The 144,179-nt window shown below is 49.7% G+C and overlaps 3 protein-coding genes across 3 annotated transcripts; 2 read left to right on the top strand and 1 right to left on the bottom strand.

The window, feature by feature from the left end:
- Nucleotides 1-48,663: 48,663 nt before the first annotated feature.
- On the top strand, nucleotides 48,664-53,426 carry LOC144674855 (maternal B9.10 protein-like). The gene is made up of 4 exons (XM_078536026.1): nucleotides 48,664-48,845; nucleotides 51,139-51,276; nucleotides 51,933-52,140; nucleotides 53,208-53,426. Exons 1-4 carry the CDS (start codon nucleotides 48,673-48,675, stop codon nucleotides 53,424-53,426), a joined length of 738 nt encoding a protein of 245 aa, XP_078392152.1. The 5' UTR covers nucleotides 48,664-48,672.
- A 10,604-nt stretch (nucleotides 53,427-64,030) lies between these two features.
- Nucleotides 64,031-129,372, bottom strand: LOC144674854 (ICOS ligand-like). Its single transcript, XM_078536025.1, has 6 exons — nucleotides 129,356-129,372; nucleotides 120,763-121,148; nucleotides 119,333-119,386; nucleotides 67,294-67,620; nucleotides 65,854-65,915; nucleotides 64,031-64,042 (listed from the first exon to the last, which is right to left on the bottom strand). Exons 1-6 carry the CDS (start codon nucleotides 129,370-129,372, stop codon nucleotides 64,031-64,033), a joined length of 858 nt encoding a protein of 285 aa, XP_078392151.1.
- Nucleotides 99,355-104,691, top strand: LOC144674853 (protein BTG3-like). The gene is made up of 4 exons (XM_078536024.1): nucleotides 99,355-99,527; nucleotides 102,227-102,364; nucleotides 103,021-103,228; nucleotides 104,369-104,691. The coding sequence occupies exons 1-4, from the start codon at nucleotides 99,355-99,357 to the stop codon at nucleotides 104,570-104,572; spliced, it is 723 nt and encodes a 240-aa protein (XP_078392150.1). The 3' UTR covers nucleotides 104,573-104,691.
- Nucleotides 129,373-144,179: the final 14,807 nt, after the last annotated feature.

Below are 144,179 nucleotides of genomic sequence, written 5' to 3'. Positions count from 1 at the left end.
AGTGAGCAGAGGGTGTGGTGGGTGAACAGGATATGGAGCAGCAGAGTTTTCGATGAGCTGAAGTTGACAGAGGGTCCATGATGGGTATCTGGCTCAGGGAGCATTGGAGTAGTCAATGTGGGTGCTAACAATGACATGGTGCAGGGTGTGAGCGGCAGATGAGCTGATACAGGGTCAGAGACAGGGGATGTCACAGAGCTGGAGGGAGGTGGTCTTAGTGATGCAGAGGATATGGGGTCAGAAATTCAGATCTGGTTCAGCTTCAATGGACAGGGAGGGGATGGAGTCAGTGACTGGGGAACAGAGCAAGGATCAGAGGGTGGAGAAAAGTCAGAGGAGAAGGGACAAGGGGATTTTGGATGTCAGTTGGTGAGTTGTTTGGTACAGAGATTCGGCGAGTGTCTATTAACTGTGTGATAGAGGGAGCCGCACATTCCTGCTCTTCACCATCAGTTCAGCAGCTATAGGGTGATAACAAGCTGGAAGTGACTGGATAATGCAGCATTGAAACATCCCACACAGCTCAAAGTGTATCGCTGTATACAACATTTCCACAACACTAAATGTAATAAAACTAAACTGGAATTAACAATGGGAGCCGTGGAACATTCTAGAACTCACCATCTTTGCCGTGTTTGGAATATCCAAACCACAATTACAGCAACAAGAAGAACAGGAATTCCGATTCCCAATCCCACTCTTGCTCTAGTACAGAGTCCAGAATCTATGGACAGAATGAAGACATTAACAGACTGGGACACACTAAGAAAACTAACAGCAGAGACCTTCAGCACCTAGTGTTTCAGAACCAACCCCAGTACAAACAGATCCCTGGTTAATTCTAGTCCTGGGGGGACGTGGGAGGTTAGATACCAATAATCACACACACACACCAGGCCACCCCACAGCTCCGTGCACACACACACTGTCCCACAATGTGGTGGATACATGCTTTCCAATCGACATAACTGGACACTGACCAGCAGCAACCTCCCTCCAGTTAAACCCAACAGTCCGCTGAAATAGAGCGGGAATTTTAATTAAATCAGGAAAGGAAAGCCACGGGATTGGGTGGAACACTGATTTACACCCAGGTCAATATTACTCCCCATTGACTTCAACCAGTGTTACACACAATCCCGTCAGTTTCCCAATAGGAGGGTTCGGTTAAAATTGTACCAAGACTTTCCACAAAGGATTCCAGAGACACTAATGCTAGTGAGAAGCAGGAATCCTCAGTTCTGTATCTGAGGGACAGGAAGGTGAGATTCAAAAAACAGAAATAACAATTCCAAGTAGTTTAAGGGCCAGTTACAGGTAACAGTGACCCACACCACTCACTCTCACAGAATCATTCTATGGTGCAATATCACACAGCATTTCAAACATTCTAATGTTACTACCTGTCTCTGCAGCATGTTCAAATGTAAGAGCTGAAAACACATGCAGTAGTTTAGAAACAGATTTACCTGGTACCTGTGTGTGTTCTAAAGAAAACAACATGTGTTTAGTATTGTCTGTGAAACAAACTGCAGAAATGTTCAAAGACTCTATCGGGCTTTAGGGAAACACATCCTGGGAGGAACGGGATTTGGGTCAAACTGATCGGGAAGGATCAGGAACAGGGTCGGCAAAGTGAAAAATCCAACAGGATTGCATTAAGTGTGGGGGGGGTTAGAATGGAAGTTTTCCAGAGTTACCCTGAGCAGGATCATTCCCAGCAGCCTACATCCCCCTGTGGAGAGAATCCCCCCAGGATCCTGGGTCTAGTGGGATACACTTTCAAGGCAAGTGCACTGGGTCTTGTAAAGGCTGCCTGAGAGGTGTGATGGGCCCCACCTCCCCAACATCTGGAGATGGATAGAGCTCTTTGCTGGAGAGTGAGTGCAGCTTGATAGCTCCATTAACTCCTTCCATCACCCAGTTTGACAGCTCTGTTCTTCAGGGCTCAGTCTGCTCAGTCAGTGGTGCTATTACTGACCCACCCTTAGTGATGGACATTGAAGACCTCACTCAGTACATTCTGTGTCCTCGCTACCCTCAGTGCTTCCTCCAAGTGGCATTCAACATGCAGGAGTACTGATTCATCAGCTGAGGGGGGGCAGCTTGATAACTCTGTTAACTCCTTCCATCAGTGAGTATGACTATATCACCCAGCTCTCCTAGCATGGACACCAGATAGTCCCCAGATGTTAGTGAGGGGATATTGCAGAGTCCACTGGGCTGGGTGGGTCTTGGTTGTTTCCTGATTCCATAACTGGGTCACATCCAGTGATCTGTTCAATTTTAGTCTCTTTTATTCTCATGGTTTGATTCTGATTGAAGTGGCCGAGCAAGTCAGAGGACAGTTAAAAGTCAACCAGGTTACTGTGGGACTGGAGTCACATAGAGACCAGACTGGGTAAGGATAGCAGGTTTCCTTCCCAAAGGGACATTCGTCAACCAGTGGGGGTTTTACAACAATCCAACAGCTTCAGGGTCACTTTTATTGGAACCAACTTTATATTTCCAGATTTTTATTTAATAAACTGAATTTAAATTCTGGAAGTGCCATGGAGGGATTTGAACTCTCATCCTCTGGATTATTAGTCCAGGCCTCTGTATTACTAGTCTAGTAACATAACCACTGAACGACCGAACCCATACAGAGATTAAATACAGAATACCTGAAACAGAAACCTCTCACCTCTTAGAGAGATGACCAAGATCAGTTTGCTCCCAACAATAGCCCACACTCGTGTTCCTGTAAATCTGACACTGATACTGGTTCATGTCAGACTTCCTGAGGTCAGAGATCAGAACCAACCAGCTGCCCAGTTCCAGTTGATCTTTGAACAGTTTTGTTCTGTTTCTGAACCATGGGTCTTGTCCTGTCAAATCGTCATTCCCAGTGATGAACTTGTGTAAATGTTCATGCTGAGATGTCCCCCAAATTACCAGTAAATCTGAGACTGCGACATTGCGTTTGTAGGTACAGGGCAGAACAACCTGCTCCCCAAGGAGCCCAGAAACTGGCACAGGCGAGTCACCAGGGAAAGATTGAAAGTATTTATCCACAGATATAACCTCCCTGCTGGTACATTACATCCCAAGCTTCACATGGTTACACTGCGATGCTTGATTTACAAGAAGCACTGACCAGTAAACCACTGCTTTCATTTCTGTGGGAAGGTTAAAGCTCAGGCATTAAGGGCCTTCAACTAAACCCAGCTTGTGCTGGAGATTTGGGATCATGTACATCCACCAGAGAAGGCAAATGGAAACCTGGGTTTCTCATCCCATAAAAAAGATGGCCCCTCAGGGAGAAGCCAGAGGGAGTGGCACCGCGCCCTCTGGCACTACCCTAGGAGGTGTTGTGCTCAATTTTCCCCATGTCTATTGGACGGGGATTTGGCCCCATGACCACCTGACTCAGGTGAATGTTGAAGCCACTGAACCACAGCTGACCGCCACTGAACCACAGCTGACCCCTCATCTAACATTATAAAATTTCACACGGTATTACCTTCGGTTGTGTTGTGTTGTTTATGATGATCAACTGCAGGAGTTACACTTGGGTCTGGGGTTCGACAAACTGGAATAGAAAACATTACAGCTCAAATGCGAATTAGATCCACTATTTAACTTAAGCATCTCCCCCCATTCAGCTAATCTACTGCTGAAGCCCTCATGTCTGCGTTTATTACTTCCAGACTCAACTATTCCAATGTTCTCCTGGGCAGCGTCCCACATTCCACCCTCTAATCTCCAGCCCATCCAAAACTCTGCTGCCGTCATATCCTAACACCCACACCAAGTCCCTTTCACACATCACCCCCATGTTGCTCACTGATATACATTAGCCTCCGGTCCAGTAATGTCTCAATTTTAATATTCTCATCCTTGCTTACTAATCCTTTCATTGCCTCCCTATCTCTGTAACCTCTTGTCCCTCCAACTATCCTTATCTCTAACTTTCTCCAACCCCTCAAATCCTCCCCATCTCTCCACTGTCTTCCAGCCCCTCCCTGTCATTGTAACCTGCAACCTTCACTACAACCCTCTGAGATCTCTGCGCTCCTCCAATTCAAGCCCCTGGAGCATCCCCCGTTTTCCATCGCTCCACTAATGGCGGCCGTGCCTTCAGCTGCCTGGGCGCTAAGCTCTGGGACTCCCTCTCTAAACCTCTTCGACGCTGTCTTTCCTTGTTGAAGATGAGCCTTAAAACCGACCTCTGACTGAGCTTTTGGTCACCTGTTCCTAATGTGGCTCAGGGCCAAATCTGGTTTTATGAAGTTCCAAAGTTGAGATTTAACAAGGCTAAAAATGCTCTTTCAATTAAAGTTTTTGAAAGTTGGATAAACACCTGAATGGGGAAAGAAATCTGCAGAACTGTGGGAAAAGAGAAGGGGACTGGGATTAATTGAGTAGCTCTTCCTCAGAGGCAGCACGATGGGCTGAATGAACTCCTATGTTGCACGATTTTCAGTCACCACTCACACTGTAGATCTAAAGGCAGTCATCCATTTATTTACTCAAATAGCGAGCGTGGGTAACATCACACTAAAGGGCAGCTGGAACACCAGCTCTGGTTGGATGTCCTCCTCCAGGTCTGATCACATGACCACGTTAGAGACATTGCTGCAGGATGACAGATTGGGACCTGAATATTAAAGGGCTCATGAAATTTAAGATGGACAGGAAGCTAGGAAAAGGTGGAGGGGTGGCTCTGTTAATTAATTGCAGTAATAGGTCATCCCTCACTATTGTGCTAAATTCAGGAAACCAGGATGCAGAAACGGTGTGGGTCGAGATGAGAAATGATAAAGGCAAGAAGTCATTTGTGGGAGTGGTGTACAGGCTCCCTAACAGTGACCACACAGTAGGATGGAATTTAAAGGAGGAAATAATGGGAGCTTGTCAGAATGGCACATGGGGACATTTTAATCCACATATAGACTGGAAAAAAAATCAGATGGGCAAAGGTAGCCTAGATGAGGAGTTCAAAGAAAGTTTTTGGGAAAGTTTCTGAGAACAGCATGTTCCGGAGCCAACCACAGAGCAGGCTATACTAGACCTGGTATTGTGCAACAAGATAGGATAAATTGTTATCCTCATAGTGAAGACACCCTTAGGTGGCAGTGATCATAATATGATTGAAGTTTACATTCAGTTTGAGGGAGAGAAGAGTGGGTCCAAGGCTAGTATTTTAAACTTAAATACGGGCAATTATTTGGGAATGAAAACAGAGCTAGTTAAAGTGGACTGGAAAATAAGGCTAAGGGATATGTCAGTAGAGATGCAGTGGCACATATTTGAAGGGACATTTCAGAATACACAAAATAAATACATTCCAATGAGAAAGAAAAATTCCAAGGGGAGGACACACCATCCATGGTTAACTAAAAGAGTTAAAGACAGTATCAAAGTTCAAGAAAAATCATAATTGCGCAAAGATGGGTGGCAGCTCAGAAGATTGGGCAGAATATAGAGAACAAAGAATGACAAACAGGTTAATAAGGAAGGAAAATTAAGAGTCTGAGAGAAAGCTAGTTAGAAATATGAATAGAGATAGCCAGAGTTCCTATAGATACCTAAATAAGAAAAGAATTAACAGAGTGAGCATTGGTCCTATAGAAAACGAGTCTGGGGAATTAATAATGGGAAGTAAGGAGATGGCAGATGAATTGAACAGATTTTGTATCAGTCTTCACTACGGGGGATACAAGTAACATCCCAGAAATAGCTGTAAATCAGGAAAAGGGAGAGAGGAACTCAGGAAAATTACAATCACCAATGAAACGGTAGTGAAAAAATTGTTAAGAGTTGTGTGCTGACAAATCCTTGGGGCCTGATGGAATTAATCCAGGCTGTGGCCCTTTAGTTCAAGCTGGTTTATTTTTCAAGATAACTCCTCAATGCTACCACACAGTGTTCCAGCTGTATCTTTCTATTCTATTTAGATGGGATAATCAATGGCCATCACCTGTTTAACCAGCAATTGTTTTTATCAAGGTGATTGCCACATTAATAAATGGGTGGGATGAAACGAGTGGTGTGCCACAGGGATTAGTGCTGGGGCCTCAACTTTTCACAATTTATATAAATGACTTGGATGAAGAGACAGGAGGTATGGCTGCTAAATTTGCTGATGAAGTAAGTTGTGAAGGGGACATAGATAGCTTAAGTGATTGAGCAAAGATCTGGCAAATGGAGTATAATGTGGGCAAATGTGAACTGTCCATTTTGGCTGGAAAAATGAAAAAGCATATTATCTAAGTAGTGAGAGATTGCAGAGCTTAGATGGAGGGATCTGGGTGTCCTAGTGCATGGATCACAAAAGGCTAGTATGCAGGTACAGCAAGTAATTAGGAAAGCGAAGACAATGTGAGGTGAACTGAATATAAAAGTAGGGAGGTTATGCTCCAGTTTAAGGAAGGATGTAAATGTGTTGGAAGCAGTTCAGAGAAGGTTTACCAGACTAATACCTGGAATGTATTGGTTGTCTTATGAGGAAAAGCTGGACACATTAGGCATGTATCTGCTGGATTTTAGACTGAGACACAACTTGACTGAAACATATATGATCCTATGGTTCAACGTCCTGTCCAAAAGACAGCACGTCCCTGTCCCTGAACAATGAGGTTCAAAACCCACACCACAGACCTGAGCTCAAAAAAATGCTGACATTCCCACTGCGGCACTGAGGGAGTGCTGCACTATTGGAAGTTCTGTCTTTTAGTCGAGACATTAAACTGAGGGTCCCTTTTGCCCTCTCCCATGGATGTAAGTGATCCTACAGCCAGTACTGGAAGTGGAATAGGTGACTTCCTCCTGGTTTATTTGGCCATCAACCAACATCCCTAGCAGAGCTGTAGATTACCAGGAAAGATGCAATATAAACACAGGTCTGTCTTTAATGTTGGAATCATCTTGAAGTGATGGGAGAAAACTGAAACTGGAACTTACCTGTCTGAGATACATTGAACTGCTGGTTGGGGGTCTCTCCTCGTGTCGCTATGATTCAGAACATGTTTCACTGTCTGTGTGGCCTCATGACACAAGACTTAATGGCATCCATACTTCAAGATAAACTGGAACATCCTCATTGTTGTGATTGAGTTTACTTCAGTAGCAAAAACACATTCATGACTCCATTTAGTTGCTGTTGGTCTTGGTTCAGTGTCCGAGACGCACTGAACATCCTCATGACTGTGGCTTTTTCACCAGCTGCTATGTCGCTCTGTCAATCAGCGTTCACCCCGCCCAGCACAAATCAGGATCCAATCAGCTGATACGCCGCCCTGTCAATCAGCGTTCACCCCGCCCAACACAAATCAGGATCCAATCTGCTGCTACGTCGCCCGGTCAATCAGCGTTAACCCCGCCCAACACATCAGGATCCAATCAGCTGCTACGCAGCCATGTCAATCAGAGTTCACCCCGCCCAACACAAACCAGATCCAATCAGCTGCCGGGACGCCCTGTCAATCAGAATCTCCACCTTTGCTGCGGCCATTTTCTCTCGATGTCGTTTTTTTGCTGATCCTGTTCCCGCTGCAAACCTGACAGTTTAATCCGGTATCAGCAGGAGGAACCGCCCGGTCCCCGCTCCCACTCCCGGTCCCCACTCCCACTCCTGGTCCCCGCTCCCCACTCCCGGTCCCCGCTCCCCACTCCCGGTCCCCGCTCCCCACTCCCGGTCCCCGCTCCCCACTCCCGGTCCCCGCTCCCCACTCCCGGTCCCCGCTCCCACTCCCGGTCCCCGCTCCCCACTCCCGGTCCCCGCTCCCCACTCCCGGTCCCGTTTCCCACTCCCGGTCCCCGCTCCCACTCCCGGTCCCGTTTCCCACTCCCGGTCCCCGCTCCGGTTTTCACTGAGGGACCCGCAGCTCCTTTTCCATCCATTTCCCCCCCGGATAAAGAGTTAAATCCGGGTGAAGATAAAGGAAAGTTTCCCCCCGGATCCCCCTCCCTCCCCCCGGGTGTGAGACACTGACAGGACCTGCAGCTCCTTTCCATCCATTCCCCGAGAGAGGGATCCGCTCAGAACCGGGGACAGGGGGACAACAGGAGAGACACATCCACCGACCCGAATGGGAAAGAGGCGGGGCCTGTGTCCGGCTCCATTCAGACAGGGGGGGGGGATCATTCCCAGACTCTCCTCCCTCTCCCCCCGGGGCTGAAGTGAACAGTTCCCCGGGAGCCGGCACCGGGATTCTAGATTCAATCCAATCACCACAGGATAAAAGCAGCTTTTACCCCGGCTTTTCCTGACAGAGGCTGGGTCATTATTCCTCACTCCCCCCCCCTAACTCACTGTGACAATGGGACAGTCCAGGCTGCTGTTGACGTCACATGGTGGTTCTAGCTCCAGTGGGCTGGAACCTCCCTCGGTTTCTTGGCACGAACAACAGCAAATGAATTAACCAATCACAGCAAAAGAGGCGGTTCAGTCTTCATTCCATTCTGATTGGGGATTGGACACTGGGTTTATACATCGGCCAATAGCAAGTGCATAAAAGACAAAGACTCTGACTTTCTCAATTGAGACAACGTAAAACTACAGAGCGTTCAGTCCCTCCCTTTAACCACTTAACTCGTTTGTTTCATTCTCGCTTTCTGGGCGCACCCGCTCCACTGAATAAACCAGTAAAAACACCCGCTGCAGTGAGAAAACCGCAGCAAAGACTGAAATATCCGAGCAGCCAGAGATATGTGGCTTTCAGCTAAATTATATACCAAATAAACAATCCCACAGTGACTCGGGACTGAAAACCCCCTCCTGTAGCAACCAAGAGCGGGTGGATAAATCACAAACAGATAAAAACAGAGAGTTCAGTCAGATAAACCCAGAGTCTGGTTCCTGTATTAAAGGGGTTCAGTCAGATAAACCCAGACTCTGGTTCCTGTATTAAAGGGGTTCAGACAGATAAACCCAGAGTCTGGTTCCTGTATTAAAGGGGTTCAGTGAACAAGTTCAGCCAGGTGGAGAAGGATGGAGATTGGAGGAGAAACTGGCAGCCAAAGAGAATATGTGTTTTGGGGGGCTGCAATGTAACTACATTTATATTAAAAGAGAATTTTTCCTTAAAAGGTGTCTGCAATTCAGTTGTCTGGGTCCCAAGGTCTGGAAAACTGATCTCATTTTCCTCCTCTGACTGCATATCTCCAGATGTAGCTTGGTATCAAATTCTCTTTTAGCATGTTCCTGTGAAACACCTTGGGACATTTATAAAACACCTTTAACATTATAAAATATAACTTGTTCATGACGAGTTTCAGGAACAAGCCTGGATTCCTGTCATTATTCAGTTGCTATCTCGAAGTGTGAATACTATTTCTATGTTCCAGCATTGTCTCTCCGTTTCTGTGTAAGGGTCTCCACCCTTGAAGAAGTTGAATTGCTCTGCTTGTTCATGCCAAAACCACTTCCACCCCAGGAAAGGTGAAGGGAAATCACACACTCCCTCCCTCCCGATCCCTCTCCCCACACCTCCCCTTCCCCTAATGCCCAATCACCAGAAAGGCTGACTGGATGATCATTCCTGGCCTCCGGAAGTTCCCACAGTCACAGATACCAGTCTTCAGCCAATCTCATTCACTTCTCACATCGGGAGACTTACTGCCTGCAGACAGCATGACCTCTGTTCAGGCAGTGACTACCAGAGTCATGAAACATCAGACTGTAGATCCACTCATTTCAGCATCAGCTTATCTTTAATTAGACCTTGCATCAACAACAATATGCAGAAAAGTAAAAAATACACCTGACAGAAACGTATAGACACATTCAGAAAATATTTACATTAGAAGTTTTATACAAACTTTGACAAATATGACCACTCACTGTTTGGCGCAAAAAACATCTAAAAAAGACAAAACTAAAATATACCGGACTTAGGCTCAGTGCTGGGGAAACTCAGTTAGTGCTGGACAGTCCCGTTCCCCAGAAGGTTTAGTTCTCCAGCCGCTCCATCCTGATGCTCAGGTGCTGTTGTCACAAGGCCCCGTGATCCATCTGAACAGGTCACCTCTGTGACAACTTAAGATGCTCCATTTTGAGTGATCTGGTGTCTATTTTGTTTCCTAGGACAGAAAATCCAGCAGAGTTCAGGTGACATTAAAAGAATCCAACCACTTTGGACAAGTGTGTAAAGGAGCCGTTCAGGAGCACAGACCGATTAAATTACACTCAACATCCTGGGTACCAATGACAGCTGGAAAATGGGTCACAGGAGCTGAACGGTGATGGAGCACAGATTGTAGAGGAGAGGAAGCTTATAGGGGAGGCAATGGTCAAGAGCTGGACACTCCACAGGAGCTGTGCTGACCGACAGAGGGAGGGCCAGAGGACAGAGTTAGAGAACCCTGCAATAGTCCCTCCTCCCACTGTGAGGGGTGTTGATGGGGACAGGTGGTGTGCACGGAGATGTGGATATTGAGTGAGTGAAGGGAATCCGAGATGGCCTTCCCAGTGACTGAATCATCTAACGTCTGGGTTAAAGGGTGGTGGTTTGAAAAGTGTAGGAGGAGACTGAACAGCAACAAGTTGCATTTATATTGAACCTTCAACAGAACATACCCAAGGGCTTATGGAACAAAATTTGACACCAAGCTACACAAGGGTTCAGGCAGTGGAGTAGGCTTTAAAGAGCAAATGGTGTTGTTGGGAGGTAAGGAAGAGAGACAGACACAGACAGGCAGAGGTTGAGGGAGGGAATTCCAGAGTTCGGGCCCAGGCAGCTAAAGGCTCAGCCACCAATGATGCAGCGATGGAAAATCAGGGATTCTGAAGACACCAGAATTGGAGGAGTGCAGAGATCTGAGGGTTGTGGGGCTGAAGGAGGTTACACATGGGGAGGAGTGAGGCCACAGAATGTTTGATAAAAGGATGAGAATGTTAAAATCGGTCTATCTCAATCCTAAATAAATTCAAGGATGAACAGCAGCAGATTTACAATCAAACCCTTGTGGCACGGGGACCCCCCAAACGACTGGGTAGTGGGGGGAAGTGGGGGGAGATACCAAAATGAGTGAGTGAGTGCTGAACTGTGTGAAGTGCTGTCCTTCAGCTGAGATGTTAAACTGCCTGCTCGGCTGTCTAGCAGCCTCCTGTGCAGCGAAGTATTCGGGCACAGCACGCCGAAATTATTCACCGAAAACCGGTTTCTGGTTGACTGGGCTGTAGCTGGGCCGGCGGGGCACAGCTGCCGTTCTCTGTAGCCGGCAGAGCCCTGTTGCTGGAGAGTGAGTGCAGCTTGATAGCTCCGTTAACTCCTTCCATCACCCAGTTTGACAGCTCTGTCCTTCAGGGCTCCATCAGCTTGGTCAGTGATGGTATTACTGACCCACCCTTGGTGATGGACAGTGAAGTCCCCACTCAGTACATTCTGTGTCCTTGCCACTCTCACTGCTTCCTCCAAGTGGTGTTCAGCATGGAGGAGCACTGATTCATCAGCTGAGGGAGGGCAGTAGGTGATAATCAGCAGGAGGTTTCCAGGTCCATGTTTGACCTGAAGCTGTGAGACTTCATGGGGTTCAGAGTCAATGTTGAGGATTGCCGGGACTACTCCCTCCGGACCGTATACCGTACCTCTGGTGGGTCTGTCCTGCCAGTGGGACATAACATACCCAGGGATGGTGATAGAGGAGACTGGGATTCAGGGTTAATTCTGTTAGTGTGACTCTGCCAGACAGCTCTCCCAACTTGGACACCAGTCCCCAGATGTTAGTGATGGGACTTTACAATGTCGACTGGCCTGGATTTGTCTGTGTTGTTTCCTGTTTCGATGCCTGGGATGAAGCCAGTGATGATTCAGTTGTATTCTATTCTTTCTTTCCAATGGTTTGATATCAATTCATTTTGAACTGCCCTCTGACCTCCTCGGCCAGCTTAACCAACCAGGTTACTGTGGGACTGGAGTCACATAGAGACCAGACTGGGTAAGGACAGCAGGTTTCCTTCCCTAAAGGGACATTCGTCAACCAGTTGGGGTTTTACAACAATCCAACAGCTTCAGGGTCACTTTTATTGCAACTAACTTTATATTTCCAGATTTTTATTTAATAAACTGAATTTAAATTCTGGAAGTGCCATGCTGGGATTTGAACTCTCATCCTCTGGATTGTTAGTCCAGGCCTCTGTATTACTCGTCTAGTAACATAACCACTGAACGACCGAACCAATACAGAGATTAAATACAGAATGTCTGAAACAGAAACCTCTCACCTGTTACAGAAAGATGGATGATATCAGCTTGCTCCCTTACAAAAGCTGCAGCTATTCTCTTGTAGATGTGACATATATACTGGTTCTGGTCTGTCTCCTTGAGGTCAGAGATCAGAACTGACCAGTTGCCTTGTCCCAGTTGATCTTTGAACAGGTTTGTTCTGTTTGTGAATCGTGGATCTTGTTCTGTCAAATCGTCGTTCCCAGCGATGAACTTGTGTAAAATTTCACTCTTGGCTGTATCCCAGAATGCCAGTAAATCTGAGACTGGGACATTCCCTTTGTAGGTACAGGGCAGCACAACCTGCTCCCCAAGGAACCCAGAAACTGGGACAGACGAGTCACCTGGAAAAGATTGAAAGTATTTATCCACAGATATAACCTCCCTGCTGGTACATTACATCCCAAGCTTCACATGGTTACACTGCGATGCTCGATTTACAAGAAACACTGATAAGTAAATCACTGCTTTCATTTCTGTGGGAAGGTTAAAGCTCAGGCATTAAGGACCTTCAAATAAACCCAGCTTGTGCTGGAGATTTGTAAGCACAGAGCAGCTGGACAGCACTTTGAATCACATGTTCTTCATTCGTACACATGCTGGGAGAACATATCAGGATATTGGTCACCTCCCCTTGGGAGAAAAATCACAGACTGGGGGTGCACAATGTGAGGTGGAACTCAGGAACAGAAAACTGACCCTGAAATGTAAGATTGGAATCCCCAGTCCAGATGACTCTCCTCCCCATGTTCTTGGACATTCCCAGTTCTATTTGATCCCAGGAATGTCGCAGACTCCTGATCCCAGTGCTGAGGACCCCATCCCAGTCGCACCGGATCCCAGTCACCCATCCCAGTGTCACCGAGTGTTGCTCAGTGACCAAATCCCATTGTTCACATCACAGGGGTTAATCTGAAGACATTAACTGCCTTCCTTTCAGCTCTCATGATCATTATTTTATGAATAAACTATAGTTTTGGAGAAAGAAATCTGAATGAACATTCCAAATCATTCCAAAATGTTCATTACGCAAAGAGCAATGAAATTCAAATTTGACGCAATGTTGCACTTGAGATACCTCAATCACACCGTGATACAACACTGTCACCCCCTCCAGTCCCTGCAAACCTCCCGATCTCTGTAACCTCCTCGAAACCCCTACAACCCTCCCAACTCTGTAACCTCCACCAGTCCCGACAACCCTCCCTATCTCTGTAACAAACTCTGACCCCTACAAACCTCCCAACTCTGTAACCTCCTCCAGTATCTACAACCCTCCCTATCTCTGTAACCACCTCCAACCCCTGAAACCCTCCCTATCTCTGTAACCGCCTCCAATCCCTACAACACTCCCTACCTCTGTAATCTCCTCCAGTCCATACAACCGTCCCTATCTCTGTAACCACCTCCAGTACCTACAACTCTCCCTATCTCTGTACCAACCTCCAACACCTACAACTCTCTCAAATCTGTAAACTCCTCCAGTCCCTACAACCCTACATTTCACTATAACAACCTCCGACCCCTACAACCCTCCCCATCTCTGTAAACTCCTCCAGAACCTACAACACTCCCTATTTCTATAACCTCCTCCAGTACCTACAACGCTACCTATCTGTGTAACCTCATCCAGCCCAAGCAACCCTCCCTATCTCTGGAACCTCCTCCAGCCCCAACAACCCTCCCTATCTCTGTAACCTCCTCCAGCCCCTACAACCCTCCCTATCTCGGTAACGTCCTCCATTCCATGCAAAACTCCATATCTCTGTAACAACCTCTGACCCCTACAAACCTCCCAACACTGTAACCACCTCCAGCCCCTGCAACCCTCCGTATCTCTATTGCTCCTCCAGCCCCTACAAACCTCCCTATCTCTGTAACCTCTGCTGCCCCTACAACCCTCCCTATCTCTGCAACCTCCTCCAGCCCGTACAACCCTCCATATCTCTGTAACCTGCTCCAGTCCCTATAAACCTCACTATCTCTGTAATCTCCTCCAGCCCCTAAAACACTCCCTATCTCTGTAACCTCCTCCAGCCCCTACAACCTTCCCTATCTCTGTAAACTCCTCCAGCCCCTAAAACCCTCCCTATCTCTGTAACCTCCTCCAGTCCCTACAACCCTCCCTATCGCTGTAACCTCCTCCAGGCCCTACAACCCACCCTATCTCTGTAACCTCGGCCGCCCCTACAGCCCTCCCTATCTCTGTAAACTCCTCCAGTCCCTACAGCCCTCACTATCTCTGCAACGTCCTCCAGCCCCTGCAACCCTCCCTATCTCTGTTGCTCCTCCAGCCCCTACATCCCTCCCTATCTCTGTAACCTCCTCCAGACCCAACAACCCTCCCTAACTCTGTAACATCTGCTGCCCCTACAACCCTCCCTATCTCTGTAACCTCCTCCAGCCTGTACAACCCTCCCTACCTCTGTAACCTCCGCCGCCCCTACAACCCTACCTATCTCTGTAAACTCCTCCAGTCCCTACAGCCCTCACTATCTATGTACACTCCTCCTTTCCCTACAACTTTCCCTATCTCTGTAACAACCTCCGACCCCAACGACCCAACCAACTCTGTAACCTCCTCCAGTCCCTACAACCCTCCCTTTCTCTGTAACAACCTCCGACAACGACAACCCTCCATATCTCTGTAACCACCTCCAGTCCCTACAAACATCCCTATCTCTGTAACCTCCTCCAGTCCCTACAAACCTCCCTATCTCCGTAACCTCCTCCAGTCCCTACATCCCTCCCTATCTCTGTAACATCCTCCAGCCCCTACAACCCTCCCTATCTCTGTGACCACCTCCAGTCCCTACAACCCTCCCTATTTCTGTAACCACCTCCAGCCCTTACAACCCTCCCTATCTCTGTAAAATCCTCCAGTCCCTACAACCCTCCCTATCTCTGTAACCACCTCCAGTACCTACAACCCTCCCTATCTCTGTAACCTCCGCCGCCCGTACAACACTCCCTATCTCTGTAACCTCCTCCAGTCCCTACATCCCTCCCTATCTCTGTAACCTCCTCCAGCCCGTACAACCCTCCCTATATCTGTAACCTCCTCCAGCCCCTACAACCCTCCCATCTCTGTAACCTCCGCCGCCCCTAATACCCTCCCTATCTCTGTAACCACCTCCAGTCCCAACAACCCTCCCTATCTCTGTAACCACGTCCAGCCCCAACAACCCTCCCTATCTCTGTAACCTCCTCCAGTCTGTACAACCTTCCCTATCTCTGTAACCTCCTCCAGTCCCTACAACCCTCCCAATCTCCGTAAATTCCGCCGCCCCTACAAACCTCCCTATCTCTGTAACCTCCTCCAGTCCGTACAACCTTCCTATCTCTGCAACCTCCTCCTGCCCCTACAACCCTCCCTATCTCTGTAACCTCCTCCAGCCGGTACAACCATCCCTATCTCTGTAACCTGCTCCAGTCCCTACAACCCTCACTATCTCTGTAACATCCTCCAGCCCCTACAACCCTCCCTATCTATGTAACCTCCTCCAGCCCCTACAACCCTCACTATCTCTGTAACCTCCGCCGCCCATACAACCCTACCTATCTCTGTAAACTCCTCCAGTCCCTACAGCCCTCACTATCTCTGTACCCTCCTCCAGTACCTACAACCTTCCCTATCACTGTAACCTACTCAAGTCCCTTCATCCCTCGCTATCTCTGTAACAACCTCCCACCCCTACAACCCACCCAACTCTCTAACCTCCTCCAACCCCTACAACCCTCCCTATGTCTGTAACCTCATCCATTCCCTGCAAACCTCCCTATCTTTGTAACCTCCTCCAGTCCCTACAACCCTCCCTATCTCTGTAAACTCCTCCATTCCCTACAACACTCCCTGTCTCTATATCAACCTCCAACCCCTACAAACCGCCCAACTCTGTAACCTCCTCCAGTCTCTACAACCCTCCCTCTCTCTGCAATCTCTCCAGCCACATCAACACTCCCTATCTCTGTTGCCTCCTCCAGCCCCTACAACACTCCCTATCTCTGTAACCAACTCCAGCCACTACAACCCTCCCTATCTCTGTAACCTCCTCCAGCACCTACAACCCTCCCTATTTCTGTAACCTCCTCCAGCCTCTACAACCCTCCCTATCTCTGTAACCTCCTCCAGCCCCTACAACCCTCCATATCTCTGTAACCTCCTCCAGTCTCTAAAACCCTCCCTATCTATGTAACCTTCCCCAGCCCATGCAACCCTCCCTATCTCTGTTGCTCCTCCAGCCCCTACATCCCTCCCTATCTCTGTAACCTCCTCCAGACCCAACAACCCTCCCTAACTCTGTAACATCTGCTGCCCCTACAACCCTCCCTATCTCTGTAACCTCCTCCAGCCTGTACAACCCTCCCTACCTCTGTAACCTCCGCCGCCCCTACAACCCTACCTATCTCTGTAAACTCCTCCAGTCCCTACAGCCCTCACTATCTATGTACACTCCTCCTTTCCCTACAACTTTCCCTATCTCTGTAACAACCTCCGACCCCAACGACCCAACCAACTCTGTAACCTCCTCCAGTCCCTACAACCCTCCCTTTCTCTGTAACAACCTCCGACAACGACAACCCTCCATATCTCTGTAACCACCTCCAGTCCCTACAAACATCCCTATCTCTGTAACCTCCTCCAGTCCCTACAAACCTCCCTATCTCTGTAACCTCCTCCAGTCCCTACATCCCTCCCTATCTCTGTAACATCCTCCAGCCCCTACAACCCTCCCTATCTCTGTGACCACCTCCAGTCCCTACAACCCTCCCTATTTCTGTAACCACCTCCAGCCCTTACAACCCTCCCTATCTCTGTAAAATCCTCCAGTCCCTACAACCCTCCCTATCTCTGTAACCACCTCCAGTACCTACAACCCTCCCTATCTCTGTAACCTCCGCCGCCCGTACAACACTCCCTATCTCTGTAACCTCCTCCAGTCCCTACATCCCTCCCTATCTCTGTAACCTCCTCCAGCCCGTACAACCCTCCCTATATCTGTAACCTCCTCCAGCCCCTACAACCCTCCCATCTCTGTAACCTCCGCCGCCCCTAATACCCTCCCTATCTCTGTAACCACCTCCAGTCCCAACAACCCTCCCTATCTCTGTAACCACGTCCAGCCCCAACAACCCTCCCTATCTCTGTAACCTCCTCCAGTCTGTACAACCTTCCCTATCTCTGTAACCTCCTCCAGTCCCTACAACCCTCCCAATCTCCGTAAATTCCGCCGCCCCTACAAACCTCCCTATCTCTGTAACCTCCTCCAGTCCGTACAACCTTCCTATCTCTGCAACCTCCTCCTGCCCCTACAACCCTCCCTATCTCTGTAACCTCCTCCAGCCGGTACAACCATCCCTATCTCTGTAAACTGCTCCAGTCCCTACAACCCTCACTATCTCTGTAACATCCTCCAGCCCCTACAACCCTCCCTATCTATGTAACCTCCTCCAGCCCCTACAACCCTCACTATCTCTGTAACCTCCGCCGCCCATACAACCCTACCTATCTCTGTAAACTCCTCCAGTCCCTACAGCCCTCACTATCTCTGTACCCTCCTCCAGTACCTACAACCTTCCCTATCACTGTAACCTACTCAAGTCCCTTCATCCCTCGCTATCTCTGTAACAACCTCCCACCCCTACAACCCACCCAACTCTCTAACCTCCTCCAACCCCTACAACCCTCCCTATGTCTGTAACCTCATCCATTCCCTGCAAACCTCCCTATCTTTGTAACCTCCTCCAGTCCCTACAACCCTCCCTATCTCTGTAAACTCCTCCATTCCCTACAACACTCCCTGTCTCTATATCAACCTCCAACCCCTACAAACCGCCCAACTCTGTAACCTCCTCCAGTCTCTACAACCCTCCCTCTCTCTGCAATCTCTCCAGCCACATCAACACTCCCTATCTCTGTTGCCTCCTCCAGCCCCTACAACACTCCCTATCTCTGTAACCAACTCCAGCCACTACAACCCTCCCTATCTCTGTAACCTCCTCCAGCACCTACAACCCTCCCTATTTCTGTAACCTCCTCCAGCCTCTACAACCCTCCCTATCTCTGTAACCTCCTCCAGCCCCTACAACCCTCCATATCTCTGTAACCTCCTCCAGTCTCTAAAACCCTCCCTATCTATGTAACCTTCCCAAGCCCATGCAACCCTGCCTATCTCTGTTGCCTCCTCCAGCCCCTACAACCCTCCCTATCTGTGTAACCAACTCCAGTCGCTACAATGCTCCCTATCTCTTTACCAACCTTCGACCCCTACAAACCTCCCAACCTTGTAAGCTCCTCCAGTCCGTACAACCCTCCCTATCTCTGTAACCTCCTCCAGCCCCTACAACCCTTCCTATCTCTGTTGCCTCCTCCAATCCCTACAACCCTCCCTATCTCTGTAACATCCTCCACCCGCTACAACCCTCCCTTTCTCTGTAACCTCCTCCAGCCTCTACAACCCTCCCTATCTCTGTAACCTCCTCCACCCCTACAACACTCCCTATCTCTGTAAACTTCTCCAGCCACTAAAACCCTCCCTATCTCTGTAAACTCCGCCATCCCTACAACCCTCCCTATCCCCGTAACCTCCTCAAGCCCCTACAACCCTCCCTATCTCTGTAACCTCCTCCACCCCTACAACACTCCCTATCTCTGTAACCTCCTCCAGCCCCTACAACCCTCCCTATCTCTGTAACCTCCTCCAGCCCCCAGAACACTCCCTATCTCTGTAACCTCCTCCAGCCCCTACAACTCTTCCTATCTCTGTTGCCTCCTCCAATCTCTACAACCCTCCCTATCTCTGTAACATCCTCCACCCCCTACAACCCTCCCTTTCTCTGTAACCTCCTCCAGCCTCTACAACCCTCCCTATCTCTGTAACCTCCTCCAGCCCCTACAACCCTTCCTATCTCTGTAACCTCCTCCAGTCCCTACAACCCTCTCTATCTCTGTAACATCCTCCAGCCCCTACAACCCTCCCTTTCTCTGTAACCTCCTCCAGCCCCTACAACCCTCCCTATCTCTGTAAACTCCGCCACCCCTGCAACCCTCCCTATCTCTGTAACCTCCTCCAGTCCCTACAACCCTCCCTATCTCTGTAACCTCCTCCAGCCCCTACAACCCTCCCTATCTCTGTAACCTCCTCCAGCCCCCAGAACACTCCCTATCTCTGTAACCTCCTCCAGCCCCTACAACACTCCGAGATCTCTGCGCTTCTCCAATTCCGGCCTCTTGACCATCCCCGATTCCCATCGTGCCACCATTGACGACCGTGCCTTCAGCTGCCTGGGGCCCTGAGCTCTGGAATTCTCTCCCTAAACCTCTGCGCCCCTTTCTCTCTTTCTCTCATCTTTTATGAAAATGTATGTCTTTGACTCTTGATGCTCAGTCCTAATATCTCCTTTTGCAGCTCGATGTCAAAATCTGTCTCATTTAGGCTCCTGTGAAACGCTTTGTGGATGTTTTACTATGTTAGAAATGCTATACAAATGCAGTCATTGTTTCTTAATATAACTGGACTCTGATTGTAACAGATTCTGGCTAAATATTCATTCATCTGGGACTGTGAACCATGTCTGGAAACCAATTCTTTAACCAACTGTTAGAATTCTCTCGGGTCGAATATTTAATCATATCTCAATGTGATTACCAGAGTTTGAATTTTGCCAACATCAGTTATTGGCCAGAACAATGGGAGGAGAAACTGACAGAAGGTTTTTTTCCCTCCTTCCCCCGCCCTCCACCCCCACCAAGTGCCAGTCTGCAATTTGTTCCCATGTTTTGCTTTCAGAGAGGCACTGACCCCTTGTTCTGCTATTAACACCTACTGATGTCTGACCTTCATGCCATTATTAACACCTGCTTTCGTCTTTAACACAATCATTAGCACTCCATTTGTCTTGTGTCCAACACATCTTTGTCAAATCTCACCTGATCTCTCACCTATCTCTGTCCTTCTATTTTGATCCACCCAGCCCCCACTCTCTGAAACAGTATTAAAAAAACCCAACACATTTCTAAAACAAAAACAGAAATACCTGGAATAACTTTCTCCAGGTATTCCTGTATTTGTTTTGGATTTCCAGCATCCACAGTTCTTTCCTTTGACCATCACATTTCTACATCTCTTCAGCTCTGGACAAGAGCCACACGGACTTAAAATGTTAACTCTGTCTTTTCTCTGCGCAGGGCACTGACAAACCTCCTGAGTTTTTCTAGCACGTTCTGTTTCTGCCAGGAGACACGTTGGATGTGCCCCCAAATCTGCTGCGAATACTGGGGGTTGGCCAGAATATCGGGAGCGCCCCCCACCGCCCAGTAACATTTAATGATTTGAGGTTGTCTCGGTCGGTCTGTTCCCTTTCTAGTGTTCACTTCTTAAACAGTTAAATCCTCAAGACAGCGGTGATGTCAACTCTGGAGGGTGGATGAGAAGCAACTCAGTTCAACGTACATCCTGGGTACCGTGTAAAAGAACTCACACGGAAAAGGTAGACAATATACCCTTAAGCTCAGAAGTCACAGGACAGTCGGGAGTCCAACATCGACAGACACCTTGTCGGATCAGCTCCAGCCTACAATAAGCCAGGCTGTCTGAATCGATAACTGTAATCGTCACTATACGATTGATGCCTGAGTAATAACCTTGCATTTGGACTATACACTCGAGCCTGAATCACGGGGAGTTATTTAACTGCGTGCGCAGGTATCCCCCAACACCTTCAGAGTGCAAATAAGACCACACAGTGGGAGTTGCCCCCGCAGGTTAGCAAGGCAAGGCAAAAATCAAACCAAAAACTAGGGATTATTTCTGGAGGGATAGAATTGAAAAGTAGGGAAGTGACATTAAGCCTGCATCAAAACTTGGTTGGACAGCACTGAGATTACCGCGAGCAGTTCTGGTCACCATATTACAGAAAGGACATCGAGATACTGGAGAGGGAAGATTTACAATGATGATCCCAGAAATGTGAGGGTAAACTCACATGAGTTTATATGAGGACAGGATGGACGGGCTGGGTCTTTGTTCTCTAGAAAAGAGAAGGCTGAGGGGGTTGACCTCATCGAGGTATTTAAAATTCAGAAAGGTTTGGATGGAGTGGATACAGAGGGAGTGTTTCCTCTGGTGGGAGGGGAGACCAGAACTAGGGTTCATCCATATAAGATCGTCACTAATAAATCCAATGGGGAATTCCGGAGAAACGCCTTTACCCAGAGAGTGGGGGGGAATGTGGAACTCGCTCCCTCAGGGAGTGGTGGAAGTGAATAGTGTCGATGTGTTTAAGGGGGAAGCTGGATAAACACATGAGGGAGAAAGGAATAGAAGGATATGGTGATGGGGTGAGATGGGGTGAGATGGGAGGAGGCTCGTGTGGAGCAGAAACACCAGCACGGATCAGATGGGCTGAATGGCCTGTTTCTGTGCCGCATATATGAAATCCTGTGTCATCAAATCCTGTCTATGTCACTGTACAAAGTGCCTTCTCTTATCCAGGAGTAACGGAGCTAGTTTTAATTCTGTTCCCCTTGGGATCAAACACCAGGTTTTCCAGAAAATGAAACCAGTGACCAGGCTGACATCAATAAATTCCTTTAAATGTACAATACAGGCTCTGTCCATGGTGTCAAGATAAGGCAATGGCAGAGAGTGTGGGGGTGAGGTGGAATTGAAGAGAGAGGGAGCCTCCTCACTAACACTGTGCCTTTGTGTAAGATACCCTTGGTTGTGTACACATGCACATGTAGGATTAAGATTGACCTAAACTCATGGTAAACAAAGGACTTGCATTTCTCTAGCGCCTTTCCCCAACCTCAGAACATCCCGAAGCATTTCACAGCCAATGAAGGATTTCTTTTGCAGTGAGCTCACTGTTATAAGAAACACAGAAGCACACAGCAAGATCCCACACACAGCAATGTGATTATGGCCCCAGACCATCTGCTTTTTTACTGATGTTGTTGGAGGGGTAACGGAGCTAGTTTTAAATCTGTTTGCCTTGGGATCAAACCCCAGGTTTTCCAGAAAATGAAACAGGTTATCTCTATAACCTCCTCCAGTCCCAACAACCGTCCCTATCTCTATAACCTCCTCCAGTCCCTACAAGCCTCCCTATCTCTGTACCAACCTCCGACCCCTACAACTCACCCAACTCTGTAACCTCCTCCAGTCCCTACAACCCTCCCTATCACTATAACAACCTCCGAACCCTACAACCCTCCCCATCACTGTAAACTCCTCCAGACCCTACAACACTCGCTATCTCTGTAACCTCCTCAAGCCCCTAGAACCCTCCCTATTTCTGCAACCTCCTCCAGTAACTACAACGCTACCTATCTCTGCAAACTCATCCAGCCCAAGCAACCCTCACTATCTCTGTAACCTCCTCCAGCACCTACAACCATCCCTATCTTTGTAACCTCCTCCAGTCCCTACAACCCTCCATATCTCTGTAACAACCTCCGACCCCTACAACCCTCCCAACTCTGTAACCTCCTCCAGTCTCTACAACACTCCCTATCTCTGTAGCCTCCTCCAGCCCCTACAACCCTCCCCATCTCTGTAAACTCCTCCGGACCCTACAACACTCCCTATCTCTGTAACCTCCTCAAGCCCCTAGAACCCTCCCTATTTCTGTGACCTCCTTCAGTAACTACAACGCTACCTATCTCTTTAACCTCATCCAGCCCAAGCAACCCTCCCTATCTCTGTAACCTCCTCCAGCACCTACAACCATCCCTATCTCTGTAAGCTCCTCCAGTCCCTACAACCCTCCATATCTCTGTAACAACCTCCGACCTCTACAACCCTCCCAACTCTGTAACCTCCTCCAGTCTCTACAACACTCCCTATCTCTGTAACCTCCTCCAGCCCCTGCAACCCTCCCAATTTCTGTTGCCTCCTCCAGCACCTACAACCCTCCCAATCTCTGTAACCTCCTCCAGTCCCTACAACCCTCCCTATCTCTGTAAACTCCGCCTCCCCTACAACTCTCCCTATCTCTGTAACCTCCTCCAGCCCGTATAAACCTCCCTATCTCTGTAAACTCCGCCGCCCCTACAACCCTCCCTATCTCTGTAACCTCCTCCAGCCCGTATAAAGCTCCCTATCTCTGTAAACTCCTCCAGTCCCTACATCCCTCCCTATCTCCGTAAACTCCGCCACCCCTACAACCCTCCCTATCTCTGTAACCTCCTCCAACCCCTACAACCCTCCATATCTCCGTAACCTCCTCCACCCCTACAACACTCCCTATCTCTGTAAACTCCTCCAGTCCCTACAACCCTCCCTATCTCCGTAAACTACGCCACCCCTACAACCCTCCCTATCTCTGTAACATTCTCCAGCCCCTTCAACCCTCCCTATCTCTGTAACCTCCGCCGCCCCTACAACCCTCCATATCTTTGTAAACTGCTCCAGTCGCTACAACACTCCCTATCTCTGTAACCTCCACCAGCCCCTACAAACCTGCCTATCTCTGTAACCTCCTCCACCCCTACGACCCACCCTATCTCAGTAATGTCCGCCGCACCTACAACCCTCCCTATCCCTGTAACCTTCTCCAGCGTCTACAACACTCCCTATCTCTGTAACCTCCTCCAGTCCATACAACTCCCCCTATCTCTGTAACAACCTCCGACCCCTACAACCCTCCCAACTCTGTAACCTCCTCCAGCCCCTGCAACCCTCGCTATCTCTATAATCTCCTTCATTCACGACAACCCTCCCTATCTCTGTAACATCCTCCATCCCCTACAACACTACCTAACTCTGTAACCTCCTCCAGTCCCTACAACTCTCCCTATCTCAGTAAACTCCTCCAGTCCCTACAACCCTCACTATCTCTGTAACCTCCACCAGTCCCTACAATCCTCCCTATCTCTGTAACAACCTCCGAACCCTACGACCATCCCAACTCTGTAACCTCCTCCAGTCCTTACAACCCTCCCTATATCTGTAACAATCTCCGACTCCTACAGCCCTCCCTATCTCTGTAAACACCTCCAGACCCTACAACTCTCCCTATCTCTGTAACCTCCTCCATCCCCTACAACCCACCCTATCTCTGTAACCTCCTCCAGTCCCTACAACCCTCCCTATCTCTGTAACAACTACCGACCATTACATCCCTCCCAACTCTGTAACATCCTCCAGGCCCTACAACCCTCTCTATCTCTAACAACCTCCGACCCCTACAACCCTCCCTATTTCTGTAACCTCCTCCAGACCCTACAACCATCCCTATCTCTGTAAACACCTCCAGCCCCTACAACCCTCCCTATCTCTGTAACCTCCTCCAACCCCTACAACCCTCCCTATCTCTGTAAACTCCTCCACCCCTACAACACTCCCTATCTCTGTAACCTTCTCAAGCCCCTAAAACCCTCCCTATCTCTGTAACCTCCGCCACCCCTACAACCCTCCCTATCTCTGTAACCTCCTCCAGCACCTACAACCCTCACTATCTCTGTAACCTCCTCCAGACCCTACAATCCTCCCTATCTCTGTAACCTCCTCCGCCCCTACAACACTCCCTATATCTGTAACCTCCTCCAGCCCCTACAACACTCCGTATCTCTGTAACCTCCTCCAGCCCCAACAACCCTCCCTATCTCTGTAACCTTCACCAGTCCCTACAACCCTCCCTATCTCTGTAACCTCCTCCAGCCCCTACAACCCTCCCTATCTCTGTTACCTCCTCCAACCACTACAACCGTCCCTATCTCTGTAACCTCCTCCACCCCTACAACACTCCCTATCTCTGTAAACTTCTCCAGCCACTAAAACCCTCCCTATCTCTGTAAACTCCGCCATCCCTACAACCCTCCCTATCCCCGTAACCTCCTCAAGCCCCTACAACCCTACCTATCTCTGTAACCTCCTCCAGCCCCTATAACCCTCCCTATCTCTGTAACCTCCTCCGCCCCTACAACACTCCCTATATCTGTAACCTCCTCCAGCCCCTACAACACTCCGTATCTCTGTAACCTCCTCCAGCCCCTACAACCCTACCTATCTCTGTAACCTCCTCCAGCACCTACAACCCTACCTATCTCTGTAACCTCCTCCAGCCCCTATAACCCTCCCTATCTCTGTAACCTCCTCCGCCCCAACAACCCTCCCTATCTCTGTAACCTACTCCAGCCCCTACAACCCTCCCTATTTCTGTAACCACCGCCGCCCCTACAACCCTCCCTATTTCTGTAACCTCCTCCAGCCCCTAAAACACTCCGAGATCTCTGCGCTTCTCCAATTCCGGCCTCTTGACGATCCCCCGATTCCCATCGCTCCACCATTGGCGGCCATGCCTTCAGCTGCCTGGGGCCCTGAGCTCTGGAATTCTCTCCCTAAACCTCTCCGCCCCTTTCTCTCTTCCTCTCATCTTTTATGAAAATGTATGTCTTTGACTGGTGATGCTCAGTCCTAATATCTCCTTTTGCAGCTCGATGTCAAAATCTGTCTCTTTTAGGCTCCTGTGAAACGCTTTGTGGTTGTTTTACTATGTTAGAAATGCTATACAAATGCAGTCATTGTTTCTTAATATAACTGGACTCTGATTGTAACAGATTCTGGCTAAATATTCATTCACCTGGGACTGTCAACCATGTATGGAAACCAATTCTTTAAACAACTGTTAGAATTCTCTCGGGTCGAATATTTAATCACATCTCAATGTGACCGGAGTTTGAATTTTGCCAACATCAGTTATTGGCCAGAACAATGGGAGGAGAAACTGTCAGGAGGTTTCCCCCCCCCTTCCCCCGCCCTCTAACCCCACCAAGTGCCAGTCTGCAATTTGTTCCCATGTTTTGCTTTCAGAGAGGCAATGACCCATTGTTCTGCTATTAACACCTACTGATGTCTGACCTTCATGCCATTATTAACACCTGCTTTCGTCTTTAACACAATCATTAGCACTCCATTTGTCTTGTGTCCAACACATCTTTGTCAAATCTCACCTGATCTCTCACCTATCTCTGTCCTTCTATTTTGTTCCACCCAGCCCCCACTCTCTTAAACAGTATTAACAAAAACCAAAACAAAAACAGAATTACCTGGAAAAACTTTCTCCAGGTATTCCTGTTTTTGTTTTGGATTTCCAGCATCCACAGTTCTTTCCTTTGACCATCACATTTCTACATCTCTTCAGCTCTGGACAAGAGCCATACGGACTTAAAATGTTAACTCTGTTTTTTCTCTGCGCAGCGCACTGCCAAACCTGCTGAGTTTTTCTAGCACGTTCTGTTTCTGCCAGGAGACACGTTGGATGTGCCCCCAAATCTGGTGCGAATACTGGGGGTTGGCCAGAATATCGGGAGCGCCCCCCACCGCCCAGTAACATTTAATGATTTGAGGTTGTCTCGGTCGGTCTGTTCCCTTTCTAGTGTTCACTTCTTAAACAGTTAAATCCTCAAGACAGCGGTGATGTCAACTCTGGAGGGTGGATGAGAAGCAACTCAGTTCAACGTACATCCTGGGTACCGTGTAAAAGAACTCACACGGAAAAGGTAGACAATATACCAGGGAACAGCTCCCTTAAGCTCAGAAGTCACAGGACAGTCGGGAGTCCAACATCGACAGAAACCTTGTCGGATCAGCTCCAGCCTACAATAAACCAGGCTGTCTGAATCGATAACTGTAATCGTCACTATACGATTGATGCCTGAGTAATAACCTTGCATTTGGACTATACACTCGAGCCTGAATCACGGGGAGTTATTTAACTGCGTGCGCAGGTTTCCCCCAACACCTTCAGAGTGCAAATAAGACCACACAGTGGGAGTTGCCCCCGCAGGTTAGCAAGGCAAGGCAAAAATCAAACCAAAAACTAGGGATTATTTCTGGAGGGATAGAATTGAAAAGTAGGGAAGTGATGTTAAGCCTGCATCAAAACTTGGTTGGACAGCACTGAGATTACCGCGAGCAGTTCTGGTCACCATATTACAGAAAGGACATCGAGATACTGGAGAGGGAAGATTTACAACGGTGATCCCAGAAATGTGAGGGTAAACTCACATGAGTTTATATGAGGACAGGATGGACGGGCTGGGTCTTTGTTCTCTAGAAAAGAGAAGGCTGAGGGGGGTGACCTCATCGAGGTATTTAAAATTCAGAAAGGATTTGATGGAGTGGATACAGAGGGAGTGTTTCCTCTGGTGGGACGGGAGACCAGAACTAGGGGTCATCCATATAAGATCGTCACTAATAAATCCAATGGGGAATTCCGGAGAAACGTCTTTACCCAGAGAGTGGGGGGAATGTGGAACTCGCTCCCACAGGGAGTGGTGGAAGTGAATAGTGTGGATGTAGTTAAGGGGGAAGCTGGATAAACACATGAGGGAGAAAGGAATAGAAGGATATGGTGATGGGGTGAGATGGGGTGAGATGGGATGAGGCTCGTGTGGAGCAGAAACACCAGCACGGATCAGATGGGCTGAATGGCCTGTTTCTGTGCCGCATATATGAAATCCTGTGTCATCAAATCCTGTCTATGTCACTGTACAAAGTGCCTTCTCTTATCCAGGAGTAACGGAGCTAGTTTTAATTCTGTTCCCCTTGGGATCATACACCAGGTTTTCCAGAAAATGAAACCAGTGACCAGGCTGACATCAATAAATTCCTTTAAATGTACAATACAGGCTCTGTCCATGGTGTCAAGATAAGGCAATGGCAGAGAGTGTGGGGGTGAGGTGGAATTGAAGAGAGAGGGAGCCTCCTCACTAACACTGTGCCTTTGTGTAAGATACCCTTGGTTGTGTACACATGCACATGTAGGATTAAGATTGACCTAAACTCATGGTAAACAAAGGACTTGCATTTCTCTAGCGCCTTTCCCCAACCTCAGAACATCCCGAAGCATTTCACAGCCAATGAAGGATTTCTTTTGCAGTGAGCTCACTGTTATAAGAAACACAGAAGCACACAGCAAGATCCCACACACAGCAATGTGATTATGGCCCCAGACCATCTGCTTTTTTACTGATGTTGTTGGAGGGGTAACAGAGCTAGTTTTAAATCTGTTTGCCTTGGGATCAAACCCCAGGTTTTCCAGAAAATGAAACAGGTTATCTCTATAACCTCCTCCAGTCCCAACAACCGTCCCTATCTCTATAACCTCCTCCAGTCCCTACAAGCCTCCCTATCTCTGTACCAACCTCCGACCCCTACAACTCACCCAACTCTGTAACCTCCTCCAGTCCCTACAACCCTCCCTATCACTATAACAACCTCCGAACCCTACAACCCTCCCCATCACTGTAAACTCCTCCAGACCCTACAACACTCGCTATCTCTGTAACCTCCTCAAGCCCCTAGAACCCTCCCTATTTCTGCAACCTCCTCCAGTAACTACAACGCTACCTATCTCTGCAACCTCATCCAGCCCAAGCAACCCTCCCTATCTCTGTAACCTCCTCCAGCACCTACAACCATCCCTATCTTTGTAACCTCCTCCAGTCCCTACAACCCTCCATATCTCTGTAACAACCTCCGACCCCTACAACCCTCCCAACTCTGTAACCTCCTCCAGTCTCTACAACACTCCCTATCTCTGTAACCTCCTCCAGCCCCTGCAACCCTCCCTATTTCTGTTGCCTCCTCCAGCACCTACAACCCTCCCAATCTCTGTAACCTCCTCCAGTCCCTACAACCCTCCCTATCTCTGTAAACTCCGCCTCCCCTACAACCCTCCCTATCTCTGTAACCTCCTCCAGCCCGTATAAACCTCCCTATCTCTGTAAACTCCGCCGCCCCTACAACCCTCCCTATCTCTGTAACCTCCTCCAGCCCGTATAAAGCTCCCTATCTCTGTAAACTCCTCCAGTCCCTACAACCCTCCCTATCTCCGTAAACTCCGCCACCCCTACAACCCTCCCTATCTCTGTAACCTCCTCCAACCCCTACAACCCTCCATATCTCCGTAACCTCCTCCACCCCTACAACACTCCCTATCTCTGTAAACTCCTCCAGTCCCTACAACCCTCCCTATCTCCGTAAACTACGCCACCCCTACAACCCTCCCTATCTCTGTAACATTCTCCAGCCCCTTCAACCCTCCCTATCTCTGTAACCTCCGCCGCCCCTACAACCCTCCATATCTTTGTAAACTGCTCCAGTCGCTACAACACTCCCTATCTCTGTAACCTCCACCAGCCCCTACAAACCTGCCTATCTCTGTAACCTCCTCCACCCCTACGACCCACCCTATCTCAGTAATGTCCGCCGCACCTACAACCCTCCCTATCCCTGTAACCTTCTCCAGCGTCTACAACACTCCCTATCTCTGTAACCTCCTCCAGTCCATACAACTCCCCCTATCTCTGTAACAACCTCCGACCCCTACAACCCTCCCAACTCTGTAACCTCCTCCAGCCCCTGCAACCCTCGCTATCTCTATAATCTCCTTCATTCACGACAACCCTCCCTATCTCTGTAACATCCTCCATCCCCTACATCACTACCTATCTCTGTAACCTCCTCCAGTCCCTACAACTCTCCCTATCTCAGTAAACTCCTCCAGTCCCTACAACTCTCACTATCTCTGTAACCTCCACCAGTCCCTACAATCCTCCCTATCTCTGTAACAACCTCCGAACCCTACGACCATCCCAACTCTGTAACCTCCTCCAGTCCTTACAACCCTCCCTATATCTGTAACAATCTCCGACTCCTACAGCCCTCCCTATCTCTGTAAACACCTCCAGACCCTACAACTCTCCCTATCTCTGTAACCTCCTCCATCCCCTACAACCCACCCTATCTCTGTAACCTCCTCCAGTCCCTACAACCCTCCCTATCTCTGTAACAACTACCGACCATTACATCCCTCCCAACTCTGTAACATCCTCCAGGCCCTACAACCCTCTCTATCTCTAACAACCTCCGACCCCTACAACCCTCCCTATCTCTGTAACCTCCTCCAGACCCTACAACCATCCCTATCTCTGTAAACACCTCCAGCCCCTACAACCCTCCCTATCTCTGTAACCTCCTCCAACCCCTACAACCCTCCCTATCTCTGTAACCTCCTCCACCCCTACAACACTCCCTATCTCTGTAACCTTCTCAAGCCCCTAAAACCCTCCCTATCTCTGTAACCTCCGCCACCCCTACAACCCTCCCTATCTCTGTAACCTCCTCCAGCACCTACAACCCTCACTATCTCTGTAACCTCCTCCAGACCCTACAATCCTCCCTATCTCTGTAACCTCCTCCGCCCCTACAACCCTCCCTATCTCTGTTACCTCCTCCAACCCCTACAACACTCCCTATCTCTGTAACCTCCTCCACCCCTACAACACTCCCTATCTCTGTAACCTTCTCAAGCCCCTAAAACCCTCCCAATCTCTGTAACCTCCGCCACCCCTACAACCCTCCCTATCTCTGTAACCTCCTCCAGCACCTACAACCCTCACTATCTCTGTAACCTCCTCCAGACCCTACAATCCTCCCTATCTCTGTAACCTCCTCCGCCCCTACAACACTCCCTATATCTGTAACCTCCTCCAGCCCCTACAACACTCCGTATCTCTGTAACCTCCTCCAGCCCCAACAACCCTCCCTATCTCTGTAACCTTCACCAGTCCCTACAACCCTCCCTATCTCTGTAACCTCCTCCAGCCCCTACAACCCTCCCTATCTCTGTTACCTCCTCCAACCCCTACAACCGTCCCTATCTCTGTAAACTCCTCCAGCCCCTACAACCCTCCCTATCTCTGTTACCTCCTCCAACCCCTACAACCCTCCCTATCTCTGTATCCTCCTCCACCCCTACAACACTCCCTATCTCTGTAACCTTCTCAAGCCCCTAAAACCCTCCCTATCTCTGTAACCTCCGCCACCCCTACAACCCTCCCTATCTCTGTAACCTCCTCCAGCACCTACAACCCTCACTATCTCTGTAACCTCCTCCAGACCCTACAATCCTCCCTATCTCTGTAACCTCCTCCGCCCCTACAACACTCCCTATATCTGTAACCTCCTCCAGCCCCTACAACACTCCGTATCTCTGTTATCTCCTCCAGCCCCAACAACCCTCCCTATCTCTGTAACCTTCACCAGTCCCTACAACCCTCCCTATCTCTGTAACCTCCTCCAGCCCCTACAACCCTCCCTATCTCTGTTACCTCCTCCAACCACTACAACCGTCCCTATCTCTGTAACCTCCTCCACCCCTACAACACTCCCTATCTCTGTAAACTTCTCCAGCCACTAAAACCCTCCCTATCTCTGTAAACTCCGCCATCCCTACAACCCTCCCTATCCCCGTAACCTCCTCAAGCCCCTACAACCCTACCTATCTCTGTAACCTCCTCCAGCCCCTATAACCCTCCCTATCTCTGTAACCTCCTCCGCCCCTACAACACTCCCTATATCTGTAACCTCCTCCAGCCCCTACAACACTCCGTATCTCTGTAACCTCCTCCAGCCCCTACAACCCTACCTATCTCTGTAACCTCCTCCAGCACCTACAACCCTACCTATCTCTGTAACCTCCTCCAGCCCCTATAACCCTCCCTATCTCTGTAACCTCCTCCGTCCCAACAACCCTCCCTATCTCTGTAACCTACTCCAGCCCCTACAACCCTCCCTATTTCTGTAACCACCGCCGCCCCTACAACCCTCCCTATTTCTGTAACCTCCTCCAGCCCCTAAAACACTCCGAGATCTCTGCCCTTCTCCAATTCCGGCCTCTTGACGATCCCCCGATTCCCATCGCTCCACCATTGGCGGCCATGCCTTCAGCTGCCTGGGGCCCTGAGCTCTGGAATTCTCTCCCTAAACCTCTCCGCCCCTTTCTCTCTTTCTCTCATCTTTTATGAAAATGTATGTCTTTGACTGGTGATGCTCAGTCCTAATATCTCCTTTTGCAGCTCGATGTCAAAATCTGTCTCTTTTAGGCTCCTGTGAAACGCTTTGTGGTTGTTTTACTATGTTAGAAATGCTATACAAATGCAGTCATTGTTTCTTAATATAACTGGACTCTGATTGTAACAGATTCTGGCTAAATATTCATTCACCTGGGACTGTCAACCATGTTTGGAAACCAATTCTTTAAACAACTGTTAGAATTCTCTCGGGTCGAATATTTAATCACATCTCAATGTGACCGGAGTTTGAATTTTGCCAACATCAGTTATTGGCCAGAACAATGGGAGGAGAAACTGTCAGGAGGTTTCCCCCCCCCCTTCCCCCGCCCTCTAACCCCACCAAGTGCCAGTCTGCAATTTGTTCCCATGTTTTGCTTTCAGAGAGGCACTGACCCATTGTTCTGCTATTAACACCTACTGATGTCTGACCTTCATGCCATTATTAACACCTGCTTTCGTCTTTAACACAATCATTAGCACTCCATTTGTCTTGTGTCCAACACATCTTTGTCAAATCTCACCTGATCTCTCACCTATCTCTGTCCTTCTATTTTGTTCCACCCAGCCCCCACTCTCTTAAACAGTATTAACAAAACCCAAAACAAAAACAGAATTACCTGGAAAAACTTTCTCCAGGTATTCCTGTTTTTGTTTTGGATTTCCAGCATCCACAGTTCTTTCCTTTGACCATCACATTTCTACATCTCTTCAGCTCTGGACAAGAGCCATACGGACTTAAAATGTTAACTCTGTCTTTTCTCTGCGCAGCGCACTGCCAAACCTGCTGAGTTATTCTAGCACGTTCTGTTTCTGCCAGGAGACACGTTGGATGTGCCCCCATATCTGGTGCGAATACTGGGGGTTGGCCAGAATATCGGGAGCGCCCCCCCACCAGTAACATTTAATGATTTGAGGTTGTCTCGGTCGGTCTGTTCCCTTTCTAGTGTTCACTTCTTAAACAGTTAAATCCTCAAGACAGCGGTGATGTCAACTCTGGAGGGTGGATGAGAAGCAACTCAGTTCAACGTACATCCTGGGTACCGTGTAAAAGAACTCACACGGAAAAGGTAGACAATATACCAGGGAACAGCTCCCTTAAGCTCAGAAGTCACAGGTCAGTCGGGAGTCCAACATCTACAGACACCTTGTCGGATCAGCTCCAGCCTACAATAAGTCAGGCTGTTTGGAATCGATAACTGTAATCGTCACTATACGATTGATGCCTGAGTAATAACCTTGCATTTGGACTATACACTCGAGCCTGAATCACGGGGAGTTATTTAACTGCGTGCGCAGGTTTCCCCCAACACCTTCAGAGTGCAAATAAGACCACACAGAGGGAGTTGCCCCTGCAGGTTAGCAAGGCAAGGCAAAAATCAAACCAAAAACTAGGGATTATAGTCAGGAGGGATAGAATTGAAAAGTAGGGAAGTAACATTAAGCCTGCATCAAAACTTGGTTGCACAGCACTGAGATTACCACGAGCAGTTCTGGTCACCATATTACAGAAAGGACATCGAGATACTGGAGAGGGAAGATTTACAATGATGATCCCAGAAATGTGAGGGTAAACTCACATGAGTTTATATGAGGACAGGATGGACGGGCTGGGTCTTTGTTCTCTAGAAAAGAGAAGGCTGAGGGGGGTGACCTCATCGAGGTATTTAAAATTCAGAAAGGTTTCGATGGAGTGGATACAGAGGGAGTGTTTCCTCTGGTGGGAGGGGAGACCAGAACTAGGGGTCATCCATATAAGATCGTCACTAATAAATCCAATGGGGAATTCCGGAGAAACGTCTTTACCCAGAGAGTGGGGGGAATGTGGAACTCGCTCCCTCAGGGAGTGGTCGAAGTGAATAGTGTCGATGTGTTTAAGGGGGAAGATGGATAAACACATGAGGGAGAAAGGAATAGAAGGATATGGCGATGGGGTGAGATGGAGTGGGGGGGCGGGATGAGGCTTGTGTGGAGCAGAAACACCAGCACGGAGCAGATGGGCTGAATGGCCTGTTTCTGTGCCGCATATATGAAATCCTGTGTCATCAAATCCTGTCTATGTCACCGTACAAAGTGCCTTCTCTTATCCAGGAGTAACAGAGCTAGTTTTAATTCTGTTCCCCTTGGGATCAAACCCCAGGTTTTCCACAAAATGAAACCAGTGACCAGGCTGACATCAATAAATTCCTTTAAATGTACAATACAGGCTCTGTCCATGGTGTCAAGATAAGGCAATGGCAGAGAGTGTGGGGATGAGGTGGAATTGAAGAGAGAGGGAGCATCCTCACTAACACTGTGCCTTTGTGTAAGATACCCTTGGTTGTGTATACATGCACATGTAGGATTAAGATTGACCTAAACTCATGGTAAACAAAAGACTTGCATTTCTCTAGCGCCTTTCCCCAACCTCAGGACATCCCGAAGCTTTTCACAGCCAATGAAGGATTTCTTTTGCAGTGAGCTCACTGTTATAAGAAACACAGAAGCACACAGCAAGATCCCACAAAAAGTAACGTGATTATGGCCCCAGACCATCTGCTTTTTTACTGATGTCGTTGGACGGGTAACGGAGCTAGTTTTAATTCTGTTCCCCTTGGGATCAAACCCCAGGTTTTCCAGAAAATGAAACAGGTTATCTCTATAACCTCCTCCAGTCCCAACAACCGTCCCTATCTCTGTAACCTCCTCCAGTCCCTACAAGCCTTCCTATCTCTGTCCCAACCTTCGACCCCTACAACTCTCCCAACTCTGTAACCTCCTCCAGTCCCTACAACACTCCCTATCACTATAACAACCTCCGAACCCTACAATCCTCCCCATCTCTGTAAACTCCTCCAGACCCTACAACACTCCGAAACTCTGTAACCACCTTAAGCCCCTAGAACCCTCCCTATTTCTGTAACCTCCTCCAGTAACTACAACGCTACCTATCTCTGTAACCTCATCCAGCCCAAGCAACCCTCCCTATCTCTGTAACCTCCTCCAGCCCGTATAATCCTCCCTATCTCTGTAAACTCCTCCAGTCCCTACTACCCTCCCTATCTCCGTAAACACCGCCACCCCTACAACCCTCCCTATCTCTGTTACCTCCTCCAGCCCCTACAACACTCCCGATTTCGGTAACATCCTCCAGTCCCTACAAACTTCCCTATCTCTGTAACCTCCTCCAGTCCCTACAACCCTCCCTATCTATTTAACATCCTCCAGCCGCTACAAACCTCCCTATCTATGTAACATCCTCCAGCCCCTACAACCCTCCCTATCTGTGTAACCTCCGCCACCCCTACAACCCTACCTATCTCTGTAAACTCCTCCAGTCCCTACAGCCATCACTATCTCTGTACCCTCCTCCAATCCCTACAACCTTCTCTATCTCTGTAACCTCCTCCAGTCCCTTCATCCCTCGCTATATCTGTAACAACCTCCGACCCCTACGACCCAACCAACTCTGTAACCTCCTCCAGTCCCTACAACCCTCCCTACCTCTGTAACAACCTCCGACCCCTACAACCATTATATCTCTGTAAACACCTCCAGTCCCTACAACCCTCCCTATCTCTGTAACAACCTACGACCCCTACAAACCTCCCAACTCTGTAAACTCCTCCAGGCCCTACAACCCTCCCTATCTCTGTAACCAACTCCAGCCCCTACAACCCTCCCTATTTCTGTAAACTACTCCAGCACCTACAACCCTCCCTATTTCTGTAACCTCCTCCAGCCTCTACAACCCTCCCTATCTCTGTAACATCCTCCAGCCCCTACAACCCTCCCTATCTCTGTAACCTCCTCCAGTCCCTACAACCCACATTATTTCTGTAACCTCCACCAGCCCCTACAACACTCCCTGTCTCTGTAACCTCCTCCAGCCGCTACAAGCCTCCCTATCTCTGTAACCTAATCCAGCCCCTACAAGCCTCAATATATCTGGAATCTCCTCCAGTCCCTAAAACCATCCCTATCTCGGTAACCTCCTCCAGTCCCTACAACCCTCCCTATCTCTGTAACAACCTCCGACCCCTACAACCGTCCCTATCTCTGTAACCTCCTCCAGAACCTACAACACTCCCTATCTCTGTAACCTCCTCCAGGCCCTACAACCCTCCCTTTCTCTGTAACCTCCTCCAATCCCAACAACCCTCCCTATCTCTGTAACCTCCTCCAGCCCCTACAACCCTCCCGATCTCTGTAACCTCTGACACCTACAACCCTCCCAACTCTGAAACCTACTCCAGTCTCTACAACTCTCCATATCTCTGAAATCTCCTCCAGCCCCTGCAACCCTCCCCATCTCTGTTGCCTCCTCCAGCCCCTACAACCCTTCCTATCTATGTAACCAACTCCAGTCCCTACAACCCTCCCTATCTCAAGAACCTCCTCCAGTCCATACAACCCTCCTAATCACTGTAAACTATTCCAGTCCCTAGAACCCTCCCTATCGCTGTACCAACCTCCGACCCCTAAAACCCTCCCAACTCTGTAACCTCCTCCAGTCCCTACAACACTCCCTATCACTATAACAACCTCCGACGTCTACAACCCTCCCCATCTCTGTAAACTCCTCCAGACCCTACAACACTCCCTATCTCTGTAACCTCCTCAGGCCCCTAGAACCCTCACTATCTCTGTAACCTCCTCCAGTAACTACAACGCCACCTATCTCCGTAACCTCATCCAGCCCAAGCAACCCTCCCTATCTCTGTAATCTCCTCCAGCACCTACAACCATCCCTATCTCTGTAACCTCCTCCAGTCCCTACAACCCTCCATATCTCTGTAACAACCTCCGACACCTACACCCTCCCAACTCTGTAACCTCCTCCAGTCTCTACAACACTCTCTATCTCTGTAACCTCCTCCAGCCCCTGCAACCCTCCCTATCTCTGTTGCCTCCTCCAGCACCTACAACCCTCCCAATCTCTGTAACCTCCTCCAGTCCCTACAACCCTCCCTATCTCTGTAAACTCCGCCAAAACTACAACCCTCCCTATCTCTCTAACCTCCTCCAGCCCGTATAAACGTCCCTATCTCTGTAAACTCCTCCAGTCCCTACAACCCTCCCTATCTCCGTAAACTCCGCCACCCAAACAACCCTCCCTATCTCTGTGACCACCTCCAGTCCCTACAACCCTCCCTATGTATGTAACATCCGCCAGCCCCTACAACCCTCCCTATCTCTGTAACCTCCTCCAGAACCTACAACACTCCCTATCTCTGTAACCTCCTCCAGGCCCTACAACCCTCCCTTTCTCTGTAACCTCCTCCAATCCCAACAACACGCCCTATCTCTGTAACCTCCTCCAGCCCCTACAACCCTCCCTATCTCCGTAACCTCTGACCCCTACAACCCTCCCAACTCTGAAACCTACTCCAGTCTCTACAACTCTCCCTATCTCTGAAAGCTCCTCCAGCCCCTGCAACCCTCCCTATCTCTGTTGCCTCCTCCAGCACCTACAACCCTCCCAATCTCTGTAACATCCTCCAGCCCCTACAATCCTCCCTATCTATGTAACATCCTCCAGCCCCTACAACCCTCCTTATCTCTGTAACCTCCGCCGCCCCTACAACCCTACCTATCTCTGTAAACTCCTCCAGTCCCTACAGGCATCACTATCTCTGTACCCTCCTCCAATCCCTACAACCTTCCCTATCTCTGTAACCTCCTCCAGTCCCTTCTACACTCGCTATCTCTGTAACAACCTTCGACCCCTACGACCCAACCAACTCTGTAAGCTCCACCAGCCCCTACAACCCTCCCTATCTCTGTAACAACCTCCGACCCCTACAACCTTCCCATCTCTGTAAACACCTCCAGTCCGTACAAACCTCCCTATCTCTGTAACAACCTACGACCCCTACAAACCTCCCAACTCTGTAACCTCCTCCAGGCCCTACAACCCTCCCTATCTCTGTAACCAACTCCAGCCCCAACAACCCTCCCTATTTCTGTAACCTACTCCAGCACCTACAACCCACCGTATTTCTGTAACCTCCTCCAGCCTCTACAACACTCCCTATCTCTGTAACATCCTCCAGCCCCTACAACCCTCCCTATCTCTGTAACCTCCTCCAGTCCCTACAACCCTCCCTATCTCTGTAACTTCCACCAGCCCCTACAACACTCCCTATCTCTGTAACCTCCTTCAACCGCTACAACCCTCCCTATCTCTGTAACCTAATCCAGACCCTACAAGCCTCCATATATCTGGAATCTCCTCCAGTCCCTAAAACCATCCCTATCTCGGTAACCTCCTCCAGTCCCTACAACCCTCCCTATCTCTGTAACATCCTCCGGCCCCTACAACCGTCCCTATCTCTGTAACCTCCTCCAGAACCTACAACACTCCCTATCTCTGTAACCTCCTCCAGGCCCTACAACCCTCCCTTTCTCTGTAACCTCCTCCAATCCCAACAACCCGCCCTATCTCTGTAACCTCCTCCAGCCGCTACAACCCTCCCTATCTCCCTAACCTCTGACCCCTACAACCCTCCCAACTCTGAAACCTCCTCCAGTCTCTACAACTCTCCCTATCTCTGAAAGCTCCTCCAGCCCCTGCAACCCTCCCCATCTCTGTTGCCTCCTCCAGCCCCTACAACCCTTCCTATCTATGTACCAACTCCAGTCCCTACAACCCTCCCTATCTCAATAACCTCCTCCAGGCCATACAACCCTCCTAATCACTGTAAACTATTCCAGTCCCTAGAACCCTCCCTATCGCTGTACCAACCTCCGACCCCTAAAACCCTCCCAACTCTGTAACCTCCTCCAGTCCCTACAACACTCCCTATCACTATAACAACCTCCGACGTCTACAACCCTCCCCATCTCTGTAAACTCCTCCAGTCCCTACAACACTCCCTATCTCTGTAATCTCCTCAGGCCCCTAGAACCATCCCTATTTCTGTAACCTCCTCCAGTAACTACAACGCTACCTATCTCTGCAACCTCATCCAGCCCAAGCAACCCTCCCTATCTCTGTAACCTCCTCCAGCACCTACAACCATCCCTATCTCTGTAACCTCCTCCAGTCCCTACAACCCTCCATATCTCTGTAACAACCTCCGACCCCTACAACCCTCCCAACACTGTAACCTCCTCCAGTCTCTACAACACTCTCTATCTCTGTAACCTCCTCCAGCCCCTGCAACCCTCCCTATCTCTGTTGCCTCCTCCAGCACCTACAACCCTCCCAATCTCTGTAACCTCCTCCAGCCCCTACAACCCTCCCTATCTCCGTAACCTCTGACCCCTACAACCCTCCCAACTCTGAAACTTCCTCCAGTCTCTACAACTCTCCCTATCTCTGAAAGCTCCACCAGCCCCTGCAACCCTCCCCATCTCTGTTGCCTCCTCCAGCCCCTACAACCCTCCCTATCTATGTAACCAACTCCAGTCCCTACAACCCTACCTATCTCAATAACCTCCTCCAGTCCATACAACCCTCCTAATCACTGTACACTATTCCAGTGCCTAGAACCCTCGCTATCGCTGTACCAACCTCCGACCCCTAAAACCCTCCCAACTCTGTAACCTCCTCCAGCCCCTACAACCCTCCCTATCTCTGTAACCTCCCCCAGCCACTACAGCCCTCGCTATCTCTTTAACCTCCACCTGTCCCTACAGCCCTCCCTATCTCTGTAACTTCCTCCAGCCCCTACAACCCTCGCTATCTTTGTAACCTCATCCAGTCCCTTCTACCCTCGCTATCTCTGTAACAACCTTCGACCCCTACGACCCAACCAACTCTGTAAGCTCCACCAGCCCCTACAACCCTCCCTATCTCTGTAACATCCTCCGACCCCTACGACCATCCCAACTCTGCAACCTCCTCCAGCACTTACAACCCTCCCTATCGCTGTAACTTCCTCCATTCCCTACAACCCTCGCTATCTCTAAAACATCCTCCAGTCACTACAACTCTCCCTATCTCTGTCACCTCCTCCAGCCCCTACAACCCTCCCTTTCTCTGTACCCACTTCCTATCCCTACAGCCCTCGCTATCTCTATAACATCCTCTAGTCCCTACAATCCTCCCTATCTCGGGAAACTCCTCCAGTCACTACAGCCCTCGCTATCTCAGTACACTCCTCCAGTCCTTACAAAACTCCCGATATCTGTAACCTCCTCCAGCACCTATAACCCTCCGTATCTCTGTAACCTCCTCCAGATCCTACAACCATCCCTATCTCTGTAACATCCTCCGACCCCTACGACCATCCCAACTCTGCAACCTCCTCCAACACTTACAACCCTCCCTATCTCTGTAACTTCCTCCATTCCCTACAACCCTCGCTATCTCTAAAACATCCTCCAGTCACTAAAACTCTCCCTATCTCTGTAAACTCCTCCAGCCCCTACTACCCTCCCTATCTCTATAACCTCCTCCAGTCCCTACATCCCTCCCTATCTCTCTAACCTCCTCCAGCCACTACAACACTCCCTATCTCTGTAACCTCTTTTAGACCCTACAACAATCCCTATCTCTGTAAACTCCTCTAGACCCTACAACCCTCCCGATCTCTGTAACAACCTCTGACCCCTACGACCTTCCCCACTCTGTAACCACCTCCAGTCACTACAACACTCCCTATCTCTGAAACGACCTCCGACCCCTTCAACCCTCCCTATCTCTGTAGCCTCCTCCAGCCCCTTCAACACTCCGTAACTCTGAAAACTCCTCCAGTCGCTACAACCCTCACTATCTCTGTAACCTCCTCAAGCCCCTACAACCCTCTCTATCTGAGTAACCTCCTCCAGTACCGACAACCCTCCCTATCTCTGTAACAACCTCCGACCATTACATCCCTCCGAACTCTGTAACATCCTCCAGTCCCTACAACCCACTCTATCTCTAACAACATCCGACCCCTACAACCCTGCCTATTTCTGAAACCTCCTCCAGACCTTACAACCCTCCCTATCTCTGTAAACACCTCCAGCCCCTACAACCCTCCCTATCTCTGTAACCTCCTCCAGTCTCTACAAGCCTCCCTATCTCTGTAACTTCCTCCAGCCCCTACAACACTCCCTATTTCTGTTACCACCTCCAACCCCTACAACCCTCCCTATCTCTGTAACCTCCTCCGCCCCTACAACACTCTCTATCTCTGTAACCTTCTCCAGCCTCTACAACCCTCCCTATCTCTGTAACTCCGCCGCTCCTACAACCCTCCCTATCTCTGCAACATCCGCCGCCCCTACAACCCTACCTATCTCTGTAACCTCCTCCAGCCCCTACAACCCTACCTATCTCTGTAACCTCCTCCAGCCCCTACAACACTCCGAGATCTCTGCCCTTCTCCAATTCCGGCCTCTTGACCATCCCCCGATTCCCATCGCTCCACCATTGGCGGCCGTGCCGAAAGCTGCCTGGGGCCCTGAGCTCTGGAATTCCCTTCCATAATCCTCTCCGCCCCTTTCTCTCTTTCTCTCATCTTTTATGAAAATGTACGTCTTTGACTGGTGATGCTCAGTCCTTATAGCTCCTTTTGCAGCTCGATGTCAAAATCTGTCTCTTTTAGGCTCCTGTGAAACGCTTTGTGGATGTTTTACTATGTTAGAAATGCTATACAAATGCAGTCATTGTTTCTTAATGTCACTGGACTCTGATTGTAACAGATTCTGGCTAAATATTCATTCACCTGGGACTGTGAACCATGTATGGAAACCAATTCTTTAACCAACTTTTAGAATTCTCTCGGGTCGAATATTTAATCACATCTCAATGTGATTACCAGAGTTTGAATTTTGCCAACATCAGTTATTGGCCAGAACAATGGGAGGAGAAACTGTCAGGAGGTTTTTTACCCCCTTCCCCCACCCTCCACACCCACCAAGTGCCATTCTGCAATTTGTTCCCATGTTTTGCTTTCAGAGAGGCACTGACCCCTTGTTCTGCTATTAACACCTACTGATGTCTGACCTTCATGCCATTATTAACACCTGCTTTCGTCTTTAACACAATCATTAGCACTCCATTTGTCTTGTGTCCAACACATCTTTGTCAAATCTCACCTGATCTCTCACCTATCTCTGTCCTTCTATTTTGTTCCACCCAGACCCCACTCTCTTAAACAGTATTAAAAAAACCCAACACATTTCTAAAACAAAAACAGAAATACCTGGAAAAACTTTCTCCAGGTATTCCTGTTTTTGTTTTGGATTTCCAGCATCCACAGTTCTTTCCTTTGACCATCACATTTCTACATCTCTTCAGCTCTGGAGAAGAGCCATACGGACTTAAAATGTTAACTCTGTCTTTTCTCTGCGCAGGGCACTGACAAACCTCCTGAGTTTTTCTAGCACGTTCTGTTTCTGCCAGGAGACACGTTGGATGTGCCCCCAAATCTGGTGCGAATACTGGGGGTTGGCCAGAATATCGGGAGCGCCCACCCCCCCCCAGTAACATTTAATGATTTGAGGTTGTCTCGGTCGGTCTGTTCCCTTTCTAGTGTTCACTTCTTAAACAGTTAAATCCTCAAGACGGCGGTGATGTCAACTCTGGAGGGTGGATGAGAAGCAACTCAGTTCAACGTACATCCTGGGTACCGTGTAATATAACTCACACGGAAAAGGTAGACAATATACCAGGGAACAGCTCCCTTAAACTCAGAAGTCACAGGACAGTCGGGAGTCCAACATCTACAGACACCTTGTCGGATCAGCTCCAGCCTACAATAAACCAGGCTGTCTGAATCGATAACTGTAATCGTCACTATACGATTGATGCCTGAGTAATAACCTTGCATTTGGACTATACACTCGAGCCTGAATCACGGGGAGTTATTTAACTGCGTGCGCAGGTTTCCCCCAACACCTTCAGAGTGCAAATAAGACTACACAGTGGGAGTTGCCCCCGCAGGTTAGCAAGGCAAGGCAAAAATCAAACCAAAAACTAGGGATTATTTCTGGAGGGATAGAATTGAAAAGTAGGGAAGTGACGGTAAGCCTGCATCAAAACTTGGTTGGACAGCACTGAGATTACCACGAGCAGTTCTGGTCACCATATTACAGAAAGGACATCGAGATACTGGAGAGGGAAGATTTACAATGATGATCCCAGAAATGTGAGGGTAAACTCACATGAGTTTATATGAGGACAGGATGGACGGGCTGGGTCTTTGTTCTCTAGAAAAGAGAAGGCTGAGGGGGGTGACCTCATCGAGGTATTTAAAATTCAGAAAGGTTTCGATGGAGTGGATACAGAGGGAGTGTTTCCTCTGGTGGGAGGGGAGACCAGAACTAGGGGTCATCCATATAAGATCGTCACTAATAAATCCAATGGGGAATTCCGGAGAAACGTCTTTACCCAGAGAGTGGGGGGAATGTGGAACTCGCTCCCTCAGGGAGTGGTCGAAGTGAATAGTGTCGATGTAGTTAAGGGTGAAGCAGGATAAACACATGAGGGAGAAAGGAATAGAAGGATATGGCGATGGGGTGAGATGACGAGGGGGGGCGGGATGAGGCTCGTGTGGAGCAGAAACACCAGCACGGAGCAGATGGGCTGAATGGCCTGTTTCTGTGCCGCATATATGAAATCCTGTGTCATCAAATCCTGTCTATGTCACTGTACAAAGTGCCTTCTCCTATCCAGGAGTAACAGAGCGAGTTTTAATTCTGTTCCCCTTGGGATCAAACCCCAGGTTTTCCACAAAATGAAACCAGTGACCAGGCTGACATCAATAAATTCCTTTAAATGTACAATACAGGCTCTGTCCATGGTGTCAAGATAAGGCAATGGCAGAGAGTGTGGGGATGAGGTGGAATTGAAGAGAGAGGGAGCCTCCTCACTAACACTGTGCCTTTGTGTAAGATACCCTTGGTTGTGTACACATGCATATGTAGGATTAAGATTGACCTAAACTCATGGTAAACAAAGGACTTGCATTTCTCTAGCGCCTTTCCCCCACCTCAGGACATCCCGAAGCATTTCACAGCCAATGAAGGATTTCTTTTGCAGTGAGCTCACTGTTATAAGAAACCCAGAAGCACACAGAAAGATCCCACAAACAGCAATGTGATTATGGCCCCAGACCATCTGCTTTTTTACTGATGTTGTTGGAGGTGTAAATATTGGCCCCCAGGAAACCAGGAGAGCTCCCCCCTGCTCTTCTTCCAAATAGAGGCCATGGGATGTTTTACACTCACCTGAGAGGGCAGACGGGGGTTTAATGTCTCATCTGAAAGATGACTAATCTGACAAGACAGCGTTTCCTTGGTACAGGCCCTCCGACAGTGCAGCACTCCCTCAGTACTGACCCTCCGACAGTGCAGCACTCGCTCAGTACTGACCCTCCGACAGTGCGGCACTCCCTCAGTACTGACCCTCCTACAGTGCGGCACTCCCTCAGTACTGACTCTCCGACAGTGCAGCACTCCCTCAGTACTGACGGGGTGCTGCAGTACGGAGGGTCAGTACTGAGGGGGTGCTGCACTGTCGGAGGGTCAGTACTGGGGGGGTGCTGCACTGTCGGAGGGTCAGTACTGAGTGGGTGCCGCACTGTCGGAGGGTCAGTACTGAGGGAGTGCCGCACTGTCGGAGGGTCAGTACTGAGGGAGTGCCGCACTGTCGGAGGGTCAGTACTGAGGGTGTGCCGCACTGTCGGAGGGTCAGTACTGAGGGAGTGCTGCACTGTCGGAGGGTCAGTACTGAGGGGGTGCTGCACTGCCTGAGGTGCCGTCTTTCAGATGAGACATTAAAGCTGGGCCCCGTCTGCCGTCTCAGGTGGGTGTAAAAGATCCCATGGGCATTATGTTTAAGAAGAGTGGGTGGGGGGGGGGTTCTCCCCATGTCCTGGAACCAAAACCACTAAAAAGAAACTGATGACCTGGGTTATCCTCAGATTGATGAAGGATCTTGCTGTGTGCAAATTGGCTACCGGCTTCCCTGCATTACAACAGTGAGCAGAGTTCAGAAATTAAAGCACTTCATTGTTTGGGGCCATAAAGCGGGATGGGACGCCCTGAGGCGGTGAGCGGCGCTAGATAAATGCATGTCCCCCTTTCACTTATTCTTGCTGCTTAACAGTGGCGAATGCGCCTTTAAGAAGTGGGCGGGGCGCGGCTGACGTCAACCCCTGCCTTGAATGGTCATTGATGTGTGTCGGCAGGGACGTCCTCTCGATGGCTGGGGACACAGTTTGAATCATCTTCTTGATGTAAATTTCTGGGAATGACTGAGGGCAGTTTGATAAAATCTCTCACACATTTTGCAGCCACAAGTCTGGACGTGAATCGAGGAGGCGAAAGCATCTCTGGTGAGTAGAGATTTAAATATATATAATATATATATGTAGACATATATTAGTGAACAAAACAACAGGAAACAAGTTTAGAAAAGTTTTTCAGAAGTTGGCCTTAAACTTTTTCCTGCAAGAGAAGTGTTGGTTTGCAATTGGCTATCAAATGGTAAGTAACCTGGTTACTTACATCTGTAAGTCTCTTTTTTTTTAAACCATGTTGCAGGAGAAAATATCTTTTTTCAGAGTTAGTTGGTGAGCTTTTTAAAGTTGTGCCTGTTGATGCAAGGTGCCACAATCACTTTTTCTTCCGAACTGAACTTTGACCGGCACACGAAACAAAAACAGAAAATAGCTGGGAAAACCCATCAAGTCTGAGCACATCTCTGGCGAGAGAGAGAGAGAGAGATCAAGAGTTAACGTTTCGAGCCAGCGGGTCAGTTTAATGTGCTGTGTCCCAACGCTGAATACAAACTCTCTGTCTCTGCCGCCACGGGTTGATTTTAGGGACCATCGAACAATCGGCACTGTCTCCAGGAGAGGAGGTTGGGGGACATAAGCAGAATTGATGGCCGCGTTAGAGGAATGATATACTTTCTCAGTGGGGGAGTGGGTTTCGTTAAGGCACAGTTCATGGTTCAGCACCTCCCCACTTTTTTTTTTAGAAAAGGTGATGTTTTTGAGATGGTCCCTTAGGTGAACACGTGGATTTGGTTTCCAGTTTTGAAGTTTATAACTGTGCTGCTTGTAGTTTGTAAGAGTGATTGATTGATTCATTCGGGATCACTCAGGGTGGATGGGTTGCTGCCAGCTCTGGTGGGTGGGGGTCGGGGGATGGGGGCGCGGGTCTGAAGAGTTCGAAATGAAAGTTAGATATTGGTGTGTGTTTGGGGAATCCCAATTTTTGAGTCCAGGAGAGTGTGTGTGTGAGAGAGAGAGAGCGTGTGTGTGTGTGAGAGAGAGAATGTGTGTGAGAGAGAGAGAGAGCGTGTGTGTGAGAGAGATGTGTGTGAGAGAGTGTGTGAGAGAGTGTGTGTGAGAGAGAGAGAGCGTGTGTGTGTGAGAGAGAGAGTGTGTGTGAGAGAGAGATGTGTGTGAGAGAGAGAGTGTGTATGTGTGTGAGAGAGTATGTGTGTGTGTGAGAGAGAGATGTGTGTGTGTGAGAGAGAGAGCGTGTATGTGTGTGAGAGAGATGTGTGTGAGAGAGGAAGCGTGTGTGTGTGAGAGTATGTGTGTGAGAGAGAGCGTGTGTGTGTGAGAGAGAGATGTGTGTGAGAGAGGGAGCGTGTGTGTGTGAGAGTGTATGTGTGTGAGAGAGAGCGTGTGTGTGTGAGAGAGAGAGTGTGTGTGAGGGAGAGAGAGTGTGTACGTGTGAGAGAGAGTATGTGTGTGTGAGAGAGAGCGTGTGTACGTGTGAGAGAGTGTGTATGTGTGTGAGAGAGAGTGTGTGTGTGAGAGAGAGTATGTGTGTGTGAGAGAGAGAGTGTGTTTATTAAATTTCTTCTATTTGATGCTGTAGTTTTTGGAGTTATTTTCTCCCAGGGAGGAACAGGAGAGATTTGGTTTTCTGTTACTCGGCCCCTCAGGAAGTGTTAGCTCCGCACTGCAATTGGAAAAACAAAAATGCCCCCGTGTGACCTGAAGACTGAGGGTAGTTGCGGTTTCTGTGGGGCCTGTAATGGACACTGGGGGAGGATGTTTGATATGGACACCTTCCTGGACAGTGGCACCAGAGTTACTCAGGGAAAGTAGCGCTTTTCCCCACCTCAGGACGTCCCAAAGCCTTTCACAGCCAACGAAGGACCTTTTTATTGTGTGTGAGCTCACTGTTGTAATGTAGGAAACGCAGACAATTTACACACAGCAAGATCCCACAAACAGCAATGTGATAATGACTCAGATCATCTGGTTTTTTTTCTTAGTGATGTTGTTTAAGGGATAAATATTGGCCCCAGGACCACGGGGAGAACTCCCCCCACCCCCACCCCCACCCCACCCCCTGCTCTTCTTCCAAATAGTGGCCGTGGGATCTCCCCGCGACGCCTCCCTTGGCCGAATGTCAGTCTGGATTGTGAGCTCCTGGTCTTTGTACTGGGAGGCTGGTGCCCACAACCCTGTGAGCCAGAAGTAAGTGTGCGACGGACTGAGACACTGACTCACTTTGCTGGGCCGACAGGGCTTCCATGGAGCTTGTGTCTCTGAATCGACCGCAGTTAGAAACAAAACAACATGTTTACAAAAATCAGCTGTTTCACCTGAGGACAGTTTTAACAATCTGAAGGATGGCAAACTTCAGTGCAATTTGGATGTGAGATTGACTCTCACTTTTACTGTTTTACGCTCGGACATTGAATGCAAAGTGTTCTGTCCGAGAGAGGGATGTCCTTCTCCTGCTGTGTGACTATGAACAACATCTGGAGTAAGGACTGGCTCCTTGTCCCTGTCTCCACGTCCTCCCATTTACCTTTATAACGTTTTCCGTTTTAATGTTGTGGGGCTAATATTCACCCCCCACCGCCCCCACCCCAATGAATATCGCTGTCAAATAAAAATCGGATCTGGGTCACTATCGCATTGTCCTTTGTGGAATCTTGCTGTGCGCAAATTGACTTTTGCTTTTCCCCCCATTACGATGGTGACCCCCACTTCATAAATGGAAGGGAGTCATTTGTCTGTGAGGCTCTTTGGGATATCTTGCAGCGGTTAAAGGCGTTACAGAAATGTGAGTTCTTCACCGGATATACAGCAGGCCATTCGGCCCATCTGCTCCGTGCCGGTGTTTCTGCTCCACACGAACCTCCTCCCACCCACCCCCCTCTCTCCATCTCACCCCATCACCCTATCCTTCCATTCCTTTCTCCCTCATGTGTTTATCCAGCTTCCCCCTAAAACACATCGATACTATTCACCTCCACCACTCCCTGTGGGAGCGAGTTCCACATTCTCCCCACTCTCTGGGTAAAGAGGTTTCTCCTGAATTCCCCATTGGGTTTATTAGTGATGATCTTATATCGATGGTCCCTAGTTCTGGTCTCCCCCACACACAAGAGGAAACAGTCTGTCTGTATCTAGGTGCGTGTTCCAGAAGGGTCTTGTCAGCAATGCCTACCACAGTCAAATAGCTCGCCAGCCAGCACTATTGTGGGGGGGGGCAGGTAAAAGAGTTGCTGGTGGTGGGGGTGGGATGTTGTTGACACAAAGGGGTCATTCCAGCAGCCAGACCATGATCTCTATATTCCATCACCCTTCTCCCCACCCCCCACCCTCACCCAACCCCAACATCCCCGACTGTAACACACTCTGAACAGGTTAATCTCTAAACACCCCCACCTTCCCCCCGCAGATACACCAGGAGACGATGAAGGAGGAGATCGGAGCCGGAGTGTCCTTCCTGGTCAGCTTGGTCAGGAATCGCAGCAGGCTACATCAGGAAAAGATCGAGGAGTTTGGGGAGAAGCTCACTGCGATACTGTACCGAAAATACCAGAATCACTGGTACCCAGCCAATCCCAGCAAAGGACAAGCATACAGGTAAGCAAACAGCAGAGCCGCCCAGTACAATGGCTAGAATATTACAGCACAGAAACGGGCCATTCAGCCCATCTGCTCCGTGCCAGTGTTTCTGCTCCACACGAGCCTCCTCCCACCCCCTGTTCATCTCACCCCATCACCATATCCTTCTATTCCTTGCCCCCCGCCCCCCCATGTTTTTATCGAGCTTCCCCCTGAAAGAGCATAAAATATTGGACAGCACACCAGGGAGGACCCTCCTCACTATTTCTTGCATTGCGCTGAGGGACATTGTCCATCCACTTGCGAGAGCAGATGGAACAAGTCCTGGGTTTGAGTCTCCACCCCAGAGACTTCAGCCCCATAATCCAGGCCGACACTCCACAGTGCCAGTGCCGAGGGGGCGCCGCGCTGTCAGAGGGTCGGTGCCAAAGGAGATGCTGGCCTTCAGGTGAAACTTTAAACCAAAGTTCCCGTCTGCCTCCTTGGTGGGTTTAAACGATCCCACGGCCACTATTTGGAAGAGGAGCAGGGGGAAGGTCCTGGGGCCAATATTTACCCCTCAACCAACATCACTAAAAAAACAGATGATCTGGGTCATTATCACCTTAATGTTTGTGGGAGCTTGCTGTGCACAAATTGGCCGCCACGTCTCCGACATTACACAGTGAACATACTTTTGAATAAGTATTTCATTGGCTGTGAAAGGTTTTGGGACATCCTGGGGTGGTGAAGGCACCAGAGAAATGCAAGTCTTTGTTTTGAAAAAAAACAAAAAACTGCAGATGCTGGAAATCCAAAACAAAAACAAAAATACCTGGAAAAACTCAGCAGGTCTGGCAGCATCTGCGGAGAGGAAAACAGTTAACGTTACGAGTCCGTATGATTCTGCAACAGAACTAAGGAAAAATAGAAAAGAGGTGAAATATAAGGAGGTTTAAGAGGGGGTGGGACAGGTACAGCTGGATAGAGGGCCAGTGATAAGGTGGAGATAGCCAAAAGATGTCATAGACTAAAGGGCAAAGAGGTGGTGACGGTGGTGATATTATCTAAGGGATGTGCTAATGGGGACATTAAGGGTAGAAAGCAGGACGAGCAAGGTACCAGGTAGCCCTAGTGGGGGTGGGGTGGGGGGGGAAGGGATCGAAATAGGCTAGAAGGTAAGAGATAAAACAATTGATGGAAATACATTTAAAAATAATGGAAATAGGTGGGAAAAGAAAAATCTATATAAATTATTGGAGAAAAGGGGGATCGGAAAGGCGGTGGGGATGGGGGAGAGAGTTCATTGATTGTCTTTGTTTTGAAAGTTGCTCGAAGTTGTCCCTGCAATACCGCCCTTTCCCCACCTGGGGGCGGCGCTGCTCAGTTTTAAATTTGGATGAGCAGCTGAACCGCTTAAAGCCCCTTTAAAGCTGAGACAATGAAATTTTAGGGGCATCTTAAAGGAAGGGAGATGGAGGTGGAGAGGTCTCGGGAGGGAATTCCAGAGTTTAGGGCCCCAGGCAGCTGAAGACACGGCCACCAATGGTGGAGCGATGGAAATCAGGGGATGCTCAAGGGGCTGCAATTGGAGGAAGGCAGAGATTTTGGAGGGTTGTCGGTCTGGAGGAGGTTCCAGAGATAGGGAGGGTTATAGAAACTTGGAGGAAGTTACAGAGATAGATAAGGTTCTAGGGGCTGGAGGAGGTTACAGAGATGGGGAGGGTTGTCGGGGCTGGAGGAGGTTACAGAGATTGGGAGGGTTTTAGGGGCTGGAGGTGGTTACAGAGGTAGGGAGGGTTGTAGAGGCTGGAGGAGGTTACAGAGATAGGGAGGGTTATAGAAGCTGGCGGAGGTTACAGAGATAAGGAGGGTTTTAGGGGCTGGAGGATGTTACAGAGATAGGGAGGGTTGTAGGGGCTGGAGGAGGTTACAGAGATAGGGAGGGTTGTAGGGGCTGGAGGAGGTTACAGAGATAGGGAGGGTTGTAGGGACTGGAGGAGGTTACAGAGATGGGGAGGGTTGTAGGGACTGGAGGAGGTTACAGAGATAGGGAGGGTTGTAGGGACTGGAGGAGGTTACAGAGATGGGGAGGGTTGTAGGGACTGGAGGAGGTTACAGAGATAGGGAGTGTTGTGGGACAGTTTTGAAAACAAGGATGAAAGTTTTAAAATGGAGGCGTTGTTGTACTGGGAGCTAATGTATGTCAGTGAGTGACGGGGTGAAGGCTGAACAGGACTTGGTACAACTTGGGAAAAGGGCCAGTAGGGTTCTGGATGGTCTAATGTCTGTCCTCTTGGATCCTTCAGTATATTTTTTCTCTCCCTGGTAGATGCATTCGGATAAACAGGAAACATAAAGCAGACCCATCCTTGTTGCTCGCTTGTCAAGACTGTGATCTGGAATATAACCAGTTGAGACTGCCCAAAGAGATTACGTTGTGGATTGATCCCCAGGAGGTGTGCTGCAGGTAAGTCTTCACCTGGACGGTTTAGCAACACAGTCACCGCAGAGACAAACACAAGGAGCTCATCTGGAGAATTGTGTCCGATTCCGACTGCCTCACACTTTAGGAGGGAAGGCGAGGCCTTGGGGAGGGTGAGGGGGAGATTGACTCGAATGGCGCCAGGGAAGAGGGACTTCAGTTCATGTGGAGAGACTGGGGAAGCTGGGATTGTTCTCCTTAGAGCAGAGAAGGTTAAGGGGGAGATTGAATCGAGGCATTCAAAATCATGAGGGGGTTTGGATAGAGTCAATAAGGAGAAAGTGTTTCCAGTGGCAGGAGGGTCGGTAACCAGAGGGACACAGATTGAAGGGAATCGGAACCAGAGGGGGAGATGAGAATTTTTTTTACACAGCGAGTTGTTGTGATCTGGAAGGCGCTGCCTGAAAGGGGGGTGGATGCAGATTCAACAGGAACTTCCAAAGGGGGAATTGTGTCTGTCTGTCTCTCTCTCTCACTGCTGTGCTCTCTGTCTCTCCTTCACTGTACGGTAAACCTTCCCTCGGCTGTGTTCTGCCAGTTTGTGTGGGTGTTTGTTGTTTATACCAGGTTGTTAGTGGCTGTGTCTCGCGTGTTGCTGCCTGACCCGATTCCCACTAAATCTTCATTTGAAATTCCTGCAGGTGTAGTGATGGGAGTCTGCCTTTCACTGTCGCTCAGTTTGGACAAGACTCCAGGAGGGCGGCGTCGTTAGACTCTGAGCAAGGCAGCGCGTCCTCGGAGTGCAGCACACCTGACTGCCACTCGGAGACTTCGTCAGATGAAGGGGAACATGCCAAAGGTCAAACAGTGAAGGAAACTGCAGCAAAAACAGCTGAAGCTACTGGCAAGGTAAAGAGAACATTGAGCACCCAGTGCTGGGAGGGGTCGGAGTGAATGATTTCAATAGTCTCCGGGCCGATCTCCCACCTTCTACCCCTGGAAACTCATCAAAAACTCAACTGCCCCCAGACCCTAACTCACATTGAGTCCCGTTCACCCATCACTATCCTGTCGCTCACTGACCTACACTGGCTCCTGGTCCAGCAACACCTCCGTTTTTAAAATAAAATCTCATCCTTATTTCAAATCCTTCCTCACCCCTCCCTATTTCTATAAACCCCTGGAACCCTCCCTATCTCCGTAATCTCCACCAGCCCCTACAACCCTATCTCTGTAACCTCCTCCAGCCCCTAAAACCCTATCTCTGTAACCTCCTCCAGCCCCTACAACCCTCCCTATCACCATAACCTCCTCCAGCCCCAACCCTCTCTATCTCCTTAATCTCCTCCAGCCCCTATAACCCTATCTCTGTAACCTCCTCCAGCCCCTACAACCCTATCTCTGTAACCTCCTCCAGCCCCAACCCTCCCTATCTCTGTAATCTCCTCCAGCCCCTACAGCCCTCCCTATCTCCGTAACCTCCTCCAGCCCCTACAACTCTCCCTATCACCAAAACCTCTTCCAGCCCCAACCTTCCCTATCTCCGTAATCTCTTCCAGCCTCTACAGCCCTCCGAGATCTCTGCGCTCCTCCAATTCTGGCCTCTTGACCATCCCCCGCTTCCCATCGCTCTGCCATTGGCGGCCATGTCTTCAGCTGCCTGGGGGCCCTAAGCTCTGGAATTCCCTCCCTAAACTCACTCACTCCCTCCCGAACACAGTCTGTCTCTCTTTCTATCTGTGGGAACTGGCTGTGCAATAGTTGGCTGCCCACATTTCCTCTATTTACAACAGTGACCACACTTCACATAAATTACTTCATTGGCTGTGAAACACTTTGGGACGTCCTGTGGTGGGGAAAGGCGCTAGAGAAATGCAAGTCCTTGCACGTGGCCTGTGGAGACGGGGCTGGGGATTAAATGGAGCTTGTGTGTGTGATTTGTCATGTTTAATTGCTTCAATAATTTTTTCCCTTAGGTTTCTGGAAGATTCTCCCAGTGCACTGCTGCGTGGCCTCTGTACCCTCACAAGCCGGTGCAGTATGCCACATTCTACCAACCCGTCCCCCTCATCAGCTACTACTTGATACCCGGACTGGACAAGCCCTGCAACCTCCCCCAGGCTTCCTCCTGCCTCAGGTGCAGGCCCACTGCTCGAAGATCGGCAAAAAGCACAAGTGGTGAAGGTCCTGGCTAGCAGAGGGATCGGATACCTCGCTCAAACTGAGCTGTGCCAACCCTGTGCTTAACTGCTCCATTCTAACACCCATGGGCATGTTTGCAAGTGGCTGAGCTGTGTGTGTGTGAGCGCGGTGTGCGTGTGAGCGCGGAGTGTGTGTGTCTGTGAGCGTGGTGTGTTTGTGAGCGCGGTGTGTGTGTGTGTGTGTGTGTGACTGTGAGCGAGGTGTGTGTGTGAGCGCGGTGTGTGTGTGAGCGAGGTGTGTGAGTGTGAATGAGTCAGAGAGAAGTGTTGCTGTATATAACATTCACTACTCACGTGTGTGTGTAAGACCCACACTGCCTATGTGTGTTTGTCGGGTTTACACTGCTGCTCCTGTGGGTCTGTGTATACTTTATATATAATTGAAGCCGTCTCTGTATTATAAATCTGTACTAAAAACTCAGGTATCTTTGAAAATATGAGGTGTGTCCACATTGCCTGACAGGTGATTGTTATTTATCATGTTTACAGGGGGAGTGTGTGAAATACCCCAGAGTCTCTGTTAATATGTATTTGTTAAATTATCATCTATCTGGCTTGTGGAATATTTAATGTTTTTGCACTTTTATTTTATTTCCTGCTGCTGATCACTCTCCATTCGCTCCTGTTGAAATCTCAGAGCCTCTCTTGGGTAAGAAACTTAGCTGTGGTGCTTATCATAGCCAAATAACCCATCAACATCCACTGAGTGAGGCTCCAGAAGGTGCCTGGCGAATGGATTGCTGAAGACATTAGGACAAACTCTAGCACTCAAAAGAGTGTGTTTTCTGTGCAATATACATTGAGCAATTTAAATTTTTTAAATCCAAAAATTGTTTAAAAGGGATTTGGGGAATTGTTTCCTGAGGATGAGGTGTTGAGGAACAACTCTGGATCCCTGGGATTTTTTAGCTGTTCTTCCTTAATGTGGGAATAGTTATTCCCATGTTCCTGTATCTTTCTCCCAGGTTAGGGTAAGGGTCCCTATCTCTGAATGGCCTCCTGAATCAGCTTGCTGTGTTAATTCACACCAAAGGCCGCAGTGTGTTAACACAGTGAACCCCTGGTCAGCTCTCCTGCTGCCATTGCCCATTCCCACCCTCAAACAGTGACTTGTGTTTCCACCCCAGTAACCCAGGGACACAAGCTCCTCAGTGGGGCGAGTGGAAGCCCCTTACCCAGACCCTCACCCAGTTCATGTCTCTCCAAGCCTTTACAGATATTGGAGAAAAATCACAGCGGACCAACACAGTGTTACTGCTCCCCAACTGGTGAATGGGAGAAACTTTAATAAAACTCAGTATTTATTGACCGTCAGTTAAGCGCGAGTTAAATGGCTTATTCTGAATGTCTCATTAAATTTCTTTTTTCTTTTGTGTAAAATAAATTAAACCACTTTGTTCAAACAACATTCCCAGGGTGGTGTGAGTTTCTGTAAAGATTGGAATACTGATTTCCTCCTTTTGGACATCTTCATGTGTTCATCGGCTGAGGCACTTTGGGACTTTCATGGAACAATACTGGTCACTCGTTAGGGTGGGGGAGGGGAGTGGGATTTTTTAATTCATTCATGTGGGCGTCATTGGCCGGGCCAGCATTTATTGCCCATCCCTAATTGCCCCTTTAGAAGGTGATGATGAGCTGCCTCCTTGAACTGCTGCAGTCCATGTGGTGTAGGAACACCCACAGTGCTGTCAGGGAGGGAGCTCCAGGATTTTGACCCAGCGACAGTGAAGGAACGGCCGATGGATTTGCAAGTCAGGACGGTGAGTGGCTTAGAGGGGAACTTCCAGGTGGTGGTCTTCCCAACTATCTGCTGCCCTTGTCCTTCTAGATGGTAGTGGTGGTGGGTTTGGAAGGTGCTGTCTAAGGAGCCTTGGTGAGTTTCTCCAGTACATCTTGTAGATGGTACACACGCTGCTGCTACAGTGCGTCGGTGGTGGAGAAAGTGAACATTTGTGGATGGGGTGCCAATCAAGCGGGGCTGCTTTGTCCTGGATGGTGTTGAGCTTCTTGAGTGTTGTGGGAGCTGCACTCATCCAGGGCAAGTGGGGAGTATTCCATCACACTCCTGACTTGCACCTTGTAGATGGTGGACAGGCTTTGGGGAGTCAGGAGGTGAGTTACTCACTGCAGGATTCCCAGCCCCTGGCCAGCTCTTGTAGCCACGGTGTTTATATGGCTAGTCCAGTTCAGTTTCTGGGTGGAGAGAAGGCACCAATTTCTCCCCAATTCCAGGGTTGGAGGACTTGTGGAAGAATTGACCCGAGCCACCAAAGCAGAACAGCAAACTGGAGAAACAGCAGACTTAACATGGACTTCAACAACTTCCAGTCATGAAAGTGCTTTTATTGTTTCAGCTCATTTTTATTCATTGATTTATCCCCTTTTTTACCCCACTTGCTATCCTTCTCGCTTCCAATGTCCCCTCGCCCCACCCCAAAGGACCATCTGTCACTTCTTCCATGTTGTTCTTTCACCGACTGCAAACCCTCGTTCTGCTATAAATACATTCTCCTGTCGGAGGGTCAGTACTGAGGGGGCTCCGCGCTGTCGGAGGGTCAGTACTGAGGGGGCTCCGCGCTGTCGGAGTGTCGACAGTGAGGGGGCTCCGCTCTGTCGGAGGGTCGACACTGAGGGGGCTCCGCGCTGTCGGAGGGTCGACACTGAGGGGGCTCCGCGCTGTCGGAGGGTCGACAGTGAGGGGGCTGCGCGCTGTCGGAGGGTCGACACTGAGGGGGCTCCGCTCTGTCGGAGGGTCGACACTGAGGGGGCTCCGCGCTGTCGGAGGGTCGACACTGAGGGGGCTCCGCGCTGTCGGAGGGTCGTCACTGAGGGGGCTCCGCGCTGTCGGAGGGTCGACACTGAGGGGGCTCCGCTCTGTCGGAGGGTCGACACTGAGGGGGCTCCGCGCTGTCGGAGGGTCGACACTGAGGGGGCTCCGCGCTGTCGGAGGGTCGACACTGAGGGGGCTCCGCTCTGTCGGAGGGTCGACACTGAGGGGGCTCCGCGCTGTCGGAGGGTCGACACTGAGGGGGCTCCGCGCTGTCGGAGGGTCAGGACTGAGGGGGCTCCGCGCTGTCGGAGGGTCAGTACTGAGGGGGCTCCGCGCTGTCGGAGGGTCAGTACTGAGGGGGCATTTCAAAATGCATGTTTTGTGATGGCCAATCATATTCCACTTATCCAAACAGGTCATGAGGTGTTTCAATGGAATCAATATTACAGACATCTCAATATGGTCATTACAGAGAGTCTCCACTCCCCCTCTTCCCCCCCACTCCCTCTCTTCCCCCCCACTCACTCTCTTCCCCCCACTCCCTCTCTTCCCCCCCACTCACTCTCTTCCCCCGCACTCCCTCTCTTCCCCCCCAATCCCTCTCTTCCCCCACTCCCTCTCTTCCCCCACTCCCGCTCTTCCCCCCAATCCCCCTCTTCCCCCCCACTCCCTCTCTTCCCCCCTACACCCCCTCTTCCCCCACTCCCTCTCTTCCCCCCCCACTCCCTCTCTTTCCCCCACTCCCTCTCTTCCCCCCCACTCCCCCTCTACCCCCACTCCCTCTCTTCACCCCCCCACTCCCTCTCTTCCCCCCCAACTCCCTCTCTTCACCCACTCCCCCTCATCCCCCCCACTCCCTCTCTTCCCCCCACTCCCCCTCTTCCCCCACTCCCTCTCTTCCCCCCCACTCCCCCTCTTCCCCCCCATCCCCTTTCTTCCCCCAACTCACTCTCTTCCTCCAACTCCCTCTCTTCCCCCCCACTCCCTCTCTTCCCCCCACTCCCCCTCTTCCCCCCCACTCTCTCTCTTCCCCCCACTCCCGCTCTTCCCCCCCACTCTCTCTCTTCCCCCCACTCCCCCTCTTCCCCCCCACTCCCTCTCTTCCCCCCACTCCCGCTCTTCCCCCACACTCCCTCTCTTCCCCCCACTCCCTCTCTTCACCCCCACTCCCTTTCTTCCCCCAACTCCCTCTCTTCCCCCAACTCCCTCTCTTCCCCCAACTCCCTCTCTTCCCCCCCACTCCCTCTCTTCCCCCACTCCCTCTCTTCCCCCACTCCCTCTCTTCCCCCTCTTCCTCCACTCCCTCTCTTCACCCCCACTCCCTCTCTTCCCCCCACTCCCTCACTTCCCCCCCACTCCCTCTCTTCCCCCCACTCCCTCTCTTCCCCCCCACTCCCTCTTTCCCCCCCACTCCCTCTCTTCCCCCCCATTCCCTCTCTTCACCCCTCTCTCCCTCTCTTCCCCCCCACTCCCTCACTTCCCCCCCACTCCCTCTCTTCCCCCCCCACTCCCTCTTCCCCCCCCAGTCCCTCTCTCCCCCCCCCAACTCCCTCTCTCCCCACCCGCCACTCCTTCTCTTCCCCCCCGCCATCTGTCCTTGCTTCCTCTCCCCACCCCATGACCCTGGTTCCTCTCCAACCAGCCCCCTACCTCCCGGTCCCTCTCCAAACCCGCTGCTCCCCCATCAACACTGAGGGGGTGCCGCGCTGTCGCAGGGTCGGTGCCAAAGGAGATGCTGGCCTTCAGGTGAAATTTTAAACCGAGATCCCCATCTGCCTCCTTGGTGCGTGTAAAAGATCCCACAGCCACTATTTGGAAGAAGAGCAGGGGGAAGGTCTCCCCGGTGTCCTGGGGCCAATATTTACCCCTCAAGCAACATCACTAAAAAAACATGATCTGGATCATTATCACATTGATGTTTGTGGGAGCTTGCTGTCCGAAAATTGGCCGCCACGTTTCCTACATTACTACAGCGAACATACTTTTGGAAAAGTATTTAATTGGCTGTGAAAAGCTTTAGCCATCCTGGGAAGGTGAAGGCGCCAGAGAAATGCAAGTCTCTGTTTTGAAAGTTGCTGAAGTTGTCTCTGCAATACCGCCCTTTGCCCACCTGGTGGCGCCGCTGCTCAGTTTTAAATTTGGATGAGCAGCGCCATCTAATGACTGAACCCCTTTAATACAGGAACAACAACAAAAAAACAACTTGCATTTATATAGCGCCATTAATACTGCAAAAAAGTTCCCCCATGCACATCAGGGTTTTGTAAATGAGTCAAAAGTTGCTCCAGAGCCACCTAAGCAGATACTAGGGACTAAAAGCTTAGACAATGAAGTTTTTAAGGGGCATCTTAAAGGAAGGGAGATAGAGGATTAGGATGAGAATTCCAGAGTTTAGGGCCCCAGGCAGCTGAAGGCACGGCCGCCAATGTTGGAGCGATTGGGAATCGGGGGATGCTCAAGGGGCTGAAAGGAGCGCAGAGATTTTGGAGGGTTGTTGGGGCTGGAAGAGGTTACAGAGATAGGGAGGGTTACAGAAGCTGGAGGAAGTTACAGAGATAGAGAGGGTTATAAGGGTTGGAAGAGTTTACAGAGATAGGGACTGTTGTAGGGGCTGGAGGAGGTTACAAGGATAGGGAGGGTTATAGGGGGTTGGAAGAGGTTTACAGAGATAGGGAGGTTTGTATGGGCTGGAGGAGGTTAAAGGGATAGGGACAGTTGTAGGGGCAGGAGGAGGTTACAAGGATAGGGAGGGTTATACAGGGTTGGAAGAGGTTACAGAGTTTCTCCAGTGCATCTTGTAGATGGTACATACTGCTGCAAATGTGCGTCGGTGGTGGAGAGTGAATATTTGTAAAAGGGGTGCCATCAAGCGGCTGCTTTGTCCTGGATGGTGTTGAGCTTCTTGAGTGTTGTGGGAGCTGCACTCATCCAGGGCAAGTGGAGAGTTTCCATCAGAGACTCCTGAATTGTGCCTTGTGAACAGACTTTGGGGAGTCAGGAGGTGAGTTACTTGCCTCAGGATTCCCAGCCCCTGGCCTGCTCTTGTAGCCACAGCGTTTATATGGCTAGTCCAGTTCAGTTTCTGGGTGGAGAGAAGGCACCAATCTCTCCCCGATTCCAGGGGTGGAGGTCCTGTGGAAGAATTGACCTGAGCCACCAAAGGAGAGCAGCTGGTGACACAGGATGTTCATCCAGGGAGAGTCCCGAACCTCGTAATCCCACCCCCCGCACCCACCAAGCCAAAGCCACCAACTGCAGCTGCATTGGGAAACTCTCCAAGATCATGTTCTACACTGATGACAGTAAAGATCATGGAAGGCAGGGAACTTTTGTATAAACTTAATAGTGTCCAAAATACAATTGTAAGTACCAATACATTATTGAACTTATTCAGTGTAATAAATAAATGTCCCTAAAATACCAAATTGGTCAATTCCTTTTCCTGATCTCCTGTTGATTTGGACATTCTGAAATTATCATCTCAGACTCACTGATGACAAGTTGGTGACAAGGACTCATTGTCAGTGGGAAGTGATTCTGATTTCAATCCTGAACTATGATCTCCACAAGGAAGCACTGAACGGTCTCCTTATTTAAGAAAGGATGTAAATGCGTTGGAAGCAGTTCAGAGAAGGTTTACCAGACCAATACCTGGAATGGGTGGGTTGGACAGACTCGAAGAGTAAGATCCTGAGGGGTCTTGACAGGGTGGATGTGGAGAGGATGTTTCCTCTTGTGGGAGAATCTAGAACTTGGGGCTCATGGTTTAAAAATAAGAGGTTGCCCATTTAAGACAGAAATGAGAAATTTCTCTCTGAGGGTTGTCTGGAGGATCAGAATCCCCTCCAACTGGGAAACATATGAAATTAAAAATCCAGACCCACAGACCTGTTTTGACTTCATTTTGAAGATATAAAATACAAAATTTTTATTTGGAACAATATACTTTCATAAAATATTTGAAAAAACATTACAAGGCATTTCGAAATGGCCATCACAAAAAATGCAATCATATTCCACTTTTCCACACAGGACATGAGGTGTTTCAATGGAATCAATATTACAGACATTTCAATATGGTCATTACCGAGAGTCAGACAGTGCAAAGCTATTCACTTTATCGACATACATCATGTTAACACTCTGAGGTGCTTCAATACAATGATGATATATTTAGTGTTCACTGTACACTTTCCGTCTGAGTCGTACAGCCCGAGGGGTCTATACAATTCCCAGCCCCTCGGTGCACTGTAGCTGAAAGGTCTTAGACAGCGACCTTTCCCCATTGCGCCTTTGTGGCGGCTGCCCCCAAGCTTTAATACATCCCTCAGCACGTAGTCCACGGTGCCTCATTGTGTGGGTGGGAGAGAGAGTGATGGGGGGAGGGCTGGCACCCGCAGGGCAGTGGTGGTGTTGGGGGGGGAGCCTCCACAGCGCAGAGGGTTATACGTTCATATGTAACAATCATCCATTCTGGGCTGATTTTCCCCTCCCTGACACAGGCTCAGTGCTGGGGAAACTCAGTCGGTGCTGGACAGTCCCGTTCCCCAGAAGGTTTTGTTCTCCAGCCGCTCCATCCTGATGCTCAGGTGCTGTTGTCACAAGGCCCCGTGTTTCATCTGGACAGGTCACCTCTGTCAAAGGAACATCCTTAGATGCTTCATTTCGATTGTTCGAGTGTCGATTCCTAGGAGAGAAAATCCAGCAGAGTTCAGGTGACATTAAAAGAATCCAACACTTTGGACAAGTGTGTAAAGGAGCCGTTCAGGAGCACAGACCGATTAAATTACACTCTACATCCTGGGTACCAATAGCAGCTGGAAAGTGGGTCACAGGAGCTGCACGGTGATGGAGCACAGAGTGTAGAGGAGAGGAGGCTTACAGGGGAGGCAATGGGCAAGAGCTGGACACTCCACAGGAGCTGTGCTGACCGACAGAGGGAGGGCCAGAGGACAGAGTTAGAGAACCCTGCAATAGTCCCTCCTCCCACTGTGAGGGGTGTAGATGGGGACAGGCGGTGAGCACGGAGATGTGGATATTGAGTGAGTGAAGGGAATCCGAGATGACCTTCCCAGTGACTGAATCATCTAATATCCGGGTTAAAGGACGGTGGTTTGGAAAGTGTAGGAGGAGACTGAACAACAACAACTTGTATTTAAATAGAACCTTAAACAGAACATATCCTACGTGCTTATGCAACAAAATTTGACACTGAGCTACACAAGGGTTCAGGCAGTGGGGTAGGCTTTAAGGAGCAAATGGTGTTGTTGGGAGGTAAGGAAGAGAGACAGACACAGACAGGCAGAGGCTGAGGGAGGGAATTCCAGAGTTCGGGCCCAGGCAGCTAAAGGCTCAGCCACCAATGATGCAGCGATGGAAAATCTGGGATTCTGAAGACACCAGAATTGGAGGAGTGCAGAGATCTGAGGGTTGTGGGGCTGAAGGAGGTTACACATGGGGAGGAGTGAGGCCACAGAATGTTTGATAAAAGGATGAGAATGTTAAAATCGGTCTATCTCAGTCCTAAATAAATTCAAGGATGAACAGCAGCAGATTTACAATCAAACCCTTGTGGCACGGGGACCCCCCAAAGGACAGGGGAGTGGGGGGAAGTGGGGGAGATACCAAAATGAGTGAGTGAGTGCGGAACTGTGTGAAGTGCTGTCTTTCAGCTGAGATGTTAAACTGCCTGCTCAGCTGTCTAGCAGCCTCCTGTGCAGTGAAGTGTTCGGGCACAGCACGCCGAAATTATTCACCGAAAACCGGTTTCTGGTTGTCTGGGCTGTAGCTGGGCCGGCGGGGCACAGCTGCCGTTCTCTGTAGCCGGCAGAGCCCTGAAACTGGTCGGTGACCGCGCCTCAATCCAACCTTGCGGCCCAGTGGGTGCAGGAGGCCCGGTGTTCATCGGCAGGTTTCACCATTTTCCCGGGCTCGGTTGGTGTCGGTGACCCAATATAGTACCGCTGGGGGCTCTGCTCTTTCCAACAAGCCTGACCACGATCACACATGTGGTTTTGGAGGAAAAGACTTCAGACCACAGGCATGAAAAATCCCGTTATAAGGATTATAAGCCTTATAATATAAGCCTCCCCTGGTTTTGGCAGCGTTTGACGCCGCTTGTGCCCCACCAGCACCTTCCGATGCAGCAAAATGTCCAGACACGGGTCGCCAAATTTATTCACCGAAACCGCTTTCCGGTCTCTGGGCTCTAGCTCGGCCAGGCAATGTGCTGTGGGCAGCGCACAGCTACCGTTTTCCATAGCCGGCCAAGCCATAAGACCATAACATGCAGGAGCAGAAATAGGCCATTCAGCCCATCGAATCTGCTCTGCCACTCAATGAGATCATGGCTGATCTGATAATCCTCAACTCCACTTTCCTGCCTTTTCCCCATAACCCCCGATTCCCTTTCTGATTAAAAATCTATCTCAGCCTTAAATTTACTTAACGACCCAGCCTCTACAGCCCTCTGCAGATTCACTACCCTCAGAGAAGAAATTCCTCCTCATCTCTGTATTAAATGGGCGACCCCTTGCTCTAAGATTATGCCCTCTGGTCCTAGACTCTCCCACAAGGGGAAACAACCTCTCACCATCTACCCTGTCAAGACACCGAAGAATCTTTAATGTTCAAATAAGGTTGTCTCTCATTCTTCTAAATTCCAATGTGTACAGGCCCAACCTACTCAACCTCTCCTCATAACAAAAGCCCCAGAAGCAGCTGTTAAAAGTCAACCAGGTTATTGTGGGACTGGAGTCACATGGAGACCAGACTGGGTAAGGACGGCAGGTTTCCTTCCCTAAAGGGACATTTGTGAACCAGTTGGGGTTTTACAACAATCCAACAGCTTCACTGTCACTTTTATTGCAACTAACTTTATATTTGCAGATTTTAAATTTAAATTCATTATTCATTGAAGTTCCCCATAGAGGGTCTGAATTCACATTGTCTGGGTGATTAGTCCAGGCCTCTGGATCACTTGTCTAGTAACATAATCACTGCACTACCAAACCCATAACTCAGAGATTAAATACAGAACACCTGAAACAGAAACCTCTCACCTCTTACAGAGAGATGGATGTGATCAGTGTGCTCCCAGTGTAACCCTGCACCTGTTCTCTTGTAAATCTGACACTGATCCTGGTTCTGGTCTGACTTCCTGAGGTCAGAGATTAGAACTGACCAGTTGCCTTGTTCCAGTTGATCGGTGAACAACTGACAGTGTAAAACAAAGGGAGATCCTCTAAAGGAGGTGCAGGATCAGAGGGACCTCGGTGCATATGTACATTGGTCATTGAAGATGACTGGGCATGTCCAGAGTGCTGTTAATAAAGCATATAGTATCTTAGGGTTTATTAATAGGGGCATTGAGCACAAGAGTAAGGAGGTCATATTAAACAAATAAGACACTAGTTAGGCCTCATCTGGAGTACTGCGTCCAGTTCTGGGTGCCATACTTGAGGAAGGATGGGAAGGCATTGGAGAGAGTACAGAGGAGATTCACAGGGATAATTCCCGGATGAAGAACTGGAGCTATGAGGATAGATTGGAGAGGTTGGGACTGATTTCCTTGGAGAAAAGAAGGCTGAGGGGAGACTTGATAGAGGAATTCGAGATCCTGAGGGGTAAGGACAGGGTAAATAGTGAGAAACTGTTCCCACCCAGGAGAACATCAAGAACTAGAGGGTACAGATACAAAATAATTGGCAAAAGGAGTAAATGTGATGTGCGGAAAGATTTTTTCACCCAGAGGGTGGTTGGAGTCCGGAACAAACTCCCTGAAAGGCTGGTGGAGGCAGGTTCGATCCAGGTATTCTAAAGGGAATCAGATTGCTCCCTGAAAAGAGAGAATGTGCAAGGTTACGGGGATAAGGCAGTGGGGTGAGACTAGGCAGATTGCTCTGTCAGAGAGACAGTGCAGACACAATGGGCCAAATGTCCTCTTTCTGCACTGTAAAGATACTGTGATATCTGTACAGGTACATTATCCTGTACTCCCCCCTCACACATTCTGTGAATCAGCTGCTGCTGTCAATGTTAACTTTCAAAAGGAAATTGGATGAATTATCAAAGGGAAGGATAATTACAGGGAGAAAAAAAAATTTGAAGAACTGATTTGGCCTTGCGAGTGATAAAGTCATTTCAGAAGCCGCTGGCTGCTGCAGGGAGAGATCATTTGTCTCTGGGTGAATGAATTTCAAAAGGGACAAAGTGTCTCTTCCTCAAACCCGTTTCTCGATCTTGTGATTAAAGTGATACAACCCCACCCTCTGCTGGCGGATGGACGCTACTACACAAGCGGAGGGGAAATCATCAGGGATTCAGTCAGAGAGCAGGTCAATCAAAAATGACAGGGAAAAGTGTTCAGTATTTTCAGAGGAAAGCTGTAACGTACAGGTCGGGGGAAGTAGAAATTAAGTTTTATTTTTGATTGCAAAATCGGTGGGGAGCGCCAGCGCAGTACCCCCACATCTGGAGTCACATCTCGACCAGACTGGGTAAGGATGGCAGGGTTTCCATCCCTAAAGAGACATCAATGAACCAATTGGGGATTTACAACAATCCAACAACTTCATGGTCACTTTTATTGCAACTAACTTCAGATTTCCAGATTTTTATTTAATCAACTCAATTTAAATTCTTTAAGTGCTATGTTGGAATTTGAACTCTCATTCTCCGGAGTATTAGTCTGGTTAGAAAACCACAGCACCGCCAAATCTTCCCCACATGGTACATTTGGTCACTTCACCCCACCCCTCCCCTGCTCCTCCAATACCGACCCTCCGACAATGCAGCGCTGCCTCAGTACTGAGCCTGAGACAGTGCAGCACTCCCTCAGTACTGACCCTCCGACAGTGCAGCGCTCCCTCAGCACTGAGCCTCAGACAGTGCAGCACTCCCTCAGTACTGAGCCTCATACAGTGCAGCGCTCCCTCAGTACTGAGCCTCAGACAGTGCAGCACTCCCTCAGTACTGAGCCTCAGACAGTGCAGCACTCCCACGGTAGGGATGTAGTGTTTTCTGGGAACACTAGGATTTACGCACTGAGTATTTATGGAGTGGGAATTGAGACAGTTAAACGGTTTGAACTGTTTACTGTGTGGATCCAGGATCACACGGATTTACAGGACCAGTCGTGAACAGCAGCAGATTGTTGGAGGGGGAACCGCACAGACTCCAGTGTCTGAATGAGTGACTCCTGTTCCTGGGAACAAACTGAACACTGCAATGGGAAGGAAGGGACAGGAAGGGGCCCATTCTCACAGACCCATTCTATGGTGAAATATCACACAGCATTTCAAACCTTCCAATGTTACTACCTGTCTATCCAGCATGTTCAAATGTAAGAGCTGAAAACACATGCAGTAGTTTAGAAACAGATTTACCTGGTGCAGGTGTACTCGGTACAGGTGTGTTCGGTACAGGTGTACTCGGTACAGGTGTACTCGGTACAGATGTGTTCGGTACAGGTGTACTCGGTACAGGTGTGTTCGGTACAGGTGTACTCGGTACAGGTGTGTTCGGTACAGGTGTGTTCGGTACAGGTGTACTCGGTACAGGTCTGTTCGGTGCAGGTGTGTTCGGTACAGGTGTGTTCGGTACAGGTGTACTCAGTACAGGTGTGTTCGGTACAGGTGTGTTCGGTACAGGCGTGTTTGGTACAGGTGTACTCGGTACAGGCGTGTTCGGCACAGGTGTTTGAGGTCGCTCTAAAGAAAACATCATGTGTTTAGTATTGTGTGTGAAACAAACTGCAGAAATGTTCAAAGTCTCTAACGGGCTTTAGGGAAACACATCCTGGGAGGAACGAGACTCAGGTCAAAATGATCGGAAAGGGTCAGGAACATGGTTGGCAGAGTGAAAAATCCAACAGGATTGCATTAACTGTGGGGGGTAGAATGGAAGGTTTCCAGAGTTACCCTGAGCAGGATCATTCCCAGCAGCCTACATCCCCCTGTGGATGAGATCCCCCCAGGATCCTGGGTCTACTGGGATACACTTTCAAGGTAAGTGCACTGGGTCTTGTAAAGGCTGCCTGAGAGGTGCGATGGGCCCCACCTCCTGCACCCCAACATCTGGAGACAAACGGAGCTCTCTGCTGGAGAGTGAGTGCAGCTTGATAGCTCCATTAACTCCTTCCATCACCCAGTTTGACAGCTCTGTCCTTCAGGGCTCCATCAGCTTGGTCGGTGATGGTATTACTGATCCACCCTTGGTGATGGACAGTGAAGTCCCCACTCAGTACATTCTGTGTCCTTGCCACTCTCACTGCTTCCTCCAAGTGGTGTTCAGCATGGAGGAGTACTGATTCATCAGCTGAGGGAGGGCAGTAGGTGATAATCAGCAGGAGGTTTCCAGGTCCATGTTTGACCTGAAGCTGTGAGACTTCATGGGGTTCAGAGTCAATGTTGAGGATTCCCGGGACTACTCCCTCCGGACCGTATACCGCACCTCTGGTGGGTCTGTCCTGCCAGTGGGACAGAACATACCCAGGGATGGTGATAGAGGAGACTGGGATTCAGGGTTAATTCTGTGATTATGACTCTGCCAGACAGCTCTCCCAACTTGGACACCAGTCCCCAGATGTTAGTGAGGGGACTTTGCAATGTCGACTGGCCTGGATTTGTCTGTGTTGTTTCCTGTTTCGATGCCTGGGATGAAGCCAGTGATGATTCAGTTTTATTTTATTATTTCTTTCCAATGGTTTGATATCAATTCATTTTGAACTGCCCTCTGACCTCCTCGGCCAGCTTAACCAACCAGGTTAACGTGGGACTGGAGTCACATAGAGACCAGACTGGGTAAGGACAGCAGGTTTTCTTCCCTAAAGGGACATTCGTCAACCAGTTGGGGTTTTACAACAATCCAACAGCTTCAGGGTCACTTTTATTGCAACTAACTTTATATTTCCAGATTTTTATTTAATAAACTGAATTTAAATTCTGGAAGTGCCATGCTGGGATTTGAACTCTCATCCTCTGGATTGTTAGTCCAGGCCTCTGTATTACTAGTCTAGTAACATAACCACTGAACGACCGAACCCATACAGAGATTAAATACAGAATGTCTGAAACAGAAACCTCTCACCTGTTACAGAAAGATGGATGATATCAGTTTGCTCCCTTACAAAAGCAGCAGCTATTCTCTTGTAGATGTGACATATATACTGGATCTGGTCTGTCTCCTTGAGGTCAAAGATCAGAACTGACCAGTTGCCTTGTCCCAGTTGATCTTTGAACAGGTTTGTTCTGTTTGTGAATCGTGGATCTTGTTCTGTCAAATCGTCGTTCCCAGCGATGAACTTGTGTAAAATTTCACTCTTGGCTGTAACCCAGACTGCCAGTAAATCTGAGACTGGGACATTCCCTTTGTAGGTACAGGGCAGCACAACCTGCTCCCCAAGGAACCCAGAAACTGGGACAGACGAGTCTACCTGGAAAAGATTGAAAGTATTTATCCACAGATATAACCTCCCTGCTGGTACATTACATCCCAAGCTTCACATGGTTACACTGCGATGCTCGATTTACAAGAAACACTGATCAGTAACTCACTGCTTTCATTTCTGTGGGAAGGTTAAAGCTCAGGCATTAAGGACCTTCAACTAAACCCAGCTTGTGCTGGAGATTTGTAAGCACAGAGCAGCTGGACAGCACTTTGAATCACATGTTTTTCATTTGTACACATGCTGGGAGAACACATCAGGATATTGGTCACCTACCCTTGGGAGAAAAATCACAGACTGGGGGTGCACAATGTGAGGTGGAACTCAGGAACAGAAAACTGACCCTGAAATGTAAGATTGGAATCCCCAGTCCTGATGACTCTACTCCCCATGTTCGTGGACGTTCCCAGTTCTATTTGATCCCAGGAATGTCGCAGACTCCTGATCCCAGTGCTGAGGACCCCATCCCAGTCCCACGGGATCCCAGTCAACCATCCCAGTGTCACCGAGTGTTGCTCAGTGTCCAAATCCCATTTTTCACATCACAGGGGTTAATCTGAAGACATTAACTGCCTTCCTTTCAGCTCTCATGATCATTATTTTATGAATAAACTATAGAATTGGAGAAACATTTCTGAATGAACATTCCAAATCATTTCAAAATGGTCATTACGCAAAGAGCAATGAAATTCAAATTTGACATAATGTTGCAGTTGAGATACCTCAAACCCACCGTGATACAACTCTGTCACCCCCTCCAGTCCCTGCAAACCTCCCGATCTCTGTAACCTCCTCGAAACCCCTACAACCCTCCCTACCTCTGTAACCTCCTCCAGTCCCTACAACCCTCCCTATCTCTGAAATAAACTCCGACCCCTACAACCCTCCCAACTCTGTAAACTCCTCCAGTCACTACAACCCTCCATATCTCTGTAACCTCCTCCAGCCCCTGCAACACTCCCTATCTCTGTAACCTCCTCCAGCCCCTACAAACCTCCCTATCTCTGTAAAAACATCCGACCCCTACAACACTCCCTATCTCTGTAACCTCCTCCAGCCCCTACAAACCTCCCGATCTCTGTAACAACATCCGACCCCTACAACCCTCCCTATCTCTGTAACCTCCTCCAGCCCCTACAACCCTCCCTATCTCTGTAACAACAATTCACCCCTACAACCCTCACTACCTCTGTAATCTCCTCCAGCCCCTACAACACTCCCTATCTCTGTAACCTCCTGCAGCCCCAACAACGTTCCCTATCTCTGTAACCTCCTCCAGTCCCTACAACCCTCCCTATCTCTGTAACCTCCTCCAGTCCCTACAGCCCTCACTATCTCTGTACCCTCCTCCAGTCCCTACAACCCTCCCTATCTCTGTAACCTCCGCCGCCACTACAACCCTCCCTATCCCTGTAAAGTCCTCCAGCCCCTACAACCATCCCAATCTCTGTAACCTTGTCCAGACCCTACAACCCTCCCAATCTCTGTAACTTCCTCCATTGCCTGCAAACCTCCCTATCTCTGTAACCTCCTCCAGCCCCTACAACCCTCCCTATCTCTGTAAAAACCTCTGACCACTACAAACTTCCCAACTCTGTAACCTCCTCCAGTCTCTACAACACTCCCTATCTCTGTAACCTCTCCAGCCACTTCAACACTGCCTATATCTGTTGCCTCCTCCAGCCCCTACAAACCTCCCTATCTCTGTAACCAACTCCAGCCCCTACAACACTCCCTATCTCTGTAACCTCCTCCAGCCCTTCAACCCTCCCTATCTCTGTAACCTCCTCCAGTCCCTACAACCCTCCCTATCCCTATAACAACCTCCGACCCCTACAACCCACCCCATCTCAATAACCTCCTCAAGTCCCTTCAACCATCCCTATCTCTGTAACCTCCTCCAGCTCCTACAACCCTCCCTATCTCTGTAATCTCCTCCAGCCGATACAACCCTCCCTATCTCTGTAACCTCCTCCAACCCCTACAACCCTCCATATCTCTATAATCTCCACCAGTCCCTAAAAACCTCCCTATCTCTGTAACCTCCTCCAGTACTTACAACACTCCCTATATCTGTACCAACCTCCGACCCCGACAACACTCCCAACTCTGTAACCTCCTCCAGTCCCTAAAACCCTCCCTGTCTCTGTAACCTCCTCCAGCCCCTTCAACCCTCCCTATCTCTGTAACCTCCTCCAGCCACTACAACCCTCCCTATCTCTGTAACCTCCGACCCCTACAACACTCCCAACTCTGTAACCTCCTCCAGTCTCTACAACCCTCCCTATCTCTGAAACCACCTCCAGCCCCTGAAACCCTCCCTCTCGCTTTTGCCTCCTCCAGCCCCTACAATCCTCCCTATCACTATTACCTACTCCAGTCCCTACAACCCTCCCGATCTCTGTAACCTATTCCAGACCGTACAACCCTCCCTATCTCCGTAAACTCCGCCGCCCCTACAATCCTCCCTCTCTCTGTAACCTCCTCCAGTCCATACAACCCTCCCTATCTCCGTAAACTCCGCCGCCCATACAACGCTCCCTATCTCTGTAACCTCCTCCAGCCCGTACAACCATCCCTATCTCTGTAACCTGCTCCAGTCCCAACAGCCCTCACTATCTCTTTACCCTCCTCCAGTCCCTACAAACTTCCCTGTCTCTGTAACCTCCTCCAGTCCCTTCAACCCTCGCTATCTCTGTAACAACCTCCGACCCCTACGACCCACACAACTCTGTAACCTCCTCCAGTCCCTACAACCCTCCCCATCTCTGTACCAGCCTCCGACCCCTGCAACCCTCCCAACTCTGTAAACTCCTCCAGGCCCTACAACACTCCCTATCTCTGAAACCTCCTCCAGTCCCTACAACCCTCCCTATCTCTGTTGCGTCCTCCAGCACCTACAACCCTCCCTATCTCTGTAACATCCCCCAGCCCCTCCAAACCTCCCTATCTCTGCTACCTCCGCTGCCCCTACAACCCTCCCTATCTCTGTAACCTCCTCCAGTCCGTACAACCCTCCCTATCTCCGTAAACTCCGCCGACCCTACAACCCTCCCTCTCTCTGTAACCTCCTCCAGCCCCTACAACCCTCCCTATCTCTGTAACCTCCTCCAGCCCAAACAACCTTCCCTATCTCTGTAACCTGCTCCAGTTCCTACAACCATCACTATCTCAGTAATCTCCTCCAGCCCCTACAACACTCCCTATCTCTGTAACCTCCTCCAGCCCCTACAACCTTCCCTATCTCTGTAACCTCCTCCAGTCCCTACAACCCTCCCTATCTCTGTAACTTTCTCCAGCCCCTACAACCTTCCCTATCTAAGTAACCTCCTCCAGCCCCTACAATGCTCCCTATCTCTGTAACCTCCGCCGACCCTACAACCCTACCTATCTGTGTAAACTCCTCCAGTCCCTACAGCCCTCACTATCTCTTTACCCTCCTCCAGTCCCTACAACCTTCCCTATCTCTGTAACCTCCTCCAGTCCCTTCAACCCTCGCTATCTCTGTAACAACCTCCGAACCCTACAACCCACACCATCACTGTACCCTCCTCCATCCCCTTCAACCCACCTTATTTCTGTAACCTCCGCCGCCCCTACAACCCTCCCTATCCCTGTAAAGTCCTACAGACCCTACAACCCTCCCAATCTCTGTAACATCGTCCAGACCCTACAACCCTCCCTATCTCTGTAACCTCCTCCATTGCCTGCAAAACTCCCTATCTCTGTAACCTCCTCCAGCCCCAACAACCCTCCCTATCTCTGTAACCTCCTCCAGTCCCTACAACCCTCCCTATCTCTGTAACAACCTCTGACCCCTACACACTCCAAACTCTGTAACCTCCTCCAGTGTCCTCAACCCTCCCTAACTCTGAAACCTCCTCCAGTCCCTACAACGCACCCTATCTCTGTAACCTCCTCCAGTCCCTACAACCCTCCCTATCTCAGTAACAACCTCCGACCCCTACAAACTTCCCAACTCTGTAACCTCCTCCAGTCTCTACAACACTCCCTATCTCTGCAACCTCTCCAGCCACTTCAACACTCCCTATCTCTGTTACCTCCTCCAGCCCCTACAAACCTCCCTATCTCTGTAACCAACTCCAGCCCCTACAACACTCCCTATCTCTGTAACCTCCTCCAGCCCCTACAACCCTCCCTATTTCTGTAACCTCCACCAGCCTCTACATCCCTCCATATCTCTGTAACCTCCTCCAGCCCCTACAACCCTCCCTATCTCTGTAACCTCCTCTAGTCCCTACAACCCTCCCTATCTCTATAACAACCTCCGACCTCTACAACCGACCCCATCTCAATAACCTCCTAGAGTCCCTTCAACCCTCCCTATCTCTGTAACCTCCTCCAGCTCCTACAACCCTCCATATCTCTATAATCTCCTCCAGTCCCTAAAAACCTCCCTATCTCTGTAACCTCCTCCAGCTCCTACAACCCTCCATATCTCTGTAATCTCCTCCAGCCGATACAACCCTCCCTATCTCTGTAACCTCCTCCAACCCCTACAACCCTCCATATCTCTATAATCTCCTCCAGTCCCTAAAAACCTCCCTATCTCTGTAACCTCCTCCAGTACCTACAACCCTCCCTATATCTGTACCAACCTCCGACCCCGACAACACTCCCAACTCTGTAACCTCCTCCAGTCCCTAAAACCCTCCCTATCTCTGTAACCTCCTCCAGCCCCTTCAACCCTCCCTATCTCTGTAACCTCCTCCAGCCACTACAACCCTCCCTATCTCTGTAACCTCCGACCCCTACAACACTCCCAACTCTGTAACTTCCTCCAGTCTCTGTAACCCTCCCTATCTCTGAAACCTCCTCCAGCCCCTGCAACCCTCCCTATCTCTGTTTCCTCCTCGAACCCCTACAAACCTCCCTATCCCTGTAACCAACTCCAGCCCCTACAACCCTCCCAATCTCAATAATCTCCTCCAGTCCCTACAACACTCCCTATCTATGTAAACTATTCCAGTCCCTACAAACATCCCCATCGCTGTACCATCCTCTGACCCCGACAACCCTCCCAACTCTGTAACTTCCTTTAGTCCCTACAACCCTCCCTATCTCTATAACAACCTCCGAACACTACACCCCTCCCCATCTCTGTAAACTCCTCCAGACACTACAACACTCCCTATCTCTGTAACCTCCTCCAGCCCCTACAACCCTCCCTATCTCTATAATCTCCTCCAGTCCCTTCAACCCTTGCTATCTCTGTAACCTCCTCCAAGCCGTACAACCCTCCCTATCTCTGTACCAACCTCCGACGCCTACAAACTCCCAACTCTGTAATCTGCTTCAGTCCCTACAATCCTCCCTATCTCTGTAACAACCTCTGACCCCTACAACCCTCCCTATCTCTGTAACCTCCTCCAGACCGTACAACTCTCCCTATCACTGTAACCTCCTCCAGTCCCTACAACCCTCCCGATCTCTATAACAACCTCCGACCCCTACAACCCATGCCATCTCTGTAACCGCCTCCATCCCCTACAACCCACCCTATCTGTGTAACCTCCGCCGCACCTACAACCCTCCCTATCCCTAGAAAGTCCTCCAGACCCTACAACCCTCCCAATCTCTGTAACCTCGTCCAGCCCCTACAACCCTCCTTATCTCTGTAACCTCCTCCATTGCCTGCAAAGCTCCCCATCTTTGTAACCTCCTCCAGCCCCTATAACCCTCCCTATCTCTGTAACCTCCTCCAGTCCTTACAACCCTCCCTATCTCTGTAACAACCTCCAACTCCTACAACACTCCTAACTGTATAACCTCCTCCAGTCTCCACAACCCTCCCTATCTCTGAAACCTCCTCCAGCCCCTACAACCTTCCCTATCTCTGTAACTTCCTCCAGTCTCTACAACCCTCCCTATCTCTGAAACCTCCTCCAGCCCCTGAAACCCTCCCTATCTCTGTTGCCTCCTCGAGCCCCTACAACCCTCCCTATCTATGTAATCAACTCCAGCCACTACAACCCTCCCTATCTCTATAACCTACTCCAGTCCCTACAACCCTCCCGATCTCTGTAACCTATTCCAGACCGTACAACCCTCCCTATCTCCGTAAACTCCTCCGCCCCTACAACCCTCTATCTCTCTGTAACCTCCTCCAGCCCCAACAACCCTCCCTATCTCTGTAACTAACTCAAGCCCCTACAACCCTCCCTATCTCAATAACCTCCTCCAGTCCCTACAACAATCCCTATCTCTGTAACCTCCTCCAGTCCGTACAACCCTCCCTATCTCCGTAAACTCCGCCACCCCTTCAACTCTCCCTCTCTCTGTAACCTCCTCCAGTCCCTACAACCCGCCCTATCTCTGTAATCTCCTCCAGCCCGTACAACCATCCCTATCTCTGTAACCTGCTCCAGTCTCTACAGCAATCACTATCTCTTTACCCTCCTCCAGTCCCTACAACCTTCCCAATCTCTGTAACCTCCTCCAGTCCCTTCAACCCTCGCTATCTCTGTAACCTCCTCCAGTCCCTACAACCCTACCTATCTCTGTAACAACCTCCGACTCCTACAACACTCCTAACTGTGTAACCTCCTCCAGTCTCCACAACCCTCCCTATCTCTGAAACCTCCTCCAGGCCCTACAACATTCCCTATCTCTGTAACTTCCTCCAGTCCCTACAACCCTCCCTATCTCAGTTGCCTCCACCAGCCCCTACATCCCTCCCTATCTCTGTAACATCCTCCAGCCCCTACAACCCTCCCTATCTCTGCTACCTCCACTGCCCCTACAACACTCCCTATCTCTGTAACCTCCTCCAGCCCGTACAACCCTCCCTATCTCTGTAACCTCCTCCAGTCCGTACAACCATCCCTATCTCTTTAACCTCCTCCAGTCCCTACAATCCTCCCTATCTCTGAAACTTCCTCCAGCCCCTACAACCCTCCCTATCTATGTAACCTCCTCCAGCCCCTACAATCCTCCCTATCTCTGTAACCTCCGCCGCCGCTACAACCCTCCCTATCCCGGTAAAGTCCTCCAGCCCCTACAACCCTCCCAATCTATGTAACCTCGTCCAGCCCCTACATCCCTCCGTATCTCTGTAACCTCCTCCAGTCCCTACAACCCTCCCTATCTCTGTAACAATTTCCGACCCCTACAACACTCCTATCTCTGTAAACTCCTCCAATCCCTACAGCCCTCACTATCTCTGTACCCTCCTCCAGTCCCTACAACACTCCCTATCTCTGTAACCTCCTCCAGTCCCTTCAACCCTCGCTATCTCTGTAACAACCTCCGACCCCTACAACCCACGCCATCTCTGTAACCTCCTCCATCCACTACAACCCACCCTATCTCAGTAACCTCCGCCGCCGCTACAACCTTCCCTATCTCTGTAAATTCCTCCAGCCCCTCCAACCCTCCCTATCTCTGTTGCCTCCTCCAGCCCCAACAACCCTCCCTACCTCTGTAACCAAGTCAAGCACCTACAACCCTCCCTATCTCAATAACCCCCTCCAGTCCCTACAACCCTCCCTATCTATGTAACTTCCTGCATCCCAACAACCCTCCCTATCTATGTAACCTCCTCCAGCCCCAAAAATCCTCCCTATCTCTGTAACCTCCGCCGCCTCTACAACCCTACCTATCTCTGTAAATTCCTCCATTCCCTACAGCCCTCACTATCTCAGTACTCACCTCCAGTCCCTACAACCTTTCCTATCTTTGTAACCTCCTACAGTCCCTTCAACCCTCGATATCTCGGTAACAACCTCCGACCCCTACGACCCACGCAACTATGGAACCTCCTCCAGTCCCTACAACCCTCCCTATCTCTGTACCAGCCTCCGACCTCTGCAACCTTCCCAACTCTGTAACCTCCTCCAGGCCCTACAACCCTCCCTATCTCTGTAACCTCCTCCAGACCCTGCAACCCTCCCTATCTCTGTTGCCTCCTCCAGCCCCTACAACCCTCCCTATCTCTGTAACCTCCACCGCACCGACAACCCTCCCTATCTCTGTAACCTCCTCCAGCCACGACAACCCTCCCTGTCTCTGTAAACTCCGCCGCCCCTCCAACGATCCAAATCTCTGTAACCTCCTCCAGTCCCCTACAACCCTCCCTATCTCTGTAACCTCCTCCAGCCCCTACAACCCTACCTATCTCTGTAACCTACTCCAGCCCCTACAAACCTCACTATCTCTGTAAGCTGCTCCAGCCGCTACAACCCTCCCTATCTCTGTAACCTCTTCCAGTCCCTACAACCCTCCCTATCTCTGTAACATCCGTCGCCCCTACAACCCTCCCTATCTCTGTAACAACGTCCGACCGCGACAACACTCCCAACTCTGTAACCTCCTCCAGTCTCTATAACCCTCCCTATTTCTGTAACCTCCTCCAGCCCCTACAAGCCTCCCTATCTCTATAACCTCCTCCAGTCCATACAACCCTCCCTATCTCTGTAACCTCCTCCAGTCCCTACAACCCTCTCTATCTCTGTTACAAACTCCGACCCCTACAACCCTCCCTATCTCTGTAACAACGTCCGACCGCGACAACACTCCCAACTCTGTAACCTCCTCCAGTCTCTGCAACCCTCCCTATCTCTGTAACCTCCTACAGCCCCTACAAGCCTCCCTATCTCTATAACCTCCTCCAGTCCATACAACACTCCCAACTCTGTAACCTCCTCCAGTCCCTACATCCCTCCCTATTTCTGTAACAACCTCCGACCCCTGACCACCCTCCCTATCTCTGTAACCTCTTCCAGATCCTACAACCCTCCCGATCTCTGTAACCTCCTCCAGCCCCTTCAACGCTCACTATCTCTATAACCATTTCCAGTCCCTACAACCCTCCATATCTCTGTAACAACCTCCAACTCCGACAACCCTCCCAACTCTGTAACCTCCTCCAGTCTCTACAGCCTTCCCTATCTCTGTACCCTCCTCCAGTCCCAACAACCCTCCCTATCTTTGTAAACTCCTCCAGCCCCTACAACCCTCCCTTCTGTGTAACCTCCTCCAGTCCCTTCAACCCTCCATATCTCAGTAACAACCTCCGACCCCTACAACCCTCCCTATCTTTGAAACCTCCTCCGACCCCAACAACCCTCCCAACTCTGTAACCTCCTCCAGTCTCTATATCCCTTCCTATCACTGTAACCATCTCCAGCCCCTACAACTCTCCCTATCTCTGTAACCTCCTCCAATCCCTACAACCCTCCCTATCTCTGTAAGCTCCTCCGGCCCCTACAACCCTCCCAATCTCTGTAACCTCCGCCACCCCTACAACAATCCCTATCTCTGTAACCTCCTCCAGCCCCTACAACCCTCCCTATCTCTGTAACCTCCTCCAACCGCTACAACCCTCCCTATCTCTGTAACCTCCTCCAGCCCCTACAATCCTCCCTATCATGTAACCTCCTCCAGCCCCTACAACCCTCCCTATTTCTGTCACCTCCTCCAGTTCCTACAACCCTCCCTATCTCTGTTACATCCACCAGCCCCTACAACCCTCCCTATCTCTGTAACCTCCTCCAGCCCCTACAACACTCCGAGATCTCTGCGCTTCTCCAATTCCGGCCTCTTGACCATCCCCCGATTCTCATCGCTCCACCATTGGCGGCCGTTCCTTCAGCTGCCTGGGGCCCTGAGCTCTGGAATTCTCTCCCTAAACCTCTCCGCCCCTTTCTCTCTTTCTCTCTTCTTTTATGAAAATGTATGTCTTTGACTGGTGATGCCCAGTCCTAATATCTCCTTTTGCAGCTCGATGTCAAAATCTGTCTCATTTAGGCTCCTGTGAAACCCTTTGTGGTTGTTTTACTATGTTAGAAATGCTAAACAAATGCAGTCATTGTTTCTTAATATAACTGGACTCTGATAGTAACAGATTCTGGCTAAATATTCATTCAACTGGGACTGTCAACCATGTATGGAAACCAATTCTTTAACCAACTGTTAGAATTCTCTTGGGTCCAATATTTAATCACATCTCAATGTGATTACCAGAGTTTGAATTTTGCCAACATCAGTTAATGGCCAGAACAATGGGAGGAGAAACTGTCAGGAGGTTATTTCCCCCCCTTCCCCCACCCTCCACCCCCACCAAGTGCCAGTCTGCAATTTGTTCCCATGTTTTGCTTTCAGAGAGGCACTGACCCCTTGTTCTGCTATTAACTCCTACTGATGTCTGACCTTCATGCCATTATTAACACCTGCTTTCGTCTTTAACACAATCATTAGCACCCCATTTGTCTTGTGTCCAACACATCTTTGTCAAACCTCACCTGATCTCTCACCTATCTCTGTCCATCTATTTTGTTCCTCCCAGCCCCCACTCTCTTAAACAGTATTAAAAAAACCCAACACATTTCTAAAACAAAAACAGAAATACCTGGAAAAACTTTCTCCAGGTATTCCTGTTTTTGTTTTGGATTTCCAGCATCCACAGTTCTTTCCTTTGACCATCACATTTCTACATCTCTTCAGCTCTGGAGAAGAGCCATACGGACCTAAAACGTTAACTCTGTTTTTTCTCTGCGCAGCGCACTGCCAAACCTGCTGAGTTATTCTAGCACGTTCTGTTTCTGCCAGGAGACACGTTGGATGTGCCCCCAAATCTGGTGCGAATACTGGGGGTTGGCCAGAATATCGGGAGCGCACACCCCACCCCCCCCAGTAACATTTAATGATTTGAGGTTGTCTCGGTCGGTCTGTTCCCTTTCTAGTGTTCACTTCTTAAACAGTTAAATCCTCAAGACAGCGGTGATGTCAACTCTGGAGGGTGGATGAGAAGCAACTCAGTTCAACATACATCCTGGGTACCGTGTAATATAACTCACACGGAAAAGGTAGACAATATACCAGGGAACATCAAATCCAGTGTCATCAAATCCTGTCTATGTCACTGTACAAAGTGCCTTCTCTTATCCAGGAGTAACGGAGCGAGTTTTAATTCTGTTCCCCTTGGGATCAAACCCCAGGTTTTCCAGAAAATGAAACAGGTTATCTCTATAACCTCCTCCAGTCCCAACAACCGTCCCTATCTCTGTAACCTCCTCCAGTCCCTACAAGCCTTCCTATCTCTGTACCAACCTCCGACCCCTACAACTCTCCCAACTCTGTAACCTCCTCCAGTCCCTACAACCCTCCCTATCACTATAACAACCTCCGAACCCTACAACCCTCCCCATCTCTGTAAACTCCTCCAGACCCTACAACACTACCTATCTCTGTAACCTCCTCAAGCCCCAAGAACCCTCCCTATTTCTGGAACCTCCTCCAGTAACTACAACGCCACCTATCTCTGTTACCTCATCCAGCCCAAGCAACCCTCCCTATCTCTGTAACCTCCTCCAGCAGCTACAACCATCCCTATCTCTGTAAGCTCCTCCAGTCCCTACAACCCTCCATATCTCTGTAACAACCTCCGACCCCTACAACCCTCCCAGCTCTGTAACCTCCTCCAGTCTCTACAACGCTCCCTATCTCTGTAACCTCCTCCAGCCCTGCAACCCTCCCTATCTCAGTTGCCTCCTCCAGCACCTACAACCCTCCCAATCTCGGTAACCTCCTTCAGTCCCTACAACCCTCCCTATCTCTGTAAACTCCGCCTCCCCTACAACCCTCCCTATCTCTGTAACCTTCTCCAGCCACTACAACCCTCCCTATCTCTGTAACCTCCGCCGCCCCTACAACCCTCCCTATCTTTGTAACCTGCTCCAGTCGCAACAACACTCCCTATCTCTGTAACCTCCACCAGCCCCTACAAACCTGCCTATCTCTGTAACCTCCTCCACCCCTACGACCCACCCTATCTCTGTAATGTCTGCCGCACCTACAACCCTCCCTATCCCTGTAACCTTCTCCAGCGTCTAAAACACTCCCTATCTCTGTAACCTCCTCCAGTCCCTACAATCCTCACTATCTCTGTAACCTCCACCAGCCCCTACAACCCACCCTATCTCTGTAACCTCCTCCAGTCCATACAACTCTCCCTATCTCTGTAACAACCTCCGACCCCTACAACCCTCCCAACTCTGTAACCTCCTCCAGCCTCTGCAACCCTCGCTATCTCTATAATCACCATCATTCCCGACAACCCTCCCTATCTCTGTAACATCCTCCATCCCCTACAACACTCCCTATCTCTGTAACCTCCTCCAGTCCCTACAACTCTCCCTATCTCAGTAAACTCCTCCAGTCCCTACAACCCTCACTATCTCTGTAACATCCACCAGTCCCTACAACCCTCCCTATCTCTGTAACAACCTCCGAACCCTACGACCATCCCAACTCTGTAACATCCTCCAGTCCTTACAACCCTCCCTATATCTGTAACAACCTCCGACTCCTACAGCCCTCCCTATCTCTGTAAACACCTCCAGACCCTACAACTCTCCCTATCTCTGTAACCTCCTCCATCCCCTACAACCCTCCCTATCTCTGTAACAACTACCGACCATTACATCCCTCCCAACTCTGTAACATCCTCCAGGCCCTACAACCCTCTCTATCTCTAACAACCTCCGACCCCTACAACCCTCCCTATCTCTGTAACCTCCTCCAGTCCCTACAACCATCCCTATCTCTGTTAGCACCTCCAGCCCCTACAACCCTCCCTATCTCTGTAACTTCCTCCAGTCAATACAACCATCCCTATCTCTGTAACCTCCTCAAGCCCCTACAACCCTCCCTATCTCTGTTACCTCCTCCAACCCCTACAACCCTCCCTATCTCTGTAAACTTCTCCAGCCCCTAAAACCCTCCCTATCTCTGTAAACTCCGCCATCCCTACAACCCTCCCTATCTCCGTAACCTCCTCAAGCCCCTACAACCCTACCTATCTCTGTAACCTCCTCCAGCCCCTATAACCTTTCCTATCTCTGTAACCTCCTCCGCCCCTACAACACTCCCTATATCTGTAACCTCCTCCAGCCCCTACAACACTCCGTATCTCTGTAAACTCCTCCAGCCCCTACAACCCTCCCTATCTCTGTAACCTCCTCCAGCCCCTACAACCCTCCCTATCTCTGTAACCTCCTCCAGCCCCTATAACCCTCCCTATCTCTGTAACCTCCTCCGCCCCAACAACCCTCCCTATCTCTGTAACCTCCTCCAGCCCCTACAACCCTCCCTATCTCTGTAACCTCCTCCAGCCCCTATAACCCTCCCTATCTCTGTAATCTCCTCCGCCCCAACAACCCTCCCTATCTCTGTAACCTCCTCCAGCCCCTACAAACCTACCTATCTCTGTAACCTCCTCCAGCCCATAACCCTCCCTATCTCTGTAACCTCTTCCGCCCCTACAACACTCCCTATACCTGTAACCTCCTCCAACCTCTACAACACTCTGTATCTCTGTAACCTCCTCCAGCCCCTACAACCCTCCCTATCTCTGTAACCTCCTCCAGCCCCTACAACCCTCCCTATCTCTGTAACCTCCTCCAGCCCCTATAACCCTCCCTATCTCTGTAACCTCCTCCGCCCCTACAACCCTCCCTATTTCTGTAACCTCCTCAAGCCCCTACAACACTCCGAGATCTCTGCCCTTCTCCAATTCCGGCCTCTTGACCATCCCCCGATTCCCATCGCTCCACCATTGGCGGCCGTGCCTTCAGCTGCCTGGGGCCCTGAGCTCTGGAATTCTCTCCCTAAACCTCTCCGCCCCTTTCTCTCTTTCTCTCATCTTTTATGAAAATGTACGTCTTTGACTGGTGATGCTCAGTCCTAATATCTCCTTTTGCAGCTCGATGTCAAAATCTGTCTCTTTTAGGCTCCTGTGAAACGCTTTGTGGTTGTTTTACTATGTTAGAAATGCTATACAAATGCAGTCATTGTTTCTTAATATAACTGGACTCTGATTGTAACAGATTCTGGCTAAATATTCATTCACCTGGGACTGTCAACCATGTATGGAAACCAATTCTTTAACCAACTGTTAGAATTCTCTCGGGTCGAATATTTAATCACATCTCAATGTGATTACCAGAGTTTGAATTTTGCCAACATCAGTTATTGGCCAGAACAATGGGAGGAGAAACTGTCAGGAGGTTTTTTACCCCCCCCCTTCCCCCGCCCATCACCCCCACCAAGTGCCAGTCTGCAATTTGTTCCCATGTTTTGCTTTCAGAGAGGCACTGACCCATTGTTCTGCTATTAACACCTAGTGATGTCTGACCTTCATGCCATTATTAACACCTGCTTTCGTCTTTAACACAATCATTAGCACTCCATTTCTCTGATGTCCAACACATCTTTGTCAAATCTCACCTGATCTCTCACCTATCTCTGTCCTTCTATTTTGTTCCACCCAGCCCCCACTCTCTTAAACAGTATTAAAAAAACCCAAAACAAAAACACAATTACCTGGAAAAACTTTCTCCAGGTATTCCTGTTTTTGTTTTGGATTTCCAGCATCCACAGTTCTTTCCTTTGACCATCACATTTCTACATCTCTTCAGCTCTGGAGAAGAGCCATACGGACTTAAAATGTTAACTCTGTCTTTTCTCTGCGCAGGGCACTGACAAACCTCCTGAGTTTTTCTAGCACGTTCTGTTTCTGCCAGGAGACACGTTGGATGTGCCCCCAAATCTGGTGCGAATACTGGGGGTTGGCCAGAATATCGGGAGCGCCCCCCACCCAGTAACATTTAATGATTTGAGGTTGTCTCGGTCGGTCTGTTCCCTTTCTAATGTTCACTTCATAAACAGTTAAAGCCTCAAGACAGCGGTGATGTCAACTCTGGAGGGTGGATGAGAAGCAACTCAGTTCAACGTACATCCTGGGTACCGTGTAATATAACTCACACGGAAAAGGTAGACAATATACCAGGGAACAGCTCCCTTAAGCTCAGAAGTCACAGGACAGTCGGGAGTCCAACATCGACAGAAACCTTGTCGGATCAGCTCCAGCCTACAATAAGCCAGGCTGTCTGAATCGATAACTGTAATGGTCACTATACGATTGATGCCTGAGTAATAACCTTGCATTTGGACTATACACTCGAGCCTGAATCACGGGGAGTTATTTAACTGCGTGCGCAGGTTTCCCCCAACACCTTCAGAGTGCAAATAAGACCACACAGTGGGAGTTACCCCCGCAGGTTAGCAAGGCAAGGCAAAAATCATACCAAAAACTAGGGATTATTTCTGGAGGGATAGAATTGAAAAGTAGGGAAGTGACGGTAAGCCTGCATCAAAACTTGGTTGCACTGCACTGAGATTACCACGAGCAGTTCTGGTCACCATATTACAGAAAGGACATCGAGATACTGGAGAGGGAAGATTTACAATGATGATCCCAGAAATGTGAGGGTAAACTCACATGAGTTTATATGAGGACAGGATGGACGGGCTGGGTCTTTGTTCTCTAGAAAAGAGAAGGCTGAGGGGGGTGACCTCATCGAGGTATTTAAAATTCAGAAAGGTTTGGATGGAGTGGATACAGAGGGAATGTTTCCTCTGGTGGGAGGGGAGACCAGAACTAGGGGTCATCCATATAAGATCGTCACTAATAAATCCAATGGGGAATTCCGGAGAAACGTCTTTACCCAGAGAGTGGGGGGAATGTGGAACTCGCTCCCACAGGGAGTGGTGGAAGTGAATAGTGTCGATGTAGTTAAGGGGGAAGCTGGATAAACACATGAGGGAGAAAGGAATAGAAGGATATGGCGATGGGGTGAGATGGGAGGAGGCTCGTGTGGAGCAGAAACACCAGCACGGATCAGATGGGCTGAATGGCCTGTTTCTGTGCCGCATATATGAAATCCTGTGTCATCAAATCCTGTCTATGTCACTGTACAAAGTGCCTTCTCTTATCCAGGAGTAACGGAGCTAGTTTTAATTCTGTTCCCCTTGGGATCAAACCCCAGGTTTTCCACAAAATTAAACCAGTGACCAGGCTGACATCAATAAATTCCTTTAAATGTACAATACAGGCTCTGTCCATGGTGTCAAGATAAGGCAATGGCAGAGAGTGTGGGGATGAGGTGGAATTGAAGAGAGAGGGAGCCTCCTCACTAACACTGTGCCTTTGTGTAAGATACCCTTGGTTGTGTACACATGCATATGTAGGATTAAGATTAACCTAAACTCATGGTAAACAAAGGACTTGCATTTCTCTAGCGCCTTTCCCCCACCTCAGGACATCCCGAAGCATTTCACAGCCAATGAAGGATTTCTTTTGCAGTGAGCTCACTGTTATAAGAAACACAGAAGCACACAGCAAGATCCCACAAACAGCAATGTGATTATGGCCCCAGACCATCTGCTTTTTACTGATGTTGTTGGAGGGGTAACGGAGCTAGTTTTAATTCTATTCCCCTTGGGATCAAACCCCAGGTTTTCCAGAAAATGAAACAGGTTATCTCTATAACCTCCTCCAGTCCCAACAACCGTCCCTATCTCTGTAACCTCCTCCAGTCCCAACAAGCCTCCCTATCTCTGTACCAACCTCCGACCCCTACAACTCTCCCAACTCTGTAACCTCCTCCAGTCCCTACAACCCACCCTATCACTATAACAACCTCTGACGCCTACAACCCTCCCCATCTTTGTAAACTCCTCCAGACCCTACAACACTCCCTATCTCTGTAACCTCCTCAAGCCCCAAGAACCCTCCCTATTTCTGGAACCTCCTCCAGTAACTACAACGCCACCTATCTCTGTAACCTCATCCAGCCCAAGCAACCCTCCCTATCTCTGTAAACTCCTCCAGCACCTACAACCGTCCCTATCTCTGTAAGCTCCTCCAGTCCCTACAACCCTCCATATCTCTGTAACAACCTCCGACCCCTACAACACTCCCAGCTCTGTAACCTCCTCCAGTCTCTACAACGCTCCCTATCTCTGTAACCTCCTCCAGCCCCTGCAACCCTCCCTATCTCTGTTGCCTCCTCCAGCACCTACAACCCTCCCAATCTCTGTAACCTCCTCCAGTCCCTACAACCCTCCCTATCTCTATAAACTCCACCTCCCCTACAACCCTCCCTATCTCTGTAACCTTCTCCAGCCACTACAACCCTCACTATCTCTGTAACCTCCGCCGCCCCTACAACCCTCCCTATCTTTGTAACCTGCTCCAGTCGCTACAACACTCCCTATCTCTGTAACCTCCACCAGCCCCTACAAACCTGCCTATCTCTGTAACCTCCTCCACCCCTACGACCCACCCTATCTCTGTAATGTCTGCCGCACCTACAACCCTACCTATCCCTGTAACCTTCTCCAGCGTCTACAACACTCCCTATCTCTGTAACCTCCTCCAGTCCCTACAATCCTCACTATCTCTGTAACCTCCACCAGCCCCTACAACCCTCCCTATCTCTGTAACCTCCTCCAGTCCATACAACTCTCCCTATCTCTGTAACAACCTCTGACCCCTACAACCCTCCCAACTCTGTAACCTCCTCCAGCCCCTGCAACCCTCGCTATCTCTATAATCTCCTTCATTCCCGACAACCCTCCCTATCTCTGTAACATCCTCCATCCCCTACAACACTCCCTATCTCTGTAACCTCCTCCAGTCCCTACAACTCTCCCTATCTCAGTAAACTCCTCCAGTCCCTACAACCCTCACTATCTCTGTAACCTCCACCAGTCCCTACAACCCTCACTATCTCTGTAACAACCTCCGAACCCTACGACCATCCCAACTCTGTAACATCCTCCAGTCCTTACAACCCTCCCTATATCTGTAACAACTACCGACCATTACATCCCTCCCAACTCTGTAACATCCTCCAGGCCCTACAACCCTCTCTATCTCTAACAACCTCCGACCCCTACAACCTTCCCTATCTCTGTAACCTCCTCCAGACCCTACAACCATCCCTATCTCTGTTAGCACCTCCAGCCCCTACAACCCTCCCTATCTCTGTAACCTCCTCCAGTCCCTACAACCTTCCCTATCTCTGTAACCTCCTGAAGCCCCTACAATCCTCCCTATCTCTGTTACCTCCTCCAACCCCTACAACCCTCCCTATCTCTGTAACCTCCTCCACCCCTACAACACTCCCTATCTCTGTAACCTTCTCAAGCCCCTAAAACCCTCCCTATCTCTGTAACCTCCGCCACCCCTACAACCCTCCATACCTCTGTAACGTCCTTCAGCACCTACAACTCTACCTATCTCTGTAACCTCCTCCAGCCCCTACAACCCCCCCTCTCTCTGTAACCTCCTCCGCCCCTACAACACTCCCTATATATGTAACCTCCTCCAGCCCCTACAACACTCCGTATCTCTGTAACCTCCTCCAGCCCCTACAACCCTCCCTATCTCTGTAACCTCCTCCAGTCCCTACAACCCTCCCTATCTCTGTAACCTCCTCCAGCCCCTACAACCCTCCCTATCTCTGTTACCTCCTCCAACCCCTACAACCCTCCCTATCTCTGTAACCTCCTCCACCCCTACAACACTCCCTATCTCTGTAAACTTCTCCAGCCCCTAAAACCCTCCCTATCTCTGTAAACTCCGCCATCCCTACAACCCTCCCTATCTCCGTAACCTCCTCAAGCCCCTAAAACCCTACCTATCTCTGTAACCTCCTCCAGCCCCTATCACCCTCCCTATCTCTGTAACCTCCTCCGCCCCTACAACACTCCCTATATCTGTAACCTCCTCCAGCCCCTACAACACTCCGTATCTCTGTAACCTCCTCCAGCCCCTGCAACCCTCCCTATCTCTGTAACCTCCTCCAGCCCCTACAACCTTCCCTATCTCTGTAACCTCCTCCAGCCCCTATAACCCTCCCTATCTCCGTAACCTCCTCCGCCCCAACAACCCTCCCTATCTCTGTAAGCTCCTCCAGCCCCTACAACCCTCCCTATCTCTGTAACCTCCTCCAGCCCCTATAACCCTCCCTATCTCTGTAACCTCCTCCGCCCCAACAACCCTCCCTATCTCTGTAACCTCCTCCAGCCCCTACAACCCTATCTATCTCTGTAACCTCCTCCAGCCCCATAACCCTCCCTATCTCTGTAACCTCCTCCGCCCCTACAACACTCCCTATATCTGTAACCTCCTCCAACCCCTACAACACTCCGTATCTCTGTATCTTCCTCCAGCCCCTACATCCCTCCCTATCTCTGTAACCTCCTCCAGCCCCTACAAACCTCCCTATCTCTGTAACCTCCTCCAGCCCCTACAACCCTCCCTATCTCTGTAACCTCCTCCGCCCCTACAACCCTCCCTATTTCTGTAACCTCCTCAAGCCCCTACAACACTCCGAGATCTCTGCCCTTCTCCAATTCCGGCCTCTTGACCATCCCCCGATTCTCATCGCTCCACCATTGGCGGCCGTGCCTTCAGCTGCCTGGGGCCCTGAGCTCTGGAATTCTCTCCCTAAACCTCTCCGCCCCTTTCTCTCTTTCTATCATCTTTTATGAAAATGTACGTCTTTGACTGGTGATGCTCAGTCCTAATATCTCCTTTTGCAGCTCGATGTCAAAATCTGTCTCTTTTAGGCTCCTGTGAAACGCTTTGTGGATGTTTTACTATTTTAGAAATGCTATACAAATGCAGTCATTGTTTCTTAATATAACTGGACTCTGATTGTAACAGATTCTGGTTAAATATTCATTCACCTCGGACTGTCAACCATGTATGGAAACCAATTCTTTAACCAACTGTTAGAATTCTCTCGGGTCGAATATTTAATCACATCTCAATGTGATTACCAGAGTTTGAATTTTGCCAACATCAGTTATTGGCCAGAACAATGGGAGGAGAAACTGTCAGGAGGTTTTTAAACCCCCCCTTCCCCCGACCTTCACCCCCACCAAGGGCCAGTCTGCAATTTGTTCCCATGTTTTGCTTTCAGAGAGGCACTGACCCATTGTTCTGCTATTAACACCTACTGATGTCTGACCTTCATGCCATTATTAACACCTGCTTTCGTCTTTAACACAATCATTAGCACTCCATTTGTCTTGTGTCCAACACATCTTTGTCAAATCTCACCTGATCTCTCACCTATCTCTGTCCTTCTATTTTGTTCCACCCAGCCCCCACTCTCTTAAACAGTATTAAAAAAACCCAAAACAAAAACACAATTACCTGGAAAAACTTTCTCCAGGTATTCCTGTTTTTGTTTTGGATTTCCAGCATCCACAGTTCTTTCCTTTGACCATCACATTTCTACATCTCTTCAGCTCTGGAGAAGAGCCATACGGACTTAAAATGTTAACTCTGTCTTTTCTCTGCGCAGCGCACTGCCAAACCTCCTGAGTTTTTCTAGCACGTTCTGTATCTGCCAGGAGACACGTTGGATGTGCCCCCAAATCTGGTGCGAATACTGGGGGTTGGCCAGAATATCGGGAGCGCCCCCCACCCAGTAACATTTAATGATTTGAGGTTGTCTCGGTCGGTCTGTTCCCTTTCTAGTGTTCACTTCTTAAACAGTTAAATCCTCAAGACAGCGGTGATGTCAACTCTGGAGGGTGGATGAGAAGCAACTCAGTTCAACGTACATCCTGGGTACCGTGTAAAAGAACTCACACGGAAAAGGTAGACAATATACCAGGGAACAGCTCCCTTAAGCTCAGAAGTCACAGGACAGTCGGGAGTCCAACATCTACAGACACCTTGTCGGATCAGCTCCAGCCTACAATAAGCCAGGCTGTCTGAATCGATAACTGTAATGGTCACTATACGATTGATGCCTGAGTAATAACCTTGCATTTGGACTATACACTCGAGCCTGAATCACGGGGAGTTATTTAACTGCGTGCGCAGGTTTCCCCCAACACCTTCAGAGTGCAAATAAGACCACACAGAGGGAGTTGCCCTCGCAGGTTAGCAAGGCAAGGCAAAAATCAAACCAAAAACTAGGGATTATTTCTGGAGGGATAGAATTGAAAAGTAGGGAAGTGACGGTAAGCCTGCATCAAAACTTGGTTGCACAGCACTGAGATTACCACGAGCAGTTCTGGTCACCATATTACAGAAAGGACATCGAGATACTGGAGAGGGAAGATTTACAATGATGATCCCAGAAATGTGAGGGTAAACTCACATGAGTTTATATGAGGACAGGATGGACGGGCTGGGTCTTTGTTCTCTAGAAAAGAGAAGGCTGAGGGGGGTGACCTCATCGAGGTATTTAAAATTCAGAAAGGTTTGGATGGAGTGGATACAGAGGGAGTGTTTCCTCTGGTGGGAGGGGAGACCAGAACTAGGGGTCATCCATATAAGATCGTCACTAATAAATCCAATGGGGAATTCCGGAGAAACGTCTTTACCCAGAGAGTGGGGGGAATGTGGAACTCGCTCCCACAGGGAGTGGTGGAAGTGAATAGTGTCGATGTAGTTAAGGGGGAAGCTGGATAAACACATGAGGGAGAAAGGAATAGAAGGATATGGCGATGGGGTGAGATGGGGTGAGATGGGAGGAGGCTCGTGTGGAGCAGAAACACCAGCACGGATCAGATGGGCTGAATGGCCTGTTTCTGTGCCGCATATATGACATCCTGTGTCATCAAATCCTGTCTATGTCACTGTACAAAGTGCCTTCTCTTATCCAGGAGTAACGGAGCGAGTTTTAATTCTGTTCCCCTTGGAATCAAACCCCAGGTTTTCCACAAAATGAAACCAGTGACCAGGCTGACATCAATAAATTCCTTTAAATGTACAATACAGGCTCTGTCCATGGTGTCAAGATGAGGCAATGGCAGAGAGTGTGGGGGTGAGGTGGAATTGAAGAGAAAGGGAGCCTCCTCACTAACACTGTGCCTTTGTGTAAGATACCCTTGGTTGTGTATACATGCATATGTAGGATTAAGATTAACCTAAACTCATGGTAAACAAAGGACTTGCATTTCTCTAGCGCCTTTCCCCCACCTCAGGACATCCCGAAGCATTTCACAGCCAATGAAGGATTTCTTTTGCAGTGAGCTCACTGTTATAAGAAACACAGAAGCACACAGCAAGATCCCACAAACAGCAATGTGATTATGGCCCCAGACCATCTGCTTTTTTACTGATGTTGTTGGAGGGGTAACGGAGCTAGTTTTAATTCTGTTCCCCTTCGGATCAAACCCCAGGTTTTCCAGAAAATGAAACAGGTTATCTCTATAACCTCCTCCAGTCCCAACAACCATCCCTATCTCTGTAACCTCCTCCAGTCCCTACAAGCCTCCCTATCTCTGTACCAAACTCCGACCCCTACAACTCTCCCAACTCTGTAACCTCCTCCAGTCCCTACAACCCTCCCTATCACTATAACAACCTCCGACGCCTACAACCCTCCCCATCTTTGTAAACTCCTCCAGACCCTACAACACTCCCTATCTCTGTAACCTCCTCAAGCCCCAAGAACCATCCCTATTTCTGCAACCTCCTCCAGTAACTACAACGCCACCTATCTCTGTAACCTCATCCAACCCAAGCAACCCTCCCTTTCTCTGTAACCTCCTCCAGCACCTACAACCATCCCTATCTCTGTAACCTCCTCCAGTCCCTACAACCCTCCATATCTCTGTAACAACCTCCGACCCCTACAACCCTCCCAACTCTGTAACCTCCTCAAGTCTCTACAATGCTCCCTATCTCTGTAACCTCCTCCAGCCCCTGCAACCCACCCTATCTCTGTTGCCTCCTCCAGCACCTACAACCCTCCCAATCTCTGTAACCTCCTCCAGTCAATACAACCCTCCCTATCTCTGTAAACTCCGCCGCCCCTACAACCCTCCCTATCTCTGTAACCTCCTCCAGCCCGTATAAACCTCCCTATCTCTGAAAACTCCACCGCCCCTACAACCCTCCCTATCTCTGTAACCTCCTCCAGCCCGTATAAACCTCCCTATCTCTGTAAACTCCTCCAGTCCCTACAAGCCTCCCTATCTCCGTAAACTCCGCCACCCCTACAACCCTCCCTATCTCTGTAACCTCCTCCAACCCCTACAACCCTCCATATCTCCGTAACCTCCTCCACCCCTACAACACTCCCTATCTCTGTAAACTCCTCCAGTCCCTACAACCCTCCCTATCTCCGTAAACTCCGCCACCCCTACAACCCTCCCTATCTCTGTAACATTCTCCAGCCCCTACAACCCTCCCTATCTCTGTAACCTCCGCCGCCCCTACAACCCTCCATATCTTTGTAAACTGCTCCAGTCGCTACAACACTCCCTATCTCTGTAACCTCCACCAGCCCCTACAAACCTGCCTATCTCTGTAACCTCCTCCACCCCTACGACCCACCCTATCTCTGTAATGTCCGCCGCACCTACAACCCTCCCTATCCCTGTAACCTTCTCCAGCGTCTACAACACTCCCTATCTCTGTAACCTACTCCAATCCATACAACTCCCCCTATCTCTGTAACAACCTCCGACCCCTACAACCCTCCCAACTCTGTAACCTCCTCCAGCCCCTGCAACCCTCGCTATCTCTATAATCTCCTTCATTCACGACAACCCTCCCTATCTCTGTAACCTCCTCCAGTCCCTACAACTCTCCCTATCTCAGTAAACTCCTCCAGTCCCTACAACCCTCACTATCTCTGTAACCTCCACCAGTCCCTACAACCCTCCCTATCTCTGTAACAACCTCCGAACCCTACGACCATCCCAACTCTGTAACCTCCTCCAGTCCTTACAACCCTCCCTATATCTGTTACAACCTCCGACTCCTACAGCCCTCCCTATCTCTGTAAACACCTCCAGACCCTACAACTCTCCCTATCTCTGTAACCTCCTCCATCCCCTACAACCCTCCCTATCTCTGTAACCTCCTCCAGTCCCTACAACCCTCCCTATCTCTGTAACAACTACCGACCATTACATCCCTCCCAACTCTGTAACATCCTCAAGGCCCTACAACCCACTCTATCTCTAACAACCTCCGACCCCTACAACCCTCCCTATCTCTGTAACCTCCTCCAGACCCTACAACCATCCCTATCTCTGTAACCTCCTCCAGTCCCTACAACCCTCCCTATCTCTGTAAACTCCTCCAGCCCCTACAACCCTCCCTATCTCTGTTACCTCCTCCAACCCCTACAACCCTCCCTATCTCTGTAACCTCCTCCACCCCTACAACACTCCCTATCTCTGTAACCTTCTCAAGCCCCTAAAACCCTCCCTATCTCTGTAACCTCCGCCACCCCTACAACCCTCCCTATCTCTGTAACCTCCTCCAGCACCTACAAACCTACCTATCTCTGTAACCTCCTCCAGACCCTACAACCCTCCCTCTCTCTGTAACCTCATCCGCCCCTACAACACTCCCTATATCTGTAACCTCCTCCAGCCCCTACAACACTCCGTATCTCTGTAACCTCCTCCAGCCCCTACAACCCTCCCTATCTCTGTAACCTCCTCCAGTCCCTACAACCCTCCCTATCTCTGAAACCTCCTCCACCCCTACAACACTCCCTATCTCTGTAAACTTCTCCAGCCACTAAAACCCTCCCTATCTCTGTAATCTCCGCCATCCCTACAACCCTCCCTATCCCCGTAACCTCCTCAAGCCCCTACAACGCTACCTATCTCTGTAACCTCCTCCAGCCCCTATAACCCTCCCTATCTCTGTAACCTCCTCCGCCCCTACAACACACCCTATATCTGTAACCTCCTCCAGCCCCTACAACACTCCGTATCTCTGTAACCTCCTCCAGCCCCTACAACCCTACCTATCTCTGTAACCTCCTCCAGCCCCTACAACCCTACCTATCTCTGTAACCTCCTCCAGCCCCTATAACCCTCCCTATTTCTGTAACCACCGCCGCCCCTACAACCCTCCCTATTTCTGTAACCTCCTCCAGCCCCTAAAACACTCCGAGATCTCTGCCCTTCTCCAATTCCGGCCTCTTGACGATCCCCCGATTCCCATCGCTCCACCATTGGCGGCCATGCCTTCAGCTGCCTGGGGCCCTGAGCTCTGGAATTCTCTCCCTAAACCTCTCCGCCCCTTTCTCTCTTTCTCTCATCTTTTATGAAAATGTACGTCTTTGACTGGTGATGCTTAGTCCGAATATCTCCTTTTGCAGCTCGATGTCAAAATCTGTCTCTTTTAGGCTCCTGTGAAACGCTTTGTGGTTGTTTTACTATGTTAGAAATGCTATACAAATGCAGTCATTGTTTTTTAATATAACTGGACTCTGATGGTAACAGATTCTGGCTAAATATTCATTCACCTGGGACTGTCAACCATGTATGGAAACCAATTCTTTAACCAACTGTTAGAATTCTCTCGGGTCGAATATTTAATCACATCTCAATGTGATTACCAGAGTTTTAATTTTGCCAACATCAGTTATTGGCCAGAACAATGGGAGGAGAAACTGTCAGGAGGTATTACCTCCCTCTTCCCCCTCTGCGCAGCGCACTGCCAAACCTCCTGAGTTTTTCTAGCACGTTCTGTTTCTGCCAGGAGACACGTTGGATGTGCCCCCAAATCTGGTGCGAATACTGGGGGTTGGCCAGAATATCGGGAGCGCCCCCCCCCACCCAGTAACATTTAATGATTTGAGGCTGTCTCGGTCGGTCTGTTCCCTTTCTAGTGATCACTTCTTAAACAGTTAAATCCTCAAGACAGCGGTGATGTCAACTCTGGAGGGTGGATGAGAAGCAACTCAGTTCAACGTACATCCTGGGTACCGTGTAATATAACTCACACGGAAAAGGTAGACAATATACCAGGGAACAGCTCCCTTAAGCTCAGAAGTCACAGGACAGTCGGGAGTCCAACATCTACAGACACCTTGTCGGATCAGCTCCAGCCTACAATAAGTCAGGCTGTTTGGAATCGATAACTGTAATCGTCACTATACGATTGATGCCTGAGTAATAACCTTGCATTTGGACTATACACTCGAGCCTGAATCACGGGGAGTTATTTAACTGCATGCGCAGGTTTCCCCCAACACCTTCAGAGTGCAAATAAGACCACACAGTGGGAGTTGCTCCCGCAGGTTAGCAAGGCAAGGCAAAAATCAAACCAAAAACTAGGGATTATATCTGGAGGGATAGAATTGAAAAGTAGGGTAGTGACGGTAAGCCTGCATCAAAACTTGGTTGGACAGCACTGAGATTACCACGAGCAGTTCTGGTCACCATATTACAGAAAGGACATCAAGATACTGGAGAGGGAAGATTTACAATGATGATCCCAGAAATGTGAGGGTAAACTCACATGAGTTTATATGAGGACAGGATGGACGGGCTGGGTCTTTGTTCTCTAGAAAAGAGAAGGCTGAGGGGGGTGACCTCATCGAGGTATTTTAAATTCAGAAAGGTTTCGATGGAGTGGATACAGAGGGAGTGTTTCCTCTGGTGGGAGGGGAGACCAGAACTAGGGGTCATCCATATAAGATCGTCACTAATAAATCCAATGGGGAATTCCGGAGAAACGTCTTTACCCAGAGAATGGGGGGAATGTGGAACTCGCTCCCACAGGGAGTGGTCGAAGTGAATAGTGTCGATGTAGTTAAGGGTGAAGCAGGATAAACACATGAGGGAGAAAGGAATAGAAGGATATGGCGATGGGGTGAGATGGGGTGAGATGGGAGGAGGCTCGTGTGCAGCAGAAACACCAGCACGGAGCAGATGGGCTGAATGGCCTGTTTCTGTGCCGCATATATGAAATCCTGTGTCATCAAATCCTGTCTATGTCACTGTACAAAGTGCCTTCTCTTATCCAGGAGTAACGGAGCGAGTTTTAATTCTGTTCCCCTTGGGATCAAACCCCAGGTTTTCCACAAAATGAAACAAGTGACCAGGCTGACATCAATAAATTCCTTTAAATGTACAATACAGGCTCTGTCCATGGTGTCAAGATAAGGCAATGGCAGAGAGTGTGGGGATGAGGTGGAATTGAAGAGAGAGGGAGCCTCCTCACTAACACTGTGCCTTTGTGTAAGATACCCTTGGTTGTGTATACATGCATATGTAGGATTAAGATTAACCTAAACTCATGGTAAACAAAGGACTTGCATTTCTCTAGCGCCTTTCCCCCACCTCAGGACATCCCGAAGCATTTCACAGCCAATGAAGGATTTCTTTTGCAGTGAGCTCACTGTTATAAGAAACACAGAAGCACACAGCAAGATCCCACAAACAGCAATGTGATTATGGCCCCAGACCATCTGCTTTTTTACTGATGTTGTTGGAGGTGTAAATATTGGCCCCCAGGAAACCAGGAGAGCTCCCCCCTGCTCTTCTTCCAAATAGAGGCCATGGGATGTTTTATACTCACCTGAGAGGGCAGACGGGGGTTTAATGTCTCATCTGAAAGATGACAAATCTGACAAGGCAGCGTTTCCTTGGTACAGGCCCTCCGACAGTGCAGCACTCCCTCAGTACTGACCGTCTGACAGTGCAGCACCCCCTCAGTACTGACCCTCCGACAGTGCAGCACTCCCTCAGTACTGACCCTCTGACAGTGCAGTGCTCCCTCAGTACTGACCCTCTGACAGTGCAGTGCTCCCTCAGTACTGACGGGGTGCTGCAGTACGGAGGGTCAGTACTGAGGGGGTGCTGCACTGTCGGAGGGTCAGTACTGAGGGGGTGCTGCACTGTCGGAGGGTCAGTACTGAGTGGGTGCTGCACGGTCGGAGGGTCAGTACTGAGGGAGTGCCGCACTGTCGGAGGGTCAGTACTGAGGGAGTGCCGCACTGTCGGAGGGTCAGTACTGAGGGTGTGCCGCACTGTCGGAGGGTCAGTACTGAGGGTGTGCTGCACTGTCGGAGGGTCAGTACTGAGGGGGTGCTGCACTGTCGGAGGGTCAGTACTGAGGGGGTGCTGCACTGCCTGAGGTGCCGTCTTTCAGATGAGACATTAAAGCTGGGTCCCGTCTGCCGTCTCAGGTGGGTGTAAAAGATCCCATGGGCACTATATTTAAGAAGAGTGGGGTGGGGGTTCTCCCCATGTCCTGGAACCAAAACCACTAAAAAGAAACTGATGACCTGGGTTATCCTCAGATTGATGAAGGATCTTGCTGTGTGCAAATTGGCTACCGACTTCCCTGCATTACAGCAGTGAGCAGAGTTCAGAAATTAAAGTACTTCATTGTTTGGGGCCATAAAGCGGGATGGGACGCCCTGAGGCGGTGAGCGGCGCTAGATAAATGCATGTCCCCCATTCACTTATTCTTGCTGCTTAACAGTGGCGAAGGCGCCTTTAAGAAGTGGGCGGGGCGCGGCTGACGTCAACCCCTGCCTTGTATGGTCATTGATGTGTGTCGGAAGGGACGTCCTCTCGTTGGCTGGGGACACAGTTTGAATCATCTTCTTGATGTAAATTTCTGGCAATGACTGAGGGCAGTTTGATAAAATCTCTCACACATTTTGCAGCCACAAGTCTGGACGTGAATCGAGGAGGCGAAAGCATCTCTGGTGAGTAGAGATTTAAATATATATAATATATATATGTAGACATATATTAGTGAACAAAATAACAGGAAACAAGTTTAGAAAAGTTTTTCAGAAGTTGGCCTTAAACTTTTTCCTGCCAGAGAAGTGTTGGTTTGCAATTGGCTATCAAATGGTAAGTAACCTGGTTACTTACATCTGTAAGTCTTTTTTTTAAACCATGTTGCAGGAGAAAATATCTTTTTTCAGAGTTAGTTGGTGAGCTTTTTAAAGTTGTGCCTGTTGATGCAAGGTGCCACAATCACTTTTTCTTCCGAACTGAACTTTGACCGGCACACGAAACAAAAACAGAAAATAGCTGGGAAAACCCATCAAGTCTGAGCACATCTCTGGCGAGAGAGAGAGAGAGAGATCAAGAGTTAACGTTTCGAGCCAGCGGGTCAGTTTAATGTGCTGTGTCCCAACGCTGAATACAAACTCTCTGTCTCTGCCGCCACGGGTTGATTTTAGGGACCATCGAACAATCGGCACTGTCTCCAGGAGAGGAGGTTGGGGGACATAAGCAGAATTGATGGCCGCGTTAGAGGAATGATATACTTTCTCAGTGGGGGAGTGGGTTTCGTTAAGGCACAGTTCATGGTTCAGCACCTCCCCACTTTTTTTTTTAGAAAAGGTGATGTTTTTGAGATGGTCCCTTAGGTGAACACGTGGATTTGGTTTCCAGTTTTGAAGTTTATACTGCGCTGCTTGTAGTTTGTAAGAGTGATTGATTGATTCATTCGGGATCACTCAGGGTGGATGGGTTGCTGCCAGCTCTGGTGGGTGGGGGTCGGGGGATGGGGGCGCGGGTCTGAAGAGTTCGAAATGAAAGTTAGATATTGGTGTGTGTTTGGGGAATCCCAATTTTTGAGTCCAGGAGAGTGTGTGTGTGAGAGAGAGAGAGCGTGTGTGTGTGTGAGAGAGTATGTGTGTGAGAGAGAGAGAGAGCGTGTGTGTGTGTGAGAGAGAGAATGTGTGTGAGAGAGAGAGAGAGCGTGTGTGTGAGAGAGATGTGTGTGAGAGAGTGTGTGAGAGAGAGAGAGCGTGTGTGTGTGAGAGAGTGTGTGTGAGAGAGAGATGTGTGTGAGAGAGAGAGAGCGTGTGTGTGTGTGAGAGAGAGATGTGTGTGAGAGAGGGAGCGTGTGTGTGTGAGAGTGTATGTGTGTGAGAGAGAGCGTGTGTGTGAGAGAGAGATTTGTGTGAGAGAGGGAGCCTGTGTGTGTGAGAGTGTCTGTGTGTGAGAGAGAGCGTGTGTGTTTGAGAGAGAGAGTGTGTGTGAGGGAGAGAGCGTGTGTACGTGTGAGAGAGAGTATGTGTGTGTGAGAGAGAGAGCGTGTGTGTGTGTGAGAGAGTGTGTACGTGTGAGAGAGTGTGTATGTGTGTGAGAGAGAGTGTGTGGGAGAGGCTATGTGTGTGTGTGAGAGAGATGTGTGTGAGAGAGAGAGCGTGTGTGTGTGAGTGAGAGTGTGTGTATGTGTGTGAGAGAGTATGTGTGTGTGAGAGAGAGAGTGTGTTTATTAAATTTCTTCTATTTGATGCTGTAGTTTTTGGAGTTATTTTCTCCCAGGGAGGAACAGGAGAGATTTGGTTTTCTGTTACTCGGCCCCTCAGGAAGTGTTAGCTCCGCCCTGCAATTGGAAAAACAAAAATGCCCCCGTGTGACCTGAAGACTGAGGGTAGTTGCGGTTTCTGTGGGGCCTGTAATGGACACTGGGGGAGGATGTTTGATATGGACACCTTCCTGGACAGTGGCACCAGAGTTACTCAGGGAAAGTAGCGCTTTTCCCCACCTCAGGACGTCCCAAAGCCTTTCACAGCCAACGAAGGACCATTTTTTTTGTGTGAGGTCACTGTTGTAATGTAGGAAACGCAGACAATTTACGCACAGCAAGATCCCACAAACAGCAATGTGATAATGACTCAGATCATCTGGGGTTTTTTTTAGTGATGTTGTTTAAGGGATAAATATTGGCCCCAGGACCACGGGGAGAACTCTCCCCACCACCCCCCCCCCCCACCCCCCTGCTCTTCTTCCAAATAGTGGCCGTAGGATCTCCCCGCGACGCCCCCCTTGGCCGAATGTCAGTCTGGATTGTGAGCTCCTGATCTTTGTACTGGGGGGGCTGGTGCCCACAACCCTGTGAGTCAGAAGTAAGTGTGCGACGGACTGAGACACTGACTCACTTTGCTGGGCCGACAGGGCTTCCATGGAGCTTGTGTCTCTGAATCCACCGCAGTTAGAAACAAAACAACATGTTTACAAAAATCAGCTGTTTCACCTGAGGACAGTTTTAACAATCTGAAGGATGGCAGACTTCAGTGCAATTTGGATGTGAGATTGACTCTCACTTTTACTGTTTTACGCTCGGACATTGAATGCAAAGTGTTCTGTCCGAGAGAGGGATGTCCTTCTCCTGCTGTGTGACTATGAACAACATCTGGAGTAAGGACTGGCTCCTTGTCCCTGTCTCCACGTCCTCCCATTTACCTTTATAACCTTTTCCGTTTTAATGTTGTGAGGCTAATATTCAACCACCCCCCGCCCCCACCCCAATGAATATCGCTGTCAAATAAAAATCGGATCTGGGTCACTATCGCATTGTCCTTTGTGGGATCTTGCTGTGCGCAAATTGGCTTTTGCTTTTCCCCCCATTACGATGGTGACCCCCACTTCATAAATGGAAGGGAGTCATTTGGCTGTGAGGCTCTTTGGGATATCTTGCAGCGGTTAAAGGCGTTACAGAAATGTGAGTTCTTCACCGGATATACAGCAGGCCATTCGGCCCATCTGCTCCGTGCCGGTGTTTCTGCTCCACACGGGCCTCCTCCACCACCCCCCTCTCCATCTCACCTCATCACCCTATCCTTCCATTCCTTTCTCCCTCATGTGTTTATCCAGCTTCCCCCTAAAACACATCGATACTATTCACCTCCACCACTCCCTGTGGGAGCGAGTTCCACATTCTCCCCACTCTCTGGGTAAAGAGGTTTCTCCTGAATTCCCCATTGGGTTTATTAGTGATGATCTTATATCGATGGTCCCTAGTTCTGGTCTCCCCCACACACAAGAGGAAACAGTCTGTCTGTATCCAGGTGCGTGTTCCAGAAGGGTCTTGTCAGCAATGCCTACCACAGTCAAATAGCTCGCCAGCCATCACTATTGTGGGGGGGGCAGGTCAAAGAGTTGCTGGTGGTGGGGGTGGGATGTTGTTGACACAAAGGGGTCATTCCAGCAGCCCGAACATGATCTCTATATTCCATCACCCTTCTCCCCACCCCCCTCCCTCACCCAACCCCAACATCCCCGACTGTAACACACTCTGAACAGGTTAATCTCTAAACACCCCCACCTTCCCCCCGCAGATACACCAGGAGACGATGAAGGAGGAGATCGGAGCCGGAGTGTCCTTCCTGGTCAGCATGGTCAGGAATCGCAGCAGGCTACATCAGGAAAAGATCGAGGAGTTTGGGGAGAAGCTCACTGCGATACTGTACCGAAAATACCAGAATCACTGGTACCCAGCCAATCCCAGCAAAGGACAAGCATACAGGTAAGCAAACAGCAGAGCCGCCCAGTACAATGGCTAGAATATTACAGCACAGAAACGGGCCATTCAGCCCATCTGCTCCGTGCCAGTGTTTCTGCTCCACACGAGCCTCCTCCCACCCCCTGTTCATCTCACCCCATCACCATATCCTTCTATTCCTGGCCCCCCACCCCCCCATGTTTTTATCGAGCTTCCCCCTGAAAGAGCATAAAATATTGGACAGCACACCAGGGAGGACCCTCCTCACTATTTCTTGCATTGCGCTGAGGGACATTGTCCATCCACTTGCGAGAGCAGATGGAACAAGTCCTGGGTTTGAGTCTCCACCCCAGAGACTTCAGCCCCATAATCCAGGCCGACACTCCACAGTGCCAGTGCCGAGGGGGCGCCGCGCTGTCAGAGGGTCGGTGCCAAAGGAGATGCTGGCCTTCAGGTGAAACTTTAAACCAAAGTTCCCGTCTGCCTCCTTGGTGGGTGTAAATGATCCCACGGCCACTATTTGGAAGAGGAGCAGGGGGAAGGTCCTGGGGCCAATATTTACCCCTCAACCAACATCACTAAAAAAACAGATGATCTGGGTCATTGTCACATTAATGTTTGTGGGAGCTTGCTGTGCACAAATTGGCCGCCACGTCTCCGACATTACACAGTGAACATACTTTTGAATGAGTATTTCATTGGCTGTGAAAGGTTTTGGGACATCCTGGGGTGGTGAAGGCGCCAGAGATAAGCAAGTCTTTGTTTTGAAAAAAGCAAAAAAACTGCAGATGCTGGAAATCCAAAACAAAAACAAAAATACCTGGAAAAACTCAGCAGGTCTGGCAGCATCTGCGGAGAGGAAAACAGTTAACGTTTCGAGTCCATATGATTCTTCAACAGAACTAAGGAAAAATAGAAAAGAGGTGAAATATAAGGAGGTTTAAGAGGGGGTGGGACAGGTACAGCTGGATAGAGGGCCAGTGATAAGGTGGAGATAACCAAAAGATGTCATAGACTAAAGGGCAAAGAGGTGGTGACGGTGGTGATATTATCTAAGGGATGTGCTAATGGGGACATTAAGGGTAGAAAGCAGGACGAGCAAGGTACCAGGTAGCCCTAGTGGGGGTGGGGTGGGGGGAAGGGATCGAAATAGGCTAGAAGGTAAGAGATAAAACAATTGATGGAAATACATTTAAAAATAATGGAAATAGGTGGGAAAAGAAAAATCTATATAAATTATTGGAGAAAAGGGGGATCGGAAAGGCGGTGGGGATGGGGGAGAGAGTTCATTGATTGTCTTTGTTTTGAAAGTTGCTCGAAGTTGTCCCTGCAATACCGGCCTTTCCCCACCTGGTGGCGCCGCTGCTCAGTTTTAAATTTGGATGAGCAGCTGAACCGCTTAAAGCCCCTTTAAAGCTGAGACAATGAAATTTTAGAGGCATCTTAAAGGAAGGGAGATGGAGGTGGAGAGGTCTCGGGAGGGAATTCCAGAGTTTAGGGCCCCAGGCAGCTGAAGGCACGGCCACCAATGGTGGAGCGATGGAAATCAGGGGATGCTCAAGGGGCTGCAATTGGAGGAAGGCAGAGATTTTGGAGGGTTGTCGGTCTGGAGGAGGTTCCAGAGATAGGGAGGGTTATAGAAACTTGGAGGAGGTTACAGAGATAGATAGGGTTGTAGGGGCTGGAGGAGGTTACAGAGATAGGGAGGGTTGTAGGGGCTGGAGGAGGTTACAGAGATAGGGAGGGTTGTAGGGACTGGAGGAGGTTACAGAGATGGGGAGGGTTGTAGGGGCTGGAGGAGGTTACAGAGATAGGGAGGGTTGTAGGGGCTGGAGGAGGTTACAGAGATAGGGAGGGTTGTAGGGGCTGGAGGAGTTTACAGAGATAGGGAGGGTTGTAGGGGCTGGAGGAGGTTACAGAGATAGGGAGGGTTGTCAGGCTGGTGGAGGTTACAGAGATAGGGAGGGCTATAGAAACTTGGAGGAGATTACAGAGATAGGGAGGGCTGTAGGGGCTGGAGGAGGTTACAGAGATAGGGAGGGTTGTAGGGGCTGGAGGAGGTTACAGAGATAGGGAGGGTTGTAGGGGCTGGAGGAGGTTATAGAGATAGGGAGGGTTGTAAGGGCTGGAGGAGGTTACAGAGATAGGGAGGGTTGTAGGGACTGGAGGAGGTTACAGAGATGGGGAGAGTTGTAGGGACTGGAGGAGGTTACAGAGATAAGGAGGGTTGTAGAGGCTGGAGGAGGTTACAGAGATAGGGAGGGTTGTAGGGGCTGGAGGAGGTTACAGAGATGGGGAGGGTTGTAGGGACTGGAGGAGGTTACAGAGATAGGGAGGGTTGTAGGGGCTGGAGGAGGTTACAGAGATAGGGAGGGTTGTAGAGGCTGGAGGAGGTTACAGAGATGGGGAGGGTTGTAGGGGCTGGAGGAGGTTACAGAGATGGGGAGGGTTGTAGGGGCTGGAGGAGGTTACAGAGATGGGGAGGGTTGTAGGGGCTGGAGGAGGTTACAGAGATAGGGAGGGTTGTGGGGACAGTTTTGGAAACAAGGATGAAAGTTTTAAAATGGAGGCGTTGTTGGACTGGGAGCTAATGTATGTCAGTGAGTGACGGGGTGATGGCTGAACAGGACTTGGTACAACTTGGGAAAAGGGCCAGTAGGGTTCTGGATGGTCTAATGTCTGTCCTCTTGGATCCTTCAGTATATTTTTTCTCTCCCTGGTAGATGCATTCGGATAAACAGGAAACATAAAGCAGACCCATCCTTGTTGCTCGCTTGTCAAGACTGTGATCTGGAATATAACCAGTTGAGACTGCCCAAAGAGATTACGTTGTGGATTGATCCCCAGGAGGTGTGCTGCAGGTAAGTCTTCACCTGGATGGTTTAGCAACACAGTCACCGCAGAGACAAACACAAGGAGCTCATCTGGAGAATTGTGTCCGATTCCGACTGCCTCACACTTTAGGAGGGAAGGCGAGGCCTTGGGGAGGGTGAGGGGGAGATTGACTCGAATGGCGCCAGGGAAGAGGGACTTCAGTTCATGTGGAGAGACTGGGGAAGCTGGGATTGTTCTCCTTAGAGCAGAGAAGGTTAAGGGGGAGATTGAATCGAGATGTTCAAAATCATGAGGGGGTTTGGTTAGAGTCAATAAGGAGAAAGTGTTTCCAGTGGCAGGAGGGTCGGTAACCAGAGGGACACAGATTGAAGGGAATCGGAACCAGAGGGGGAGATGAGAATTTTTTTTACACAGCGAGTTGTTGTAATCTGGAAGGCGCTGCCTGAAAGGGGGGTGGATGCAGATTCAACAGGAACTTCCAAAGGGGGAATTGTGTCTGTCTGTCTCTCTCTCTCACTGGTGTGCTCTCTGTCTCTCCTTCACTGTACGGTAAACCTTCCCTCGGCTGTGTTCTGCCAGTTTGTGTGGGTGTTTGTTGTTTATACCAGGTTGTTAGTGGCTGTGTCTCGCGTGTTGCTGCCTGACCCGATTCCCACTAAATCTTCATTTGAAATTCCTGCAGGTGTAGTGATGGGAGTCTGCCTTTCACTGTCGCTCAGTTTGGACAAGACTCCAGGAGGGCGGCATCGTTAGACTCTGAGCAAGGCAGCGCGTCCTTGGAGTGCAGCACACCTGACTGCCACTCGGAGACTTCGTCAGATGAAGGGGATCATGCCAAAGGTCAAACAGTGAAGGAAACTGCAGCAAAAACAGCTGAAGCTACTGGCAAGGTAAAGAGAACATTGAGCACCCAGTGCTGGGAGGGGTCGGAGTGAATGGTTCCAATACTCTCCGGGCCGATCTCCCACCTTCTACCCCTGGAAACTCATCAAAAACTCAACTGCCCCCAGACCCTAACTCACATTGAGTCCCGTTCACCCATCACTATCCTGTCGCTCACTGACCTACACTGGCTCCTGGTCCAGCAACACCTCCGTTTCTAAAAAAAAATTTCATCCTTATTTCAAATCCTTCCTCACCCCTCCCTATTTCTATAAACCCCTGGAACCCTCCCTATCTCCGTAATCTCCACCAGCCCCTACAACCCTATCTCTGTAACCTCCACCAGCCCCTACAACCCTATCTCTGTAACCTCCTCCAGCCCCTACAACCCTCCCTATCACCATAACCTCCTCCAGCCCCAACCCTCCCTATCTCCATAATCTCCTCCAGCCCCTACAACCCTATCTCTGTAACCTCCTCCAGCCCCTACAACCCTCCCTATCACCATAACCTCCTCCAGCCCCAACCCGCCCTATCTCCGTAATCTCCTCCAGCCCCTACAACCATATCTTTTTTACCTTTTCCAGCCGCTACAACCCTCCCTATCTCTGTAACCTCCTCCAGCCCCTACAACCCTATCTCAGTAACCTCCTCCAGCCCCTACAACCCTCCCTATCTCCGTAATCTCCTCCAGACCCTACAACCCTCCCTATCTCTGTAACCTCTTCCAGCCCCTACAACCCTCCGAGATCTCTGCGCTCCTCCAATTCTGGCCTCTTGACCATCCCCCGCTTCCCATCGCTCTGCCATTGGCGGCCATGTCTTCAGCTGCCTGGGGGCCCTAAGCTCTGGAATTCCCTCCCTAAACTCACTCACTCCCTCCCGAACACAGTCTGTCTCTCTTTCTATCTGTGGGAACTGGCTGTGCATTTGTTGGCTGCCCACATTTCCTCTATTTACAACAGTGACCACACTTCAAATAAATTACTTCATTGGCTGTGAAACACTTTGGGACGTCCTGAGGTGGGGAAAGGCGCTAGAGAAATGCAAGTCCTTGCACATGGCCTGTGGAGACGGGGCTGGGGATTAAATGGAGCTTGTGTGTTTGATTTGTCATGTTTAATTGATTCAATAATTTTATCCCTTAGGTTTCTGGAAGTTTCTCCCAGTGCACTTCTGCGTGGCCTCTGTACCCTCACAAGCCGGTGCAGTATGCCACATTCTACCAACCCGTCCCCCTCATCAGCTACTACTTGATACCCGGACTGGACAAGGCCCTGCAACCTCCCCCAGGCTTCCTCCTGCCTCAGGTGCAGGCCCACTGCTCGAAGATCGGCAAAAGGCACAAGTGATGAAGGTCCTGGCTAGCAGAGGGATCGGATACCTCGCTCCCACTGAGCTGTGCCAACCCTGTGCTTAACTGCTCCATTCTAACACCCATGGGCATGTTTGCAAGTGGCTGAGCTGTGTGTGTGTGTGAGCGCGGTGTGTGTGTGTGAGCGAGGTGTGTGAGTGTGTGTGTGTGAGCGCGGTGTGTGTGTGTGTGTGTGTGTGAGTGCGGTGTGTGTGTGTGTGTGAGCGCAGTGTGTGTGTGAGCGAGGTGTGTGTGTGTGAATGAGTCAGAGAGAAATGTTGCTGTATATAACATTCACTACTCACGTGTGTGTGTAAGGCCCACACTGCCTATGTGTGTTTGTGGGTTTACACTGCTGCTCCTGTGGGTCTGTGTATACTTTATATATAATTGAAGCCGTCTCTGTATTATAAATCTGTTCTAAAAACTCAGGTATCTTTGAAAATATGAGGTGTGTCCACATTGCCTGACAGGTGATTGTTATTTATCATGTTTACAGGGGGAGTGTGTGAAATACCCCAGAGTCTCTGTTAATATGTATTTGTTAAATTATCATCTATCTGGCTTGTGGAATATTTAATGTTTTTGCACTTTTATTTTATTTCCTGCTGCTGATCACTCTCCATTCGCTCCTGTTGAAATCTCAGAGCCTCTCTTGGGTAAGAAACTTAGCTGTGATGCTTATCATAGCCAAATAGCCCATCAACATCCACTGAGTGAGGCTCCAGAAGGTGCCTGGCGAATGGATTGCTGAAGACATTAGGACAAACTCTAGCACTCAAAAGAGTGTGTTTTCTGTGCAATATACATTGAGCAATTTAAATTTTTTAAATCCAAAAATTGTTTAAAAGGGATTTGGGGAATTGTTTCCTGAGGATGAGGTGTTGAGGAACAACTCTGGATCCCTGGGATTTTTTAGCTCTTCTTCCTTAATGTGGGAATAGTTATTCCCATGTTCCTGTATCTTTCTCCCAGGTTAGGGGAAGGGTCCCTATCTCTGAATGGCCTCCTGAATCAGCTTGCTGTGTTTATTCATACCAAAGGCCGCAGTGTGTTAACACAGTGATCCTCTGGTCTGCTGTCCTGCTGCCATTGCCCATTCCCACCCTCAAACAGTGACTTGTGTTTCCACCCCAGTAACCCAGGGACACAAGCTCCCCAGTGGGGTGAGTGGAAGCCCCTTACCCAGACCCTCACCCAGTTCATGTCTCTCCAAGTCTTTACAGATATTGGAGAAAAATCACAGCGGACCAACACAGTGTTACTGCTCTCCAACTGGTGAATGGGAGAAACTTTTATAAAACTCAGTATTTATTGACCGTCAGTTAAGCGCGAGTTAAATGGCTTATTCTGAATGTCTCATTAAATTTCTTTTTTCTTTTGTGTAAAATAAATTAAACCACTTTGTTCAAACAACATTCCCAGGGTGGTGTGAGTTTCTGTAAAGATTGGAATACTGATTTCCTCCTTTTGGACATCTTCATGTGTTCATCAGCTGAGGCAGTTTGGGACTTTCATGGAACAATACTGGTCACTCGTTAGGGTGGGGGAGGGAGTGGGATTTTTTAATTCATTCATGTGGGCGTCATTGGCCGGGCCAGCATTTATTGCCCATCCCTAATTGCCCCTTTAGAAGGTGGTGATGAGCTGCCTCCTTGAACTGCTGCAGTCCATGTGGTGTAGGAACACCCACAGTGCTGTCAGGGAGGGAGCTCCAGGATTTTGACCCAGCGACAGTGAAGGAACGGCCGATGGATTTGCAAGTCAGGACGGTGAGTGGCTTAGAGGGGAACTTCCAGGTGGTGGTCTTCCCAACTATCTGCTGCCCTTGTCCTTCTAGATGGTAGTGGTGGTGGGTTTGGAAGGTGCTGTCTAAGGAGCCTTGGTGAGTTTCTCCAGTACATCTTGTAGATGGTACACACGCTGCTGCTACTGTGCGTCGGTGGTGGAGAAAGTGAACGTTTGTGGATGCGGTGCCAATCAAGCGGGGCTGCTTTGTCCTGGATGGTGTTGAGCTTCTTGGGTGTTGTGGGAGCTGCACTCATCCAGGGCAAGTGGGGAGTATTCCATCACACTCCTGACTTGCACCTTGTAGATGGTGGACAGGCTTTGGGGAGTCAGGAGGTGAGTTACTCACCGCAGGATTCCCAGCCCCTGGCCAGCTCTTGTAGCCACGGTGTTTATATGGCTAGTCCAGTTCAGTTTCTGGGTGGAGAGAAGGCACCAATTTCTCCCCAATTCCAGGGTTGGAGAACTTGTGGAAGAATTGACCCGAGCCACCAAAGCAGAACAGCAAACTGGAGAAACAGCAGACTTAACATGGAGTTCAACAACTTCCAGTCATGAAAGTGCTTTTATTGTTTCAGCTCATTTTTATTCATTGATATATCTCCTTTTTTGCCCCACTTGCTATCCTTCTCGCTTCCAATGTCCCCTCGCCCCACCCCAAAGGACCATCTGTCACTTCTTCCATGTTGTTCTTTCACCGACTGCAAACCCTCGTTCTGCTATAAATACATTCTCCTGTCGGAGGGTCAGTACTGAGGGGGCTCCGCGCTGTCGGAGGGTCGACACTGAGGGGGCTCCGCGCTGTCGGAGGGTCGACACTGAGGGGGCTCCGCGCTGTCGGAGGGTCGACACTGAGGGGGCTCCGCGCTGTCGGAGGGTCGACACTGAGGGGGCTCCGCGCTGTCGGAGGGTCGACACTGAGGGGGCTCCGCGCTGTCGGAGGGTCGACACTGAGGGGGCTCCGCTCTGTCGGAGGGTCGACACTGAGGGGGCTCCGCGCTGTCGGAGGGTCGACACTGAGGGGGCTCCGCTCTGTCGGAGGGTCGACACTGAGGGGGCTCCGCGCTGTCGGAGGGTCGACACTGAGGGGGCTCCGCGCTGTCGGAGGGTCGACACTGAGGGGGCTCCGCGCTGTCGGAGGGTCGACACTGAGGGGGCTCCGCTCTGTCGGAGGGTCGACACTGAGGGGGCTCCGCGCTGTCGGAGGGTCGACACTGAGGGGGCTCCGCGCTGTCGGAGGGTCGACACTGAGGGGGCTCCGCGCTGTCGGAGGGTCAGTACTGAGTGGGCTCCGCGCTGTCGGAGGGTCAGTACTGAGGGGTCTACGCGCTGTCGGAGGGTCGACACTGAGGGGGCTCCGCGCTGTCGGAGGGTCGACACTGAGGGGGCTCCGCGCTGTCGGAGGGTCAGTACTGAGGGGGCTCCGCGCTGTCGGAGGGTCAGTACTGAGGGGGCTCCGTGCTGCCGGAGGGTCGACACTGAGGGGGCTCCGCACTGTCGGAGGGTCAGTACTGAGGGGGCTCCGCGCTGTCGGAGGGTCAGTACTGAGGGGGCTCCGCGCTGTCGGAGGGTCAGTACTGAGGGGGCATTTCAAAATGCATGTTTTGTGATGGCCAATCATATTCCACTTTCCAAACAGGTCATGAGGTGTTTCAATGGAATCAATATTACAGACATCTCAATATGGTCATTACAGAGAGTCTCCACTCCCCCTCTTCCCCCCCACTCCCTCTCTTCCCCCCCACTCACTCTCTTCCCCCCCACTCCCTCTCTTCCCCCCCACTCCCTCTCTTCCCCCGCACTCCCTCTCTTCCCCCCCAATCCCTCTCTTCCCCCACTCCCTCTCTTCCCCCACTCCCGCTCTTCCCCCCAATCCCCCTCTTCCCCCCCACTCCCTCTCTTCCCCCCTACACCCCCTCTTCCCCCACTCCCTCTCTTCACCCCCCACTCCCTCTCTTCCCACCCACTCCCTCTCTTCCCCCCCACTCCCCCTCTTCCCCCACTCCCTCTCTTCACCCCCCCACTCCCTCTCTTCCCCCCCAACTCCCTCTCTTCACCCACTCCCCCTCTTCCCCCCCACTCCCTCTCTTCCCCCCACTCCCCCTCTTCCCCCACACCCTCTCTTCCCCCCACTCCCCCTCTTCCCCCCCATCCCCTTTCTTCCCCCAACTCACTCTCTTCCTCCAACTCCCTCTCTTCCCCCCCACTCCCTCTCTTCCCCCCACTCCCCCTCTTCCCCCCCACTCTCTCTCTTCCCCCCACTCCCGCTCTTCCCCCCCACTCCCTCTCTTCCCCCCACTCCCTCTCTTCACCCCTACTCCCTTTCTTCCCCCAACTCCCTCTCTTCCCCCAACTCCCTCTCTTCTCCCCCACTCCCTCTCTTCCCCCCACTCCCTCACTTCCCCCCCACTCCCTCTCTTCCCCCCACTCCCTCTCTTCCCCCCCACTCCCTCTTTCCCCACCACTCCCTCTCTTCCCCCCCATTCCCTCTCTTCACCCCTCACTCCCTCACTTCCCCCCCACTCCCTCTCTTCCCCCCCACTCCCTCTTTCCCCCCCCAGTCCCTCTCTCCCCCCCCAACTCCCTCTCTCCCCACCCGCCACTCCTTCTCTTCCCCCCCGCCATCTGTCCTTGCTTCCTCACCCCACCCCATGACCCTGGTCCCTCTCCAAACAGCCCCCTACCTCCCGGTGCCTCTCCAAACCCGCTGCTCCCCCATCAACACTGAGGGTGTGCCGCGCTGTCGGAGGTTCGGTGCCAAAGGAGATGCTGGCCTTCAGGTGAAATTTTAAACCGAGATCCCCATCTGCCTCCTTAGTGCGTGTAAAAGATCCCACAGCCACTATTTGGAAGAAGAGCAGGGGGAAGGTCTCCCCGGTGTCCTGGGGCCAATATTTACCCCTCAACCAACATCACTAAAAAAACATGATCTGGATCATTATCACATTGATGTTTGTGGGAGCTTGCTGTCCGAAAATTGGCCGCCACGTTTCCTACATTACTACAGCGAACATACTTTTGGAAAAGTATTTAATTGGCTGTGAAAAGCTTTAGCCATCCTGGGAAGGTGAAGGCGCCAGAGAAATGCAAGTCTGTGTTTTGAAAGTTGCTGAAGTTGTCTCTGCAATACCGCCCTTTGCCCACCTGGTGGCGCCGCTGCTCAGTTTTAAATTTGGATGAGCAGCGCCATCTAATGACTGAACCCCTTTAATACAGGAACAACAACAAAAAACAACTTGCATTTATATAGCGCCATTAATACTGCAAAAAAGTTCCCCCATGCACATCAGGGTTTTGTAAATGAGTCAAAAGTTGCTCCAGAGCCACCTAAGCAGATACTAGGGACTAAAAGCTTAGACAATGAAGTTTTTAAGGGGCATCTTAAAGGAAGGGAGATAGAGGATTAGGATGAGAATTCCAGAGTTTAGGGCCCCAGGCAGCTGAAGGCACGGCCGCCAATGTTGGAGCGATTGGGAATCGGGGGATGCTCAAGGGGCTGAAAGGAGCGCAGAGATTTTGGAGGGTTGTTGGGGCTGGAAGAGGTTACAGAGATAGGGAGGGTTACAGAAGCTGGAGGAAGTTACAGAGATAGAGAGGGTTATAAGGGTTGGAAGAGTTTACAGAGATAGGGACGGTTGTAGGGGCTGGAGGAAGTTACAAGGATAGGGAGTGTTATAGGGGGTTGGAAGAGGTTTACAGAGATAGGGAGGTTTGTATGGGCTGGAGGAGGTTAAAGGGATAGGGACAGTTGTAGGGGCAGGAGGAGGTTACAAGGATAGGGAGGGTTATACAGGGTTGGAAGAGGTTACAGAGTTTCTCCAGTGCATCTTGTAGATGGTACATACTGCTGCAAATGTGCGTCGGTGGTGGAGAGTGAATATTTGTAAAAGGGGTGCCATCAAGCGGCTGCTTTGTCCTGGATGGTGTTGAGCTTCTTGAGTGTTGTGGGAGCTGCACTCATCCAGGGCAAGTGGAGAGTTTCCATCAGAGACTCCTGAATTGTGCCTTGTGAACAGACTTTGGGGAGTCAGGAGGTGAGTTACTTGCCTCAGGATTCCCAGCCCCTGGCCTGCTCTTGTAGCCACAGTGTTTATATGGCTAGTCCAGTTCAGTTTCTGGGTGGAGAGAAGGGACCAATCTCTCCCCGATTCCAGGGGTGGAGGTCCTGTGGAAGAATTGACCTGAGCCACCAAAGGAGAGCAGCTGGTGACACAGGATGTTCATCCAGAGAGAGTCCCGAACCTCGTAATCCCACCCCCCGCACCCACCAAGCCAAAGCCACCAACTGCAGCTGCATTGGGAAACTCTCCAAGATCATGTTCTACACTGATGACAGTAAAGATCATGGAAGGCAGGGAACTTTTGTATAAACTTAATAGTGTCCAAAATATAATTGTAAGTACCAATACATTATTGAACTTATTCAGTGTAATAAATAAATGTCCCTAAAATACCAAATTGGTCAATTCCTTTTCCTGATCTCCTGTTGATTTGGACATTCTGAAATTATCATCTCAGACTCACTGATGACAAGTTGGTGACAAGGACTCATGGTCAGTGGGAAGTGATTCTGATTTCAATCCTGAACTATGATCTCCACAAGGAAGCACTGAACGGTCTCCTTATTTAAGAAAGGATGTAAATGCGTTGGAAGCAGTTCAGAGAAAGTTTACCAGACCAATACCTGGAATGGGTGGGTTGGACGGACTCGAAGAGTAAGATCCTGAGGGGTCTTGACAGGGTGGATGTGGAGAGGATGTTTCCTCTTGTGGGAGAATCTAGAACTTGGGGCTCATGGTTTAAAAATAAGAGGTTGCCCATTTAAGACAGAAATGAGAAATTTCTCTCTGAGGGTTGTCTGGAGGATCAGAATCTCCTCCAACTGGGAAACATACGAAATTAAAAATCCAGACCCACAGACCTGTTTTGACTTCATTTTGAAGATATAAAATACAAAATTTTTATTTGGAACAATATACTTTCATAAAATATTTGAAAAAACATTACAAGGCATTTCGAAATGGCCATCACAAAAAATGCAATCATATTCCACTTTTCCACACAGGACATGAGGTGTTTCAATGGAATCAATATTACAGACATTTCAATATGGTCATTACCGAGAGTCAGACAGTGCAAAGCTATTCACTTTATCGACATACATCATGTTAACACTCTGAGGTGCTTCAATACAATGATGATATATTTAGTATTCACTGTACACTTTCCGTCTGAGTCGTACAGCCCGAGGGGTCTATACAATCCCCAGCCCCTCGGTGCACTGTAGCTGAAAGGTCTTAGACGGCGACCTTTCCCCATTGCGCCTTTGTGGCGGCTGCCCCCAAGCTCTAATACATCCCTCAGCACGTAGTCCACGGTGCCTCATTGTGGGTGGGGGGAGAGAGAGATGGGGGGAGGGCTGGCACCCGCAGGGCAGTGGTGGTGTTGGGGGGGGAGCCTCCACAGCGCAGAGGGTTATACGTTCATATGTAACAATCATCCATTCTGGGCTGATTTTCCCCTCCCTGACACAGGCTCAGTGCTGGGGAAACTCAGTCGGTGCTGGACAGTCCCGTTCCCCAGAAGGTTTTCTTTTCCAGCCGCTTCATCCTGATGCTCAGGTGCTGTTGTCACAAGGCCCCATGTTTCATCTGGACAGGTCACCTCTGTCAAAGGAACATCCTTAGATGCTTCATTTCGATTGTTCGAGTGTCGATTCCTAGGAGAGAAAAACCAGCAGAGTTCAGGTGACATTAAAAGAATCCAACACTTTGGACAAGTGTGTAAAGGAGCCGTTCAGGAGCACAGACCGATTAAATTACACTCAACATCCTGGGTACCAATAGCAGCTGGAAAATGGGTCACAGGAGCTGCACGGTGATGGAGCACAGAGTGTAGAGGAGAGGAGGCTTATAGGGGAGGCAATGGGCAAGAGCTGGACACTCCACAGGAGCTGTGCTGACCGACAGAGGGAGGGCCAGAGGACAGAGTTAGAGAATCCTGCAATAGTCCCTCCTCCCACTGTGAGGGGTGTAGTTGGGGACAGGCGGTGAGCACGGAGATGTGGATATTGAGTGAGTGAAGGGAATCCGAGATGGCCTTCCCAGTGACTGAATCATCTAATGTCTGGGTTAAAGGGTGGTGGTTTGAAAAGTGTAGGAGGAGACTGAACAACAACAACTTGTATTTAAATAGAACCTTAAACAGAACATATCCTACGTGCTTATGCAACAAAATTTGACACCGAGCTACACAAGGGTTCAGGCAGTGGGGTAGGCTTTAAGGAGCAAATGGTGTTGTTGGGAGGTAAGGAAGAGAGACAGACACAGACAGGCAGAGGTTGAGGGAGGGAATTCCAGAGTTCGGGCCCAGGCAGCTAAAGGCTCAGCCACCAATGATGCAGCGATGGAAAATCTGGGATTCTGAAGACACCAGAATTGGAGGAGTGCAGAGATCTGAGGGTTGTGGGGCTGAAGGAGGTTACACATGGGGAGGAGTGAGGCCACAGAATGTTTGATAAAAGGATGAGAATGTTAAAATCGGTCTATCTCAGTCCTAAATAAATTCAAGGATGAACAGCAGCAGATTTACAATCAAACCCTTGTGGCACGGGGACCCCCCAAACGACTGGGGAGTGGGGGGAAGGGGGGAGATACCAAAATGAGTGAGTGAGTGCGGAACTGTGTGAAGTGCTGTCTTTCAGCTGAGATGTTAAACTGCCTGCTCGGCTGTCTAGCAGCCTCCTGTGCAGCGAAGTGTTCGGGCTCAGCACGCCGAAATTATTCACCGAAAACCGGTTTCTGGTTGTCTGGGCTGTAGCTGGGCCGGCCGGGCACAGCTGCCGTTCTCTGTAGCCGGCAGAGCCCTGAAACTGGTCGGTGACCGCGCCTCAATCCAACCTTGCGGCCCAGTGGGTGCAGGAGGCCCGGTGTTCATCGGGAGGTTTCACCATTTTCCCGACCTCGGTTGGTGTCGGTGACCCAATATAGTACCACTGGGGGCTCTGCTCTTTCCAACAAGCCTGACCACGATCACACATGTGGTTTTGGAGGAAAAGACTTCAGACCACAGGCATGAAAAATCCCGTTATAAGGATTATAAGCCTTATAATATAAGCCTCCCCTGGTTTTGGCAGCGTTTGACGCCGCTTGTGCCCCACCAGCACCTTCCGATGCAGCAAATTGTCCAGACACGGGTCGCCAAAATTATTCACCGAAACCGCTCTCCGGTCTCTGGGCTCTAGCTCGGCCAGGCAATGCGCTGTGGGCAGCGCACAGCTACCGTTTTCCATAGCCGGCCAAGCCATAAGACCATAAGATGCAGGAGCAGAAATAGGCCATTCAGCCCATCGAATCTGCTCTGCCACTCAATGAGATCATGGCTGATCTGATAATCCTCAACTCCACTTTCCTGCCTTTTCCCCATAACCCCCGATTCCCTTTCTGATTAAAAATCTATCTCAGCCTTAAATATACTTAACGACCCAGCCTCTACAGATTCACTACCCTCAGAGAAGAAATTCCTCCTCATCGCTGTATTAAATGGGCAACCCCTTGCTCTGAGATTATGCCCTCTGGTCCTAGACTCTCCCACAAGGGGAAACAACCTATCAGCATCTACCCTGTCAAGCCCCCGAAGAATCTTTAATGTTCAAATAAGGTCGTCTCTCATTCTTCTAAATTCCAATTTGTACAGGCCCAACCTACTCAAGCTCTCCTCATAACAAAAGCCCCACAAGCAGCTGTTGACCATGTCTGGCCCGGAGCTATGGCCCAGAAAGCAGTACTCGGTCTCTGTGCCATCCCACAGCCGGGCAGAGAGCCAGCGACAGGGCACTCGCACCGGACTGCGCAGCTCGGTCTGCACTTGTACTCACCGCTTGAGTGAGCCAATCCGATCGTCCAGCCCGGAGTTATGGCCTGGAAAGCGGTACTCGGTCTCTGTTCAGCCCCATAGAGAGAGCCAGTGATGGGACATTGACACCGGGCTCTGCAGCTCCCAGAGCCCTTCCATCTGCTGTTTAAAGTGAACCAATCTGGCTTCCCACCCTGGAGTTATGGCCTGGAAAGTGGCACTCAGTCTCTGCGCTGTCCCAAGGCCGGGCAGAGAGCCAGCCACCAGGCACCGGTACCCAAGTCCACAGCTCACCGGGCACCGGTACCCAAGTCCACAGCTCACTGGGCACCTGTACCTAAGTCTGGAGCTCGCTGAACACCATTGATCCCAGGATTGAGCCTAGTGAACCTTTGTTACACTCGCTGATCACTCCATCACTCCATCAAGTCACATATAACCTGCCTTGGAGAAGCAGACCAAAACTATACACAGTACTCCGGGTTTGGTTCTATCCATGCCCTATATAAATTGCAGTGAATCTTCCTTACTCTTCTACTCCAAACCCTTGCAATAAAGGCTAACATCCTATTTGCCTTCCAAATCATCCGCATGTTAACTTGGTGATTTGTGTATAAACCCCTCCAAATGTCTTTTACTGATCTCCTTCCTTGTAAAAATATTCTATTTTCCATTTTCCAAATGTTCACAATTCCCACATTATACTCCATCTGACTCCATTTTTGCCCAATTACTTCACCGGCCTATATCTCTTTGCAGCCTCTTTGTATCCTCCTCAGTTTACTTTCCCATTGAGCTTTGTATCATCAGCAAAATTGGACATATTACACTCTATCCCCTCACCTAAGTCATTGATCTAGATTGTGAATAACTGATGATTCAGCACCAGTTACATTGTGAGCCCTAATCTTGTGGAACAGCCTGTTGTGTGGCACCTGATCAAATTCCTTCTGAAATTCCAAATATATTCCTCATCCACTGGTTCCCCCAGAGGGATAATATTTGCTCCTTTTCAATCCATGGGGAATGTTCAGCAGCTACAGGATGACAAGCTGGAAGTGAATGAATAATGCTGCTCAATGATAGGGTGGATTGAAGCATCCTCACAGCTCAGTAAATGGATAGTTTTAGATGTCAGCAACATTTAAGAAAACATTATAAACTAAAAGCAGGATTAAAATGGAAACAATGAAACATTCTTCAACTCACCGTTTTTGTCGCCTTTGGAATACGCAAACCACAATTCCAGAAAGCAAAACTCCAACAAAAAAAACAACAGGAACTCCAATTCCAAATCCAGGCCGTGCTCCTGTACAAAGTGCAGGACCTAGAGACAGAATGAAGACATTAACAGACTGGGACACACTAACAAAACTAACAGCAAAGGCCTTCAGCACCTAGTGTTTCAGAACCAACCCCAGTACAAACAGATCCCTGGTTAATTCTAGTCCTGGAGGGATGTGGGAGGTTAGATAACAATAATCACACACACACCAGGCCACCCCACAGCTCCGTGCACGCACACACTGTACCACAATGTGATCGATACATGCTTTCCAATAGCGATAACTGGGCACTGATCAGCAGCAACCTCCCTTTGATTAAAGCCAACAACCTGCTGAAACAGAGATGGGGAATTTCAAAAAATAACTTTTTTTTGGCTGGGAATGCCATGAGGTTGGATGGGTCACCTGTTTGCACCCAGATCAATATGATTCTCCACTGAATTCAATGTTGACGATTCTCTGGGTCACTCCCTCCCGACTGTATACCACTGTGCCCACACCTCTGTTGGGTCTGTCCTGCTGGTGGGACAGGACATGCCCAGGGATGGTGATAGAGGAGTCTGAGATGTAGGGCTGATTATGTGAGTATGACTATATCACACAGCTCTCCCAACTTGGACACTAGTCCCCAGGTGTTAGTGAAGGGACTTTGCAGAGTTGACGGGGCTGGGTGTGTCTTTGTTGTTTCCTGATTCGATAACTGGGTCACAACCAGTGATCCGTTCAGTTTTATTCTGTTTTTTCTGTCTCATGGTTTGATACAAACTGATTGAAGTGGCCGAGCAAGTCAGGGGACAGTTAAAAGTCAACCAGGTTACTGTGGGACTGGAGTCACATAGAGACCAGACTGGGTAAGGACGGCAGGTTTCCTTCCCTAAAGGGACATTCATGAACCAGTTGGGGTTTTACAACAATCCAACAGCTTCAGGGTCACTTTTATTGGAACTAACTTTATATTTCCAGATTTTAAATTTAAATTCATTATTCATTGAAGTTCCCCATAGAGGGTCTGAATTCACATTGTCTGGGTGATTAGTCCAGGCCTCTGGATTACTTATCTAGTAACATAATCACTGCACTACCAAACCCATAACTCAGAGATTAAATACAGAACACCTGAAACAGAAACCGCTCACCTCTTACAGAGAGATGGATGTGATCAGTGTGCTCCCAGTGTAACCCTGCACCTGTTCTCTTGTAAATCTGACACTGATCCTGGTTCTGGTCTGACTTCCTGAGGTCAGAGATTAGAACTGACCAGTTGCCTTGTTCCAGTTGATCGGTGAACAACTGACAGTGTAAAACAAAGGGAGATCCTCTAAAGGAGGTGCAGGATTAGAGGGACCTCGGTGCATATGTACATTGGTCATTGAAGATGACTGGGCATGTCCAGAGTGCAGTTAATAAAGCATATAGTATCTTAGGGTTTATTAATAGGGGCATTGAGCACAAGAGTAAGGAGGTCATGTTAAACAAATAAGACACTAGTTAGGCCTCATCTGGAGTACTGCGTCCAGTTCTGGGTGCCATACTTGCGGAAGGGTGGGAAGGCATTGGAGAGAGTACAGAGGAGATTCACAGGGATAATTCCCGGATGAAGAACTGGAGCTATGAGGATAGATTGGAGAGGTTGGGACTGATTTCCTTGGAGAAAAGAAGGCTGAGGGGAGACTTGATAGAGGAATTCGAGATCCTGAGGGGTAAGGACAGGGTAAATAGTGAGAAACTGTTCCCACCCAGGAGAACATCAAGAACTAGAGGGCACAGATACAAAATAATTGGCAAAAGGAGTAAATGTGATGTGGGGAAAGATTTTTTCACCCAGAGGATGGTTGGAGTCTGGATCAAACTCCCTGAGAGGGTGGTGGAGGCAGGTTCGATCGAGGTATTCTAAAGGGAATCAGATTGCTCCCTGAAAAGAGAGAATGTGCAAGGTTACGGGGATAAGGCAGTGGACTGAGACTAGGCAGATTGCTCTTTCAGATAGCCAGTGTAGACACAATGGGCCAAATGACCTCTTTCTGCACTGTAAAGATACTGTGATATCTGTACAGGTACATTATCCTGTACTCCCCCCTCACACATTCTGTGAATCAACTGTTGCTGTCAAAATTAACTTTCAAAAGGAAATTGGATGAATTATTAAAGGGAAGGATAATTACAGGGAGAAAAAAAAATTTGAAGAACTGATTTGGCCTTGCGAGTGATAAAGTCATTTCAGAAGCAGCTTGCTGCTGCAGGGAGAGATCATTTGTCTCTGGGTGAATGAATTTCAAAAGGGACAAAGTGTCTCTTCCTCAAACCCGTTTCTCGATCTTGTGATTAAAGTGATACAACCCCACCCTCTGCTGGCGGATGGACGCTACTACACAAGCGGAGGGGAAATCATCAGGGATTCAGCAAGAGAGCAGGTCAATCAAAAATGACAGGGAAAAGTGTGGTTCAGTGTCTTCAGAGGAAAGCTGTAACGTACAGGTCGGGTGAAGTAGAAATTAAGTTTTATTTTTGATTGGAAAATCAGGAAAGAGCGCCAGCGCAGTACCCCCGCATCTGGAGTCACATCTCGGCCAGACTGGGTAAGGATGGCAGGGTTTCCATCCCTAAAGAGACATCAATGAACCAATTGGGGTTTTACAACAATCCAACAGCTTCATGGTCACTTTTATTGCAACTAACTTCAAATTTCCAGATTTTTATTTAATAAACTCAATTTAAATTCTTTAAGTGCTATGTTGGGATTTGAACTCTCATTCTCCGGAGCCTTAGTCTGGTAAGAGAACCACAGCACTACCAAATCTTCCCCACATGGTACATTTGGTCACTTCACCCCACCCCTCCCCTCCTCCTCCAATACCGACCCTCCGACAGTGCAGCGCTCCCTCAGTACTGACCCTCCAACAGTGCAGCGCTCCCTCAGTACTGAGCCTCAGACAGTGCAGCGCCCCCTCAGTACTGAGCCTCAGACAGTGCAGCGCTCCCTCAGTACTGAGGCTCAGACAGTGCAGCGCTCCCTCAGTACTGAGGCTCAGACAGTGCAGCGCTCCCTCAGTACTGAGGCTCAGACAGTGCAGCGCTCCCTCAGTACTGAGCCTCAGACAGTGCAGCACTCCCTCAGTACTGAGCCTCAGACAGTGCAGCACTCCCACAGTAGGGATGTGGTGTTTTCTGGGAACACTAGGATTTACGCACTGAGTATTTATGGAGTGGGAATTGAGACAGTTAAACGGTTTTAACTGTTTTCTGTGTGGATCCAGGATCACACAGATTTACAGGACCAGTCGTGAACAGCAGCAGATTGTTGGAGAGGGAACCGCACAGACTCCAGTGTCTGAATGAGTGACTCCTGTTCCTGGGAACAAACTGAACACTGCAATGGGGAGGAAGGGACTGGAAGGGGCTCATTCTCACAGACTCATTCTATGGTGAAATATCACACAGCATTTCAAACCTTCCAATGTTACTACCTGTCTATCCAGCATGATCAAATGTAAGAGCTGAAAACACATGCAGCAGTTTAGAAACAGATTTACCTGGTACAGGTGTGCTTGGTACAGGTGTGTTCAGTACAGGTGTGTTCGGTACAGGTGTACTCGGTACAGGTGTACTCGGTACAGGTGTGTTCGGTACAGGTGTACTCGGTACAGGTGTGTTCGGTACAGGTGTGTTCGGTACAGGTGTACTCGGTACAGGTGTGTTCGGTACAGGTGTGTTCGGTACAGGTGTGTTCGGTACAGGTGTGTTCGGGACAGGTGGACTCGGTACAGGTGTGTTCAGTACAGGTGTGTTCAGTACAGGTGTGTTCGGTACAGGTGTGTTCGGTACAGGTGTACTCGGTACAGGTGTACTCGGTACAGGTGTGTTCGGTACAGGTGTACGAACTCGCTCTAAAGAAAACATCATGTGTTTAGTATTGCGTGTGAAACAAACTGCAGAAATGTTCAAAGACTCTAACAGGCTTTAGGGAAACACATCCTGGGAGGAACGAGACTCAGGTCAATATGATCGGAAAGGGTCGGGAGCATGGTCGGCAGAGTGAAAAATCCAACAGGATTGCATTAACTGTGGGGGGTAGAATGGAAGTTTTCCAGAGTTACCCTGAGCAGGATCATTCCCAGCAGCCTACATCCCCCTGTGGAGGGAATCCCCCCAGGATCCTGGGTCTACTGGGATACACTTTCACAGTAAGTGCACTGGGTCTTGTAAAGGCTGCCTGAGAGGTGTGATATGCCCCACCTCCTGCACCCCAAAATCTGGAGACAGATGGAGCTTTTTGCTGGAGAGTGAGTGCAGCTTGATAGCTCCATTAACTCCTTCCATCACCCAGTTTGACAGCTCTGTCCTTCAGGGCTCCATCAGCTTGGTCAGTGATGGTATTACTGACCCACCCTTGGTGATGGACAGTGTTGTCTCCACTCAGTACATTCAGTGTCCGAGCCACTCTCACTGCTTCCTCCAAGTGGTGTTCAACATGGAGGAGTACTGATTCATCAGCTGAGGGAGGGCAGTAGGTGATAATCAGCAGAAGGTTTCCAGGTCCATGTTTGACCTGAAGCTGTGAGACTTCATGGGGTTCAGAGTCAATGTTGAGGATTCCCGGGACTACTCCCTCCGGACTGTATACCACAACTCTGGTGGGTCTGTCCTGCCAGTGGGACAGAATATACCCAGGGACGGTGATAGAGGAGACTGGGATTAAGGGTTAATTCTGTGAGTATGACTCTGCCAGACAGCTCTCCCAACTTGGACACCAGTCCCCAGAAGTTAGTGAGGGGACTTTGCAATGTCGACTGGCCTGGATTTGTCTGTATTGTTTCCTGTTTCGATGCCTGGGATGAAGCCAGTGATGATTTAGTTTTATTCTATTATTTCTTTCCAATGGTTTGATATCAATTCATTTTGATCTGCCCTCTGACCTCCTCGGCCAGCTTAACCAACCAGGTTACTGTGGGACTGGAGTCACGGAGACCAGACTGGGTAAGGACAGCAGGTTTCCTTCCCTAAAGGGACATTCGTCAACCAGTTGGGGTTTTACAACAATCCAACAGCTTCATGGTCACTTTTATTGCAACTAACTTTATATTTCCAGATTTTTATTTAATAAACTGAATTTAAATTCTGGAAGTGCCATGCTGGGATTTGAACTCTCATCCTCTGGATTGTTAGTCCAGGCCTCTGTATTACTAGTCTAGTAACATAACCACTGAATTACCGAACCCATACAGAGATTAAATACAGAATGTCAGAAACAGAAACCTCTCACCTGTTACAGAAAGATGGATGATATCAGTTTGCTCCCTTACAAAAGCTGCAGCTATTCTCTTGTAGATGTGACATATATACTGGTTCTGGTCTGTCTCCTTGAGGTCAGAGATCAGAACTGACCAGTTGCCTTGTCCCAGTTGATCTTTGAACAGGTTTGTTCTGTTTCTGAATCGTGGATCTTGTTCTGTCAAATCGTCGTTCCCAGCGATGAACTTGTGTAAAATTTCACTCTTGGCTGTATCCCAGACTGCCAGTAAATCTGAGACTGGGACATTCCCTTTGTAGGTACAGGGCAGCACAACCTGCTCCCCAAGGAACCCAGAAACTGGGACAGACGAGTCACCTGGAAGAGATTGAAAGTATTTATCCACAGATATAACCTCCCTGCTGGTACATTACATCCCAAGCTTCACATGGTTACAGTGCGATGCTCGATTTACAAGAAACACTGATCAGTAACTCACTGCTTTCATTTCTGTGAGAAGGTTAAAGCTCAGGCATTAAGGGCCTTCAACTAAACTCAGCTTGTGCTGGAGATTTGTAAGCACAGAGCAGCTGGACAGCACTTTGAATCACATGTTTTTCATTCGTACACATGCTGGGAGAACACATCAGGATATTGGTCACCTCCCCTTGGGAGAAAAATCACAGACTGGGGTTGCACAATGTGAGGTGGAACTCAGGAACAGAAAACTGACCCTGAAATGTAAGTTTGGAATCCCCAGTCCTGATGACTCTACTCCCCATGTTCTTGGACATTCCCAGTTCTATTTGATCCCAGGAATGTCGCAGACTCCTGATCCCAGTGCTGAGGACCCTATCCCAGTCCCAGGGGATCCCAGTCACCCATCCCAGTGTCACCGAGTGTTGCTCAGTGTCCAAATTCCATTTTTCACATCACAGGGGTTAATCTGAAGACATTAACTGCCTTCCTTTCAGCTCTCATGATCATTATTTTATGAATAAACTATAGTTTTGGAGAAAGAAATCTGAATGAACATTCCAAATCATTTCAAAATGGTCATTACGCAAAGAGCAATGAAATTCAAATTTGACATAATGTTCCACTTGAGATACCTCAATCCCACCGTGATACAACTCTGTCACCCCCTCCAGTCCCTGCAAACCTCCCGATCTCTGTAAACTCCTCCAGTCCCTACAACCCTCCCGATCTCTGTAACCTCCTCGAAACCCATACAACCCTCCCTATCTCTGTAACCTCCTCCGGCTCTAGAACCTACCCTATCTCTGTAACCTCCTCCAGCCCCTACAACCCTCCCTATCTCTGTAACCTCCTCGTCCCGACAAACCCTCGCTATCTCTGTAACAACCTCCGACCCCTATGACCCTCCCAACTCTGTAACCTCCACAAGTGCCTACAACACTCCCTATCTCTGTAACAGCCTCCGACCCCTACAACCCTCCCTATCTCTGTAACCTCCTCCAGCCCCTACAACCCTCCCCATCTCTGTAACCTCCTCCAGTCCCTACAACCATCACTATCTCTGTAAACTCCTCCAGTCCCTACAACGCTCCCAATCTCGGTAACCTGCTCCAGTCCGTACAACCCTCCCTATCTCCGTAAACTCCGCCGCCCCTACAACCCTCCCTATCTCTGTAACCACCTCCAGCCCCTACAACACTCCCTATCTCTGTAACCTCCTCCAGCTCCTACAGCCTTCCCTATCACTGTAACCTCCGCCGCCCCGACAACCTTCCCCATCTCTGTAACCTCCGCTGCCCCTACAACCCTCCCTATCTCTGTTACCTCCTCCAGTCCCTACAACCTTCCCTATCTCTGTAACCTCCTCCAGCCCCTACAACATTCCCTATCTCGGTAACCTCCGCCGCCCCTACAACCCTCCCTATCTCTGTAACCTCCTCCAGACCCTACAACCCTCCCTATCTATGTAACCCCCTAGAGCCCCTACAACCCTACCTATCTCTGAAAACTCCTCCAGTCCATACAGCTATCACTATCTCTGTACCCTCCTCCAATCCCTACAACCTTCCCTATCTCTGTAACCTCCTCCAGTCCCTTCAACCCTCGCTATCTCTGTAACAACCTCCGACCCCTACGAACCAAAGAACTCTGTAGCCTCCTCCAGTCCCTACAACCCACCCTATCTCTGTAACAACCTCCGACCACTACAACCCTCCCTATCTCTGTAAACACCTCCAGTGCCTACAACCCTCCCTATCTCTGTAAACTCCTCCAGTGCCTACAACCCTCACTATCCCTATAACCTCCTCCAGTCCTTACAACCCTCTCTATCTCTGTAACCACCTCCAGCCCCTTCAAACCACACTATCTCTGTAACCTCCTCCAGCCCCTACAACCCTCCCTATCTCTGTAACCTCCTCCAGTCCCTACAACCATCCCTATCTCAATAACAACCTCTGACCCCTACAACCCTCGCCATCTCTATAACCTCCTCCAGTCTCTACAACCCTCCCTATCTCTGCAACCTCTCCAGCCACTTCAACGCTCCCTAACTCTGTTGCTTCCTCCAGCCCCTACAACCCTCCCTATCTCTGTAACCAACTCCAGCCCCTACAACCCTCACTATTTCTGTAACCTCCTCCAGCCCCTACAACCCTCCCTATTTCTGTAATCTCCTCCAGCCTCTACAACTCTCCCTGTCTCTGTAACATCCTCCAGCCCCTACAACACTCCCTATCTCTGTAACCTCCTCCAGTCCCTACAACCCTCCCTATATCAATAGCAACCTCCGACCCCTAGAACCCTCCCCATCTCTATAACCTCATCCAGTCCATAAAACCCTCCCCATCTCTGTAAGATCCTCCAGCCCCTACAAACCTCCCTATCTCTGTAACCTCCTCAAGCCGCTACAACCCTCCCTATCTCTGTAACCTCCTCCAGCCCCTACAACCCTCCCTATATCTGTACCAACCTCCGACCCGTACAACACTCCTAACTCTGTAACCTCCTGCAGAACCTTCAACCCTCCCTATCTATGAAACCTCCTCCAGTCTCTACAACCCTCCCTATCTCTGAAACCTCCTCCAGCCCCTGCAACCCTCCCTATCTCAATAACCTCCTTCAGTCCATACAACTCTCCCAATCTCTGTAAACTATTCCAGTACCTGCAACCCTCCCTATCGCTGTACCAACCTCCGACCCCTACAACCCTCCCAATTCTGTAACCTCCTTTAGTCCCTACAACCCTCCCAATCTCTATAACAACCTCCGACACCTACAACCCTCCCCATATCTGTAAACTCCTCCAGACCCTACAACACTCCCTATCTCTGTAACCTCCTCAAGCCCCTAAAACCCTTCCTATCTCCGTAACATCCTCCAGCCCCTAAAACCCTCCCTATCTCTGTAACCTCCTCCAGTCCCTACAACCCTCGCTATCTCTGTAACCTCCTCCAGCCCCTACAACTTTCCCTATCTCCATAATCTCCTCCAGTCCCTACAACCCTCTCTATCTCTGTAACCTCCTCCAGACCCTACAACCCTCCCTATCTCTGTCACCTCCTCCAGGCCATACAACCCTCCCTATCTCTGTAACCTCCTCCAGAACCTTCAACCCTCCCTATCTCTGTAACCTCCTCCAGACGCTACAACCATCCTATTCTGTGTAACCTCCTGCAGCCCCTACAACCCTCGCTATCTCTATAACCTCCTTCATTCCCGACATCCCTCCATATCTCTGTAACCTCCTCCACTACCTACAACCCTCCCTATCTCTGTAATCTCCTCCAGCCATTAAAACCTTCGCTATTTCTGTACCTTCCACCGGTCCCTACAACACTCACTATTTCTGTAAACTCCTCCTGTCCCAACAACCCTCCCTATCTCTGTAACATCCTCAATTCCCTACAAACCTCCCTATCTATGTAATCTCATCCTGTCCCTACAACCCTTACTATCTCTGCAACCTCCTCCATTCCCGACAACCCGCTCCATCGCAATAAACTTCTCCAATCCCTACAACTCTCCCTATCTCTGTAACCACCTCCAGTCCATACCACAACTATCTATGTACCCTCCTCCAGTCGCTACAACCCTCCCTATCTCTGTAACATCCTCCAGCCCCTATAACACTCCCTATCTCTGTAACCTCCACCAGTCCCTACAACCCTCCCTATCTCTGTACCCTCCTCTTGTCCCGACAACCTCACTATCTCTGTAACCTCCTCCAGTCCCTACAGCCCTCGCTATCTCTATAACCTGATCCAGTCCCTACAAGTCTCCCTATCTCAGTAAACTCCTCCAGTCCCTACAACCCTCACGTTCTCTGTAACCTCCACCAGTCCCTACAACCCTCCCTATCTCTGTAACAACCGCCGACCCCAATGACCATCCCAACTCTGTAACCTCCTCCAGTCCTTACAACCCTCCCTATATCTGTAAAAACCTCCGACTCCTACAACCCTCCCTATCTCTGTAACCTCCTCCAGACCCTACAACCCACCCTATCTCTGTAACCTCCTCCAGCCCCTACAACCCTCCCTATCTCTGCAACCTCCTCCAGCCCGTACAACACTCCCTACCTCTGTAACCTCCTCCAGCCCCTACAACCCTCCCTATCTCTGCAACCTCCTCCAGTCCCCAGAACTATTCCTATCTCTGTAACCTGCTCCAGCCACTACAACACTTCGTATCTCTGTAACCTCCTCCAGTCCCTACAACACTCCCTATCTCTGTAACCTCCTCCAGACACTACACCCCTCCCAATCTCTGTAACCTCCTCCAGTGCCTACAATCCTCCCTATCTCTGTAACCTCCTCCACTCCCTACAACCGCCCCTATCTCTGTTACAACTTCCGACCCCAACAAGCCTCCCAACTCTGTAACATCCTCCAGTCCCTACAACCCTCCCTATCTCTGTAACAATCTCTGACCCCTATAACCCACCCTACCTCTGTAACCTCCTCCAGTCCCTACAAACCTCCGTTTCTCTGTAACCTCCTCCAGCCCGTACAACCATCCCTATATTTGTAGTCACCTCCAGCCCCTACAACCCTCCCTAACTTTGTAACCTCCATCGCCCCTACAACACTCCCTATCTCTGTAACCTCCTCCAGCCCCTAAAACCCACCCTATCTCTATAACCTCCTCCAGCCCCTACAACCCTGCCTATCTCTGTAACCTCCGTCGCCCCAACAGCCCTCCCTATCTCTGTAAACTCCTCCAGCCCCTATAACCCTCCCTATCTCTGAAACTTCCTCCAGCCTCTACAACCCTCCATATCTCTGTAACCTCCTCCAGCCCCTACAACCCTCCCTATCTCTATAAGCTCCTCCAGCCACTACGACCCTCACTATCTCAGTAACAACCTCCGAGCCCTAAAACCCTCCCAACTCTGTAACCTCTTCCAGCCCCTACAACCCTCCCTATCTCTGTAACCTCCTCCAGCCCCAACAAGCCTCCCTATCTCTGTAACCTCCTCCAGCCCCTACAACTCTCCCTATCTCTGTAACATCCTCCAGCCCCTTCAACCCTCCCTATCTCTGTAACTTCCTCCAGCCACTACAACACTCCCTATCTCTGTAACCTCCTCCAGCCCCTACAACCCTCCCTATCTCTGTAACCTCCTCCAGCCCCTACAACCCTCCCTGTCTCTTTAACCTCCTCCAGTCCCTACAACCCTCCCTATCTCTGTAACCTCCTCCAGCCCCTACAACCCTCCCTATCTCTATAACCTCCTCCAGTCGCTACCACCCTCCCTATCTCTGTAAGCCCCTCCTGCCCCTACAACCCTCGCTATCTCTGTAACCTCCTCCAGTCCCTACAACCATCCCTATCGCTGTAACAACCTCCAACCATTACATCCCTCCCAACTCTGTAACATCCTCCAGTCCCTACAACCCTCTCTGTCTCTAATAACCTCCAACCCCTACAACACTCCCTATCTCTGTAACCTCCTCCAGACCCTACAACCCTCCCTATCTCTGTAAACACCTCTAGCACCTACAACTCTCCCTATCTCTGTAACCTCCTCCAGTCCCTACAACTCTCCCTATCTCTGTAACCTCCTCCAGCCCCTACAACCCTCCCTATCTCTGTAACCTCCACCGCTCTTACAACCCTCCCTATCTCTGTAACCTCCTGCAGCCCCTACAACCCTCCCTATCTCTGTAACCTCGTCCAGCCCCTATAACCCTCCCTATCTCTGTAACCTCCTCCGCACCTACAACCCTCCCTATCTCTGTAACCTCCTCCAACCCCTACAACCCTCCATATCTCCGTAACCTCCTCCGCCCCTACAATACTCACTATCTCTGTAAACCCCTCCAGTCCCTACAACCCTCCCTATCTCCGTAAACTCCGCCACCCCTACAACCCTCCCTATCTCTGTAACCTTCTCCAGCCCCTACAACCCTCCCTATCACGGTAACCTCCCCCGCCCCTACAACCCTCCCCATCCCTGTAACCTTCTCCAGCGTCTACAACACTCCCTATCTCTGTAACCTCCTCCAGTCCCTACAATCCTCACTATCTCTGTAACTCCCACCAGCCCCTGCAACCCTCCCTATCTCTGTAACCTCCTCCAGTCCATACAACTCTCCCTATCTCTGTAACAACCTCCGACCCCTACAAACCTCCCAACTCTGTAACCTCCTCCAGCCCCTGCAACCTTCGCTATCTCTATAATCTCCCACATTCCCAACAACCCTCCCTATCTCTGTAACATCCTCCATCCCCTACAACACTCCCTATCTCTGTAACCTCCTCCAGTCCCTACAACTCTCCCTATCTCAGTAAACTCCTCGAGTCCCTACAACCCTCACTATCTCTGTAACCTCCACCAGTCCCTACAACCCTCCCTATCTCTGTAACAACCTCCGAACCCAACGACCATCCCAACTCTGTAACCTCCTCCAGTCCTTACAACCCTCCCTACATCTGTAACAACCTCCGACTCCTACAGCCGTCCCTATCTCTGTAAACACCTCCAGACCCTACAACTCTCCCGATCTCTGTAACCTCCTCCATCCCCTACAACCCTCCCTATCTCTGTAACCTCCTCCAGTCCCTACAACCCTCCCTATCTCTGTAACAACTACCGACCATTACATCCCTCCCAACTCTGTAACATCCTCCAGGCCCTACAACCCTCTCTATCTCTAACAACCTCCGAGCCCTACAACCCTCCCTATCTCTGTAACCTCCTCCAGACCCTACAACCATCCCTATCTCTGTAAACACCTCCAGCCCCTACAACCCTCCCTATCTCTGTAACCTCCTCCAGTCCCTACAACCCTCTCTATCTCTGTAACCTCTTCCAGCCCCTACAACCCTCCCTAACTCTGTTACCTCCTCCAACCCCTACAACCCTCCCTATCTCTGTAACCTCCTCCACCCCTACAACACTCCCTATCTCTGTAACCATCTCAAGCCCCTAAAACCCTCCCTATCTCTGTAACCTCCGCCACCCCTACAACCCTCCCTATCTCTGTAACCTCCTCCAGCACCTACAACCCTACCTATCTCTGTAACCTCCTCCAGCCCCTACAACCCTTCCTATCTCTGTAACCTCCTCCGCCCCTACAACACTCCCTATATCTGTAACCTCCTCCAGCCCCTACAACACTCCGTATCTCTGTAACCTCCTCCAGCCCCTACAACCCTCCCTATCTCTGTAACCTCCTCCAGTCCCAACAACCCTCCCTATCTCTGTAACCTCCTCCAGCCCCTACAACCCTCCCTATCTCTGTTACCTCCTCCAACCCCTACAACCCTCCCTATTTCTGTAACCTCCGCCGCCCCTATAACACTCTCTATCTCTGTAAACTTCTCCAGCCCCTAAAAGCCTCCCTTTCTCTGTAAACTCCACCATCCCTACAACCCTCCCTATCTCCGTAACCTCCTCAAGCCCCTACAACCCAACCTATCTCTGTAACCTCCTCCAGCCCCTATAACCCTCCCTATCTCTGTATCCTCCTCCGCCCCTACAACACTCCCTATATCTGTAACCTCCTCCAGCCCCTACAACACTCCGTATCTCTGTAACCTCCTCCAGCCCCTACAACCCTCCCTATCTCTGTAACCTCCTGCAGCCCCTACAACCCTACCTATCTCTGTAACCTCCTCCAGCCCCTACAACACTCCCTATCTCTGTAACCTCCTCCAGCCCCAACAACCCTCCCTATCTCTGTATCCTCCTCCAGCCCCTACAACCCTACCTATCTCTGTAACCTCCTCCAGCCCCTACAACACTCCCTATCTCTGTAACCTCCTCCAGCCCCTACAACACTCCGAGATCTCTGCCCGTCTCCAATTCCGGCCTCTTGACCATCCCCCGATTCCCATCGCTCCACCATTGGCGGCCGTGCCTTCAGCTGCCTGGGGCCCTGAGCTCTGGAATTCCCTCCCTAAACCTCTCCGCCCCTTTCTCTCTTTCTCTCATCTTTTATGAAAATGTATGTCTTTGACTGGTGATGCTCAGTCCTAATATCTCCTTTTGCAGCTCGATGTCAAAATCTGTCTCTTTTAGGCTCCTGTGAAACGCTTTGTGGTTGTTTTACTATGTTAGAAATGCTATACAAATGCAGTCATTGTTTCTTAATATAACTGGACTCTGATTGAAACAGATTCTGGCTAAATATTCATTCACCTGGGACTGTCAACCATGTATGGAAAACAATTCTTTAACCAACTCTTAGAATTCTCTCGAGTCGAATATTTAATCACATCTCAATGTGATTACCAGAGTTTGAATTTTGCCAACATCAGTTATTGGCCAGAACAATGGGAGGAGAAACTGTCAGGAGGTTTTTCCCCCCCACCCTTCCCCCGCCCTCTAACCCCACCAAGTGCCAGTCTGCAATTTGTTCCCATGTTTTGCTTTCAGAGAGGCACTGACCCATTGTTCTGCTATTAACACCTACTGATGTCTGACCTTCATGCCATTATTAACACCTGCTTTCGTCTTTAACACAATCATTAGCACTCCATTTCTCTTGTGTCCAACACATCTTTGTCAAATCTCACCTGATCTCTCACCTATCTCTGTCCTTCTATTTTGTTCCACCCAGCCCTCACTCTCTTAAACAGTATTAAAAAAACCCAACACATTTCTATAACAAAAACAGAAATACCTGGAAAAACTTTCTCCAGGTATTCCTGTTTTTGTTTTGGATTTCCAGCATCCACAGTTCTTTCCTTTGACCATCACATTTCTACATCTCTTCAGCTCTGGAGAAGAGCCATACGGACTTAAAATGTTAACTCTGTCTTTTCTCTGCGCAGGGCACTGACAAACCTCCTGAGTTTTTCTAGCACGTTCTGTTTCTGCCAGGAGACACGTTGGATGTGCCCCCAAATCTGGTGCGAATACTGGGGGTTGGCCAGAATATCGGGAGCGCACCCCCCACCCCCCCAGTAACATTTAATGATTTGAGGTTGTCTCGGTCGGTCTGTTCCCTTTCTAGTGTTCACTTCTTAAACAGTTAAATCCTCAAGACAGCGGTGATGTCAACTCTGGTGGGTGGATGAGAAGCAACTCAGTTCAACGTACATCCTGGGTACCGTGTAATATAACTCACACGGAAAAGGTAGACAATATAACAGGGAACAGCTCCCTTAAGCTCAGAAGTCACAGGACAATCGGGAGTCCAACATCCACAGAAACCTTGTCGGATCAGCTCCAGCCTACAATAAGCCAGGCTGTCTGAATCGATAACTGTAATCGTCACTATACGATTGATGCCTGAGTAATAACCTTGCATTTGGACTATACACTCGAGCCTGAATTGCGGGGAGTTATTTAACTGCGTGCGCAGGTTTCCCCCAACACCTTCAGAGTGCAAATAAGACCACACAGAGGGAGTTGCCCCTGCAGGTTAGCAAGGCAAGGCAAAAATCAAACCAAAAACTAGGGATTATTTCTGGAGGGATAGAATTGAAAAGTAGGGAAGTGACGGTAAGCCTGCATCAAAACTTGGTTGCACTGCACTGAGATTACCACGAGCTCATCTGGTCACCATATTACAGAAAGGACATCGAGATACTGGAGAGGGAAGATTTACAATGATGATCCCAGAAATGTGAGGGTAAACTCACATGAGTTTATATGAGGACAGGATGGACGGGCTGGGTCTTTGTTCTCTAGAAAAGAGAAGGCTGAGGGGGGTGACCTCATCGAGGTATTTAAAATTCAGAAAGATTTTGATGGAGTGGATACAGAGGGAGTGTTTCCTCTGGTGGGAGGGGAGACCAGAACTAGGGGTCATCCATATAAGATCGTCACTAATAAATCCAATGGGGAATTCCGGAGAAACGTCTTTACCCAGAGAGTGGGGGGAATGTGGAACTCGCTCCCACAGGGAGTGGTGGAAGTGAATAGTGTCGATGTAGTTAAGGGGGAAGCTGGATAAACACATGAGGGAGAAAGGAATAGAAGGATATGGCGATGGGGTGAGATGGGGTGAGATGGGAGGAGGCTCGTGTGGAGCAGAAACACCAGCACGGATCAGATGGGCTGAATGGCCTGTTTCTGTGCCGCATATATGAAATCCTGTGTCATCAAATCCTGTCTATGTCACTGTACAAAGTGCCTTCTCCTATCCAGGAGTAACGGAGCTAGTTTTAATTCTGTTCCCCTTGGGATCAAACCCCAGGTTTTCCAGAAAATGAAACCAGTGACCAGGCTGACATCAATAAATTCCTTTAAATGTACAATAGAGGCTCTGTCCATGGTGTCAAGATAAGGCAATGGCAGAGAGTGTGGGGATGAGGTGGAATTGAAGAGAGAGGGAGCCTCCTCACTAACACTGTGCCTTTGTGTAAGATACCCTTGGTTGTGTATACATGCACATGTAGGATTAAGATTGATCTAAACTCATGGTTAACAAAGGACTTGCATTTCTCTAGCGCCTTTCCCCCACCTCAGGACATCCCGAAGCATTTCACAGCCAATGAAGGATTTCTTTTGCAGTGAGCTCACTGTTATAAGAAACACAGAAGCACACAGCAAGATCCCACAAACAGCAATGTGATTATGGCCCCAGACCATCTGCTTTTTTACTGATGTTGTTGGAGGGGTAACGGAGCTAGTTTTAATTCTGTTCCCCTTGGGATCAAACCCAAGGTTTTCCAGAAAATGAAACAGGTTATCTCTATAACCTCCTCCAGTCCCAACAACCGTCCCTATCTCTGTACCAACCTCCGACCCCTACAACTCTCCCAACTCTGTAACCTCTTCCAGTCCCTACAACACTCCCTATCACTATAACAACCTCCGACGCCTACAACCCTCCCCATCTCTGTAAACTCCTCCAGACCCTACAACACTCCCTATCTCTGTAACCTCCTCAAGCCCCAAGAACCCTCCCTATTTCTGGAACCTCCTCCAGTAACTACAACGCCACCTATCTCTGTAACCTCATCCAGCCCAAGCAACCCTCCCTATCTCTGTAACCTCCTCCAGCACCTACAACCATCCCTATCTCTGTAAGCTCCTCCAGTCCCTACAACCCTCCATATCTCTGTAACAACCTCCGACCCCTACAACCCTCCCAGCTCTGTAACCTCCTCCAGTCTCTACAACGCTCCCTATCTCTGTAAACTCCGCCTCCCCTACAACCCTCCCTATCTCTGTAACCTTCTCCAGCCACTACAACCCTCCCTATCTCTGTAACCTCCGCCGCCCCTACAACACTCCCTATCTTTGTATCCTGCTCCAGTCGCTACAACACTCCCTATCTCTGTAACCTCCACCAGCCCCTACAAACCTGCCTATCTCTGTAACCTCCTCCACCCCTACGACCCACCCTATCTCTGTAATGTCTGCCGCACCTACAAGCCTCCCTATCCCTGTAACCTTCTCCAGCGTCTACAACACTCCCTATCTCTGTAACCTCCTCCAGTCCCTACAACCCTCCCTATCTATTTAACATCCTCCAGCCCCTACAAACCTCCCTATCTATGTAACATCCTCCAATCCCTACAACCTTCCCTATCTCTGTAACCTCCTCCAGTCCCTTCAACCCTCGCTATCTCTGTAACAACCTCCGACCCCTACGACCCAACCAACTCTGTAACCTCCTCCAGTCCCTACAACCCTCCCTATCTCTGTAACCAACTCCAGCTCCTACTACCCTCCCTATTTCTGTAACCTACTCAAGCACCTACAACCCTCCCTATTTCTGTAACCTCCTCCAGCCTCTACAACCCTCCCTATCTCTGTAACCTCCTCCAGCACCTGCAACCATCCCTATCTCTGTAACCTCCTCCAGTCCCAACAACCCTCCATATCTCTGAAACAACCTCCGACTCCTACAACCCTCCCAACTCTGTAACCTCCTCCAGTCTCCACAACACTCTCTATCTCTGTAACCTCCTCCAGCCCCTGCAACCCTCCCTATCTCTGTTGCCTCCTCCAGCACCTACAACCATCCCTATCTCTGTAAGCTCCTCCAGTCCCTACAACCCTCCATATCTCTGTAACAACCTCCGACCCCTACAACCCTCCCAGCTCTGTAACCTCCTCCAGTCTCTACAACGCTCCCTATCTCTGTAACCTCCTCCAGCCCCTGCAACCCTCCCTATCTCTGTTGCCTCCTCCAGCACCTACAACCCTCCCAATCTCTGTAACCTCCTCCAGTCCCTACAACCCTCCCTATCTCTGTAAACTCCGCCTCCCCTACAACCCTCCCTATCTCTGTAACCTTCTCCAGCCACTACAACCCTCCCTATCTCTGTAACCTCCGCCGCCCCTACAACCCTCCCTATCTTTGTATCCTGCTCCAGTCGCTACAACACTCCCTATCTCTTTAACCTCCACCAGCCCCTACAAACCTGCCTATCTCTGTAACCTCCTCCACCCCTACGACCCACCCTATCTCTGTAATGTCTGCCGCACCTACAAGCCTCCCTATCCCTGTAACCTTCTCCAGCGTCTACAACACTCCCTATCTCTGTAACCTCCTCCAGTCCCTACAACCCTCCCTATCTATTTAACATCCTCCAGCCCCTACAAACCTCCCTATCTATGTAACATCCTCCAATCCCTACAACCTTCCCTATCTCTGTAACCTCCTCCAGTCCCTTCAACCCTCGCTATCTCTGTAACAACCTCCGACCCCTACGACCCAACCAACTCTGTAACCTCCTCCAGTCCCTACAACCCTCCCTATCTCTGTAAAAACCTCCGACCCCTACAACCTTCCTATCTCTGTAAACACCTGCAGTCCCTACAACCCTCCCTATCTCTGTAACAACCTACGACCCCTACAAACCTCCCAACTCTGTAACCTCCTCCAGGCCCTACAACCCTCCCTATCTCTGTAACCAACTCCAGCTCCTACTACCCTCCCTATTTCTGTAACCTACTCAAGCACCTACAACCCTCCCTATTTCTGTAACCTCCTCCAGCCTCTACAACCCTCCCTATCTCTGTAACCTCCTCCAGCACCTGCAACCATCCCTATCTCTGTAACCTCCTCCAGTCCCTACAACCCTCCATATCTCTGTAACAACCTCCGACTCCTACAACCCTCCCAACTCTGTAACCTCCTCCAGTCTCCACAACACTCTCTATCTCTGTAACCTCCTCCAGCACCTACAACCCTCCCAATCTCTGTAACCTCCTCCAGTCCCTACAACCCTCCCTATCTCTGTAAACTCCGCCGACCCTACAACCCTCCCTATCTCTGTAACCTCCACCAGCCCCTACAAACCTGCATATCTCTGTAACCTCCTCCACCCCTACGACCCACCCTATCTCCGTAATGTCTGCCGCATCTACAACCCTCCCTATCCCTGTAACCTTCTCCAGCGTCTACAACACTCCCTATCTCTGTAACCTCCTCCAGTCCCTACAATCCTCACTATCTCTGTAACCTCCACCAGCCCCTACAACCCTCCCTATCTCTGTAACCTCCTCCAGTCCATACAACTCTCCCTATCTCTGTAACAACCTCCGACCCCTACAACCCTCCCAACTCTGTAACCTCCTCCAGCCCCTGCAACCCTCGCTATCTCTATAATCTCCTTCATTCCCGACAACCCTCACTATCTCTGTAACATCCTCCATCCCCTACAACACTCCCTATCTCTGTAACCTCCTCCAGTCCCTACAACTCTCCCTATCTCAGTAAACTCCTCCAGTCCCTACAACCCTCACTATCTCTGTAACCTCCACCAGTCCCTTCAACCCTCCCTATCTCTGTAACAACCTCCGAACCCTACGACCATCCCAACTCTGTAACATTCCCCAGTCCTTACAACCCTCCCTATCTCTGTAACATCCTCCATCCCCTACAACACTCCCAATCTCTGTAACCTCCTCAAGCCCCTAGAACCCTCCCTATTTCTGTAACCTCCTCCAGTAACTACAACGCTACCTATCTCTGTAACCTCATCCAGCCCAAGCAACCCTCCCTATCTCTGTAACCTCCTCCAGTCCCTACAACCCTCCATATCTCTGTATCAACCTCCGACCCCGACAACCCTCCCAACTCTGTAACCTCCTCCAGTCTCTACAACACTCCCTATCTCTGTAACCTCCTCCAGCCCCTGCAACCCTCCCTATCTCTGTTGCCTCCTCCAGCACCTACAACCCTCCCAATCTCTGTAACCTCCTCCAGTCCCTACAACCCTCCCTATCTCTGTTAACTCCGCCGCCCCTACAACCCTCCCTATCTCTGTAACCTCCTCCAGCCCGTATAAACCTCCCTATCTCTGTAAACTCTTCCAGTCGCTACAACCCTCCCTATCTCCGTAAACTCCACCACCCCTACAACCCTCCCTATCTGTGTAACCTCCTCCAGCCCCTACAACACTCCCGATTTCGGTAACATCCTAAAGTCCCTACAACCTTCCCTATCTCTGTAACCTCCTCCAGTCCCTACAACCCTCCCTATCTATTTAACATCCTCCAGCCCCTACAATCCTCCCTATCTATGTAACATCCTCCAGCACCTACAACCCTCCCTATCTCTGTAACCTCCGCCGCCACTACAACCCTACCTATCTCTGTAAACTCCGCCAGTCCCTACAGCCATCACCATCTCTGTACTCTCCTCCAATCCCTACAACCTTCCCTATCTCTGTAACCTCCTCCAGTCCCTTCAACCCTCGCTATCTCTGTAACAACCTCCGACCCCTACGACCCAACCAACTCTGTAACCTCCTCCAGTCCCTACAACCCTCCCTATCTCTGTAACAACCTCCGACCCCTACAACCTTCCTATCTCTGTAAACACCTCCAGTCCCTACAACCCTCCCTATCTCTGTAACAACCTACGACCCCTACAAACCTCCCAACTCTGTAACCTCCTCCAGGCCCTACAACCCTCCCTATCTCTGTAACCAACTCCAGCCCCTACAACCCTCCCTATTTCTGTAACCTACTCCAGCACCTACAACCCTCCCTATTTCTGTAACCTCCTCCAGCCTCTACAACCCTCCCTATCTCTGTAACATCCTCCAGCCCCTACAACCCTCCCTATCTCTGTAACCTCCTCCAGTCCCTACAACCCACCCTATCTCTGTAACCTCCACCAGCCCCTACAACACTCCCTATCTCTGTAACCTCCTCCAGTCCCTACCACCCTCCCTATCTCTGTAACAACCTCCGACCCCTACAACCGTCCCTATCTCTGTAACATCCTCCAGCCCCTACAACCCTCCCTATCTCTGTAACCTAATCTAGCCCCTACAAGCCCCCATATATCTGGAATCTCCTCCAGTCCCTAAAACCATCCCTATCTCGGTAAGCTCCTCCAGTCCCTACCACCCTCCCTATCTCTGTAACAACCTCGGACCCCTACAAACGTCCCTATCTCTGTAACCTCCTCCAGAACCTACAACACTCCCTATCTCTGTAACCTCCTCCAGGCCCTACAACCCTCCCTTTCTCTGTAACCTCCTCCAATCCCAACAACCCTCCCTATCTCTGTAACCTCCTCCAGCCCCTACAACCCTCCCTATCTCCGTAACCTCTGACCCCTACAACCCTCCCAACTCTGACACCTACTCCAGTCCCTACAACTCTCCCTATCTCTGAAAGCTCCTCCAGCCCCTGCAACCCTCCCCATCTCTGTTGCCTCCTCCAGCACCTACAACCCTTCCTATCTGTGTACCAACTCCAGTCTCTACAAACCTCCCTATCTCAATAACCTCCTCCAGTCCATACAACCCTCCTAATCACTGTAAACTATTCCAGTCCCTAGAACCCTCCCTATCGCTGTACCAACCTCCGACCCCTAAAACCCTCCCAACTCTGTAACCTCCTTTAGTCCCTACAAACCGCCCTATCTCTATAACAACCTCCAACCCCTACAACCCTCCCCATCTCTGTAAACTCCTCCAGACCCTACAACACTCCCTATCTCTGTAACCTCATTTAGTCCCTACAACCCTCCCTATCTCTATAACAACCTCCGACCCCTACAACCCTCCCCATCTCTGTAAACCCCTCCAGACCTAACAACACTCCCTATCTCTGTAACCTCCTCAAGCCCCAAAAACCCTCCCTATCTCTGTAACAACCTCCGACCCCTACAACCCTCCCAACTCTGTAACCTCCTCCAGTATCTACAACACTCCCTAACTCTTTAACCTTCTCCAGCACCTGCAACACTCCCTATCTCTGTTGCCTCCTCCAGCCCCTACAACCCTCCCTAACTCTGTAACATTCTCCAGCCCCTACAACCCTCCCTATCTCTGTAACCTCCGCTGCCCATACAAACCTCCCTATCTCTCTAACCTTCTCCAGCCCGTACAACCCTCCCTATCTCTGTAACCTCTTCTAGTCCCTGCAAACCTCCCTATCTCTGTAAACTCCGCCGCACCTACAACCCTCCCTATCTCTGTAACCTCCTCCAGGCCCTACAAACCTCCTTATCTCTGTAACCTCCTCCAGTCCCTACAACCCTCCCTATCTCCATAAACTCCGCAGCCCCTACAGAACTCCCTATCTCTGTTACCTCCTCCAACCCCTACAACTTTCCCTATCTCTGTAACCTCCTCCGCCCCTACAACACTCCCTATCTCTGTAACCTTCTCCAGCCCCTACAACCCTCCTTATCTCTGTAACCTCTGCCGCCCCTAAAACCCTCCCTATCTCTGTAAACTCCTCCAGCCCCTACAACCCTACCTACCTCTGTAACCTCCTCCAATCCCTACAACCCTCCCTATCTCTGTAACAAGCTCCGAGCCCTAAAACCCTCCCAACTCTGTAACCTCTTCCAGTCTCTACAACCCTCCCTATCTCTATAACCTCCTCCAGCCCCTGCCACCCTCCCTATCTCTGTAACCTCCTCCAGCCCCTACAACCCTCCCTATCTCTATAACCTCCTCCAGTCCCTACAACGCTCCCTATCTCTGTAACCCCCTCCTGCCCCTACAACCCTCGCTATCTCTGTAACAACCTCTGACCATTACATCCCTACCAACTCTGTAACATCCTCCAGTCCCAACAACCCTCTCTATCTCTAACAAGCTCCGACCCCTACAACCCTCCCTATCTCTGTAAACACCTCCAGCCCCTACCATATCTCTGTAACCTCCTCCAGTCCCTACAACCCTCCCTATCTCTGTAACCTCCTCCGACCCTACAACCCTCCCTATCTCTGTAACCTCCTCCAGCCGCTACAACCCTCCCTATTTCTGTAACCTCCTCCAGCCCCTACAACACCTCGAGATCTCTGCCCTTCTCCAATTCCGGCCTCTTGACCATCCCCCGATTCCCATCGCTCCACCATTGGCGGCCGTGCCGAAAGCTGCCTGGGGCCCTGAGCTCTGGAATTCCCTCCCTAAACCACTCCGCCCCTTTCTCTGTTTCTCTCATCCTTTATGAAAATGTACATCTTTGACTGGTGATGCTCATTCCTAATATCTCCTTTTGCAGCTCGATGTCAAAATCTGACTCATTTAGGCTCCTGTGAAACGCTTTGTGGTTGTTTTACTATGTTAGAAATGCTATACAAATGCAGTCATTGTTTCTTAATATAACTGGACTCTGATTGTAACAGATTCTGGCTAAATATTCATTCACCTGGGACTGTCAACCATGTATGGAAAACAATTCTTTAACCAACTCTTAGAATTCTCTCTAGTCGAATATTTAATCACATCTCAATGTGATTACCAGAGTTTGAATTTTGCCAACATCAGTTATTGGCCAGAACAATGGGAGGAGAAACTGTCAGGAGGTTTCCCCCCCCCCCCCTTCCCCCACCCTCCACCCCCACCAAGTGCCAGTCTGCAATTTGTTCCCTTGTTTTGCTTTCAGAGGGGCACTGACCCCTTGTTCTGCTATTAACACCAACTGATGTCTGACCTCATGCCATTATTAACACCTGCTTTCGTCTTTAACACAATCATTAGCACTCCATTTCTCTTGTGTCCAACACATCTTTGTCAAATCTCACCTGAGTTTTCACCTATCTCTGTCCTTCTATTTTGTTCCACCCAGCCCTCACTCTCTTAAACAGTATTAAAAAAACGCAAAACAAAAACAGAATTACCTGGAAAAACAAGGCAGGTCTGGCAGCATCGGTGCAGAAGAAATCAGTCAACGTTTCGAATCTTCATGACCCTTCGGCAGAACCCAACAAAAACCCAACACATTTCTAAAACAAAAACAAATACCTGGAAAAACTTTCTCCAGGTATTCCTGTTTTTGTTTTGGATTTCCAGCATCCACAGTTCTTTCCTTTGACCATCACATTTCTACATCTCTTCAGCTCTGGAGAAGAGCCATACGGACTTAAAATGTTAACTCTGTCTTTTCTCTGCGCAGCGCACTGACAAACCTCCTGAGTTTTTCTAGCACGTTCTGTTTCTGCCAGGAGACACGTTGGATGTGCCCCCAAATCTGGTGCGAATACTGGGGGTTGGCCAGAATATCGGGAGCGCCCCCCACCCAGTAACATTTAATGATTTGAGGTTGTCTTGGTCGGTCTGTTCCCTTTCTAGTGTTCACTTCTTAAACAGTTAAATCCTCAAGACAGCGGTGATGTCAACTTTGGAGGGTGGATGAGAAGCAACTCAGTTCAACGTACATCCTGGTTACCGTGTAATGTAACTCGCACGGAAAAGGTAGACAATATACCAGGGAACAGCTCCCTTAAGCTCAGAAGTCACAGGACAGTCGGGAGTCCAACATCTACAGAAACCTTGTCGGATTAGCTCTAGCCTACAATAAGTCAGGCTGTTTGGAATCGATAACTGTAATCGTCACTATACGATTGATGCCTGATTAATAACCTTGCATTTGGACTATACACTCGAGCCTGAATCACGGGGAGTTATTTAACTGCATGCGCAGGTTTCCCCCAACACCTTCAGAGTGCAAATAAGACCACACAGTGGGAGTTGCCCCCGCAGGTTAGCAAGGCAAGGCAAAAATCAAACCAAAAACTAGGGATTATTTCTGGAGGGATAGAATTGAAAAGTAGGGAAGTGACGGTAAGCCTGCATCAAAACTTGGTTGGACAGCACTGAGATTACCACGAGCAGTTCTGGTCACCATATTACAGAAAGGACATCGAGATACTGGAGAGGGAAGATTTACAATGATGATCCCAGAAATGTGAGGGTAAACTCACATGAGTTTATATGAGGACAGGATGGAAGGGCTGGGTCTTTGTTCTCTAGAAAAGAGAAGGCTGAGGGGGGTGACCTCATCGAGGTATTTAAAATTCAGAAAGGTTTCGATGGAGTGGATACAGAGGGAGTGTTTCCTCTGGTGGGAGGGGAGACCAGAACTAGGGGTCATCCATATAAGATCGTCACTAATAAATCCAATGGGGAATTCCGGAGAAACGTCTTTACCCAGAGAGTGGGGGGAATGTGGAACTCGCTCCCACATGGAGTGGTCGAAGTGAATAGTGTCGATGTAGTTAAGGGTGAAGCTGGATAAACACATGAGGAAGAAAGGAATAGAAGGATATGGGGATGGGGTGAGATGGCGAGGGGGGGCGGGATGAGGCTCGTGTGGAGCAGAAACAGCAGCACGGATCAGATGGGCTGAATGGCCTGTTTCTGTGCCGCATATATGAAATCCTGTGTCATCAAATCCTGTCTATGTCACTGTACAAAGTGCCTTCTCTTATCCAGGAGTAACGGAGCGAGTTTTAATTCTGTTCCCCTTGGGATCAAACCCCAGGTTTTCCAGAAAATGAAACCAGTGATCAGGCTGACATCAATAAATTCCTTTAAATGGACAATAGAGGCTCTGTCCATGGTGTCAAGATAAGGCAATGGCAGAGAGTGTGGGGATGAGGTGGAATTGAAGAGAGAGGGAGCCTCCTCACTAACACTGTGCCTTTGTGTAAGATACCCTTGGTTGTGTACACATGCATATGTAGGATTAAGATTGACCTAAACTCATGGTAAACAAAGGACTTGCATTTCTCTAGCGCCTTTCCCCACCTCAGGACATCCCGAAGCATTTCACAGGCAATGAAGGATTTCTTTTGCAGTGAGCTCACTGTTATAAGAAACACAGAAGCACACAGCAAGATCCCACAAACAGCAATGTGATTATGGCCCCAGACAATCTGCTTTTTTACTGATGTTGTTGGAGGTGTCAATATTGGCCCCCAGGAAACCAGGAGAGCTCCCCCCTGCTCTTCTTCCAAATAGAGGCCATGGGATGTTTTACACTCACCTGAGAGGGCAGACGGGGGTTTAATGTCTCATCTGAAAGATGACAAATCTGACAAGACAGCGTTTCCTTGGTACAGGCCCTCCGACAGTGCAGCACTCCCTCAGTACTGACCCTCCGACAGTGCAGCACTCGCTCAGTACTGACCCTCCGACAGTGCAGCACTCGCTCAGTACTGACCCTCCGACAGTGCGGCACTCCCTCAGTACTGACCCTCCGACAGTGCAGCACTCGCTCAGTACTGACCCTCCGACAGTGCAGCACTCGCTCAGTACTGACCCTCCGACAGTGCAGCACTCCCTCAGTACTGACCCTCCGACAGTGCAGCACTCGCTCAGTACTGACCCTCCGACAGTGCGGCACTCCCTCAGTACTGACCCTCCTACAGTGCGGCACTCCCTCAGTACTGACTCTCCGACAGTGCAGCACTCCCTCAGTACTGACGGGGTGCTGAAGTACGGAGGGTCAGTACTGAGGGGGTGCTGCACTGTCGGAGGGTCAGTACTGAGGGGGTGCTGCACTGTCGGAGGGTCAGTACTGAGTGGGTGCTGCACTGTCGGAGGGTCAGTACTGAGGGGGTGCTGCACTGCCTGAGGTGCCGTCTTTCAGATGAGACATTAAAGCTGGGCCCCGTCTGCCGTCTCAGGTGGGTGTAAAAGATCCCATGGGCATTATGTTTAAGAAGAGTGGGTGGTGGGGGGGGGTTCTCCCCATGTCCTGGAACCAAAACCACTAAAAAGAAACTGATGCCCTGGGTTATCCTCAGATTGATGAAGGATCTTGCTGTGTGCAAATTGGCTACCGGCTTCCCTGCATTACAACAGTGAGCAGAGTTCAGAAATTAAAGCACTTCATTGTTTGGGGCCATAAAGCGCGATGGGACGCCCTGAGGCGGTGAGCGGCGCTAGATAAATGCATGTCCCCCTTTCACTTATTCTTGCTGCTTAACAGTGGCGAAGGCGCCTTTAAGAAGTGGGCGGGGCGCGGCTGACGTCAACCCCTGCCTTGTATGGTCATTGATGTGTGTCGGAAGGGACGTCCTCTCGTTGGCTGGGGACACAGTTTGAATCATCTTCTTGATGTAAATTTCTGGCAATGAGTGAGAGCAGTTTGATAAAATCTCTCACACATTTTGCAGCCACAAGTCTGGACGTGAATCGAGGAGGCGAAAGCATCTCTGGTGAGTAGAGATTTAAATATATATAATATATATATGTAGACATATATTAGTGAACAAAACAACAGGAAACAAGTTTAGAAAAGTTTTTCAGAAGTTGGCCTTAAACTTTTTCCTGCCAGAGAAGTGTTGGTTTGCAATTGGCTATCAAATGGTAAGTAACCTGGTTACTTACATCTGTAAGTCTCTTTTTTTTTAAACCATGTTGCAGGAGAAAATATCTTTTTTCAGAGTTAGTTGGTGAGCTTTTTAAAGTTGTGCCTGTTGATGCAAGGTGCCACAATCACTTTTTCTTCCGAACTGAACTTTGACCGGCACACGAAACAAAAACAGAAAATAGCTGGGAAAACCCATCAAGTCTGAGCACATCTCTGGCGAGAGAGAGAGAGAGAGATCAAGAGTTAACGTTTCGAGCCAGCGGGTCAGTTTAATGTGCTGTGTCCCAACGCTGAATACAAACTCTCTGTCTCTGCCGCCACGGGTTGATTTTAGGGACCATCGAACAATCGGCACTGTCTCCAGGAGAGGAGGTTGGGGGACATAAGCAGAATTGATGGCCGCGTTAGAGGAATGATATACTTTCTCAGTGGGGGAGTGGGTTTCGTTAAGGCACAGTTCATGGTTCAGCACATCCCCACTTTTTTTTTTAGAAAAGGTGATGTTTTTGAGATGGTCCCTTAGGTGAACACGTGGATTTGGTTTCCAGTTTTGAAGTTTATAACTGTGCTGCTTGTAGTTTGTAAGAGTGATTGATTGATTCATTCGGGATCACTCAGGGTGGATGGGTTGCTGCCAGCTCTGGTGGGTGGGGGTCGGGGGATGGGGGCGCGGGTCTGAAGAGTTCGAAATGAAAGTTAGATATTGGTGTGTGTTTGGGGAATCCCAATTTTTGAGTCCAGGAGAGTGTGTGTGTGAGAGAGAGAGAGAGCGTGTGTGTGTGTGAGAGAGTATGTGTGTGAGAGAGAGAGAGAGAGCGTGTGTGTGTGTGAGAGAGAGAATGTGTGTGAGAGAGAGAGAGAGCGTGTGTGTGAGAGAGATGTGTGTGAGAGAGTGTGTGAGAGAGTGTGTGTGAGAGAGAGAGAGCGTGTGTGTGTGAGAGAGAGAGTGTGTGTGAGAGAGAGATGTGTGTGAGAGAGAGAGTGTGTATGTGTGTGAGAGAGATGTGTGTGTGTGAGAGAGAGAGCGTGTGTGTGTGAGAGAGAGATGTGTGTGAGAGAGAGCGTGTGTGTGAGAGAGAGAGATGTGTGTGAGAGAGGGAGCGTGTGTGTGTGAGAGTGTATGTGTGTGAGAGAGAGCGTGTGTGTGTGAGAGAGAGAGTGTGTGTGAGGGAGAGAGCGTGTGTACGTGTGAGAGAGAGTATGTGTGTGTGTGAGAGAGAGCGTGTGTGTGTGTGAGAGAGAGAGTGTGTACGTGTGAGAGAGCGTGTGTGTGTGAGAGAGAGAGTGTGTACGTGTGAGAGAGTGTGTATGTGTGTGAGAGAGAGTGTGTGGGAGAGGCTATGTGTGTGTGTGAGAGAGTGTGTATGTGTGTGAGAGAGATGTGTGTGAGAGAGAGAGCGTGTGTGTGAGAGTGTGAGAGTGTGTGTATGTGTGTGAGAGAGTATGTGTGTGTGAGAGAGAGAGAGTGTTTATTAAATTTCTTCTA

Source organism: Cetorhinus maximus, unplaced genomic scaffold (assembly GCF_964194155.1).
Source record: "Cetorhinus maximus unplaced genomic scaffold, sCetMax3.hap1.1 HAP1_SCAFFOLD_830, whole genome shotgun sequence".
In the NCBI taxonomy this organism is placed as follows: Eukaryota; Metazoa; Chordata; class Chondrichthyes; order Lamniformes; family Cetorhinidae; genus Cetorhinus; species Cetorhinus maximus.
Note: the sequence above shows the minus strand (reverse complement) of the source record. Positions and strands in the feature narration are given on the sequence as shown.

What these genes read in the sequence shown, in the direction of transcription:
- LOC144674855 (XM_078536026.1), top strand. Translation starts at nt 48,673, where the DNA reads ATGAAGGAGGAGATCGGAGCCGGAGTGTCCTTCCTGGTCAGCTTGGTC. An exon ending in CCCCAGGAGGTGTGCTGCAG is followed by an intron (nt 51,277 to 51,932) that starts GTAAGTCTTCAC and finishes AAATTCCTGCAG; the next exon opens with GTGTAGTGATGGGAGTCTGC. An exon ending in CAGCTGAAGCTACTGGCAAG is followed by an intron (nt 52,141 to 53,207) that starts GTAAAGAGAACA and finishes TTTTTCCCTTAG; the next exon opens with GTTTCTGGAAGATTCTCCCA.
- LOC144674853 (XM_078536024.1), top strand. Translation starts at nt 99,355, where the DNA reads ATGAAGGAGGAGATCGGAGCCGGAGTGTCCTTCCTGGTCAGCATGGTC. An exon ending in CCCCAGGAGGTGTGCTGCAG is followed by an intron (nt 102,365 to 103,020) that starts GTAAGTCTTCAC and finishes AAATTCCTGCAG; the next exon opens with GTGTAGTGATGGGAGTCTGC. An exon ending in CAGCTGAAGCTACTGGCAAG is followed by an intron (nt 103,229 to 104,368) that starts GTAAAGAGAACA and finishes TTTATCCCTTAG; the next exon opens with GTTTCTGGAAGTTTCTCCCA.
- LOC144674854 (XM_078536025.1), bottom strand. An exon ending in CATCCATCTTTCTGTAACAG is followed by an intron (nt 119,387 to 120,762) that starts GTGAGAGGTTTC and finishes TGTTTTCTTTAG; the next exon opens with AGCGAGTTCGTACACCTGTA. An exon ending in CATCCATCTTTCTGTAACAG is followed by an intron (nt 65,916 to 67,293) that starts GTGAGAGGTTTC and finishes TGTTTTCTTTAG; the next exon opens with AGCGACCTCAAACACCTGTG.